General features: G+C 43.8%; 1 protein-coding gene across 4 annotated transcripts; it reads left to right on the top strand.

The window, feature by feature from the left end:
- Window positions 1-57,032: 57,032 nt before the first annotated feature.
- Window positions 57,033-112,787, top strand: ELOVL5 (ELOVL fatty acid elongase 5). Of its 4 annotated transcripts, none has more exons than XM_090033766.1 (8): window positions 57,033-57,271; window positions 88,198-88,263; window positions 91,265-91,452; window positions 104,927-105,004; window positions 105,736-105,907; window positions 107,414-107,538; window positions 109,811-109,945; window positions 110,885-112,787. In XM_090033766.1, exons 2-8 carry the CDS (start codon window positions 88,206-88,208, stop codon window positions 111,014-111,016), a joined length of 888 nt encoding a protein of 295 aa, XP_089889892.1. In that variant the 5' UTR covers window positions 57,033-57,271; window positions 88,198-88,205; the 3' UTR covers window positions 111,017-112,787. The 4 variants fall into 4 exon arrangements, with proteins under 4 accessions (XP_089889892.1, XP_089889920.1, XP_089889901.1 ...); XM_090033794.1 differs by having other exon boundaries at window positions 57,034-57,197; XM_090033775.1 differs by lacking the exon at window positions 57,033-57,271 and adding an exon at window positions 57,721-58,029.
- Window positions 112,788-115,052: the final 2,265 nt, after the last annotated feature.

Genomic DNA, 115,052 nt, shown 5'->3' with positions numbered 1-115,052 from the left:
CGGCCAAAAGCAACAGCCTGTTCAAAATTTATCTGAGAATGAGATCAGGGTTTTACTTTATCTCAAATACTCCCCACTAAATCCAGAAAATTAGGTGAGAACAGTTCAGTCTGTAATCTTTCTCTTCTCCTTATCATCACATCAGTGACAGTCTGAACATGCTTCCTTAATTAAGGTGTAACCACTGAGCTACAGTAATAGTCCCATTTCTGACACACAGAGAGGTATCAGCTAAAGAAAACAAAACAAAAAAACCAAGCCATTACATTAGTAAACACAGTCTGGTGAGGCCCTTCAAGCTACGGAATATGGTATATGGAATTTCAAGGTATACCTTATTTACTTGAAAATAAGACGACCCTTAATTTAAGATGCCCTCCCAATAATAGATTCTATACATGGAAAATTTCTAAAATGTTTATAATTTTCCATATATATAATCTAATTATTCATAGGTCGTCTTTAATTCAGAGGTGGGCAGGCAGTGCTGAGCAGGTGGTATGGGGAGGTCAAGCAGCTTGCCCCCTGCTTGCACCTATCCTCCTCTCACCTCTGCCCCCTGCCCCATTTCCTCCCTCTACCTCTGCATCCCCCTCAGTCCCTACTTCCCCCTCCTCCCTACCTCTTACCCTTGCCTTGTGTTGGCAGATTCTATCTCTATTATAGCCTGGGCCATGGAGCACAGAACATGGCCCCAACCTAGCCCCCATCAGCCCTGTGGCCTGTGCCCCACTGTCGCGGGACTGTGCTCTGTGATCCAGTCTGGAGCATGGATGGAGCATGTTGGCACAGAGCTAAAGTAAGGGGGGAGGAAAGTGGCAGATGGGGCAGCAGAGGCTGCATAGGGGGCTAGGGTCAGAGGGGAGAGCAACAAGGCTCATGGTGGGGGTCTACTATAGACCATTAGACCAGGAGGAAGTGGTGGATGTGGCTTTCTTCAAACTTCTAGCATAAGTTTCCTGATCATAGGCCCTGGTTCTCATGTGGGACTTCAATCACCCTAATATCTGCTGAGAGGGCAATACAGCAGTGCACAGGCAATCTAGAAAGTTTTTGGAGAGTATTGGAGACAATTTCCTGGTACAAGTGATGGAGCGGCCAACTAGGGGCCATGCTCTTCTTGACCTGCTGCTCGTAAAAAGGGAAGAATTGGCGGGGAATGTAGTAGTGGATGGCAACTTGGGAAGCAGTGACCATGAGATGACTGAGTTCAAGATCCTGAGGAAAGGAAGGATGGAGAGCAGCAGATTAAGGACCCTGGACTTCAGAGAAGCAAATTTTGACTTGCTCAGGAAACTTATGAGCAGGATCCCCTGGGAAGCCAGTCTGAGGGGGAGATGAGTCCAGGAGAACTGGCTGTAATTTAAAGAAGTCTTACTGAGGGTGCAGGAACAGACTGTCCCATTGCACAGGAACACTAACAAATATGGCAGAAGACCAGCTTAGCTAAGCAAGGAACTCTTCAGTAAACAATCACAAAAAGGAAGCTTATAAGAACTGGAAACTTGGACAAATAACTAGGGAAGAATATAAGAGCATTACTCAGGCATACAGGGATTAAGTCGGGAAGCCCAAAGCACAATTGGAGTTGCAGCTAGCAAGGGATATGAAGAGTAACAGGAAGGGTTTTTACAAGTATGTCAGTAGCAAGAGGAGGATCAGGGAAAGTGTGGGTCCCTTAATGAATGGGGGAGGTAACCTTGTGACAGAGGAAGCAGAAAAGACTGACGTGCTCAATGCCTTCTTTGCCGCGGTCTTCACAGGCAAGGTCAACTCCCAAACTACTGAACCTGGCAACACAGTGGGAAGAGGTGAGTAGCCCTCAGTGGTGAAAGAAGAGGTTGTGGTCTACTCAGAAAATCTGGACGTGTACAAGTCCATTGCCTGAATGGGATGCACCTGAGGGTGCTGAGGGAGTTGGCTGATGTGACTGCAGAGCCATTGGCCATCATCTTTGAAAACTCATGGTGATCAGGAGAGAATGACTGGAAAAGGGCAAACATAATGCCCATATTTAAGAAAGGGAAAAAGGAAGATCCAAGGAACTATAGACCAGTCAGCATCACCTCAGTCCCTGGAAAAATTATGACGTAGATCCTCAAGGGATTCATTTCTACGAGCTTAAAGGAGAAAAAGGTGATCAGGAACAGTAAGCATGGATTCACCAGGAGCAAGTCATGCCTGAACAACCTGATTGCCTTCTATGATGAGGTGATTGGCTTTGTGGGTGTGAGGAGACCAGTGGATGTGGTGTACCTTGATTTTAGCAAGACTTTTGATATGGTCTCCTACAACATTCTCGCAGGCAACCTAAGGAAGCATAGGCTGGACGAATGCACTGTAAAGTGGATAGAAAACTGGTGGGAGTATCAGGCTCAGAGAGTAGTAATCAATGGCTTGATGGCAGTCAGTATCAAGTGGAGCGCCCCAGGGGTTGGTCCTGGGGCTTGTTTTGTTCAATTTTTCACCAACAGCCTGGAAAATGGCATAGAGTGCACCCTCAGCAAGTTTGCAGATGACACCAAGTTGGGGAAGTAGTAGGGCTGGAGGGTAGGGCTAGGATTCAGAGCAGGGGTAGGCAAAATACATCCTGCAGGCTGGATCCAGCCCACAAGGCCATTCTATCTGGCCCGCTGGGCCCTAAAAAATTTAGAAAGTTAATATTTATCTGTCTTTGGTTCCTGTCAAAAATGACAGGAACCAACCAGGGGCAGTAGGACCCAGGGGAAGCCCAGCAGGCTCCTGCAATAGCAGGGCCTGCCTGGCCCCGCCCCCCCAACTGGAAGGTCCAGCTGGGGTTTCTGGCCTGGGACCATGCGACTGGCCCACACCGGAACCGCAGGTAAGGTTGGGTGGGGAAGGCCGGAAAGAAGCACGGGGAAAAACGGCCCCTCCCGCGCCCCATGGCTGGTGCCCCATGCTGCAGCCACTTGCAGTCCACGCAGGGCTATCAGGCATAGGCAACCCCACACAGGCTGCAAATGGCTACAGCGCTGGGTGCTGGGCATGGGGCAGGGGAGGGGCCGCTTTTCCCCGCACTCAGCACCAGCTCATTCCCTGCCTCGGAGCAGGGGGTTGGGGCTGTATGCTGTCCCCTGACTGTACTGAGGGGATGGGGGGGCACTGGTAGTGAGCGGATGCATGGAGCCCACACTGGTGTCCCAGCGCCAGTGCCAGCGCGGCCAAGAGCAGGGTGGCAGGAGTACAGGGGTCCCAGGTGACAGGGGCTCTATGGAGCCAGGCCAGCTCCTCCCCTCTCCCTGCTGGTGCAGCCAACCCAGCTCTACAGACCCCTGCCAGCCTGCGCCCCGCTCTGGGCCCCACTGGCGCTGGCCCTGAGACATTGATCCCAAGACATTGGGACATTGATCCCAAGAGGGTGACCAGGGAGCAAGACCCATGAGGCCCTCGGCAGCTTGCCAAAACTGGATAAACGGCCCTCCACCCGAAAGAATTGCCCGCCCCGATTCAGAATGATCTAAACAAACAGGGCCAAAAGAAATCTCATGTGGTTCAACAAGGACAAGTGCAAAGTCCTACATTTAGAACAGAACAATCCCATGCACCAGTACAGGCTGGGGGCTGACTGGCTGAGCAGCAGCTCTGCAGCAAAGGACCTGGAGGTTATAGTGGGCAATAGCCTGAATATGAGCTAGCAGTGTGCCCTTGTTGCTAAGAAGCCTAACAGCATACTGGGCTGCATTGGTAGGTGTGTTGCCAGTAGGTCAAGGAAAGTGATTATTCTCCTCTATTCCACACTAGTGAAACCACATCTATAGTACTGTATTCAGTTTTGGGCCACCACAGAAAGGATGGCAGTCTCACGGGGGGCAACAAAAATGGTGGGGAGGCTGAGGCACATGACTTACGAGGACAGGCTGAGGGAACTGGGCGTATCTTGTCTAGAGACAAGAAGACAGAGGCATGATTTAATAGCAGCCTTCAACTACCTGAAGGGGGGCTCAAAAGAGGATGGAGCCTGACTGTCCTCAGTGGTGGCAGTTGATAGAACAAGGAGCAACAGTCCAAGTTGCAGCACAGGAAGTTTAGGTTAGATATTCAGAAGAATTTTCTCACTAGGAGGATCGTAAAACGCTGGAACAGGTTACCCAGGGAGGTGGTGGAATCTCCATCCTTGGAGGTTTTCAAGACCTGGCTAGACAGAGCTTTGACTGGGATGATCTAGTTGGGGATGGTCCTGCTTTGAGCAGGGGGTTGGACTAGGTGACCTCCTGAGGTCCCTTCCAACCCTAATTTTCTATGATTTCTATGTGGGAAGGTGAAATGGCAGGGTGCAGAGGCATCAGGCAGGGTGGGGTGCAGGGAGGTGGTAGGAGCAGCTGTAGCTACAGCCCCAACCCCAGGTAGGGACTGGAGCAGGAGTGGGCAAAATGTGGCTCGGGGTCTGGATGCAGCCCGCCAGGCCATTCTGTCCGGCCCACAGAGTCCCTAAAAAATTTAGAAAATGAATATTTATCTGCCCTGGGGTCCCTCCCTGTCATTAGGCCTTCGATGGCTTGCCAAAACACAGTAAGCGGCCCACTGCCCAAAATAGCTGCCTGCCCCTGGGCTGAAACCTGAGCAGTAGCAGCCACCTGAGACTCCACCCCTGCCAACCTCCCTCATACACGATTCTAAGATGAAAGGCTCCCCCCACGTTAAATGTGGGGCTTGTCTTAGAATCAGGTAAATATGGTATATGTAATCCTAGAAAGTCAATGGAACTTGTGCTCCAACAGTGCTTTTAAAAAATCCCAGCCCTTCTCTATTTTCATTTTAGCTCAAAGATTTTCAAAGCCTGAAGAAGTTTAAGATGATTGAAAGAAGAGATATCTGTTTACAGTTGGCTGCAACTGTTTCTTCAATCCTCAAGGTTTTGACTGAAGCTCTCGACAATGTGTCCATTTGTCCTCATAGCCAATTGACATTTCCCAAATCTCCTGGATCCCAAACCAAATGCTAATGCAAAAGGTTATTTTTTATTCTATCTTCAAAAGATAAAAGACAGTAATTTCTTGTAACCAAATAGCTGAGCAAAGCTCCATGTTGTACACATGCATCTATACTGTTTCTATCTTGCTGCATTATTTGTATGTCTGCTTAGACTAACTTTTGTAGCAGTTTTAAATGGTAGATAAGGACAAACTGATCCAACCAGAGAAAGGAAAGAATTCCTCACCCAGGGCCACGCTACATTGCTGACAGTATGGTCTGTGAATCAGACAAAAACCAAGAGGAAATAAAGATTTACCTTTTGTCTTTAATTGCTCTGTGACCTTGAACAGGTTCTTCATTTTGTTTGTGCCTGATTCCCAGTGGTAAAAAGGAGATTGTGGTCTTTACTGTCAAAGTGTTTTGAGAACCTCAGACAAAAGTCACTTTATTGATGTGTAAAGTAATTTGATTTATCATATCAACAGCACAACAAATTACCACAGCACAACAAATACTTGCTGCTGCCAACAACAGAACACCAGAATAGGAGAATGTCACAATGGTTGGAATGGCAAATCTCACAATCTTAATCCTGCTAATTTATATGCTATTATGATTATAGTTTATATATATTCATTCTCATTTAATTATTTAGGATTATCTTCTGTGTAACTTTAACATAAAAATGCAGTCTCTGGTGTCCCAAAGCACAGTTTACAGCTGCCTGCTCTCTGTGACTTTGGGATAAGAATAAATCTGCTTGCTTACATTTATTGTTGGTGAACTCTACCAATATACAGTTCTTATTATTTAAAAGGAAGGTGCAAATTTACATTTCTGTAGATTCAATTTTCTACATAAAATATATGTATGTTTATATGTAAATAAAATATGTGTACATTAATGAAAATATTTGCAAACAAATATGCAAATGAGGCACCAGCCCCAGGAACTTGGATGTCACCAAATCATATCTCTTTGGGTGTCTCAGAGTTTGTATACTGCAAAACAGTTTGTCCTAACAGTTAAGAGAGCCATTCCAACAATCTCACATCAAGTCCAGCCACTTTGGCTTAAGCTGGGTGCCCACATTCTTTTCTTTCCCACAAGTCACTTCTCTCTTCTAAGACTACTTTTTCACTTCTTACAGGCTTTCATTAATTTCATCTCTCCACTGGCTGCCTCCTCCTGACCTAATTTTCCTTATAAGCCTACTGTTGCCTTCAAATTTTTCTTCCTGTGGGCTCTGGTATCCATTTCCTCATGTAGCCCATTTCCACTATACCAACTCCTAACCTGCTCTCTCCTGAAACACAACCCTGCAACAAGTCCCACCTGAAAGAGAACTTCAGCAAGAGCTGGGGGGGTGGGGTGGTTGTGGGTTTTTTTCCAGTTGCGTACCTCTGCCAAGCAAGCACAGAGGAAAATCAGGTAGTTGCTTTTTCTAGTCCTTTTTAGACTCACAGCATCACTCCACAACTTCCTGAACTGAACACCACCCCTTTGAAAAAGGAATTTTCTTATTACAGTGCTTATGTCCTTGAAGAGGGGCCAAAAAACAAGGTCCCATGCTTCACAGGTATAATTCAATCACAATTTCATGGAGTCTCCTGGCCCAGCCAGAAAACTTAGCCCCTCGCACCCTAATCTCTCGTCCAGGTTTCAGTCTCAACAGCCTTGACCCCTTTTTCTTTAGCTGAATCTTCCAGCCTTGGTCCATAGTCTCAGACCTCAGCTCCTCAGTCTCAGCACCCCATACACCCTTGCCTCTTGCAGGAATTCCAGTAGTTGAATGTCAAAGCATCTCACTACATGGACTCCAAACCGTGCCTATAGTCACTCACAAACCATCAGTAACGAACAGAAACACCAGAAAAATAATATCAATAAGTTGCTTAAACCCCCAGAAATTAGAAACCAAGTAGAGAAGTAGTGAGTCAGGAAAAGTAGAAGCCCAGGAAAATCACTTTTGCAGCAGTATTATGACACTCTGCATGGATATAGTCAAGCTTAATGAAGTACTAACTAAGAGTGCAGTAACTTGAATTAGTGTACAGTAGCGCCAGCGAACACCTTTTTAGTCATGCTACTGCACAGTAGCCTAATACTACTGCACAGTAGCATATTACCACTCTCTGTGCTGTAATACACTACTGTGCAGTGTTGTTAGGCACTACACATTAAGCATCTCATGTAGACGCGCCCACAGAGATGCAAGGTAACAAAAGTCTGGATGTGAGATCTAGCAAAGTGAATGGATAAATAAGCTGTCTTTTAGAGTTGCTATGTGGAAGGAATCTGCAAAATGTTGCAAGCTACAAACTATGAAACTATGAAAATCTCTGGGCTATGTAGGTAACATGGGTATATACTCCCCTTCTCCAACTGAAGGGAATTGTTAGCTGGCAGATGTGCCGTGGGGGAACTGCAGACCGCTTAGTTTCCTTCCGTCCCTAGAGAACTAGGCCAGGACAGTCAGGGGACTTAAGTTAATGTAAATAAATTTGTATATAGTTATTACAAGGAAAAGAGACATGGATATAAAGATATGTATAATATAGATATATGTATATAGGATAGCTAAACAAATAACATAAACAATACCCTCTGGGTAAATGCTATAAAACCTTACACCAGTGTTCCAGATATTGGTATGTATCTGATGTGAAACAGATAAACCCCAAAATAAACATAGATAGCCAACAGATAAACTATAGATAAGTATGGGTGAACAATAAATAAGCCACAAATAAGTACAAATAAACAACAGGTGAAATAATAGCAACAGGGGGTCGCAGCAGAGCCCTAGGACTCTACTCAACTTCTAATTTACAAACATGAGAGTTCACAAAATATAAAGCATGACATAACACTACTTACAGTGCAAGAACCCCAAAGAGAAACTTAATCCCAAGGGGAAACCCCAATGCCCTTGGGCTTTTCCCACGCCCTAGAAGGAAGCTGGTAACTTTAGGGGGGGCCTCCCAGTGGGACCTCCATTTTCAGGAGCTCTTAACTAACCGGTGGGGCTCTTCCTCTCCTGTGGGAATCCTCTTTTCCCTGCAACTCACAGCTCCCAGGCCTGGAGGGTGGCCCTCGTCCTCTGTGCCAAACTGCTTTCTCGCCTGCAGTGGGCTTCAGGGGGGTCGCTGTCCCCTGGAAACTGTCCTTTTATAGGGCTTCTCTATGCAGGTCTTCTGGGGCCTCTGGCTTGGCCCTGTCTGCTGGCTCAGTAGCCTGAGCACCTTCTGGCTCCCTGGACTCAACCTTTTGCTATGGGTCAGAGGCTTGGGCTGCCTCATCCAGCACCAGGCTCAGTCTGCTCCCAGACCCTCCGTGCAGCGCCTCCTGCACTGAGCTCCCAGCCTTGTTCTGGGGGTTGAAGACCTGAGCCGCCAAGCACTCCAATGGTCCTACTTCATGCACTGGCCTGTGCACCGTGTCTCTGATTACAGACCCAAGCCACCTCACACAGCTTCCAGGGTCTGGACGCCATGCACCATGCTGCAAACTGAAAGTTAGCTACTGAAGCTGTCTGCCATTTCCCACTGAGGGAAGTCTTTAGGGGCACTTCTGGAATACTGCTTTGCCATGCTGAGCATCTCTCCTCAGCTCTTCTAAGCCCCGCTCTTCTCTCTTCTCTGTCCCGGGAGTGTTCCCCTCACACTGGACACACAGCTCCTTTTATACACTCCAGGGCTCCGCCCCTGAAGTCTTCCGGACCTGAGTATTACAGTCCTCAATCAGGTGGGGGGGGGGAGGAGAGAGGGGGAGCTCCTCTCCCCTCCCCTCAGAAAAGGGGTGTGACTTAATTCCTTTTGCTGCCTCCTGATCGGTGGATGGGCTTCACCAATCAAAACAGCAAGATTTCAAGCCAGGTACTCAACCCAAGCTCCAAAAGGCAAGCCTGTTGCAGCTACATGATTCAAGCAATCCAGCTATGAGAAGGCCGGATCAGCACTGAGGGAAGGGAGAGAGATGAAGGCCTATGAAGCACGGTGGGTGGATTGGAACTTTTATGGGAGCCAGGGGTGGCAGGGACTGCAGGAAGTTTGGCAGGCAAAATGTGAGGCACTGCAATCACCTTTTGACTGGTGCTGTGAAGGACCCACAGGGATAAATATGGTGGAAGGGGAAGAGAGAGGGAGAGAGGAGGGGATTCAGCCCTGCCACATAGTGCCTTTGCAGCAGTGGGATGATTTGGGGGGTGTTGTGTCCACACAGAATAGGGGGTGGAGGACAGGTTACTGCATCCTGGGATACTGGAGGACTTTGGGCAACACATCTGTGGGGAGTAGTTACAAGTTATTGAAACAGGCCCTGAGTTGTGGGGATCAGAGATAATCCTGCCATGGGGTGGTGTAACTTTGAGCTGCATCATAGATGCATAAATACATAGATGTTAGGGTTTCATAGTTTCATAGTTTCTAGGGTCGGAAAGGACCTGAGCAGATCATCTAGTCTGACCCCCTGCCATGGCAGGAAAGAGTACTGGGGTCAAACGACCCCAGCAAGGTGTACATGTAACCTCCTCTTAAAAACCCCCAGGGTAGGAGCCTGTATCACCTTTCTTGGAAGTTGGTTCCAGACCCTAGCCACCCTGACCGTGAAGTAGCGCCTCCTGATGTCTAACCTAAACCTACCCTCTGCCAGCTTGTGACCGTTATTCCTGGTCACTCCTGGCGGTGCTCAGGGGAACCGTGACTCCCCCAATGCCTGCTGATCCCCCAGACTAGTTTATAACAGGCCACCTTCCTTTGGGCTTGGAGGATTGTCTCCTTAAGGAGTGACCACTCTCCTTGGACACCTGGCTCCCCTCCCCTCCAGGACCTCAGCACTTCTCCAACTATCCTCCTTAGCTTGTTGAAGTTTGCCCTCCTAAAATCTAGGGCTGCTGCCTCACTGCAGGCCTTTGCCACCTTGCGCTGGATGGTGAATTCCAGCAGGCGATGATCGCTGTCACCCAGGTGGTCGAGCACCCGCAGCCCCCTCACCAGGTCATCACCCATGGCCAGCACTAGGTCCAACAAGGTGTCTCCCCTGGTGGGTCTGTGAACCTCCTGGGTTAGATGGAGGTCCTGCACTCTGTCTAAGAACCTACGTGAGCGTTCAGACCTGGCTGACTGCTCTTCCCAGCAGATGTCCGGGAAGTTCAGGTCCCCCATGACTACCACATCCTTAGCCTTCACTACCTCTGTGAGCTGACCCAAGAATTCCTGGTCAAGCTCCTCTCCCTGATTGGGAGGTCTGTAGTAGACTCCCACCGTTAAGTCTCTTTCCCTTTGACTGCCTTGTACTCTAACGCAAAGTACTTCAGAGTTGGAAGGGACCTCAGTGGATCATCAAGTCCGACCCCCTGCCCAGGGCAGGAAAAAGTGCTATTATCATGTGACCCCAGCCAGGTGCTTGTCCAGTCTCTTCTTGAAGACCCTCAAGGTAGGGGAGAGCACCACCTCCCTTGGAAGCCCATTCCAGATTCATAGTTTATAGGGTCGGGAGGGACCTGAGCAGATCATTGACTCTGACCCCCTGCCATGGCAGGAAAGAGTACTGGGGTCAAACAACCCCAGCAAGGTGTACATCTAGCCTCCTCTTAAAGACCCCCAGGGTAGGAGCCAGGACCACCTCTCTTGGAACTTAGTTCCAGATCCTAGCCGCCCTGACCGTGAAGTAGTGCCTCCTGATATCTAACCTAAACCTACCCTCTGCCAGCTTGTGACCGTTATTCCCGGTCACTCGGTGGGAACAGGGACTTCCCCAGTGCCTGCTGGTCCCCTCTGACTAGTTTGTAACAGGCCACTAGATCCCCCCTCAACCTTCTCTTTTGGAGGCTGAACAGGTTCAGGTCCCGTAGCCTCTCCTCGTAGGGCCTGCCCTGCTGCTTCCTGATCATGCGAGTGGCCTTCCTCTGGACCCTCTCCATGTTGTCCACATCCCTCTTGAAGTGTGGCACCCAGAACTGGATGCAGTACTCCAGCTGCGGCCTGACCAGTGCCGCATAGAGGGGGAGGATCACCTCCTTGGACCTACTTGAGATGCATCTGTGGATGCATGACAAGGTGTGGTTGGCCTTCCTGACTGCATTCCCACACTGCCAATCCATGTTCATCTTGGAGTCAATGATGACTCCAAGATCCTTTTCTCCCTCTGTACTGACGAGAGGGGAGTTCCCCAACCTGTAAGTATGGTGCCGGTTGTTCCTCCCCAGGTGCATCACTTTGCACTTGTTGGTGTTGAATCCCATCCCATTCTCATCCGCCCACCCCTGTAACCTGTGTAGGTCCGATTGCAGCGTATTCCTCCCTTATAGCATGCCCACATCCCCCCACATCTTAGTGTCCACATTCTGGCAACCCTAACTGTGAAGAAGTTATTTCTGATGTCCAACCTAAATCTCCTCTCTATCAGCTTGTGGCCATTGTTCCTGATTATTCCCATAGGTGCCGTGGTAAACAGAGCATCTCCTATTCCCTGCTGTACCCCCCACCGCCCCGGTGAGTTTGTAGGAGGCCACAAGATGCCCCCTTAGCCTTCTCTTGTAGAGACTGAAAAGGGTGCAGGTCCCTCAGCCTTTCCTCATAGGGCTTTCCCTGCAGGCCTCTTACCATATGAGTGGCCTTCTTCGGGACCCTCTCAAGGTTGTCCAAATCCCTCTTACATTGAATCTCTCATCAGTATTTTAAGCCACTTACAGGTATTAATGTGCAGACAATCCAAGGGTTAAGAGCTCCAGGAGCTACCTAGAAGTATTGCCCTGTGGGGTCAGGCCAACTCTCAGGATCTCAATATTGTGCTGTTAGACAGGAGGGTGTGACACAATTGCATATATACAAACACACAAATCAATTAGGTGCATACACACACACACAGTCACAATGGCAGCAGGAGAAAGAGACTCAGTGGAAGGGTTGGAGTCCAGGTAGGGAAGTGAAGCAAAGTCCAAGTCCTTGGTTGAAGGGGTGGGGGGTGGTGATAGTTACCCATCCAGACTGGAAAGGGGTCCTTGTCCAGTAGGTGTTGTCCAGAGGGGGTCTCTGGCAGGGCCTCTGGGTGAATAGGTAGTGTGGTGTGGTGTGGCATGGTGCTGGTCCAGATGGAGAGGGCGTCCCACTGGGTCTGTCTTCACTGCCCCTTTTTATAGGGGCAGACCTTGTGTGACCCCAGTGACAGGAGGCATGCCCAGGCAAGGGTTAGCCCCTGGCGTACTGAGCATGTGTACTCCATGCAGGGATGTGCAGTTTTGGGTGTCTGTAATGGTGGGGTACAATGGTAGAGTTGCTGGTTCTGCAGGGTCTTTTGTCTTTCAAATGCTGGGTTCTTGTCTCTGTTCCTGGGTGAGGTCCATGGTTTCTGGATGAATCCATGCGAGGTGATGGCCCAGTCCTTACAGGCCATTCAGTAAAGGCCTGCTACCATTGTATTTCAGTCATTCCCCATCACTCTCATTCATCCAGAAACCAATTTACATGGGAGGGGTACGTGACTCATACAGTTGCAACACAAGGGATGCCTGGGCAGAGGACACAAGATGGAGACTTGACATTACTTTGGTTCACTTACAAACAGGCCTAAACCATACAATATCCATACAAAACAATAAAAATCAATACAAAAATGATAATAATACAATATATAACAGTAAGAATCAATACAAACTTAATAATAATACAATATAAAACAGTGGATATCCAAAACCAAAAACTTGCTACCAAAATAAAAATGTTAAAGCTTATCCTAAGTCTGATCTTGCTTATGCTTGTCTATAGGGAATAGAGAGGGAGAGAAGGAAAAGCCAGAAATAATTGGAGAAGGAAAGGGAATGCATATCTATTATATATATATATATGTATGAATGTATTAAAAAAAGAAAAAATGGGGGGTTTGCTACAGAAGTAATATGTAACAAGGCCCTAATTATTGTTTTAACTTAACTGAGCTTGTGCTGAAATCTGGATGGGCGGTCAGCCACAAGTGATCTCAGAGGAACAGATTGAGAATTTAGTTTGGACAGAAGACAGAAGTAGACAGGTAGATGTTTGACATGTTCACATAGAGATAGTAGTTGAATTTACATTTATGGATGAAATTATCCAGATATAAAGTACACCATACCTACAGGTTGGGGAACTCCCCTCTTGTCAGCATGGAGGTGGAAAAGGATCTTGGAGTCATAACTGACTCCAAGATGAACGTGGGCCGGCAGTGTGGGGAGGCAGTCAGGAAGGCCGACCATACCTTGTCATGCATCCACAGATGCATCTCGAGCAGGTCCAAAGAGGTGATCTTCCCCCTCTATGTGGCACTGGTCAGGCCGCAGCTGGAGTACTGCGTCCAGTTCTGGGTGCCACACTTCAAGAGGGATGTGGACAGCATGGAGAGGGTCCAGAGGAGGGCCACTCGCATGATCAGGGGACAGCAGGGCAGGCCCTATGAGGAGAGGCTACGGGACCTGAACCTGTTCAGCCTCCAAAAGAGAAGGTTGAGGGGGGATCTAGTGGCCTGTTATAAACTAGTCAGGGGGGATCAGCAGGCATTGGGGGAGTCCCTGTTCCCCTGTGCACTGCCAGGAGTGACCAGGAATAATGGTCACAAGCTGGCAGAGGGTAGGTTTAGGTTAGATATCAGGAGGCACTACTTCACGGTCAGGGCGGCTAGGATCTGGAACTAAGTTCCAAGAGAGGTGGTCCTGGCTCCTACCCTGGGGGTTTTTAAGAGAAGGTTGGATGAACATCTTGCTGGGGTTGTTTGACCCCACTATTGTTTCCTGCCATGGCGGGGGGTCAGACTAGATGATCTACTCAGGTCCCTTCTGACCCTAGAAACTATGAAACTATGAAACTACAGAGGAAGAAGAGAAGATGAGAAAAGAACCCTAGTGGTACCCTCACATAACACTGACAAGAGGAGGAGGGGGAGGATCTTCCAGGAGATATGCTGTAGATTAATTTAGTAAGCAATGAAGAAAACTAAGATACTTGAAAGCTAGGAGAAGATAAGGAAGCCAGAGGAATAAAAAGATTTCAAGAAAAACATGGAGAGTTGTGGTGCAACAAAATGATGTAGGTCTTCTTGAGGGGAAAGAATGAATAATGAAGAAAGCATCTAAAAAATTGCAAACTGCTGCAGACCTTCACTAGTTAGCTGACCACTGTGAAGCACTATTTCTGTCCAGGGTAAGGAGCACCAAGTGGTACGATTCCATTATGATGTAGGTTGAGGACAAGGAGGAAGGTCATTGAAAGAAGTAGTGCAAGTAACATGAAAAGTACATTCCTAAAACACATTATAAACGTTTAACTATTTTGACCCAGTGATAAACCATTTTTTCAAGTACTTTAAAAAAATGTTCTACCCATGGCAAGTGCAAAGTACCTATGATACTCAGAAGGTTCGTATCATAGATTCATGTATGTGTATCTACAGGTTTGCCTGCATTCTGTGAACATGATGTAGATGGAATAAGTTGGTGGAATTATTAGCATTTTGTAGAAGTCAATATGTTATATGACTCAAGCATGGAATTGAAAGAGAGTTGTGGAGGGGGTCTTTTGGCATTTTGCTCTATAATTTGGTCAATACTTAGCTTTTATATCTCTGTTGCATAGAAACTTTCTGAGATTGTTTGGCACCTGCTTATGCTCTTTCTTCTTTCTTCTGCTTCTCCTGTCAGCAAGCCATCCTTCTACTCTTGGTTTCTCCATACTGTCTTCAGTAATCTCCAACCTCTGTCCTATGTCCACGGCCTTGAGCAGTGGAGCTCAGAAAACATCTCTCTGAAGTGTGTTTTTTTTAAGAAAAACAAGCCAAAAAAACCCCCACTTTAATGAACCCAATATAAAGTAACAGATGCCATATTTAAAAACTCATCCAACCCCCACCCAAAATATACACAACAGATATGTCTCCCACTGACACTGCTACCACAACCCAAAACAATGTCCATACGGGTTCTGTGCTCTTTTCCCTTTACTTAGCTACATCAGTTTTTCAGCAGCTGCTGAGGCTGAACATCTCAGGAACACTGATAAAGCTGAGAACAGTGATAAAGGAAGCTAGAAACATTTAAGCTAGGAGCGCTCAACCTTTTGATGTGGTGAGACAGATGAGTGTGTCAGACACTGAAGTGCAGGTGGGCTGATTAGTGGGTAGCATGAGCTGATAGTCCAAGGGAAGCTCTAGGGGGTAACCACATTGAAGCCAGAGGATTAGAGTGAATCAAGGCCAAAATAATATGTAGAGCAAGGTCAGAGAGCAAGCCAGGTCAGGCACCTGGGAGAGCCAACTTCTAAACAATCTGAGACATGAGGCAGAGCCAGAGATCAAAGTCTGAGCAGGGTCAGCAACAGGTGATCAGCTCTAGAATCAGGATACAGGACCAGGGAGACAGTAGGAACCTCTGTGTTCAGCTGCCACAGAAAACAAGAAGCCTTATACAGCAGCTGAAAGCCTCAGGCCAATTGGGGGCCAGCAGTAAGAGACTTTTTCTCAGTGGGCACTTACCCTGCTGTTCCATCTTTATAGTCAGAGTGGTACAGCACCTGTCTGCATGCCAAATCAGACCCCACATCAGGATTGCGCTGAAACTGTCTCTGCTTGGCCCAAGGCCAGGTCAGGGCCCTGTACCACTTCCCTGGGAGCCCTGGGGGGTGCATGCTGCCTGCATCCCCTGGGGCTCCACCCTGTGCTGTCAGATCTGGGGCCTTTGCTGCAAGATTGGACACTGCACCACTTCCAGCTGGCCCCTGGGAGCCTGGATTAGCCTCAGGATACTATCCTGCTGATGGGGCTCCCCACCGGTCCAGAAAGTTGGCAGTATGGGAGCTGCAATTGCTGCCATAGCCCCCCTTCTGCCAAACTGGGGGACCCCTGTGGTTCAGATGGAATGGTTCTGCAGGCCAGGGGTTGAATACCCCTGATTTAAAACAATAATAGAAAGAGAAAAATTATGGGCAATGCCTCAATGTTTTGTTTCTTTTAAAGATATACGCAAAGAGTCCAACTCTTTCAGGGAAGCTTGTTTCAAGGCTGCTGTGCAGCTTCAGTCTTGGCTTGTTGCACAGGGTGACTAGAACTCTATGAGCATTTAGCAACAAGAGGGGGTGGAGGGTGTTCTGGATGATAAGTGAAGAAATGATTTATTCAGTGTTGATAAGCTTATTAAAAGTTGATTAAAACACTCAACTCAAGGCATACAATTTTGGCTCCCATCTGTGGGATCAACTCACATGGGAATGGACATGAAAGCACTGGACAGCCTATTCAGGTATAGCCCTATTTGAGGGCAGGTGTAGTACTAGTTACGTTGTTGAGCTAAAGCTCCAAAGGGAAAGCTTTGCTTGATGAATCCTATCTGATACTCTGACAGGCTGTCCTCTTTAATGTTGAAGTTTGGACAAAAAGAATATTACAGGTAGTGGAGGTTATACCTGATCTTATGGTCTCAACAGTGACAAAGACCTAGAGAAGGCAAGTACCACAGGGAGCAGGAGGTCAACCTAATCTGTTAGCTATCTAATTATTTACAGGGGTGGCACTAGTGGAACTCATTGCAGAGTCAGTGTTGCCAACTTTCATGGTTTTTGGCATCATTCTTAAAGTCTATGGTTCAGTAATGTGAAAAACTTAGCCCTTGCTTTTATATATACATGTAGGAATTTTTTTCACATTCCTGAAGCATAGACTTTAAGTACAATGCCAAAAATCATGAGGGTTGGAAACACTGCAGAGTGGAGCAGCAAGATCTCTAATTATGGTAAAAGAAACAAAGCTACCATGCGTAGAAATCTCAAGGAAAGAGCCAAAGAATCTCCAAAACACTGAGATGTTTTTAGAATTTGCTCTTCATGGTGAAAGGGACATCTCTGTGCCAGTGAACACGGTACTTCCCCAGGTGTTGAGGTCTTCTCATGCTGCTTAGCATTTTAACCAGAAGAACAGCACAAGGAGCACCACATCTACAACCCTCCTGTATTTCAACATGAAATAAATGATAGCCACTTGGAACACAGTTGCTTTTTGCTTACCTGGGTGCAAAATTTTGTCTTAAAAAGATAAAACACTGTTGAAAAACTCCAGCTAAGCAGACACTCAAAATCTTGCTAAGGGATGCTCTTTTAGGCTTCATCCAGACATTGCATTGAAAGGTTTGGTTAAAAATGGTCCCCGAGTCTAACTCAGTGACTAGATAGAAGGGGGAGGGGTGGGTGGGATTGGGAGGAATAGCAGGGTTCGCAGTAGGGTTGGAGGGATTGGAGGTCTAGTGGGGTCCATGGTGGGGGTTGAGAGATCGGGGATATAATGGAGTCTGCATAAAGGGGTTCATAGATTCATAGATGCTAGGGTCGGAAGGGACCTCAACAGATCATTGAGTCCAACCCCCTGCCTAGGCAGGAAAGAGTGCTGGGCCCAGATGACCCCAGCCAGATGTAAATCCAGCCTTCTCTTAATGTCCCCCAAGGTAGGGGAGAGCACCACCTCCCTTGGAAGCCCATTAAAAATTTTAGCCTCCCTTACTGTGAAGAAGTTTTTCCTGATATCTAACCTAAATCTGCTCTGTCAGTTTGTGACCATTGTTCCTTGTTACCCCAGGAGAAGCCCTGGTGAACAGAGCATCTCTGATCCCTTGTTGCATTCCCCTAATGAATTTGTAGGCAGCCACAAGATCACCTCTCAGCCTTTTCTTGTGGAGGCTGAAGAGGTCCAGGTCCCTCAGCCTCTCCTCATAGGGCTTGTCCAGTAAACCCTAACCATATGAGTGACCCTCCTCTGGACCCTCTTGAGTCTATCAACGTCCTTCTTGAAGTATAGTGCCCAAAACTGGATGCAGTACTCCCACTGTGGTCTGACCAATGCTGCATAGAGGGGAAGTATTGCCTCCTTGGATCTATTTGTCATGCATTGGCTGATGCATGCGGTTAGCTTTGCTGATGATTTCGTCACACTGATGACTCATGTTCATCTTGGAGTCCGCTATGACTCTGAGATCCCTTTCTGCTTCTGTGCTGCTGAGAGGGTCACTTCCCAGCCAGTAGGTATGCTGGATATTTTTGTGCCCTAGGTGCAGCACTCTGCACTAGTCCTTGTTGTACTGCATCCTATTGTGTACCTCCTGGTTTTCTAACCTGTCCAGGTCTGCCGGCAATCATTCCCTACCCTCCAGAGTGTGCACTTCACCCCACAATTTAGTATCTTCTGCAAACTTGGACAGAGTACACGTCACACCCACATCCAAGTCACTGATGACTGGGGTTGGGGGATCAGGGGGCTAGTGTAGTCTGTGGTAGGGGCTTGGAGGGATCCAGCAGCTAGCAGGATCTGTGAGGGAGGTTTGGAAAATCAGTGGGGCTAATGAGGTCTGCAGGGAGGGTGTGGGGGGATCAGAGGCTAGTGGGGTCCACAGGAGGCTTAAGGGGGTTGGCCAGATCAGGAAGCCTTCCCAGTCCTGCTAAACTCCCCAGACCCTCTCAACTTCCCCTCCTCTCGCAACCCATGAAGCTGCTAGCAGCTTCAAGGGGGGGAACTTAGTGGCTCTGTGGGGGAGTCTAGGGGGTCTGGGAGGGATTGGCAAGATGGGAGGGGCTCTCTCCCTCCCAACCAGGAACTATTTGTAGCCCCCTTGACCCCCCTCCTCCCCACTCCTAGACAAACAAAACCCTCTGGTTTAGCCAGGGAGCTAAAAATAGCCCAGTGGTGCAGTGAAAAATGCAGCCCTGGGCTGCATGTAGTTGCGTTTTCCTAACCTTAGGGCTGTACTCAGAATGTGTACAGAAATTCAGTTAGGTTGATCTAACTCTGTTTGATCTACCTTAACATACCTCCAAGGTACAATTAAATTTAATTGGGTCATCCATTTTTGACCAGTGTAATCTTCATGGAGCTTCTGTACAGTTTGCACTTAGATCCCTAGTTAGGTCAATCTAAGTGTAAGGACTGCACCTGGGAGAACCAAGTTAGATCGGGTGGCCATATTTAATGCAATCTAACCTCCCTTTAACCTCCCTGTCTGTACCCACCCTTAGTCTCATGTTGTTAACTTCTGTGTGCTGTGTACATCTTTTTTTCCCTGAAAATAGAATGGGTTTCTCATGTGTAATCATGAACTATATCAAAAGGCTCTAGTTTTATCCTTCTCTCTGACATGTAGATGTTAATTAACTACAGTCACACTTCTCTGGTTGCTTTTGATTACATTTACATTGATAATGGAAAGGAAATAGAAACTGAGAGGACTTCCTAAAATGTACTCCTTTTAAAGACTGTTTGGGTGATAGGATTTTGCCTAAAAGAAGTCAAACTTCTTTCTAGATGGCTTCTTTCATGACCTTCCTTTTTTCCTCAAGTCTTGGAAAAAATGTATGATTTTCAAATAAGGGGTGAAGAACTAATGTATGGCAAAGAAAAAACGGCATTCATTAAATAAATGTAGTACTGAATTCCTATAAGCTCCATTCCTGTCTCTCAGTGCACTCATCTTTACTTCTTCAGGTCTGCCTCTGCCATGTTTGGAAGAGCTGCCTGAACGGGAGGAGGAAAGAGGGGTGGAAATTCCTGATCAAGTTCAATGTCTCTCTTCTCTCACTGGACACTTCTGAGGTTGCATGCTCCAGTTCACACCGAATATTTAAAGACAGATACTGGTGCCAAATATGGTATAAAACTCCTTGCAAATATGGCGAGTTGCTGGACTGACTCCAGATGATTTTTCACTACACATTATGATAGGCCAATAGGAGTCCTCACCTTTGGTCAGCATAACTACTTGTATCTGTCTTTCCTTTTGGCTTACATCCACACTGCAATTTCCTCATAAATATCCCTGTTTCCATGATTGCCCACAAGCAAGCCTGCCCTATGCTTTCTTCTCAAAAGCCAAGGGAAGCTAGCACTCCTCTATTCCTACAAGTGGGGACTTCCATTTTGGGTGGTTGTTTCTATGGGATGTCATACATGTCTGCTTGCATATAGAGACATGATATAGAGGTGTTTCCTAAATGTATTTGCAATTTTAAATAGATGGCAGGCTTCCAGTCTCAGCCCTGTACCAGTAGAGTTGGAAACAATGATCAGTTCCACATCTCTTGTGGAACATGGGCATTTGTGGCATGGAGGCAGGGGTTGGTTGCTGGGGCTGACACAAGTTATGCAGCATTAACACCAACATTTTGTGTCTAAGGTTATGTTAAAAACTGAAAGCTTCTATCACTTAGGGCAGTGGAGTTACTCAGCTGACACAAAGTTTGGATTTTGCCAGTTTACATCAACTGTATGTGTTGGAACATTTAAACCTACAGTAACAAAAGTCAAATTACCTCAATGAAACTTTCAGATGCTGGCTGGGCCATAAGCAGAACTTAGGCACACAAGTCCACAATTGTGATATTGAAAAATAGTAATCAGTCAAATGCTTCCAGAGTTAAAACACATAGTTCCTTGATAGCTGACCTTACATTTCCTTAGGCTTCTATAGCTACACCTCTGTGCAAGTCAAATTGCCTCAGTTTTGACTGTCTTAAGCCAGGGGTCAACAATTTATGGCCTGGAAGCCCAGAGAGATTGGATCTGGTCTGCAATGGCCCGATTTGGCTGAGAGCAAAATGGGGGATCAACTGCAGGCAGCTGCATTGTGTTCCCGAGTCCCTCCATAGTGTCCCCTTTCACAGGCACCCCTGGTGATCACTTGCTTAAACTTGTCGCACATGGGATTAATCTTGTCACGTAATTTGTCCCTCCTCATTGCCACTGGAGATAGGGATTGGCAGTGAGGTCGTAGTTTGTGTGCACTGAGGATAGAAATGTGCAGCCCACAGCAGGGGGCAGGTGACAAGCGATGGCCTGTGGTGGTAAAAGGTGCCAACCCCTGTCTTAAGCACCTCAGTTTAGTTTTGCTTATGCTTAAGCCTAATAAAGATCCAAAAGTATGTGTCCTTCCACCTAAATTTCCTGAGGGGCTTGATTGGTAGATTTTCTCAGAGTATGCCTAATACATATCAATGGGATCAAATTCCTCATAAAATGCACTTGCAGGCACCACTTTTTTTTTAAAACACAGCCAGAAAAGAGGTGGAGTAGGGTGCTGACCAAGTATATAATAACTTGGTCATCTCCCTGGTGGTAGGAAACCTAGTTTCTAGTCTCTCTTCCAGCCTGAAGGAAAATCCCCCTCCAAACAGAAGTATTTTTTGTTGGCCGTGGTGACGGGCCAAGCCCTGAAGCTCCAGCCATCTCTGAATGACTAAGCCGGAGTATGTTTGGATTTGTACCTGTGGAAGGAGGACAGTATTTGACATTGATAATGTCCTCTGGCTTTGTATCTAACTTTCCATAAAATGTCTGAAAAGCTGTTCCCAGTCTTTCTGTCTGAAAAAAGCAAACAGAATTTCCCCTGCACCATTGCTGTCTGTCAGAGGGAGAAGGGGCAGCATCCCTAGAAATAAGCTGCATAGTGGAAATCCAAAGCCAACTTTCTGTTCTTCAACAAAGCTAGCATTCAGCCAGCTTGCCTGGGGTTTCCATCTCTGCCAAACAATCCACAGCACCTTCTATGGGGAACATATGCGCAACTGAAATCCTCCTCACACAAAAAAGTAGGGCAGATAGTGAGACTGAAGATACAAAGTTCAAACTACTGCCCTAGCTAACTAATGACTCATATTTTAAGTAAAATCACATTTTCACCTCTGTTATAAGAATTAATGTTTATGAAGTGCTTTGGAATCCATATACAAAGTTACTAATAAGTTTAAAGTAATACTGCTTGTACATAGATGCATGATATAGTGTATATAAAAGTATTAACAAAGACTCCTTGTTAATTCCTGGCTTTTCCTGCTTACCAACATGCAGATCTGGGATCTCCAAGGCACACCTCAGTAAGAGTCCCTCTTACACCTCAGTAAATGGGGAAAGCTGGGTCTTCCCTGCTTACTGAGACACATCTGTGGGATCTCCAGGGTGCACCTTGGAAAATGGGGAATCCATGATTTAGTCTATATTTAGTCCATGATTTTTTCATGGACTAAATATAAACATTGAATTTATGACACATTATAACTTGCCTAACAACTGACTCCCCAGGTACCTCTCTACTATTTACCAGTTACATTAATTCCTCTTCCCCCCCACCTGTCTCTTACCCACTGACTCCTAGGGCCGCGCAAAATTTTGCCGGACGTTTCATTCTGACACTGTTTCGACCAATTTTGAGGTTGAAACAGCAAAATCGGAATAAAACAAAGGCTATTGAAATAGCCTTGAAATATAATGAGGCTGGTCGAAACTTTCTGAAAGTTGAAATGTTTTGACCATAGCCTGCGGATGGGAAGTCAGTTCAGCTGCGCTGACTTCCCATCCCCCGTGCTGGATCATGCCAGGGGTGAAAGGCAGCACAGCTGGGCTGCTTCCTGCTTCCCCACACTAGATCGTGCTGGGAGAAGGAGGCAGCCCAGCTGGGCTGCTTCCTGGTGCCCTGTGCTAGATTGCCCCCAATGCAATCTAGTGTGGGGATTGGAGAAGCAGCCCAGCTGGGCTGCCTTCCGCCTTTGGCGCAATCTAGCACGGGGCACCGGAAAGCAGCCCAGTTGGGCTGCTTCTTGGCCCCAGTGCAATCTAGTGCTGGGTATGGGAAGTCAGCCCCCTACCCCCAGCAAAACTCAAAACAGTGTCAAAACAACTTTTCTGTTTTGATGGAATGGAACAGCTGTTTCGACTCAAAATGAAATTCGAGACAAAACACTGTTCCCTTGAACCATTGAAACACAAGGCAAAATGGAACAGTGCCATTTCTCACAGCCCTACTGACTCCTCAGTTTACATCTTCACTGACTGGCTTTCTTGCACGCATATCAGCCTCTGGCTTCTTTACTATTCATTCCATCCAGGAAGAGCACACACACCAACTGCAGATGCTTTCTCAGCCTGATGATAGGTATTTATACCCAAAAGCTTGCAAACAAGAATTTTTCCAACTATTTGAGCTGGCCTAATAAAAGATATCAGATTTACCCAAAGAACCTTGTCTGCCTAATTTTAGTCACAAGTATTCATTTGTTCATCCTGGATTTCATTTAAGTATTGAGAAAGCTGAGAGACTGTTTTTCATATGTACTGTACACAAAAGATACCAATGACAGTTATTTGCCACATACTACCGGCACTTCTGCCTGCACTGTTTCACTAGCTGAATAATATGGAGGCAGTTGTGGAATTACTTCAAGCACTAGATCAACCTTCATAGTAATGAGCCACCACTCCTCTCTGTAGGGGGAGAGGGAAGTGGCTGCCAGTGTCAGAGGGAAGGGAGAAACAGAGAAAGTTTGGTAATCAGTGCCTGCCTAGGGGAGGAAGGAAGGAGAGAGCTGAGGGTATTGGTGACTTATTGTCACTGATCCTCTGTGTTTGGGGCCAGTTCCAGTCACTTCAAGGGCTACAGGCTATAGGTTCAACACTACTATTTTAGAGGCACTGAAAGCCTCTGATGAAACTAGTTATGTTGTATAAGGCAAGGTAGGTCAGTTAAAACTCTGACACTAAACAAAACCAACCTCTGTCAGACTCCCTGGCTTTAAGCAACTGCTGTACAAAACATGGGACCAAGACTAAGCCTGGCGATACTCCACATGTGAATAACAGTGGTGGAAGAACCATTCCTCTGAAAGATCCTCCAGGCTTATTCTAAGATAACTCACCTGAGTCATTTTAACATGTATCTGTTTACACTTCCATGGAGGTAAAGGATAGGAGTATTTGGAAAAAACAGCATTAAGGGCTGAACTAGATGACCACATGCAGTCCCTTCCAGTTCCGCTTTCCCACTTTCCTATGTTATGTTGCAGAGATGTCCAGAAGTATGCACAAGGGTGTACTTTCCTGAGTATGGGAAAGAGGAGGTCACCCATCAAAGGAATAAGTGCTCTGTCTATGCCACATCATAACCAAAACCCTGACTGGGAATGATCAAGGTCATTAGCAGCATATAAGTGGCACTGGAAACTGTTTCCCCAGTTTTTTATTTACCTTTCTTTAAAGAGGATCAGATAAGAGAATGTTTCCAAGTAACGTGGATTAGAATTACTATAACTGTTTGAAAATGAAGCAGAGAATACTGATTTTATTAGCACAAAATGATAAAAATGTGTGTTTAGTGCAAGTGACTGAGTTTCTTGGAGTATTCCAATGGTTGTTAATCTGTTCAGACCGTCTTTCTCTTCCCTATGCTATTTTTTTCTTTTTATTTACCTGCTATAAATAATTTCTTAATATTGCATGGTTGCAAATGCATGCCTTCCCTTCTGTTGTCCTTTAGAAGCCTTAGCCTTGTTCTCTTTGTATCCTGTAGTTTTGCTTTTTTTTTCTTCCTCTCCTTTGCCTTTTGTGTGGTTTCCTATTTACTAGCTTTCACTAGCTAAGTGTGTGTGTGTGGGGGGGGTTCACTCTCTTCCTCATTTATTTTAAAGGTAACAGCAAATTGCATAAACATTCATGTTCTGTATTGTCCCTTTATAATATACAGAGACAGATTCAAGGTAGCTTTGTTTTGCTTTTTATTTTATTTTTAACCGTACATTAGAAATACAGTCATTGCTTCCATTTGTTTTTCTGAAAGCCTCTTATAAAAAGTAAAGAATGTGAGCATTATGTCAATATTAAAATATGTTAACAAACATCCAGCTGTATCTTACCTGATCCTTAGCTCAGCCAAACCTATACTATAACTTCTTTACTGAGTTTGTTAGCAGATTGTGCCTTCATAACCTCACTAAGCTATTAGTACTTGCACTAGTGAGATATCACTGAGAGATACAGTATTTCCTGCATATTGTGCCTATTCCACTATAGTCCAGTGTACCTGTTCCTACCGTTTCTGGCACAGAAACTTCTTAATGTCTTCTGAGACCTCCAAAAAATGTAGAAAAAGATATCAATCTCCCATCATTCTCTGGAGTCCTTTCCAAATCTTTTTTTCAAAACATGTTCTGGGATGAATGCTTAGCTCCTGCTTAGGTTCCTGATAGAGCATTAGAAAAGCAATTGTTAGATTACTGAGAGGGGGCTGGAGCACAGTTGATTCAGTGAGTGGAGAGAATAGAGTCAAAGAGTCTTAAGGCCTGCTTTGACCTTAGAGAGAGTCAGACTGCTAAACTATATTTCAGGGAAATGAAAAACTCTGAAGAGGCACAGGAAGGAAGTATATTTTTAGAGAGAACAAAAGACAGATGAAATAAGAGAAGCAAAATACCTAACAAACTTCAGTAAAAGAGAGTAGGGAACAGAGAGAAAGAGGCGTCTGATGAACACATGAGAGAATAACAGGCTGCTGACAGATGCTCATGGGATCCAATCCTAGCAATCATGCCTTCTGCCATGCCACATGTTCATGGCAGGGAACACATTTTTGGGATCAGGGATCAGATTCCAATCACAGCCAAAATCCTGGACTCTCGCTGCACTGGCATGTTGAAGGGCAGGGTATGTCCAACAATCAGCTGATCTTTTTCTCCTTCTCATGTTGCTATACCACATTTGACCATTTTGTTATGCATGCTTGTGCTCATTTATTGTACTTGGCAAGGTCTTTCATTGTGCATGTGCCTTCAAGAAGCAGGTATTGCAGCAGGTGTTGCATAGTCTCAGGCTCTGTGCTGCAGACACCTGTGGTTAAACCAATAGTATAGCCCCACTTCTTCATTAGCTCCTTGGAGCGTCCAACTCCGGTACGTAGTCAGTTGAAACATCACCACCATTGCCATGGTTCATCAGCTCCTGATGCTAAGAAATCATCCGATTGTCAGATAACCCCAGGACTGCCCCAGGGTTTGAACTGGCTTAAGCATCTTATTGACTTTGGGAGTAGGAACATGACGTATATACAGCAGACAGTGCAGCTTTCTTTGGATTATCCTTTTGTTGGAAGATTGATCAATGCTATGATTTTTACAACCATTAATGATAGTTTGCATAAAATAATGCAGTGTATCTTATCATTGCAGTACATTATGTATTGTATTAGTATTAGCAATAATATATTGCATTATATTTAATAACTGCTAAAGAAGCAGAGTAATTAATGATAGATGCTGACATATTAATCTTCTTAGGCCTAGACAGATCTTAAAGGGTTTGAAGCATCTCGTCCTTTAGGCTGGAGTAGATAAAGCCCTGGAAGGAAAGCATACAAATGAGGAAGCTTGGGACAAAAACTTAGTCTGAGGCTTTGGTACTATCATTTGAACAGTAGCATAACTAGGTGCTGACTTAGAGGGGGTAAAATATTGGCAGCAACTGCTGCCACCACTGCCCCAGGACTCTGCCTGAAGCCCTTCAGCACTGCTCTTATTTGGCTAAAATAACTGCTGCTGAATGACACAAGCTATTATCTTCTATCACAGAGATGGAAAATGCTGTCCACTGTGGGGTGTCGGGCTCAAAAATATAAGCTACTTTAAAAAAAATTCCTTAACCTTCACTTTAAGAACAGCTTCACTGCATTACCACAATCTGTCTCTCCTAAGAACCTGATATCAGTCAAGTTGGGTCTGAGGTAGAGGCCCTTTAAAAATGGTACAAAAGCTGGGAGGGGGTCAGATGTCTGTTGTAAACCTGCTTTTCCTAACAGAGAGGTTTTGATTGCATGTTATAAAATTGACTTTGATTAAATGCTATAAAACTGTTTCTTACATTAGGATCTATAAGTGAAGTGACACATTACACTTAGACTATACAAAAAGCATTTAAAACACAGCCTTTGGTACGTTAAATCTCATTAACTCATGCTAAGTGCCGTCTGAGTATCTCCAAGTTGCATGGGTTAACTTTGAGCTGTTCTGTCTAGCTTAAGTCTGTCTGCTCCATGGAGACAAAATGAGCCATTTGCAGTACATTCAAACTTTAATGCTGCTTAACATTTCAGATTTAACATGGTCTCAGTGTAACATGATGGCCCCTATTTTCAGGCAGGTAATTTATAAGAGGTCTCTTAAAGAACTGCCAGGAGTAGGGGTGTTCTGGCAAGGTAGCTCCTGAGTTACATTGGTAGATTTGAATTGAACTGTATTGTTTTGAAGTGTTAGAAATGGAGTATTGTTATAATATGGTTAGAAATGGAGTGTTGTTAGAAATGCACAGTTTGTATCTCGTACCTGATAAGAAAAAAACACTGCCAAGGACTTTTTTCCTTGGCCAGCCTTGCCACAGTTCTTCTTATACTAAATCACACACTCCCCCAGCCTCCCCCTAGCTTTTCTCATGCAGATTACAGAAGCTGGAATTCAACTGACTGTGTCCTTGAAAGGGGGTGGGATTTAAACTCTTGGTGACCTAAAGAACTTTCTGAGCATGCGCAATTAGCTGATGCATATTTACTTCTCCGCCCTGCATACTTAAGTAGTTAATTATAATGTACATGCGATGGATGAAGTGATGTAACCACACATATGTTTGTATGAAATGGAAATGAGCTGTAAGAGTTCCTGTTTCTGCACACGTGCCCAGGAGGGAAAGGATAAATACCGGCTGAAAAATTCCTCAGGGGTTCGGAGTAATCTGAGTCTTTGACTCTGCTCTGACCCTATTTGCAAATACACCTTTTGTGCTGCTAATAAGTGTGTGTCTGAGATTTCTTTGCGAGCCTCCAAAGAAATGAACCGCTTTTTGCATCAGAAGCTTGGCTGAAAGCTCATGGTGTACTCACTAGGGAAGGGGTCACACAACCTCTGGGTATAGGGGGATTAACACACGGGCCCAGGTCCAGGGGCCCCTGCCAATCAAGGGCCCCTGAATGCTTGGATTCTCTAGGGGAATGGCGGGTTTCCCCTTGCAGGTGGGCAGCATTCCAGGATGCAAGGGGTCCTGCTTGGGACTGCTGAGAACAGGATGCAGGAGGCATGCATGTGTCCAGCCAGGATTGCAGCCAGGCAGCGTAGAGAGCATCTCCCTGTAGGTAGAGCTATGTAGAGGAAGGGGCATGAGGGAGGGAAGAGGTGTGTGTGGGGGAGGGAGTTTGAGGCCCATAGGGCCCATGGTGAGGGAGGTAGTGGGGCAGGGGCAGGGTCTGGGGGTGCATAGGACCCAGGGCCAGAGCAGGGAGCAGGACAGTGCCACAGACAGCTCATCCAGGTGGTATGGAGTGTGTGGAGGGCAGCAGCTCCCTACCACTGTGTGCACCACTGGGGGGGGGAGGGCATAGAGGGCATATGCCCCCACCCAGATTTGTGCATGGGGTGGATGCAAGCTGCCCACTGTAGGCTCAGGGCTCTGCTGCCTTTGCCCCAGAGGCCTGCACCAACCATGTGCCCCCTGCCCACCCAGCAGCAGTGGGGGCAGCGAGTTGTGCCCTGCACTGGTGGGTGGGCAGGGGGCTTGTGGCCAGCATGGAGCCCACAGGAAAAAGGCAGCAGAGCAGAGAGCCCTGAGCCTGCAGTGGGCAGCCCGCATCCACCCCCTCTCTGCTCTGGCCATGGCAGCAGGAGGGAGAGCAGGGAGCAGTGAGGAGAGGTGGGACATGCCACCCCACCCTCAGTCTGGCCATGGGCACAAAGGCCCTTTCCACCCCGGCAGCAACATCATCAGGAAGGGAAGGGGCCCCTCCCCTGCTAGAGTCCCCACTGGGATGTTGGGGATCCTCCAATTTTCAGCTTGCCCAGAGCCCCAGTAAATCTTAATCCACCACTGCCTCTGGGGATTGTGCCTAATCCTTTCTGGACTGTGAAAGCAAGCCAGCAGTTTATGCTGACTAACAGCTTGGAAAACCAACAAACAAATGTATAAGTTTCCTGACTGACAGTTTGTTGATAGATTAATCTTTTTAGACCCAGCCAGATCTGAGATCTGTTAGGTCCTTCTGTGATGTGGCTGAAATAAGCATGTCAAAGCTATTCATTGGGTGCCTCTACATGAGAAACTATGTCACCGTGGTGATGAGCTATAGCAACATAGTGTTGGCAGGCACTAACCATGATGCCACCACTATGTTGCTGTAGCTCATCACTATGGCAACGTAGAGTTGGAAACGACCCATGCATCATTGGGACTGGTGGGTATGAACTGTGACACCACCACTATTGCACAGTAGCAACAAGCAATTGCATAGTAGCTTGTTGCTACTGTGCACTTGGGTTAGAAATGATCTGTACAGCATTGGGACTGCTAAAGCTAACCCAAAGCTAAAGCAGGTACTAAATGACTGCTCAGTAATTACTGTGCAGTCGGGCGCCCGTGTAGATGTGCCCAGTATGAATAAAGGCTACACTAAAGTTATATTCAGTGGGCACATCTACACATGCTCCTGACTGCGTAGTGGGTACTGTGCTGTCATTTAGTACTTCATAGATTTCATAGACATTAGGGCTGGAAGGGCCCTTGTAAAATCATTGGGTCCAGTCCCATGCCCAAGGGGCAACAAGTCAGCTAGGGTCAAAGGATCCCAGCAAGATAAGCATCCAAAATTTTCTTGAAAGTGTCCAGAGTAGGTGCTTGCACCACCTCTGGGGGGCGGTGAGGGGGGGGGAGAGTCTGTTCCAGGCCTTGGGGGATTCTTTTGAGATTGTAGTCATTTCTGTTTAGCAGAAGGACCAGCTTCTCCTGTTTATTCCCCAAACTCCTAGCATTAGTGTATAGACACATTAGTGTGCCGTTGGAGCCCTAGGCTTCCTCATACTTATGGAGAAGCTCTGTTCCTGGGCTGGGGTAGGAGTGGGTTCCCTTGAGCATCCTAACCTGCTGGTTTTGCAGTTGATGCTTGGCGAGCTTGCTCCAATGGTTGTTTGCCCATTCCCTGGCAAGCTTAGTTTAAAGCCTGGTCGACCAAATCAGCCATTCTAGCTGAGAAGAAATTCTTCCCCAGTGTGGTAAAGTGGAGGCCATCTCTTCCCAACAGACCACTGCCTTTCTTTCCAAAGACCGGGCTGTGCTGGTAGAAGCGAAAGCCTTGATGGTGAAATCAGTACTGCAGTCTTCTGTTTACTGCCCCGATTCATCTCTTCCTCCTCTGCCCATGTCCCATTACTGGAAGGATGGAGGAAAAAACCACCTGCATCCCCAACCTCCTGAGCCCCACTCTCAGATACCTGTAGCCACTCATAACCCAGCTGGGATTGCTCTGAGCCATGTCATTTGTGCCCACATGAATAAGGAACATAGGGTAGTGGTCAGAAGGCCAGATAAGTTTTGGGATCCTCTCAGCCACATCCCAGATATGGGCTCCTGGGAGGCAGCAGACCTCCCGGGTTAAGGGGTCGGAGCGACAGATTGCTCCCTCAGTCCCCCTCAAGAGGGAGTCACCCGCAATGACCACTCTGCGTTTTATCTTAGGGGTGATAGCTGATCATGTTTCCTGGTCACTTGCAGTAGCTGGCAGCTCTGCAAGCTCTACTGGTGCTGCAAGAGGTTCATACCTGTTGCAGAGATTCAGGGAGGTAGTGACCCTGGTACAATGAGTCTTGGGGCCAGAGACAACCTTTGTCCAGCCCCATGGCTAGACAGTATGGGAGTGCCTCTTGGCCCCTCTGGTCCTGGGAGGGGACTTAGGTCGCTCTTCTCTCCTGGGTGAAGGGCCTGACAGTAGGAGTCAATCTCCTATTCACCATCCCTGATGGCTCGCAGCTTCTGCACTGCGGTCTGGAGCTCCACTATCTGGGATACCAGAGACTCCAATATGAAGAAAACTTCACAAGGGGAGGTTGCAATGCTCCTGATCCCATATGCCTGGAGTTGTGCCAGGCAGCCCCCACAGCTGAGAGTCAGGGGCTCCGTCTGAATGGAGGCCGGAACCAGGGGATCCGTCTGGGTGGAGGCCTCGGAAGTACTAGAGGGGAGGGACCCAGCCTCACAGGGGAACCTCGGGTTGCGATGTGTCCCACCAACCATTGCATCGGTAGTAGTTGGGCTTCTACTGTGCCAACCACTCCCTTGAGGTTCTTTCCCTGGGGCTTGGGACCTTCCTGCACACCTGCCTGCACTAACTTGCACACCAGGCCTAGAAGCATGCCTGTTTGCGTGTCCTGTTCATGAGGCTCCAGTCGTGTGGCTCCCTGTGGGGCTGGGTGCAGTTGGAGCCAGGGAGGGCGTGACCCTTCTTGGCTCTTCTCAGCTGCCTCCCACATCTAGGCTACGTCCCTCCCACCATGGGCCCCTGCTTATGTCTGACTAGGCTGGGAGTTGTCAGGGGTTCTGGGCATCTTGGGGCTCAGGGGGGCATAACAGGCTTCTGCCTGTGCATCTCACTCTGGACCTGGGGGCCAAGTGTGGCTTCTGCTGTTGGTGGGCCCTTTTAAACTCTGTGCGTGCGCAGAAGGGCCCGCCAGCACTGAACCACTTTTGGGGGGCTGAGAGGGTCCCTCCCCCACCAAAGAAGAAGACAGATGAGTGCCTCTCCTTTCCCTGCCTTATGCACTGCACTGGTCATGTGGCTTCCTGGGGGGCTAGGCGAAGTAGGAGTTGGGAGGACATGACCCTCCTCAGCTCCTCTCAGCTGCCTCCCCGCAGCTGGGCTATGTCCCTCCCACCACAGGCCCCTGCTTAGCTCTGGCTAGGCTGGGGGTTATTGAGGGTCCTGAGGGTCCTTTTGGGGGGTCCTGGGGGGTCCCAGGGCTCATGGGGGTGCAACGGACTTCTGCCCATGCGTCTCACCCCAGAGCCAGGGGCCAAGTGCTTCAGAACTATTTGCTTTAGCTTTGGGTTAGATTTCGCTAAAAAGATTAATCTATTAACAAACTGTCAGTCAGGAAACTTATAAATTTGTTTGTCTGTTTTCCAAGTTGTTAGTCAGCATAAACTGCTGGCCTGCTTTCACAGTCCAGGAAGAATTACATATCACCCTCAGAGGGTGTGTGAGCCCTTTGCAAGCGAGTACCATGGGCTTTCATCTAAACTTGAATAATACAGTTCAATGTAAATCTATCAATGTAACTCAGGAGCTATGTTGCCAGAGCATCCCTACTCCTGACATTTCTTTAAAAGTCCTCTTATTACCTGCCTGGAAACAGGGGACATCATGTTAAACTGAGACCATACTAAATCTTTGGAATTTAGTTCTTTAGCAAGTACCAAATGACGGTGCAGTACCAGCTGTGCAGTCAGATGCAAGTGTAGATATGTCCACTGAGTATAAACTTAGTGTAGCCTTTATTCATACTGGGCATGTCTATATGTGTGCCTGACTGCACACTTGTTACAGCGCAGTCATTTAATATGTGCTAAAGCAAGTACTAAATGATGATGCATTAACCACTAGGGGTGTGTGAAGTGGGCCATATTTGATTTGGATTTGGATTCGACCCAAATCAGGGACAGTGATTTGATTTGTTGATTCAAATCACTGTCCCTGATTCAATTTGGCCGAATCCAAATCTGAAGATTTGATGCTGATCTGGAGAATCAGAGATTCGGACACAGACGCGGCTTTAACTGTTTTTTCTACATACCTCAAGGTACCAGGTGCGGCTCATGAATGCTGCAAAGCTGGGGTTCATGGAGCAGCTATATATAGATGGCTATACCATGTACAAGAGGAATCAAGTTGGCAAAGGGGCGGGGGCGTAGCTCTCTATGTCAAGGAAAGCTACACATCCCTCCAGGCTGACATTGGCACCCACAGTGGACGACATGAGACCCTCTGTGTTAAAATCCATGGGGAACACAGCACAGGGGATACTATGGTTGGTGTCTACTACAGACCCCCTACCCAGGTTCAAGACCTTGATCAGGAGCTCACCAGGGAATTGGCTGAGGCCACACACTCCCAGTGTATGGCTGTCATGGGAGATTTTAACTACCCAGACATCTTGTGGGAGAAGCGCTCAGCCAAATCCGAGCGGACGCAAAGCTTTCTCTCATGCGTGGGTGATCTCTATCTGCCACAGGAAGTTTATAGGCCAACAAGAGGTAAAGTGCAGATCAACCTCATACTGGCAACTGGGGATGACCTAATCAGTGACCTAACAATCAAAGGGAAGCTGGGTGACAGTGACCGTGAGCTGATCACCTTCACCATCTGCCATAAAGCTGGCAAGTCAGTAATGCAGAAGTCCTTGGCTTCAGGAAAGCTGACTTTGACAAGCTAAGGCTTGTCAGAGAGGCCCTAAAGGGCCACAACTCAAAGAAGAGGGGAGTTCAGGACAAGTGGTTTCTCCTCAAGGGAGCAATCCTGGATGCACGAGAAAAGTCCATCCTGTCTCGGAGGAAAGGCAGCAAAAGGGCGCAGCAGCCTCCTTGGCTCTCCAGGTAACTAGTGGACCTCCTGCGTCTTAAAAGGAAGACCTACAAAGGACAGAGGACTGAAACCACCACCAAGAAGGAATACTCTGCTCTGGTCTGGACCTGGAGAGAGCAAACCGGGAAAGCCAAGTCTGCGATGGAACTCCAGCTGCTACAAATACCAAGGAAAATAAAAAGTCCTTTTTTAGATACGTGGGGAGCTGGAGGAAAAGCAATCACAAATTGGACCCCTGCTAAACCAGATGGGGCAACTGACAACCAATGCCCAGGAAAAAGCGAACTTGCTAAATGGGTACTTGGCGTCAGTTTTTCACCAGTCCCATGGGATGCCCCTGCCCAATGTGGGTCAGGGAGGCCCGGGTGAGGGAGATTCCTTGCCCTCCATCGAAGCTGACCTCATGAAGGAACACCTTGACGGGCTGGATACCTTCAAGTGAGCTGGCCCTGTTACACCCAAGGGTACTCAAGGAGCTGGCAAGTATCATAACTCAGCCCCTGGCATGGATCTATGAGAGCTCTTGGTGCTCTGGTGAAGTGCCCGAACATTGGAAAAAGGCCAATGTGGTGCCTATCATCAAGAACGGGAGGAAAGTGATCCAGCAAACTACAGGCCCATCAGCCTGACCTCTATCCTGGGGAAGGTCTTGGAAAAGATTATCAAAGAGGCCATCCTTAACAGACTAACTGAAGGCAATAGCCTGAGGGATACCCAGAATGGGTTTGTTGCCGGTAGGTCTTGCTTGACCAATCTCATTTCCTTTTATGACCAGGTGACTTATCACCTGGACAAGGGGGACAAGATTAATGTTGTATATCTTGAGTTTAAAAAAGTCTTCGATCTGGTATCCCATGATCACCTCTTGACTAAACTGGCTAACTGCAGCCTCAACCTCACCACAATCCACTGGCTGGGGAATTGACTCCATGGTAGGACCCAGAAGGTGGTGGTTGATGGAAGCCAATTGTCTTAGTGCACGGTCACCAGTGGGGTCCCTCAAGGCTCTGTCCTATTTAACATCTTCATCAGTGATGTGGACATTGGTGTCAGAAGCAGACTTGCCAAGTTTGCCGATGACACTAAACTCTGGGTGTCGCCATGGACATAGTCTTTCTAGACTTTAAGAAGGTCTTTGACACTGTCTCTCACTCCATTCTCATCAATAAATTAGGTGACTGTGGCATTGATACCTACACAGTTGGATGGGTAAAAATTTGGCTGAGGGGGCACACCCAGACAGTAGTGGTGGACAGGTTGTACTCAACCTGGCGAGATGTGACTCGGTCCTCGGGCCTGCACTGTTTAACATCTTCATCAGCGATTTGGATGAGGGGGTTGAAAACACGTTGTCCAAGTTTGCTGATGACATTAAGATGTGGGGCGAGGTGGACACACTTGAAGGGAGAGAGAGGCTGCAGCTAGATATAGACAGACTACAAAAGTGGGCAGATGAGAATAGGATGTGGTTCAAAATAGATAAATGCAGGGTGCTGGTCCTTGGGAGAAGGAATCCACAGCATACATACAGGCTGAGGAGTTTCCCTCTTGAAAGCATAGAGGTGGAAAGGGATCTTGGAGTCATTGTTGACTCCAAGTTGAATATGAGCTGCCAATGCCAGACCACGGCCAGCAAAGCCATACCTTGTCATGCATCCGAAAGATGCATCTCAAGCCAGTCCAGAGAGGTGATACTCCCCCTCTGTGTGACATTGGTCAAGCCACAATTGGAGTACTGCGTCCATTACTGGGCACCACACTTTAAAAAGGATGTAGCCAGCCTGGAGAGGACGGCCACCCATTTGGTGAGAGGGCAGCAAGATAGGCCCTATGAGGAGAGACTGAGGGACCTGAACCTATTCAGCCTTGGCAAGAGGAGGCTGAGGGGGGCCTGGAGGCTGCCTACAAACTCATCAAGGGAGATCATCAGCAAATAGGAAGAGCCCTTTTCTCCCCAGCACCACCTGGAGTGATGAGGAACAATGGTTATAAGCTGATGGAGAATAGGTTTAGGTTAGAGATCAGGAGGCAATATTTTACAGTTAGGGTGGCCAGAATCTGGAACTAACTTCCGAAGGAAGTGGTTCTCGCTGCTACCTTGAGCAAATTGAAAAAGAAGTTAGATGAACATCTGTCTGGGGTCTTGTGAACCCAGCATTCATTCCTGCCTGTGGCAGGGGGTCAGGCTAGAAGATCTGTTCAGGGTCCTTTCTGACCCTAACTACTATAAAACGATTAAACTATGAAAGCATCCACACCTGAGGACAGGAGGGTGATCCAGGCAGATCTTGATAGGCTCATGAAATGGGAAGATAAGAACTTGATGGTGTTCAACACGGAAAAATGCAAGGTTCTCCACCTTGGGAGGAAAAACCTGCAGCATGCTTATAGGCTTGGCAGTGCTACGCTGGTTAGCACTACAGATGAAAGGGACTTGGGGGTCATGACTGACCACAAGATGAACATGAGTCTGCAATGCAATGCTGCCGCTAGTAAAGTAACCAAAACACTGGCTTGCATCCATAGATGCTTCTCAAGCAAATCCTGGGACGTTATTCTCTCATTGTACTCGGCCTTGGTGAGGCTGCAGTTGGAGTACTGCATCCAGTTTTGGGCTCCACAATTCAAAAAGGATGTGGAGAAGCTTGAGAGAGTCCAGAGGAGAGCCACACGCATGATCAGAGGTCAGGAAAAGAGACCTTATAATCAGAGGCTGAGAGCCATGGGACTCTTCAGTCTGGAAAAGCGCAGGCTCGGGGTGATCTGGTGGCCACGTCTAAGTTTATCGGGGTGCTCATCAGGATCTGGGGGAACGTCTGTTCACCAGAGCGCCCCAAGGGATGACAAGATTGAATGGTCACATATCATTCACAATTCACTGAATCGCGACCAATTCAGGCTGGACATAAGGAAGAACTTCTTTACTGTCCGAGCCCCCAAGGTTTGGAACAGACTGCCACCAGAGGCGGTTCAAGCACCCACTTTGAATGCCTTCAAGACACATTTGGGTGTTTATTTTGCTGGGATCCTTTGATTCCTGTTGACTTCCTGCCCCTGAGGCAGGAGGCTGGACTCGATGATCCTCTGCGGTCCCTTCTAGCCCAAATGTCTATGAAATCTATGAAATCTCACGGGGGGGTGGGCACATGCTCAGCAGTGAAGCCAGAAGTAGACTGGAAGTACTTCTTGGCTCAGTAATTGGCCACAGGGGGACCCCAGGTGCCCCTCCAGACCTAGGAGGCACCAGTCACTGAACTGGGGGGCTGTGGGGCACACTCCCCGGCAGATCTGAAAGTAGACCAGCGGTGCTCCTGGTCCACTTCCGGGTCTACTGCCGAGTGCACTGGGGAGCCCTCTGCGCTTCTGTTGGACTGACTCTCCATGCACCCCAGCATCACAGCTTTCATGAGCGGCCTGCTACCTAGAGGTATGTAGAAAAACATTTAAAGATGTGTCTATGTCTGAATCTTCAAATCTTTCCGAATCTCTCCAAATTGATTTGGAGGGTTCTGATTTGATTCTGAGAGATTAAAGGGTCCTCTGATTTGATTCGGATTCAGAGATTTGGCTGCCAAATTGGGCCAAATCTCCGCTGAATTGAATCAGGGACCAAAGCTCCGCACAGCCCTAGTAACCCCCAGCACTGCACAGTCCCAGCACTGCACAGTTAATTTCTGGCCCTAGTGCACAGTAGCAACAAGCTACTGTGCAGTGATTGCTACTGCGCAGTAACAGCAGCTTCACGATTCATGCCCACTGACGGTACATCATTGTAGGAATGAGCTACGTCACTGTAGCTCATTGCTACGGTGACATAGTGTCTTGTGTAGACACACCCATTATCAGCCTGGTTATCAGGCTGGCCAACAGTTGAGATAGTACCGGGTTAAATGCAAGCCCAAAGTGTATTTCTGTCCTACTCTTTTTGTATACACTGGAAGTGCTTACACCAAGCCTGCAACCTTGCCCAATGATCAACCACATGGAGTTTCATGCACCTTACTATTTGCTTGATTAATGAACTTATTTAATTACAACATTCTTACATATCTTCCCAGGTATGTACCAGGTTTCTGTTGTACTGTTCTACATATTTTTCTTATCTGGAGGTTATACTGATCCTTACTTTCCAGGGGTCTTGATGAGATTCCAAATGTTCTGATGTACTCTGGTGCTTTCCAGAGAACTTTAGACTGCAGATTTTAAACCTTACTACTCTTGGCCTGCCTTTTGCCTTTTGGCCTGCCTTTGGCCTACACAGCTTTGTCTAAAAAGTTTATATCTGAAGCACACAAATTCCCTTATAATGGGATTAATTTCAATCAGAGCACAGTACCATCACTGCTACAGTGTACTGTTCTTCTCTTCCTGTCAGGCTTTCACTTACTGTTTACTGGTCTCCAGCTTCAGTAACGCCTCCTATTTATGTGTTTAAAGATAAAATGCACTAACACATGCAAATGTTCTAGCTTCCAGATTTACAGGATCTATCATAGAATATTCACCAGAAACTGCTCCTAAAAACAAGTCTTTTGTTTCTGTTTGGGGGAATTTGGTGGCAGTTCACAACTAGATCAGGGGTGAGCATCAGGGGCTAGGTGAACAACTAGTCACCAAAGCTCCCCAGGGGAAACCCAGGAGCAATGGTCATAAACTCCTAGAAGAAGATTTCAGACTGGATATAAGGAAAAACTTCATAGTTCATGTGACCAGACTTTTGAATAGATTCCCAGTGGGGATGGTGCAGGCACCTACCCTGGAGATCTTCAAAAGGAAATTGGACACACACCTTGCTGGGGTTATTTGACTCCAGCGGTTTTTCCTGCCCAGAGCAGGGGGGCTGGACCCAATGATCCCATGAGGTCCCTTGCAGCCCTAAGCTTCTGTGAATCTGTGTTTGTCATATAAGGTCTGTCATAACAGTTGTTTAACATTATCATTCAGAGCCCTAGAAGCAGATTTCATGTCAAATCCTCTTGTGTGAAGCTTTGTATAAACAGTAAACACTGGAACTATAGGCAGATTTTGACTGAGTGAAGTCTGTACTTTCGTCTGGTTCTACAAGCTTTAAAAACAAATTAAAACATTGATTTATTGAGGCAGGGGGTGGAGCAATGTTGCAAGGAATAGTTTGGAGTGTATAGGATGGCCAAAGAGATTGATAGATTTCTATGCAGAATCCAGTCTACATTCACAATGACAGTAGGGGTATGTCTGTTTTCATAAAATGCAACACATATAGGTAGGGTGACCATATGTACTGGTTTAGCTGGGAGAGCCCCAGATTTCAAAGCCTGGTCATGGCCAGCTGTTGCAAACTATAATGGTCTCCCTGAAAATGCAAGGACATGAGGCACAGTCTGACCAGGAGTCGAAGCAGTGTGGAGCACCTTGCAGGTAGGCATCACTGCCTCCTAGGCACACAGCAGGTCCCACAGACCTGTGAGAGCATGGTGGGGGTGGAGGGTGGGAGGGAGCAATGTCCCAGATTTCCTGGATGATGTCTCAAATTTCTGGGATTTCCATATGGTCAGCCTACATATAGGTATACTCAGAATAGCCTTAATCAAGCTAACTAAGGTAGCAGTGGTAGCAGAGGGATGGAAGCATAGGCTTCAGCGTGGGCTACACAAGTCTGCTTAGGATTCTAAGTACTTGCTCGAACAACTAATCCATGCTGACTTTGTGCTGCTGCTTCACTGCTCCTGGCACTTGAGTAAACTAGATTAGATTGTGTGAAGGTGCTTATCCATTCTGTACTTGCAGTTCTGACTGGTGTAAGTAAGCCCTAACTGCCTACCATTTGATGGCCATTTAGTGAAGTGAATGAAGACTACAGTGGAATAATAGTCACAAAAGGTAGTATCAAAATTAGCAGCTCTTCTCAGTATTGGCTTCATCTTAGAGGTGGCCCCACCAGGTGACAGCTGAAACATATTGGCAAGGCAGTAAGAGAAAATAGATTCATAGATTCATAGATGTAGGGTTGGAAGGGACCTTGTAGATCTTTTAGTCCAAACCCCTGCCCTAGGCAGGAGAGAAAAATGGTCTCAAATGACCCCAGCCAGGTAAATGTCGAACCTCCTCTTAAAGACCCGCAGGGTAGGAGCCAACATCCCTTGGAAGTTGGTTCCAGATCCTAGCCACCGTAACTGTGAAGTAGTGCCTTCGGATGTCTAGTCTAAACCTACTCTGTAGCAACTTATGGCCATTATTCCTTGTTACTCCGGGAGGCACTCAGGGAAACAAGGTCTCTCCCGAACCCCACTGGTCCCCCCGTAGTAAGTTTATAGACAGCCACCAGGTCCCCCCTCAGTCTTCTCTTGTGGAGGCTAAACAGGTTCAGGTCCCGTAGCCTCTCCTCATAGGGACTGCCCTGCTGTCCCCGGATCATGCAAGTGGCCCTCCTTTGGACCCACATCCCTCCTGAAGTGCAGCACCCAGAACTGGATGCAGTACTCCAGCTGCAGCCTGACCAGTGTCGCATAGAGGAGGAGGATCACCTCCTTGGCCCTGCTTGTGATGCATCTGTGGATGCAAGACAAGGTACGGTTACCCCTACTGACCGTGACCTCACATTGTTGGCCCGTGTTCATCTTGGAGTCAATAATGACTCCAAGATCTCTTTCTGCCACCGTGCTCCCAAGAAGGGAGTTCACCAGCCCATAGGTATGCTGCTGGTTTCTACTGCCCAAGTGCAGCACCCTGAACTTGTCAGTATTGAACACCATCCTATTTTCATTTGCTCACCCCTGCAACTTGTCCAGGTCCTGCTGTAATCTGTCCTTCCCTTCTAGTGTGCCCACCTCACCCCAAATCTTGGTGTCGTCTGCGAATGTAAACAGGCTGCTCTTTACCCCATCATCCAAGTCAGTAATAAATTGAACAGTGCGGGCCCAAGGACTGAGCCCTGGGGGACCCCACTGCCCTCTTCCCTCCAGGTTGAAAATGACCCGTTCACCACCACTCTCTGAGTACGACCCCTCAGCCAGTTTGCAATCCATCTGACTGTGTAGGCATCAATGCTACAGTCACCTAGTTTTTAATGAAAATGGGGTGGGAGACAGTGTCAAAGGCCTTCCTGAAGTCCAAAAAGACTATATCCACCGCGACACCTGCATCCAATGATTTTGTGACTTGATCGTAGAAGGCAATCAGGTTGGTCTGACAGGACCTGCCCCTAATGAAACCATGCTGGTTGCCCTTGAGCATCATCCCTGTTGCTGGCTCATCACAGATGTGCTCCTTGATAATCTTCTCAAAGAGCTTCCCCAGGACTGAAGTAAGACTAACGGGTCTATAGTTGCCCAGGTCCTCCCTCTTCCCTTTTTTGGCCCTCTTCCAGTCATCCGGCACCTGGCCAGAGCACCACAAGTGCTCGTAAATTCATGCCAGGGGCCCCGCGATAACCCCTGCCAATTCCCTCAACACCCTGGGGTGGAGAGCATCTGGACCTGCTGTTCTGAACACGTCTAGCCCCTCCAGAAGTTCTCTAACCCGGTCCTCCCTGATCCTAGGCTTGGCGGAGTTTCTCCTGAGTTCATCCTGAATCTCAGTAGGGGAGTTCCAGTCCCTGCACAAGAAAATAGAGGCAAAGAAATTGTTAAAGAGGTCTGCTTTCTCTTCTGGTGCCACCATCAGATTGCCAAGCATATCCCGCAGGGGCCCCACATTACCCGGGGCCTTCTTCATTCTCCCTATGTATTTAAAAAAGGACTTTTTGTTATCCTTGATCCTTGATGCTAGCCCTAGTTCCTTATCTGTCTTAGCTTTCCTAACAGCCCCCCTACAGACCTGAGCGGTGGAAGTATACTCCTTTTTGATGATAGCCCCTCCCTTCCACTGGGTGTACACCTCCTTTTTGGCAATCAGGCATTCACAAATGCCCTTGGTGAGCCAGGGGGGCTTTTGGGCAAGGCTACCATCTTGGGTGTACTTGTTCAACAGATTCATGCAGGCCTTCCTTTCTTTTGTCCAAAGCCACACATACAAAATATCATTTAGTTTTAATAAAGGAAGATCATATAAATTTACCTTTCTTAGGGCAAGAAGTTTTATATCTAATTTTGGGTGCATTTAAACGATCGATTTAGTAACACAACATTTAAGAAATTAAAACACAAATAAATAAGACTTCCTAGTCATTGCATTTATATTTGAATTTCAATCAGCATTAAAATAAAAAGTCATTGAATCATCCTTATGAGTGTGATAATAGCTATTTAACTTGTCTTGAAGATTTTATCCTGTTAAGAATTTTACCCATTGACTTTCTGCTTTCAGAGTTGAAGAACATCCAAACAAAGAGCTTAATCTTAAACTCCTGGGTGTGTTTCTGTTGACTTCAACAGGTTCTGCATGGTGCCCACAAATAGTATAGAAGCAATGAAAGATAAAGCAAAGAAATACTTAGGTGCATCCACAGCCTAATAGTGAATTTACTTGGGTTTTTTTAAATACTGAGATAAGTTTTATAAAGTTCTACTGACGTACATGGAACCACTCCCTTTCTACAGCTGTGTTAGTGAAATCAAAATCTGGGGTGAAGGTAGCATTCAGTTTTGTCTCCATACAATTCTAAATTAAAATTTCAGAGTGTCTTCTATGGAATGCAGAGTTCTTGCTCAATATTTATGCTTCTTCACAAATTATTTTTCTGAATAAAACAATCTCTAAATGAGTGAATGTGCTAAATATCAAGTCTAGTGATTTCAATAGATTTTCACATAATTAATGCAATTAGGAGTCATCCAAAAGTGCTAAAAGTTTATATGAGTAGCTTCAGCTGAGTGAAATCTGCACTTTGTAGTCCTCTAGATCAAATCTGGGGCTTTATTTTGCTGCCCTTGAAGTGATTGGCGGTGTAAGCAGAACTAAGCTGGTTTTTTTGAAAAATGTAGCATTAAGGAAAATCATGTTGTGCCTATTTTTGCTTAAAGCAGACAGAAGGAAACCAAACAGCACAGTGTTAAGCGTTTAACATCTGCATTTTGAAAGATCATCTGAAAGAGATGTCAGTGGTCTAGTTACAGATTATCTGCATTGCCAGATTTATGATGTTTCTGCAAATTCCCTGTCTTTCCAAAGTAAGTGGAAGTGATTAGTTTTAATATAAATTGGTTTGGGAGCTGTAGCTCAACAAACTTTACAACATTCCAGAGATTTTGAGGAGTGAAAACATAGCTCCTGTAGCCAATTTATGTGTCAAGGACAGGTTCAGAGTTGCAGAAGCCAGCTGGCTTTTGATACAAGGCTTCATTAGTAATTAGAATAAATCAGTGTTTTTCAGCCTTTGGTCTGCAGACCCCTGAAGATGCACAGACTATATCTAAACAGTCTGCAAAAGATGACTATGATCTATCAAAAGTATGTGCATACCCACACTTGTAATCAGAAAGGGTGTGCAGTTCCATTCAAAATTTTTTAGGGCTCAACAAATGAAAAAAGGTTGAAAACCACCAGAATAAATGATTGAACAGATAGTCAGTGCCTGCTATTGTAAAGCTGTTTTATCAGCATTAGTTGAACAGGATCTGGCAGGATAGTTTTCTATTGCTTTCAAATTCATCCAAAGCAATAGGAGCTAATGTAGGTATGGCCAGTGCCTGCTAATGTTGGATGCCTGCCACTTTAAGGATGGGAGTCAGGCAGCTGGCAGGTGCTTGATTAGGGCAGCTGTTTCAGTACCCTGCTCAGCTAGGCTGGGGCACCAGTTTGCTGCCAGCTGCCAAGGCAGTCACATCAGCTGGCTGAACTACTGCTCCTGGAACAACGTGGAAGTAAGGGCAGGAGCTATGGGTATGGTTTGGAAGCTCCTGGTCCTGGGCATGACCTGAAACTGCCACCTGCTGGGGAAGGGTGGCCTGATGGGACTCCAAGGAGTCCCCAAGGAATGCCAAGCCACTTAATTCCCCAGTGAAAGGAGGATAGGGGTGCCTTAACCCCAGGCACCACCATCTGGCATCCGAGCCCAGCAGGATCCCGGAGACCACAGAGCAGGGTAGTGGTGTTATGAAGAGCGATTGTGTCTGGGACCACATACAGTAGGGTGCAGCAGGGTGCCTGAAGGACTGTGCAATTTAGGATTCAGGGTAGGTTTGCAGAGAGTGGCTGGAGGGGCTTGCACCAGGTGCGTACTGAGTAGGGCTGTAACAGCAGCCCCAAGGGTGGTATATTGAGCCACCCTAAGTGTAGAAGCTAGTTGCCTGGTGAGGGGTTAGAGGCCAAAAGCAGCCCAGCGTAGGCACAAGGTTACGACCACAGTAGAGTAGGTGAACTTGCGGGATCTGAAAGTTGCTGCATGGTAACATGCCAGTGAGAGAGTAGTGAAGCCTGAAGGCCCTAAGGGGTCACTCAAGGGGAGCAAGAGTGCAGTGGAGAGTGGCCTAGTGATAAGCAGTATGTCAGAGGCCCCTGTGAGAGGTGGAGGAGTACAAGTGGCCTTTGTGAGAGGGGAGCAGCATGAGTGAGTGTGTGGAGAAAGAAGCCAACAATGGATTGGATTTATTCCAGCCTCAGACTGGGGACCAAATATAAACAGGATGCCATCTGCGAGGCATGGACCATGGTGTAGGGAAGGTTCCTAGCAGTGAATAGTGCCCCTGGCATCAGGGCGGGGCATGGACAGCCTCCCGCTCATTTTAAAACATTCAAGTTGTGGCAGAGAAAGTTAGGGTAGACAGCCCTAGGCAGGTGAGCAGGCCAAGTTGAGATCCAACCCCAGGAATGCCCCCTGTCACAGTGGGCTATTAACACTTTGAAAAACAACCCCTATAAACTTTAAATACCCATCCTGAGAGACTAGTGTAAAACCAGTATGAACAAATGATTTGCTTGAAATAAGAAGTAAAGAAGGTCTGCTTGTGCCCACAGTAGACCCTTTTGCATCCTATTTCAAACAAACTGAAGTCCATGGGCGCTTGTACATGTGACAGGGGTTTACTTCCCTGAAATTGAAAATGATGGGTTTTGAATTGGGGGGGGGGGGGGGGGGGGGTTTGAATAGTGATGATTAAAAACTCCGTTTCAATTCAGGGGCTTCCATCACTATTATGGAACAGTGATGACCCACTGGCAGCTCAGCGCCCCTGGCCACAGACAGGCTCTGCCAGAAAAAAATAATGTGGTAAGGGGCCTGATCCCCTCTTTTTCCTCATGGGCCCTGCCTGCTTCACCAACAGCCAGGAGGTACACAACAGCTGGAAGGCACTGAGCTGCAGTAGGCCCTGGACTTTCCCTCTGTAGTGGTGGCATTCCCCAGGGCCACCCAGATGGGCTGCTACTGGGTGGGTGCCGGCTGGGGGAGTGTTGCCAATGCAGAGGGAAGGTTTGGGCCCCTCCACAGCTCAGGGGCCACCAGCAGTTCACCCTGCAGCTGCAGGAGAAGTGGGCAGGCTTTGTGGGGAGGGGGGAGGTCAGGCTCCTCATTGCGGTTTTTTTTTTTTTTTTTTTTTTCTCTTTTCTCTGCAGAGCCTGCCTGCATGAGCTGCTGCTAGGTTGCACAGTCCCTGAGCTGCAGAGGGGGCCCGGTCCTTCCCTCTGTGATGGCAGTGCCCCCTGGGGCCACCCAGGCAGGTTGCGAGCTATGCAGGTGCTGCCCCAGCTCACAGGCAGCACCGGGTCTGATCCAACAGTGCATTGGCAGGCTTCCAGAACTCCATATACTGTCCCTGCCGCCTTCCTGCCTTGTGGTCCTGCCCAGGAATGGGCTGGCTTGCCCCTGGGGCAGTGCAGAAAGGTGGCAGGAGGACAGCTTAGTGTGCTGGCAGCTGAACAAAGCAGTGGGGATGGTGCAAAGGATGCTGGAAGCCCACCAAACCCAAGCTTCCCCGAGCACACCTGGGCTTCCAGCACCCCATTCCTGACTTCCAATGCCAAGCCATTCCTAGGGCATCACGGGGAGGTGGTAGGAGGTGTCCTATGGGACATGTACATGTGACAGATTTTTTTTGCCCACAATGGGACAATTTGCTATGATCAAACGAAAATACATCAGAGGCAGTCTCAGTTCATTCTCAAAGAAATTTTGACATAGAAAAACATTGTGCACATATACATGGTGATGCCATTATGCCAGACAAATGGCGATTTTTTTTTTTTTTTTTTTTTTTTTTTCATCCCATGTGCAAGCGCCCCATTACTCCCAGAGGAGGCCAGCAGAAGCAGCATGAGGCAGGGATGGTAGGCTGTTTGCTGGAGACTGAAAAGAGATGCTCCAGACACTGGAACTCCACTGCTGATAGAGGAGTATGATGTTCAGCCAACTCACAGGTGGGCCTAGCAGTGAAGAAAAATAAGAAGTAAGGAGAGAGTAGATTGGCTAAATAGTCTTCTGCTCATACTTTTCAGAAAGTAACTTCTTTACTGTAAAGCTTGGAACCATGTGATGTATTCTTTTCACAACCTTCAGACCCTGTGGTGTCTATTTAGATTGGAGGCTTTTGTGGAAATGGAGCTATCTTTGTGTATGTCAAGAGTGCTTAATGTACAATGGGGCACTGTAGAAAGTACAAACAAACAGGTAAATGAAGGTCAGTGAGTGGAAATTGATTTTTATATTCCAAAAATCTTTCTCTACCAATACTTTAATTTTACAACTTTCAAATTTGAATAACAGATGAGATAACTAGTTCTAATTTACAATAGCACCTTTCCTGACTGCTGGCTGGCTGCATGTTGGTACAAACAACAACAAAATTAAGTTGAAATATCCTATAAAACAAAAACTCCCTAAAGGATATTTTAATTTTTCTCCCTGCTTTTTTCTTATACTAGTTACTGTATTTTGTCTCACTGTAAACCACACTGAAGGCACCTGGGATGGGACGGGAAGCATATAAATCAAATGAACAAATATTATGTGATATTTAATGAGAGAGAGGTATTTTGTGAAGCAAGAGGGAAGTAACTATTTCGCTCTATTTGGCACTGGTAAGGCCACATCTGAAGTACTGCGTCTAGTTTTGGGCCCCCCACTATAGAAAGGATTTAAACAAGTTGGAGAGAGTCCAACAGAGAGCAGCGAAAATGGTGAGGAGGCTTGGGCACATGACTTATGAGGAGAGGCTGAGGAAACTGGGATAATTTAGTCTGCAGAAGAGAAGACGGGGGGTGGATTTGACAGTAGCTTTCAACTACCTGAAGAGTGGTTCCAAAGAGGTCTGTTCTCAGTCGTGGTAGATGACAGAACAAGGAGCAATGGTCTTTAGTTGCAGCAAGGTAGGTTTAAGTTGGATATTTTTGAAAAAACTCTCTCACTGGGAGAGTGGTGAAACACTGGAACAGGTTATTTGGAGAGGTGGTGGAAAATCCATCCCTAGACATTTTTATGACCTGGCTTGACAAAGCCCTGGCTAGAATGATCTAGTTGGGGCTGGTCCTGCTTTGAGCAGGGGGTTGGATTAAATGACCTCCTGAGGTCCCTTCCAATCCTGTTTTCTATGATTCTATGAAATGATCAATTACATAACCAGGGGGTGAGTGGGTACCAGCCCCAGGGAAAGCTGCAGCCACAGTGCTCCTACAACTTGGAGCCTGGCCGAGAGCATGGATCCAGCAGACCAGACTCCAGTTTTGGGCGTGTGCGCTGCAGCCATGTGTGCCATCCCACCTTTTTCCGCACGTTTTTTTTTTTTTTTTTTTTTTGACCCCAGGATCTCCTGAGGTCAACCCCTCCCCCTAGCACTCCAAGGTAGCACAGAAAATGCCTGAATGTGTGGTGTGTGGCACCACAGACAGGTCTGCAGCACCACATACTGCACAGCTGCACTTGCCTTGGACATGGCCTATTGGGCTACTGAGATAAGAGATGTGGAGGAACCCCCTCCCCAGTCTGCCCTACTGCTGTAAGCAGGTAGCTCCCCCCATCTGTTTCATTTACCACTGAGCTGTGACCTGGGCTGGAGACATTCCTGAGGGTGGGGGAGCTCACTCTCCCCTATGTCCTGTATAACCCTAAACCCTCACCTGAGGTTGGTGACATGTTTCAAACTGACCAACTGGCATCAACCATGGTCTGAGGATACTGGTTTTGTAGTGGGAACTTAGTGATGAGGTCACGATGGGGATATATGAGGTCCCTTCTTCCTGGAAGGAGGGGAAGCCATTTTTGGGGACACAGCCAGCAAGCCATGCTACCTCTAGAGCAGGCTCATGAAATGTATCTTACATTAAATGTAGCAGGGAATTTAGAATCTAGTGTTTTAGTATTTAGTGTTTTAGTCGCTTGTCAGAAGGCTATCAAGCCATTCTGTTTGCTCTGGGATTTTCTTCTGAGACTTCTCTGACTTGTACCCCTCCCTCACCAAGCCTACCCTCTATACCCAATAAAGCTATCTGTTATACCAGATACATGCTTGAGAGGGACTGGGCATACCTTTATTCCCGTGGCTCAGCTGACTAAGGGAGGCAACTGTCTGTGCTTCAAGTCAAAGGGAAGCACCCCAAGATCTTGTAGTTGGTCAAGTGCCCTCATGACCTCCAAGGCCTGTGCATGCTAGGGGGCACAGGGTCCAAGCAACGAACAAACTCCGGGTGGTGGTGGCGGTTACCCCAGGCTTGCAGGTATGCTCCAGGAAGAGGGGTTGGTCAGAAGTTGGCACTCCTGAGGAGTGGTTTTTGATTGGGTGCAGTGAGGCAGGTGTCTCAGCGCAGGAGCACCCCCTACTGGCCCTCCACACAGACACTTACTGCTTTTAAAATCTCAGTGATTTTAATCTGACAGTCGAGTTAAAATCTGCTTAACTGAAGATTCAAAACTTGCATCCTGCTCCATATGTTGGGCTCCTTATTTATTTTGGGCACTAGAGATGACCCTAGCAGGGTGCAGGGCCCAGAGCAAATCAGCCTGTGTGGGGCCCAGATGTGAAGAAGCTGGCAGCAGTTGGGAGGGGCAGGGGGTGGCAAGCAGCCAGACGCAAAGCCGGTGGGGTTGCAGAGGGGCGAGCAGTGTAGAGTCACCAGCATTAAATGGGCCCTGCAGGACAGGCTGTGGCTGCTCTGCCCAGCTCCACGGGGCACCCCAAAGAGCAGGGCCCGGGGCAGTCGCCAGGATTTGTTCTCCTCCTAGGGATGGCCCTGCTGGGCACTATACAAACATAACTGAGACATAGCTCTGTAATATCAACCTAGGACATTCTTGGTGGCAGCATGCTAAATCAGTGGTTCTCAAATGATAGAATTCAGGAGGCAAGGATTTCTTATGGTGATATCTTTTATTGGGCCAATTGCATAACTGGGATAAAGGTAGCAGACACGTTTTCGCATCCAGAACATTCTTCATCAGGTCTCAGCCTTCATTATAAACAGTCATTCTAATTTATGCTTGAAAAAATGTTACTCTAATTCAGCAAGGAGTAAGTAATCTCAAAAACAAAACAGTCTGTTCTGTTTATTCTGACAACTCATCATGCTGTTCTTGCTGACCACCTTAATGCCATTACTATCATTACAGGAGGGTTTTCTTAAACAGCCAAAGATCAAGGACTGTTTTGTATAATCTGATATTCTCTGATCAACTCACTCATGCAAATGGTCCTATTGACTTGTCACCAATGAGAGAACAAGAATAAACCTTGCGATAGTGTCATGACCAATTTAAAGTGTTGTACTTTGGATGGAATAGTCAGTGTTGCAATAATCTATTTACCAGTTAAATATAGAAGTTATGTTTGAAAAGAAATGGGGTGTGCATAGATGTCCACATCCTAAAACCACTTATTTGCATCCTTCATATTAAGTAGAATAAATCTATTTGCACACTTGCAAACTTAATATATTGTTTAAATATTGCCCGGGTTAGACCCCAAGACTACAATGGCCTACATGTCCTACGTGACGGTAAAACCAGTCTTTCTCCCATGCTAAATGAAAGATTAAATGAAGACATGAACCACAGGATTATGCCCTGAAGATCAAAATAAATCAAAATTAGTTAAATAGCAAGTAAGAGTCAAAAGTTACAGCTCAAATTCTATACCAGAGGAACTAAGTAAGTATGAGGTACATTTACCTCAAAACAAGAAGATTTAAACTGGAAAGGTGAGCAAAAGAGTTGAAAGATTAGATGCATCTTTAATGTTCTTATACATTAGAAATAACAGATTAGGGTGTCTCCAATTAAATACCTCTGGGACAATAAGAAACAACAATAGGCAAAAGTGTATATTAATATACAGCCTGCATATAGAAGGTAGCAGCGGCGACGCGTAGGGGGTGCATGGAGGTGTACCCCCTGACAGCTGGTTACATGACAGGCAGAGGGGGCAGGTGGGAGCGCCAGTGCCCCTTCTGTGAGTGCCAGCTGGGGAGTGGGGGTGCCAGAATAAGTGCTACTGGCACTTCTGGGAGAGCCACTTGAGCTTCCAAGTTGTTGCAATCGGCCATGGGTGTCCCCAGTTGGCGAGATTAGCTGCAGGGAGACCCCCCTCCCCCCGGACACTCTGGGGGCATGTGCCTCCCCTGACCCAGGAGGCACCAGTCACCCATGGAAGGTAGTTAAACTACAGAAGTATTAAGTGAATAAATAATGTGTTGATTACTTTAATTACTGTTGGCACTTTTACCAAACAGTAGCCAATATTTGCGACCCTGCAGGATGCATAAGAAATGACTGACACAAAATCAGGTTGTTTTCTCCCTCTTACATTACCTGCTGAAAAAGGGGAAGCAGGATCTGGAGGACAGGTTGTGCCTTCCAATATGGAAAGTGAAAAAGGTACTTAGAGGTTTCCCTGTCTTAGAAAAAGACTCACAGAGGTAATGACTGTCTGGAATCCTTGTATCTTAGGGGAAGAATGTCTGAATCCCTACTACAAACTGAAAAAATTTACTTTAGCCATTGTAAGAGGACTGGGGATAAGAGGACTGAACAGGTGCATTCAATCCTGAGAAGGAGGGACTCCTGTATGAGTCCTGGTCTAAATTTTATGGGATAATTGGACTTAATTACACAACCCCCTTATATAATGACTTCTGGCTACAGTAAGCAGAGAACCGAACTTGCTAAAATCAAAAAGCCCAGTTTCTGAGGATATACATGTTTGCATTATAAACTTAACCTTATGCTTATTAGGACCAGTGACAAAGCTCCCAATGCTTTCAATATTCCTCATTCTATTTAATCGTTGATTTCCATTCCTTTTTTTTTTTTTTTTTGGTACTTTCTTGCTAACTGAATTGCATTTCTTAGAATTAGACTACCCAGGGCAAGGATCTTGCTTTCATGTCTACCTGCAAAATGCTGTATATATCTGTGATATTCTATAGACATGAATAATAATGGAAAATATATGGTTTCAGTATGATGTTAAAAATGAAACCTGTCTCCAGAGATGTAACTGGATATTTTTGCACTCTACATGGTGGTAGTACATGGGACAGTGGCAGCAGCTGCTACATTTTTGTTGTGTTGTTTATAAGTGTCCACCAGGGAAAAAAGAAGGCATAAATGGAGGCTTGGGTCAGCAGTTGTTGATGTTGATCACAGCGCAGGGTCCCAGGGATGGGGGCTCTACGATCACTGCACCAAGAAGGAAGAAAAGTGGTAGTAGTTTGTGACTCACTTCTGTGAGGGACAGAGGCATTGATTTATTATCTGGGTTTGGGGACCCTGGATGTGTTTGTTGTCTACCTGGAGCCTGAATTCTGGATGTCACAAAAAGACAAAAAGCTATGCATCCCTCAAGCCACTACCATTCCTGACTGTTGTTCTGTGGACCACCAATACTGCCAAGAATGACATGGAACAGATCACAGGCATGTATGAGGCTCTTGGCTGAGGGATTCATAGATTCATAGACATTAGGGCTGGATGGGACCTTGGAAGATCGAGTCCATGACAGTCAGCAGGGCTTATAGGATCCCAGCAAAATAGACATCCAAATGTCTCTTGATTAAGGAACTTGGAGCACAAGGGTTGTTCTCATCAATTTCCCCCCACCATGGAAGGCAAGGAGGGGCCCAGGCAGGGATCATCGTGTTACAGAAATAAACTTGTGGCAGGACAAATGGTGTTGACATGAATGCAGTTTGGCACCCAAGAAGGGTGACTTGATCCCCTCTGTGATTACAGGGGGAACATGGTGAAGGGGATGTATTGGTAGGAGTCTACTACAGACTTCCTAACCGAGAGGAAGATCTTGATGACACATTTGCTAGGGAACTGGCAGAGGCTCTCAGTGCATGGTTGTCATGGGGTGACTTCATCTACCCTGACATCTCATGGGAGGAGCGCTCTTTCAAATCTTATTGGTCACATAGCTTTCTCACCTGCATTGATCAACTCTACTTGTCTCAAGAAGTCTGTGGGCCAACAAAAAGTAAGGTGCAGCTGGACTTGGTAATGGCCAAAGTGGATGATCTAGTGAGTAACCTGAGAATCGAAGGGAAGCTGGAGACAGTGATCGTGAGTTGATCACTTTCTCTATCCATTGCAAAGCTGGCAAATCAGTCAGCAATGCAGAAATTCTTGATCTTAGGAAAGCCAGCTTTCATTAGCTCAGGAGACTAGTTGCTGAGGTCCTGAGAAACCAGAATCTAACAGAGAGGGGAGTCCGTGATGAGTGGTTACTCCTTAAGGTCGTGATCCTTGAAGCACAAAGGAAGTCCATCCCAGCCTGCAGGAATGGTAGCAAAAGGGCTGGGCGACCCCATGGCTAATCAGGGACTTATGGACCTCCTGTATCTGAAAAGAGAAGCCTATAATGGTTGGAAATCAGGTAACATCACCAAAGAGGATTATTTGGCACTGGTCTGCAACTGTAGGGAGCAAACCAGGAAAGCCAAGGCCGAAATTAAACTCAAATTGGCTACTGGAATCAAGGACAACAAAGTCCTTCTTCAGGTACATGGGTAATTGAAAGAAAAATGAGGGCAACAGTGGACACTTGCTAAACCAAAAGGGGCAGCTGACAACCAACACTTAAGAGAAAGCTAATCTCCTTAATAATTTATTTTCATCAATTTTCCACCAGCCCAAGGAGATCTCCCTGCCTATCAAGATGCAGGATTGCCAGGGCATGGACAAATACATACCCACCATTGGTGAAGATCTTGTGAGGGGACACATTGAGAGGCTGGACACCAAATCAGCTGGCCCGGATGGAATGCACCCAAGAGTGCTAAAAGAGCTTGCAGACATAGCGTAGCCATTGGCAAGGATATTTGAGAACTCATGGCACTTGGGTAAGGTTCCTGAGGATTGGCAGAGGGTCAGCGTGGTGCCCATCTTCAAGAAAGTGAGGAAGGAAGATCCAGGGAACTACAGGCCAATCAGTTTGACCTCAATCCCTGGGAAGATATTGGAAAAAATCACCAAAGAAACCATTACCAACAGCCTTATGGAATGCAACATTCTGAACGATATCCAACATGGCTTGGTTACAGGGAGGCCTTGCTTGACCAACCTCATTTCCTTCTAGGACCAGGTGACGCATCACCTGGACAAAAGAGTAGAGGTTGATATCATCTACTTGGACTTCAAAAAAGCCTTTAACTTGGTCTCCCATGAAGTCTGCATGGTTAAACTGGGGGACTGTGGCCTTGACTACCTCATGGTCTGATAGGTTGGGAACTGGCTCCGTGGTTGGACCCAGAAAGTGATAGTCAATGGAACCATGTCAACATGGCGCATGGTGACCAGTAGCATCCCCCAGGGCTCCATACTTGGACCAGTACTTTTAAACATATTTATAAACAATCTGGATTCAGGTATCAGAAGTGAACTGGCTAAAGTCACTGATGACACCAAACTATGAGAGAGAGTGTGTTCCTGCTTGAGGACAGGCCAGCGATTTTAAGCTGACCGGGATAGGCTTGCAAGGTGAGCAGATCAAAACCTGATGGCATTCAACACTGAGAAATGCAAGGTGTTTATGAGTTAGTGGTTTTTTACGATTTCCAAGAGTATTTTTTTCCTTTATCTTAATGCCTGTTCTATCTCAACTACTCTTTTTCTCTCTTCCTTGTCAAAGATATTTTTAATTGTCCTTCTGTATTTTTATGAAGAGTGCCACTGACTACTAAAAGTACTACTGAGTAGTGCCAATAAATGTGGAGAGGATGTTCTCTGATCCATAGATGTTATTGTTTTATCATATCAAGGCAATCAAGAGGTGCTGTCTTAATATCTTTTTATTTGGTTTTCTTGTTTAGGCTGAGTGAGTTAGAAAAGCAATTAACACTTGTTTTTAATTGTATGTTCCCTCTGAAATGACAAAGCAATTTTAATGTGGAATTAAAATGTATTTATTGATATGGTCAAGAAGATTTTCTAATTAATAAATCTGGATTCCAGCTGACAAGAAATCAAATATTTTAGTGTTGCAGGACACAGATATGTTCTCTTTGAGGTAGAATTAGCTTTGAGAATCCTTAGTAATTTTGATATTTTAGTGCAATTCTCAGTCTTGAAAGGTAATCATTCACTTACAGCATGGAGTGTTTCAGGGAGATGTAAAAGAATGATGGTGTCCATTGCTAGTTTTTCTTGAGGAGCAGCTTCTGCGTTAATGTGAACAACAGGAATGTTCACAGAGGGGAAAGTCCTGCCTTCATTATAGCTGATGGGAATTTTGCCATGGCCTTGCCATGGCAAAATTCCCATGGCCTTCAACAGGAGCAGCAGCGAACTTAAAATGAATGACATTCCAATGATACGAGTGTTCTTGCTCTGAAAGGATTAAAATAAAAGCCAAAGTTTTTTAGCTAGTGATGTAACGAGATCATCCATAGGAATGGATAGTTCATTTGCTCACAACTAGTCTTGTGCTGTGTCCTTATAATAGTCAGAACAACATTTTAAACAGTCATCTGTTTATAATGACTGCCAACCAAGAAATACTGAATCAAGAAGAAACTTGGTCCTAAGCCTTTTCCACAAGGATCAAGTAATTGGCACAATTGCATCCAACTGTGTAATAGCATGAAGAGAAGTGTTTGTGGCTGGTACAGAAAGGAGTAGGGGGGAATCAAAGGCAGCAAATACAGAAATGTAAGCCTTAGACTTTTAGTCCAATATTTGATTTAAAGGGAACTGTAATCACATCCCCTCATCTCACTGATAAAGAATGTGAATCTGCTACAGTGAGCCTGGACAGAAGCCAGTGAAATACAAGACTGCATATTTTGCACTAATAAGCCAGAGTGGCACATGAAGAATGGTGATTTTATATGACCTTTTAATCAAGTAAGAATATTATTATTTTAGAACATATCCATAGTATTGAATATGTTCCACTGCTATCCATCCATGTTTGAGACTGAACTGAGCTAAAATAATAGAAATGATAAAAGATCTATACATTCATCTATGTACCCAGTAGGACTGTTTCCTTGCAGAAAGTCATTCAGTGTTTTGTTGAGCCTTGTTGAAAATCTTGTATCAAATCCTCTCTACCATCCCTGTTTCTTTAGACAGTTTTAGATTTCAGATTTAAGCCTCATAGGGATTTTTCCCTTGACATTGATATTGTATAATTCCTCCTTCCCAGGGCATTTGTACACTTCAGTATTTTCACCTAGCCAAGCTTTCCAGTATACATTTAAGGAGAGTGTCTAATAAATCCACCAGTGAATGGGGATTAATAACTTCTGTTTTCATCTCTGCCACTGACATACTGTGACCTTGGACAAGTCATTTGTGGCCTGATTTCAGTAAGTGCTCAGCACTTCTGAAATCACCAATGTGTCTCTTTTTTGTAAAAGAAGGTTAAGCTATCTGTCACATGTGTTGCAAGAATTAATGTTCATAAAGGACTTGGAGAATGTTGGAGGAAAAATGTTCTATAAATTCAAATGATAATTAGTTTAAACTTTCATATCTGCCTGTCCATTCCCTGGTCATTTTTATTGCCCTTCTCTGAACTACTTCATTAAAACCTTTTGGAAAATGAGGTCCTAGATGCTTATCATATGCCAATTACAGTCACTAGACTCCTCAGAGTAGAATCGTTATTATTAAGACTGGTATGGTCTCTCATGAAGCTGTTATTATTTGAAACCTTTGAGCTATGATGTCATGCTTCAGTACATCCAGCCCCAACTTGCACTGACCTCTGTCTGTCCCTTCATTAAAGGCTTCCTTTTAAAACCAAAGCTACTTTCCAAAACTTAAAGCCCTTATGCGATTAAACTACGATTTATCTGTTTGCCTAATTCTTATTACCTGGGAATTCTGAGACTGGGTTTCAGATACTGTACAATGCCTTTGTCCCACTTTCCTCACTGACAGAGTTGGTCTGCTTGAGCACCCTTTAGAGATGTCTCAGTGAGGAATGAAATGGCTGCAGACAGGTGACTTTCACTGTCATACTAACAACCTGCTAGCACAACTGAGACTCCCTGCTCCATCTCCTGTCTTTTCTCCCTTAGTAACAAGGTTTCTCTCGCACCCCCTCCAATTCCAGAAATGCCAGTGAAACAAAAAGAGCAGTTTGCATGCACTTGGGCCTAAAGTCTGCTGAAGACTATGGACAGACTACAATGGGTTTGAGTCAGTCCAAGAGCAAGATGAATCTACATATTCAGTCTCCTTGAAAATCAGGGCCACTGTCTCAAGTCCAATACCCCAAGTCACTGGATGCTTTTGTAAATATAGGCCTTGGTCTTCCAAAGGGTTTCAATCCAAATTCCTTAATTTTGTCAGCTATATAGCGTTCTGTTGTTTTGTTATGGCAAAATTGCCAATGAGAAGTAGAGAAAGTGTGTGTGTGCGTGTGAGATCTTCAAAAAGGAAAAATGCCATCCACTATTCTTGTCTCTTCTATGCTTTTCAAATCTACAATTATCCATCACAGTGATATGCCAACTAAATTTGAAATCCTTATTATTCCTGACAGGTTATTTAATGGAGGGATCTATAGTGATATTCCATTCCACTCCAAAATCATAACTGTCAGATAAAACTTGGAATCTTCCCAATGTGCAAATTACATCATGAATCTTAGAGGCATGATTGTCTTGCATTTTATGATCACTGAACTAAAAGAGATGCTCCTTATTTAACACAAGTAAAATTATTCCAATAGAACTTTTGAATGAGAACTTCCTAGATCTTCAGTGCTGGAGCATGCAAGGGGGAGGGGAACAGTGGGGGGAAAAAAACCCTGGTCATACCCTGTTACCTCTCCCTTTCAGCATCTACTCTCTGTTCCTATAGTCTGACCTAGTAAATGGCAACTCATGTTCTTAGGTATCCAGGCTGTAGCTGTATTGCTCTAGACCGGGATGGTCAGCTGGGAGTACATGTACCCGAGGGTACTTGAGAAGGCCCGAGGGGGTGCGTGCAGGTGCGTGGGAACAGAGCGTCGCCATGCACCAACTTGGGCTTCCAGGCAGGTAGCACCCGCCTGGCTGGATACAGGGGGGCAGGGGAAGCTTGGACACAGCGCCTGCCGCCATTACAGGTTCAGCCGTGTGCCTACCTCCCCCTCTGCATCCAGCTGCGTGCCACCCCTCGCCCCCAGCTCCTCATCCAGCTGGGTGGCAGTGGTCTCATTTGGGCCTGTACAGCATCCTGCCACCAGAGGTACACTGCTCTGTGTCTGGCCACTGGGGTACACTGATCCAAAAAGGTTGAAAACCTCTGATCTAGACGGCAAGAGGAATCAGAACGTGTGGTAGAGGTGATCTTTACTAAATGGAATATATTTTTGCAAAAACATTCTCTTGAACTCATGTTCAGAAGAACTGTCTCCGTCCTGTTTGCTGAGCTCTCCCAAGGAATCAGTTGCTCTGCATTCAGTCCCCTTTCTAATGGAGCGGCTCTTATCTTGGTGGGCTTAGAAAGTTCCGCCGTCCCCGGATTGGCCCCGAGCATCGTGACGTCATAGAGCCCCCCCTGTATCCCAGCCCGCTTCTCATTTGTCCCGCCTCCATACCATTGTGTCGTCACAGTCAGCCCACGATCTAGTGCTTGCATAACAACCAGGCCCGAATGAGACGAGGGCCGGGCACCGCGGGGCCGCACGGGGAAGCCAGGCAAATCCTTCCCCTTCTGGGGCAGTCCCCGGCTCTGCTCCAGCCGGGCGTGTGCACAGCGGGCGGAGGCACTCCGCTAGCTCCAGTGCGTGTGTGCGGGAACCAGGGAGCGGATCGCGCTGGTGGGGGCAGAAGCAGGCGCGGCCCGGGCGAGACTGGGTAGGAGCCCCCTCCGCGGGCAGTCACGGGCCGATGCCAGCCCCGCGCGGGTGCAAGGGGCGGCCCGGGGAAGCGCGACTGTCCGCCCCGGACTTCGCCCCCGCGCGAGCCCGGGAACCATCACCCTACACTGCCCTGGGCGCGGCCGGTCAATGGCCTGCAGTGGCACGGGGCGCCGCCCTCCGCCGCCCTGATTGGTCGCTGCGGCCGCGGCCGGATGGATGGGGTGACCTGGGGCTTCCAGCGGGAGGGAGCGGCCGGCCCCGCCCGGCTCGGCTCAGCATCCCTCCGCCTCTGGCTCCCTCCCGGCAGATAACGGTCCCGGGCCGGAGCCCCCCCCGCCGCCGGCCCCGCCTGCCCGCGCCCCCTTCCCAAGCCTGCCCCGCCCCCCGCCGCTGGCCCGGGGTCCCTCCCGCAGCGCCCTGAGCCCGGGCTCCCGAAGGTTCCATCGCGCCGGATTGGCCCTGGCCCTTGTGACGTCATAGCGCCCCCCCTTTTCCAGCCCGTTGGTCATTTGTGCCCAGCACCATTGTGACGTCACAGTCAGCTCACGATCTGCTCCAGGGACCGCGCTCTGCTCCCGCGCCAGTGGCTGGTGCTGCTGCTGGCTGGGCCGGGAGCCGGCTCCTCCCTCCCTCTCTCCCCCCTCTGCGGCGTGACAGAGCCGGCCGGCTGCCGCTGCAGCCGCCTTCTCCCGCATCCCTCCTCCAGCCCCGGCTGCCGCCGCCGCCCCAAGCTGCCCGCAGGGCGCGGAGAAGGTAGGGCTGCAGCCGGGTCTGCGATCGGGGGCTCCGGGCCGCGCATCCAGCTGCCCCGCACCAGCCCGCCGCCAGCTGACGGAGAGGGGGAGGGGGAGGGGGAGGGGGAGGGGGAGGGGGCCCCAGGCTGTTTCTGGGCAGCGTTCATGCCAGTGCGCGTGTGCCCGCGGGCCGGGCCTGGCCGGGCGCTGCAGCTGGCGGGAAGCCTCCCGCCCCGGGCAGCTGCAACAAGTGCTGCCTGCGGGCGCCTGCGGCCCCGCCCCGCCGCGCCGCGTTCCCCGCGATCGGGAGCGGCGCCCGCCCGCGGTCCGAGCGCGCCGGGGCCCCCGCTGGGCCGGGCCGGCCGGATCCGCACCTCGCCCCCGCCCCGCTGGGACCCCGCCTGCTCCTGGCGCCTTGAGATGGGGCGGGGGCCTGGCTTCGGGGTGGCACGCGCCAGACGGCCGGCGGGCCTGGGAGTTGAAGTGGAAGAGAAGGGAAAGGGAGCCAGTACGGACAACGTGAGCAACTGAGTGTGTGTGACTGATAGTGTGCGAGTGACTAGTGGGGGACAGAGTGTGAGTGCGAGTGACTGTGTGACTGACTGACTGAAAGTGTGCCAGCAACTAAGTGCATGAGTGACTGAGCATGCAAACAACTAGTGTGCAAGTGACTAGTGAGGGACACTGTGAGTGTAAGTAAGTGAGGGACTGAGTGCGTGCAAGTGACGGTGTGGCTGACAGTTGGCAAGCAGCTGAGTGTGCAAGCAACAGTGCAAGAAGCTGAGCGTGCAAGAGACCGCATGCAAGCAACTGTGTGAGCAGCTGAGTGTATGCAAGCGATGTGTGCAAGGGAGAATGTGTGTGTGTGTGGGGGTGCACACTTTCATGCCCAAGACTGCTTTGATTACAGCCGTGGGGCACCGTGATGCAAATTTCTCATTACCATGGCTACAGCATCCTATAACTCACCAGCAGCCAATCTCCTAGCATTGGTTTGGCACGAGATCAGGAAGGATACATCTAATGGGAAGCCAGATTTTGTTTCCCCTAAGGGAACTGGGCAGACTCCAGGCCAGGGTGGCACCTTAAAGGCCCTGCCTTCCACCCGCCAGAGAGGTGCTGGCTGGGCCCCACCCCCCCCTTCTGTGCAGAGCGCAGCTCTGGCCTGTCCCAGCTCCAGACATGCAGCTAACTCTGTACTTGTCAGGGAATGGTGATCTTTTGCACGGTATTCCCAAAGGCACTCCTGAAGAAGGTTGATGAACTGCTCCTGGGGGAGGATTAAATCATATGAAGATTCAAGAAGGTTTTGCTCAGTTTTGCTCTCGTGCTAATCCATGATCCGTTCAGATAGAAACAGATTGCAGATGGGACATGGAGTAAGCATGAAAATCCAGGTTATGCTCATCTTCTTTGGAGGGGGAGCATAGTGCTCTTTTGTGAAATAAACTAGGATTCCAGTTAAAAGGTAGAAGCAATGTTGTGATGATGGCTTGTAGAGGTTTGTGGGAACTTTTTCTCTAGTGTCTTTGTTGCTGTTAGAAATACTATTACATTAGCTATCTCTAGTTGAGTGAGACCCTTAAATAACACGGTGTTTAAGGCAGTCACCTTGGATGTAAGAGACCTAGGTTCAGGTCCTGCTTTATCTGTGGATGACCAGCATTTTATTTAATATCAAATTGAGATAGAGAAAGATTTGAGTAGAACAGGAATTGAACTTGAGTCTCTTACATGCTTGAGAAGTGATTAAATTGCCAGGCTGTTGACTGGTTTAGTTAATTTTCTCTTCTCTTCCCACCCATTTTCTTGGGCGGAGGGGAGGGAATGGGGACAAATCTAAAGGCCTTGGGGTTTTTTCCCATATCAGAACTTGTTGGAGGAGAGGGAAGAGGGGGTGTCAGGAGGAGGAGTTGGGGTTTTGTTTTGTTTTTTAATGAAGCAGAAATGGTTGTTTTCTATCCATCACCAATCCAGATTCCATTAAAATATCAATGGATAGTCCTTTTCTATTAGGTCAGAGGTTTTAGACTTAAGGCTCCCTTCAGAAAGTGCCAGCTCTTAAGTTTTTACTCTTTAATTTTATTCAGAAAAATAACAGCACCTAATATCATTCCATGTCACCCTTGAAAGGATCTCAAGGTGCCTGAGGGTATAGCAGCGCCATGGCTGAGAATTACTGTGTTAGATTCTTAGATGAGTGTGCAGGACAAACCATTATTATATTTAGTTTATAAAGAGCCAAAGAGATATGCAGTGGTTTTAAAAACTTAAGATGATCAGATACCTGTCCTGAAACATCTGACATCTGGTGCAAGTGCTGGAGCAGTTAGGATGGAATGTAAAACCCAGGGGTGTTATAGGGCATGGAAGCCATGAGGACACTTAAGAAGGTAAACAAAATTGCTTTGCTATTGCACAAAGTATTTCAGTGGAAGGAAAGAATGTGATTCAGGTTTCACATTAGTGCTTCATGGAAACTCATACCATATCGTCATTTATATTCTACTTTTCTACTTTTCTGTCCCTCCACCTATCTTCCCTAGATACACCAGTCTTTAAAGCCCCTGATACAGTTAGTTGTATTCAGATTTTGGAGGCAAAACGTCCTATGTTTCAGCTACGAGCCTTTTCAGTTGAAGAGGAAAAGTCATACCTATTCTTAATCAGTAAGAGAAGTCACTGTCAAAATACACAAGGCATTGGATGCCTGGCACAGCATTAATGAATGGTGGTAAAAGCACAAGGCAAGAGGTTCAACATAGGGTATTGCTGATTAAGTGAGGGGGGGAAAACCCCCCTGAGCCTCTTGCCTACAATGTACTGATTTGCAGGTTAGGAAGCCACTAAGAATGAGTCTGCTACTACACCTGTGCTGCTGGACCTAAGACAGGGCAGCCACATCTGTGTGAGGAAGCATCCTTTGTTACAGCATTGCATAAGGGTTTTTTTTGTCTACAGTAACATTTTCCATGAATGTTCACACCATTACATTATTCCCAGTGATAGCAGCTGTCAGAACAGTGGTGTAGTGAGGCCAGTGGCAGCTGCTAATACTTTATTCACTGTTGCCTACACCAGCTTTAAGAAGTCAGTTTATGCTAGCTGGGTTTTTGCCTGTGAAATTTTATTCTGAGTGCAGACAATGCCTGTACTATAATAGTGTTTAAACAGGAACCTGTGGTGTTAATTTTGGGTCACTAACACTTCTTAAAATCTTTACAGGGAACTTACCTATACTAGCACTTACATTATTGTGTCTATTGATGCAACTGCTTCGTTAGGTCTTGCGTACATGACATTTACTTTTATAGACTACAGGCATATCTCGGAGATATTGCGGGTTCGGTTCCAGACCACCGCAATAAAGCGAATATCGCAATAAAGCGAATCACACGAATTTTTTGGTTTCCCAGTGCATATAAAAGTTATGTTTACACTATACTGTAGTCTATTAAGTGTGCAATAGCATTATGTCTAAAAAAAAATGTACATACCTTAATTAAAAAATACTTTATTGCTAAAAAATGCTAACCATCATCTGAGCCTTCAGCGAGTCGTAATCTTTTTGCTGGTGGAGGGTCTTGCCTCGATGTTGATGGCTGCTGACTGATCAGGGTGGTGGTTGCTGAAGGCTGGGGTGGCTGTGGCAATTTTTTAAAATAAGACAACAATGAAGTTTGCCACATCGATTGACTCTTCCTTTCACGAAAGATTTCTCTGTAGCATACGATGCTGTTTGATAGCATTTTACCCACAGTAGAACTTCTTTCAAAATTGGAGTCAATCCTCTCAAAGATCACAGATCACCATAACAAATATAATAATAATGAAAAAGTTTGAAATATTGCGAGAATTACCAAAATGTGACACAGAGACATGAAGTGAGCAAATGCTGTTGGAAAAATGGTGCCGATAGACTTGCTCGACGCAGGGTTGCCACAAACCTTCAATTTGTAAAAAAACGCAATATCTCCGAAGCGCAATAAAACGAGGTATGCTTGTAGTTAATTCCCATGAAGAGTCAGCATTAGTAGCAATGGTGGAAAGTGTAATAAAGACAGAAATCAACTGTAGTAAACGTCAGTATCGCACCAAATAAACATCGTGGTTATCTAGCCCTATGCAGCCATTCCTGGGTCTTTTTATATGTGAAGTATTTTCTCTATACAAGGTTGGAATTCATATAGAAGGGAAACTGAGCCTTCTGAAAGGGGAAAAGGGACATCAGGCAAATGGGGATTGTGACATGTACCTGTCTGGGGATGGCACCTATATGAAGGTAGCCTGGAACAACTGAAGGTGTTTCTCTGAGAACCAATATTCTCCTGAAGGATTTTGATGCCACTGGTTTAATGCCTGTATTGGTTTAGTGACCTTGCAATGCCAGAGAAGCTGATAAAAGGATTTTTTTCCACTCTTGTATTTAAGAACATTTTTGTATGCAACGATTTACATATGTGTAGGACTCAGAGGTCAAGTAAATCAAAGGCAAGATCTGTGTATTTAACTAAATTGCATGGAAGGTACTTATCACCTAACTAAAAACACTAAAAACTCCCACGTTTTATTAAGTGCTATTCTGCTGAGCATATTCATAAATGCAGACCTCCTGCATTGTAGCCTACAACTGCAACTGCAAGAAGGAGGCGCTATCAAACATAATTGATGAAACTTCTGCCATGGTCTCTTAGGAAAAGTGACAAATAGACCTTTTGTGCTACTTATGCTGTATTACACTGTTTTAAAATAATTATACTTTATATGATGTATTCTGTTTTTCCATGTGATAGATAAATCAGATACCTTTGACTGCAGCAATTACCTGTAGAACATAAAAGATCCTTAAAATTATTGCTTGTATTGTCTTTTCAAATGTCAGACATACTTATTGCATTGTCTTACTGTTTGTAAATAGCTGTAGAGAAGCATAAATAAGGTAGCAGGAATTTGTATACTGCGTTCCTGGTTTCTGTGGTCACAGGGTTTAGAATCAGACACAAGTAGAAATTTCCCCTTGCCAGTTATCTTTTTTCCTTTTAGGACTTTCACTTACGTAAGCTAGAGGAGTTAAATAGAGATGAAGTTACTTAATAGAACTGAAACATGTAATAGAACATATTTAATTTGATAATAACTCCACATGTTGTGGGCCCAGTTCATTACACTTTGATTTGGGTAATTTTATGCATCATATTATATTCAGGTATATGGAAGTGGGCTTGAATGCGCTTAATTTTTTTTTTTTTTTTAATTCAAATTGTTTTTTGTAAGGTTCCAAATGTATTCCATGTGCCTGCTAAGGCTCCAAGTATCTCTGTGTTAAAAAATGGGAATTATAATATCTAGGTCAGGGAAGCTTCAACTAGCTGATCTTTATTCAAACCTGCCTGTCAGGGAATATTCAGTTGTAAATGACATTCAGGCGGTGATCCCTTGTACCTCCAAATGTCGAATACATTTCTTCTCATGCCCTTTTCACTTTATCTCAACATTTACAGCTCATATATATCTCACTTTAGTTTCAGCAGGAATTGAAGCAGAGAAAAATACTCAACTCCTGTGGCCAAATGCCTGTTTCAGGGGCGGGCATTTATTTCAGGCAGAGGGCCACTTACTGAGTTTTGGCAAGCCATCGAGGGCCGCATGACAGGCAGCCAGGGGCAGATAAATAGTTTTAGAAGGCTGTTTTTTTCCTAGGGAAGGTGCATAAGTATGCTTATGAAAAAAGACAAACATACCACATATGTATGCATGATGGTGCGTGAAGTTTGTGTTATGCTGGATTATTCCAACCCATCCAAGAACATGGTGTGATAATTGATAACAGGAGTATTGGCACATTAGCTAATAGAGGATGTTTGTGCAGTGGTGTCGTGCTATACTAAACAGAATGCTCTTTGCCTGTGAGATCATTCCTGTTACTGTCACATAAGCAGATAATCCTCTACTTGTTTGGTGAAATTCATACCTTTAGCCCTTTTGAGGTAGTTGGACCCCAGTTTCTGCTTGTTTCTATGTGGTCATAGCTTGTCTTTCAACTACCTTAGTAAGTGGCAGTCCTGGAACTGTCTCTTTGCAGATGTAGAGACACTGTGGTCTTGAGTGATAAAACACTCTTCACAAACCAGCTATGGCACCTACAATAAATAAAGGCATCTATTTATTTTTTATTAGTGCTTTTCATCCTAAGACTTCAAGACAAAGGTGATGATAAGTATAGTATAATTGTAAAATATAACAGTATATATGATACATTCCTTAGTTTGCCGTGGGAGTTCTCAAATGATCTGCCACCCCAAATTGACAAAATATTTTACTAGTCTTTTCAACTTTAATATGTAAAATCTAGCACTCTATCCCTGAAAACAGTATTCTTAATAAAATAACATAAATGTACGATTCAGAAGGATTTGCATATTCAAAACTAATGTCTGAGAAAAGCTTGCTTTATGTTCAGAGTGGCTTGATAGGAGATCTTTAACATAAAATAATAAAAAACCAAAAGGGCTGGGCCACTGTAAAATAATAATAAAAAAACAAAAGTACTGGGCTACTGCAGATATACAATTGAATAGAGAGAAGAAGATGGATAAGCTGTCTTTTTGGGCTTCGTAATTATAGGTCAACATAAATTTCATAGACATTAGGGCTGGAAGGGACCTTGCAGATCATCATGGTCCAGCCCTGTGCCCAAGGGGCAGGAAGTCAGGTGGGGTCAGATGACCCCAGCAAGATAAACATCCAGGGATTTCTTGAAGGTATCTGAAGTAGGTGCTTGCAGTACTTCTGGGGGAGTCTATTCCAGACTCTGGAGACTTGGACGGTAAAGAAGTTTTTCCCTATATCCAGTCCAAAGTGGTCTTCCAGCAGTTTGTGACCATTAGACCTTGTCTTCCTTGGGGTGCCCTGGTAAACAGACATTCTCTCAGTTCTTGATGCATGCCCCAATTAGATAACTGTAACATTTTTAATGCATCTTAAATTTTGTAGTGTTTCCACATATTTATGCTAAGTTAAATTTACAGGTGTGGAAACAGTGCAGACAGCATATGAATTGCCTTTTGACTCCCACAATAAAAAAACATACTGGCTTGAATCTTACTTTATAGAGAAACGGAATAGTTGCTGTGACCTATATACTTAATGCAATGAGAATATCTATATTTATTTACTGAGATTAATTCTCTTCAGGTGTATTGTCTTGTGTTGGCATTTAAGATACAATACCTTTTGAGTCGAATGGAAGCACGAGAACAGACTTGTTTAAATTAAGTTAGATGGAAATACACATCAAAGTAAACTGAATAAAGTACTTTTTTAAAATACAGAGTTTGAAGGTATCTAGTGATCGCTTGTTCTAAACCCAATACGCTCCCTTACTAGCCTTAAACACTTACATTCTTAAACAGAATTTTAATTGCAATTAAAAGTGAATCAGATGACTTGCTGAGCTCAGAACTGCAAGTTAAACTAATCATTACAAGCACTTCACTGCACCTCCCTTGCACTGTATCCTCAGTGCAAGGTGCTCAGTAACTATGTTTCATTGATGGTAGCCTCATTAAAGACTCAAGATGCATCCTGTATTCTTTATTGATAGGAATACGGAAATAACCCATGGACTTCTGTTTAGAACCTACACTGTGCATCTGTGGAATTAATTACCCATTGGTTTAAAGTAGTACACTATAAACAGCTCAACAAATGGAATATTTTTATGAGTTGTTTGTTGGATTATTTTATACATCAAATAAAACTGGCTTTTAATAATAAAAACTCTACCTGTTTGATGGAATGTCAAATTGTAAACTTTGCCTCCCTGTGATTTTTGTTTGTTTAATTCCTCTGCACTGATCCCACATCCCATTCTTTGTGCCACATCTGCAGTGATTTAAGCAAGATACTGACTTCATTGTTGTCTCAAAGGATTTCCATGTATTTCCCTTCCACTCTCCCATTTCTACAGTGAGAGCAGCCCTCTTCTTCTTGCCAGTTTTCTGTGATTGGGAGAGCAATTCCTCTTGCCTTTCTATCCACAGGCTAAATTTCACTGTTGTAAAATATAAACTAAGGACTTCAGTCCAAAGGAAGATCTGGCTCGTAACGGAAATGTGGCATGAGGGATGTTCTGTTTGTACCATAGTTTCTGTGGGTATTGCTGCTGCTTTAGAGAGTACAAGGAAAACTATGAAGATGCAGAAATAAATATTTGACTTGTTAAATCACATGTTGCTTTAAGAGTAACCTTTGGATTTATGACATTTTTCTTAATAATAACTGATGAATTTCTGTCCTTTAAAAGTTATAAGAGTATGAAATATATTTAGAAGCATGTGCTTTCAATGAAAAACTAATTTATTTTATTTTTATTTTTACACACCATGTAGCATTCATTCTTGAATGTCTGTTGGTACCAGCTCTCAGTTTTTTCTCTAATTAGGTGACAGGTCTGCCTATCAATCCATCCTGGCTTTTTTAGTTTCTGTTAAACTTTACATTACTTGTGTAATGACCGCAACTTAATACGTCAGTGAAGCCCTGCTTGTGGAGAACGTGATTCTGCTTGTAACAGCGATCATTTTCCTGTTCACATTATAAATAGATATTTATTTTCTGTACAAGAATCTGACACTTACTCCAACAAGGGTAGCTACCACAGGTTTATCTCTTTCACTTTCTTTGTCATTTTGATCCCCTCTGTCTATAAAAATGTCTGGCCATAAACACACGTATGCAACTTGTTCAGAAGGCTTTGGCAGTTTCTTTTGATGTTTGTTACTTAATTTTGACTTTCATATTTCCTGACACTTTTAGATGGCCACACTGCCTCTATAACTGAATTTCATAATTCATTTATGACATCCTGGTTTGAGGCAGTTAAAAAAAACAGGGCTAAACAGTGCCCATACAGCTGATCTTTTCACAAGGCAGTCATGTTTTTGCTACCATGTCTCCCAGAGTGTCTAACATAGTTTCAGTGCATTTGCAGGTAATATGGGCAGCTGCGCCATGATTCTTAATTGTGGGGGGAAGCTTGGGGGCAGGCTGACCCTTTGCTCAAAGGGTCAGGGAATATAATACCACACTGAGCTTTGCGGAAGGCCCACTAACCAAGCTGATAATATGTAATAGGAAATCCATCTTTTCCATTAAAGAAAAAAAAAAAAGCTGCTGAGCAGGTTATATAAGATGATGACCACATTTCAGCCTATCCCTATGGCAAGGGTAAAGTTACTTTTTACCGGATATAGACTTTAAGCTCTACTGAAAAGCCCTAGCACTGTTTTTTCAGTTTCTTTGTTTTAATCCTGCCAGTAGCAAGTCATACGTACTTCTGAAATCTATATAGTTTTCTCTCATACTCAATTTTTCTCATTCTTGTGAAAAATTCCTGAAATTTCTACCTTTGCTCTTTCAAGGACAAAAATACCGTTCTTTGAAACAGAAAACCAAACCAAGAATGCATGCGTGTGTGCGCGCGGACACACGCGCACACACACACAGTCCTTGGACTTGGTTCCCTTAGGAAACAATGTTATAAATGGGGGGTTGGTTCTTGAACCAAGGCCCAATACCCTATTTTCACCAAAAATAACCCCGAATTTTGTACTCAATCAATTATAGATGTGTAATATAGCTACATTAATGTATTTATATTGTAAATAGCAATCATTGATTTGGAAGGACTTCTCTGAGGTGACTTTGGACTTTTTGAAGGGTTCTTGGCTGCAGTCTTCTCAGGAGTCTTGGCTGCAGGTTTTTCTAAGAGAAAAAGAAAGTGTCCAAGGAAGTTTGGACAGATGTTCTCCAGGGAGATGGGTGACATAGTGAACTAGTTCGCTGGCATGATGTCTCATTGGATCAAGTGTTATAAAGTCGGAACTGAGGTCAGAAAGTTGAAACGGTGTCAATTTATAAGTGTTGTAAGTGCGAAACATTGTAACTCGAAAAGCAAGTCAAGGACTGTGTGTGTGTGTGTGTGTGTGTGTGTGTGTGTGTGTGTGCGCACGCACGCATAAATAGATATCTTTATTTCTTTTTATTGATTTTTTTTTTTTTTTCCTTCAGTTTCCTGTTACTATGCGGTTACAGTTGGAGAGCAGAAGAGGGGCCATTAATGTTATTGTCAAGGATTTTCCTGCTTAGGAATATCTTGTACATTCAGTACAGATATCTATTATGGTGGAGTGGGTGTGAGAACTTAGGTCAGGTTGTGTCAGGGTTTTCAATTGCATGAGATAATAACTTGTTCTCAAGAGATTTAGAACATTAAGGACTGAAATTATAAAGACTATAGAACTGAAGATGGTCTAATTTTCTGTGCGTGTGTTTAAATACAGAATATACTTTAATTTTGTGAGATTTTTTTAGAAAAACAAAGCCAGTCAGAACATAATTTGTGTCTTTAGAGCCCTACGTTTTCTTGGACTCCTTGTTTATAAACATCCCACAGGGAACCTGAACCACATTTCATCTTCTAATTAGTATGGCTGTTCTACAGTATACATGTTAAATTGATTTTACTTCATGTGGAGAAGGAATGGAAGAGAACCTTATTCAGGGAACTGAGGAAGAATGTAAGACCACTTCCTCTTATTTTCACCTTTATACAATATGCCAATGACTGATTTCAGAGTGATAATTGAATTATCAGCCATGTGAGAAGAGGTATAGACCAAGCCATTCCTTTCATATTTTTGTCTCTTCCTTTTCTATTATATAGTCCCATTAAAAAAACAAACAAAACTCCAAACCGCAACAAAACAGTTAGCAGAAACTTTGGGAGTTGCAAATGCAATCTGGCAAAAGCAGACAAGCCACAGTTGACTTGAATGCTGAACTGCAGTAGGGGCCTCATCTGTAATCAAGGGGCAAGGGAAGAGACTGGGTTTAATCTTTCTTAAGGCAGCAGCACGTTTTAGCAAGGAGCCTCAGCACAGTCCAACACAGTCATTGGGGTGTAACTTCGATTCTTTTCTCAAAGCAATAAACCTTGGCTTTTCTTCGCATTTTGCTCTCAAATGATCAGTACTTGTGGGTTATTTTGTGAACTTCAGAAAGCTGGTTAGTCCTAAATTGTGTAGAATAACGACTATTTAAATGGCTAGTTCTTTTCTGATGTTTTATAGATGACATCTGTGTGTAGATCTTAGCAACCACAGTGAGGGGCATGTTAGAAAAATCTTTGACCTCAGGAGTGGATTTTCTAATTTTATTATGAGAGGTAGCTTGGATCAAAATATATATTTTAGCTTTTGAAAAAATTGTTAAATTGTAGAATGGAGTGAAGGAAGAAATTAAATAGGAAATATCTATGTCATTGAAAACTTTAAGCAAAGTTAAATTGTCTGAAATAAGGCTGAAATTTGAGGCTTTGACCAGGCTACAAAATAGGCAGATGAAAATTTACAGGTTGTATTTTAGCTATGGGGGAAGTATATTTTATTTCACTTAATATAACAGAAGTGAGTAAAAGATGAATGTGTAGCTGTGGAGCCAATTTTTTTTTTTTAAATGGATGCATGCTTTTATGAATCTGGCCAGTGAACTTCAGTTCCCTCACTCTTCTCACTCTATGCCAAAATACCCACAGGTTTAATGTGAACCAGATATAATCTTTGTTACTGCAATATGCAGAGTAGACCATATGAAAACACATCCATAAATAGGAAAGATGTCAAAATTATTTTTGTATATAAAATTAATAAACAGTGAGTTACAGTACTTGCTATTATCATGACAACACCTTTATATTAAATTTGATCTTATGAAGACTGCTACTGTTGGCACAGATTGCTGTTGTGGATATTTATTTTCATTTTCATTTTACTAAGGGATATGTAGTGCTGGGCATAGAGCTAAGCCTGTAAATATTATACCAATATCTGCTTAGCCTGAGTGAGGCAAGAAACTATTTGTCATATTTGGCGGTCGCCCTATATTTAGCTTTCTATTTTTGTTTTTTCTCAGTGTGTTTTGTTTTCATTCACTTGGTTTTCCATGGAACATTGCACATTGAGTTGCACTAATACATTTGAAGCTGGCTTATTTTGGGAAGTTTCAGAAATATATTTGATGCCTTTTCACAGTTTATTTCCTTCTCATGGTTACTGAGTTGGGCCCACTGTTTAGTTGTTATCCTGTAAGACAGGGGTCAGAGGCCTATGGCTTGCAGGCTGGATCCAGCCCACAAAGAGTCCACATCTGGCCTGCAAAAAAGGTTTAATCTAGCACAGGAAATCAGTGGCACAGATACTGTTCCTCCTTTTGTACCACTTCCTTCTGTTGCAGGGCCTTGTTACCTTGCTGCGTCTGTGCTTGCTTTGCTGTAGAGGCTTGAGACTGCAAACTTCAGCCTGTGCCACCAAAAGGCCACTGACCCATTCTCCAAGAAAAGCACTTTAACAAATCACATTTTGTAATCTTTGCTCTTTTCCCCATAGTGTATCAGAGTTTTACTACTATTCTCTTTTTTTCAGTTCTGTCAATACAGAGAAACCAGGCTAAAATGGAATCAAGTAGGACCAAGAAAAGGTTCTGACTTAAATAATTTTCCTTTTTATAGGGGGAGTAACCCATCCCTTTTACTCTGCTTGGTGCTTATGCCCCCCAGGCCTTTTCTCTACTTGCTTTTCACACCCGGCATGTATACGTGCACAAAAATAAGCAATTACTTCTTGTGATATATACTGTCCTTTCATGGCATTGGATTAAGTGAGCAAGGCTCACAAAGTCTTAATACTGGATTTAGTGGATTTAGTTGGTCTACAAGGTGGAAATCTTTTACAGTTTCCATCTTAAATAGGTTTCACTGTATAGGACTGTATTTAAGAACTCTTTAAAAACTACTTGACATGATGAAGAATGTCTTGCTTTAAAAATCTTGTCTAACGTGATCCCAACTACCTAGTTAGTCTCTCTTGCATTTGAAATCTTGTCTAACTTTATCCCAAATACATAGTTGGTCCAGTAAAAGATGCCACCCTTAGAAATGCTTGCCTCTTACATAAACTTCACTTGACATTTCACATTTCTTTTTGCACTCTTTGTTACATTTATATTCTTACCTTTTAAATTTTTCACAGTCTCCACTAGATCATCCATCTCACCAAAGCTGTGTGTGTAGATCATCTGTTATGCTGGCTTTCCTTCATAGCATGTACATTCTCCTTTCTGATTATACAGGCATCTCACTAGCCTCTGTCTAGACTAGGTAGGGTTGGGGCACATGACAGACAGCCCTCTCAGCCAATGAGCAGCAAGGCATAGGGCCATATGACAAATAGCTTTTTCAACCAATCAGCAGTGAGGGGGAGAGCGGACAGGCCCCCTTAGCCAATCAGAGGCATGAGGGGCTGCTGTGATAAACCCACAAAAATGGTGCTTCTGCAATCAGCCTCCTGACTCGATTTGAATTGGTCCCTAGATATAAGTGACCTTTCCCAGTAACCCACTTACTTTAGCCAGTTTGACAGTGGTGAAGGGGGAGGACATCTGAAAGACTCCCTGATCCTCACAATTGACTGTCTTTTCCTTTGAAGTACAAGGTAATTATCTTGTATCACAAAAAAATCATGATAACTTTTCAGTCTTCCTTAAAAAATTACCTGTGTGATTTGACTTTGAGCTTTCATGGCAGTATATTTCACAAATTAACTTCATGCTGTTTTAAGTAGTATTTCTCTCTCTTGGTTCCAAAGTTCACTAATGTTGTCATAGTCAGATTTTACAAAGGGATTAAAAGGACATTCAAAAGTCTGGGCATTGCAACTCTGAATACCTCAGTCAAATCTCTACTATATTTATTATTTTTTGAGTTATTGCCATTTTTTTTGTAAGATGAGCTTTAGAACTGGATGCAGCCCTAGAGTTTTATGCAAGTCATCATTATAAATGGCAGGTCCTTTATGTCCTTTAAGGGCATGTCCAAACAAGCGTGGTTGTTCAATATGTGGTGCTACAAACATGTTTGCAGAGCTGCATACCACATCGTCCAGAGTTCTCCACGCTGCCCGAGTATGGGCCGCTCCATTTTTTTTGTTTCTGCAGGTTTTCTGACCCCTGGATATCCAGGAGTCAAAAAAAAAAATGTGGGAAAAAACCCTGAAGTAGCACACACTCGGGCAGCACATGCTACTAAAGCAAAGTGGACCACTTGAAGCTGTGCTGCGGCTGCCAGCCAGGTTTCACCCAGCAGGATCGCTGCGGCTGCAGCTTCAGGGGGACCCCAGGTAAGGCTGCTGGGGCCAGCACAGTGCTGGCCCCAGGCTCCCCTACCACCACCCAGGGCAACCTTGTCACACACCAAAGCTCACATAGCACAGCTGTTCCCCAGGGACAAGAAGTGGTGGTGCAAGGTACACAACCACTACTTGTCCCCAGGGAACCAGATGTCCACGGACTTCTGGATGCGCCCTAAGAGTGCTGTTTTTAATGAGACTTCTGTCAATAGGGGTACATTTTGAGTGACATAATACCATAAAGACTGTTAAACTCTTCCCCCCCCCCCCCCCCCAGCTTGTCATCTTTCCTTTCCTTAAATTGCCAGTCTTTCTTACAGGTTAGTTGGCGGGTGGGGGGGCATTAATGTTCTGTTTTGGGAGTTTTTTTGTTGTTGGGGGGTTTTTTGCCTGGAACTGACTGAAGCATTAAAAGGTTGAATTTTTTTTCTTATTATTAATTTTAACCATACAAGAAAGAGAATGTTTTTCTCCATTGTTCAGCTGTATATCACAAACTTGGCAAACAGTAGTGCATCACTAATAATGGCTGCTTGCAGACGTTAACCCCCCCTCCCCCCAGCGCTTTAAACTCTGTACACTTCTTCACTGAGCTCAGCACATGCCCAGAAGAAGCAATGCTTTAGCTGGACCTGGCTTGCCTAATGTCATAGTTTCATACTAGTCAGGGGTCAGAAGGGACCTGAATAGATCATCTAGTCTAACCTCCCGGCACTGGTTGGAGCACACGCTGGGGAACACCCAGACAGGTGTTCATCTAACCTCTTTTTCAAATTTACCCAAGGTAGGAGCGAGGACCACTTCCCTAGGAAGGTGGTTCCAGATCCTAGCCACCCTAACAGTGAAATAGTGCCTCCTAATCTCTAACCTGAACCTATTCTTCAGCAGCTTCTGGCCATTGTTCCTCGTCACCCCAGGTGCTGCTGAGGGGAATAGGACCCTTCCTATTTGCTGCTGATCTCCCCTAATGAGTTTGTAGGCAGCCACCAAATGCCCCCTCAGCCTCTGTTTGCTGAGGCTGAACAGGTTCAGGTCCCACAGCCTCTCCTCATAGGGTCTGCCCTGTTGCTCTCTCACCAAGCGGGTGGCCCTCCTCTGAACCCTCTCAAGGCAGGCCACATCCTTTTTAAAGTGTGGTGCCTAGAACTGGATGCAGTACTCCAGTTGAGGCCGGACCAATGTCGCATAGAGGGGGAGTATCACCTCTCTAGACTGGCTTGAGATGTCTCTTTGGATGCATGACAAGGTGCGGTTGGCTTTGCTGGCTGTGGTCTGGCATTGGCGGCTCATGTTCATCTTGGAGTCATTAATGACTCCAAGATCCTTTTCCGCCTCTGTGCTCTCAAGGGGGAGCTCCCCAGCCTGTATGTATGCCATGGATTCCTTCTCCTCAGGTGCAGCACCCTGCATTTATCTACATTGAAGCCCATCCTATTACCATCCGCCCACTTCTGTAGTCTGTCTAAGTCTAATTGCAGCCTCTCTCTCCCTTCGAGCATGCCTACTTCTCCCCACATCTTGGTGTCATCGGCAAACTTAGACAACATTTTTTTCTACTCTCTCGTCCAAGTCGCTGATGAAGATTTTGAACAGTGTAGGCCCTAGGACTGAGCCCTGGGGGACCCCACTGTTCGCATCCTGCCAGGTCGAGTATGACCTGTTCACCACCACTCTCTGGGTGTGCCCCATCAGCCAATTTTTGACCCATCCAACTGTGTAGGCATCAGTGCCACAGTCGCTCAATTTATAAATGAGAATGGGGTGAGAGACAGTGTCAAAGGCCTTCTTAAAGTCCAGAAAGACTACGTCCACGGCGACACCATCCAGGGATTTAGTTACCTGGTTATAAAAGGCCATCAGGTTGGTCAGGCAGGACCTGCCTTTGATGAACCCATGTTGATTTCTGATGGGCATGATCTCCCCTGCTGGCCCCCCACAGATGTGATCCTTGATAATTTTTTCAAGGATTTTTCTCAAGACCGATGTGAGGCTTATGGGCCTATAGTTACCTGGGTCCTCCGTTCTCCCTTTCTTATAGATGGGGACCACATTAGCTAGTTTCCAATCTCCAGACACCTGTCCCGTGGACCACGATTGCTTGTACAGCCAGGCCAAGGGCACAGCGGTGAACCCCGTCAGCCAATGTCTATATAGATCAGGTGCTTTAGTGGGGTTTTTCTGGCACTTATATCTAATAGTTGATTGAATCAGCTTTAGCTAAAAGTGCCAAAAAGCTCTGCAGAAGTATCCGATCTATACAGATGCTGCGAAGCTGGGTCAAACTTGCACGCTGATTCTTAAGGTAAAGCAGTTTGGGGGGTAGGGGGGGTTTAACATCTGCAAGCAGCCATAGTGTTCAGTAACTCAGTTACCCAAGAACACAGAACTGTTACATAGATGTTACAAGAAATCTGTGTCCCTGCATGTACAAGTGATTCCATGAGACTGCAACTGCAGTTACAGTATTACATAAGTTTAATGAAAGATGCAACTATCCTGTATGCTTGAACGTCACCTGCTAAGATAGATCTCTCAAATTTCTTGGCTTCAGATTTTGGCAAGAAGCCATTTACGCAGTAAGGGTATTTTTACAGAAATAAAACTATCACCATGCTATTAGGAACCCTTTGCATCACCTAAAAACACTGTCCTGCTTTACGTTAGTAACCTTGGATCAGGTTTTGTGAACCTTTTTCTCTGCTTCTCTCCAGTGTTTCTTAATTTTTTATAGCTGATATCTACTGGTGTATTAAAAGATTACAATTGAAGATTTCCTCAGGAGAAAAAAAATATATTTATTTATTGATTTGCATAGCTGGATGCTGTTGGGTAAGACAGAAAAACTAGGGAATGGGTTTATTTTTATGAATGTTCCTCCAATAGGCAGGTCTCCAGCCTATAGAGGTGTGGATTAGAGATGGTTGGTCAGGCTGGCTTCTCAAACCTGTTCATTCTTGTCCATTTTTTTGTTTGTTAGTTTAATATGATGTATTAATGCATCCAGTTTAAATAACAAATTTATCATTTGAAGATGCATCCAATTCCTTAAAAAAATGGGTATTCATCTCTTATCAGTAGTGCTCCTTCAGCCCAAGTTAGCATCCACAGAAGTCTTGTGTTCTTCTCTTCATTTCAGTCTCTGACAGTTCCTTTATGTTTCAGTTGATGTTAAACTTTTGTCCATCTTCATCTCTATGTAACATGCCTAATAATTCAGCCCTTCTTTTTTGTCAGAACTCTGCATAATACAAAGCTCACTATTTTATACTCCTCTCTATTTTTACATTTTGAATTCATTCCAAATTTGTTCTTAACTCTTAGGCGTGTCCATTCTTTGGAGGCAGTACTTGTGGAAGGTGACCAACATCGTAATGTTTAACTAAAGCTGATGGAAGGCAGTATCTTGAACAATCAGCACATTGTCTGCTTTGTCTGAATTCAAAAGGGCAAGGCCTGTAAATCAGAATGTATTCCTTAACTGTAATTTACTATATGTCAAATATGCATTAAGTAAGTTTATATTAAGTACAGTATTATGTAAAGCTATAGTACCTTTCTCTAGATCTAAAAGATATTTAGATATTTAACTGGATTCTTGGGTAATGATTCAATAGGCCATTTGTACCTACTCCATGCATGACAAATGTTTTGATAATAGAAGCTTTGTGGCTGTTAACCATACAAAATGCTTTCATGATAATAATATAAGCTCCAAGACCAGTTCTGTTTTGATAATATTGACCCATTTTGCTAGACACATACTATTAGGGTATAGCTTCTGTTGTGCTAGGGTTGTACAATGATGAACAAAAAGTTTTATAATCCAAGACAACAAGCAGATTTCCTAATTTCTTGACAAGAGAAGTGAGATTGCTAGTACTCTAGTGATGCCTGCTTGCCCAGTATCCCAAGGCTGTGTTCCCATGGTTTAAAAGAATAAACTGCTTTTTGCTGTCCATTCTGTACTGTATTTAGTTGTAATACGTGTTCAGATTTCTATTATAATTATAAATAACTTACTAAAACTTTTGTTCTTGTTTAATTTTTTTCTTCCCACCTCCCCTCTTGCTTTCTGTAATACATTATGGTATAACTCATTATTTCTAGGACCTGTGGTACTTCTCTCCCCTCCATTTTTCCCCTCTTCTTTTTCTTTATCCTATTTTATCCCCAAATCCTACTTTATGAACTGTTTTGCCACCCCTCCCTGTCCATCAGCACCATCTTCATTGCCTTATCTACAGGACTTCGAAAGCCTAATTGTTACCCAACAGTAATTTTGGAGAGCCAAGCGAAGGTGAGAGGCCCAGCTGTTCAGAGACATGGTGCTGCCAAGAAGTCAAAACCCATGTATTTTGAGAGTACTTTTACTTTTGACAGGCTGCTATCTTTCCTCAGCAGCTCCACCAGTTGTAGCTAGTGCCCAATAAATTAATGAAGGTGAAAGGCTATTCTTGAACACAGAAATTGAACTTCAGGAGTTTCTGAACTTTCACCTTTTTACCTTTTCTACCTGTTCATTTTTTTAATACACTCATATTCTTTTGATTGACCTTCTCTTTCCCTTAATGCAAGTGAAAGAGGACTTTTCTTTTTTGTTTGTTTTTTTAGACTAGATACATCTTTCTAGAAAAATAAGCATATTATTCTACTCTTCCACCTTATCCTAGTGTTCCCATTTATTTCTGTTATTGTTAGTACTAGGTGTTCTTTGTACTTGGCTGTCATCCTGAGTTTCCTCCTCAGATTAAAGATACCAGACTACAGAGAGAAACTCCATAGTGAGATACCAAAATGGAACATAGGAACAGTTTATTTCTACCAGTGGAAATTTGTGAGAATTTCTGAAAAATTTTCTCTTGTAGAAATCTTTCCAGGCAAGGGGGCAAATAGGTGTTCGGCCTGCAGGCAACCCCTTCTCCTCTGCTTTCCTCACCTTCACAAGACTGGGACCCAGTTGGGAGAGTGGGTTAAGGGGACAAGGAGCGGCTGCTCCTCTCCCTGGTGCCCAGAAGCCAAATGGACATAGAAGCTTGGCAACTTCATGCCCTTTATTTCCTGGACCGAGGACCATTGTTGAGGGAGAAGGGCTTTTGCACTGCTGCTCCAGTCCAGTGTTCCCAATCTGTTCTCCCAGTCATGTAGTCCCCAATCTGGAGCATTTCTGTGTTGCTTTGCTTCTCTCCTGGATCAGACTAGGAGAGGAACAGACAAGCATTCACTCTTGTGAGAGAGTTTCTTGCAAGGAAGATCTCCCAGCTAGACATCTGAAAGATCTTTCTCTTGGAAGGAGGAGAGCCTATTGAGTTCTGGCTTAGCCCCTACCAGGCTTCAGGCTCCTGGCCTTCTCCGCTCTTCCCCAGGCACTGAGGCCTCTGATGCCAGGATCTGTCCTTCCCCAAGTGCTGGGGCCAACACACTGGCTGGCTATAACTTAGTCCTCTAAGCCTTTGTAGTTTGTAGATGGGGATAAGTAGGGACAAATGAGATTCTGAATCTACATGCACTGGGGGAAATGGAGTTACACTTTGAATTTCTTCAGAAGGGTAGTTTGGTTGTAATCCCTGGTGACTGAAGTATTTAATAATGTGTATGTATATAAACCAAGGTACAACAGCAGCTGGTAATCATTCTACAACACTTAACCTGGATTTTCAGCTAGAATGTGCAAGTGGAGAGTTAGTGGTCCCATGAATTAAATTGCAAAGTAGCATTAGCTTTAGATTCCCAGCACAAGTGTGTTTGCAGGGACATGGGTTGGCATTTTATTCAGATTTACTGTGGTATAAGGCAGTAGATTGATAGAATATGGTACAAGATGCTTCATGGGCCTTTTTTTTTTTTTTTTTTTTTTTAAAGTGATTGAGTCTGAATGGATGGAAGAAATTGTTCAACTTCTGTCTAGGAGCTAAAGATTTTTAGATAGTTGTCTTCTTGAACAAAGAATTTAACAGGGCACCTTCCAAAGGTTTGACCTGATTCACCTAGAGAATTTGGGATAAAATGTTGACCTGTTAACCTTTTAATTTTTTACTTTTAATTCTGATACAAGCACAATATGAGCATAGGACTGGAAGGGATCTGCCATGCCGCTGGGTATTTATACATGTGCTCTGTGAGGTGGGGGGAGGAAGGGGCTTTAATTAGACAGGCTCTAAGAGCCACTCTAATTCAAGGACCCGGAGTGTCACATGTATCAGCGTCCCTGTGCTGCAAAACGGCAGGAGTGTTTTAATTAAAACTCATTCAAGCTTCAGTTAAAGCGTCCCCACCACCACTTTTCAGCATGGGGATGCTGATACACGGGATATTGGAATCTTATGGAGCACAGTGGTGGTTGCTACACTCAAGCTAACTTGATTAATTGAGTCTGCTCCTATGCGCTATAATTACAGCATGTCAGAACAGCCTTGATGCCCATGTATAGGTACCCATTACTGAGTCTAGTCCCTCTGCATTCACAGGCAGCTGTTTGCCCTGAAGTGTTCACAAGACTGTCTACTCTAACCCTCTGACACTGAAGTCACAAAGGGCCCTATTAAAAATCTCTATTTCATGCCAGAGGGGAGAAAAAGAAATGTGGGAAGACAAGGGCACTCCCAACGTGTGACCACTGCAGTGGCAGGAAATGTAGTAGGTTAAAGTATGTGCAGGTGATCTTAGGAAGACAGTTAACTGCACTGCAGAGAAAGGCAAAAAACTCTAAAGTCCTTGCCAATTTGACCTCAAGAGAAATTTCTTCTTGATCCCTGGAGTCTGGCAGTCGGATCACTCCTGAGTGCCTGAGCAAGACCTATTCTCCAGGCACTTTTAAGAGGTTTCTAAATACCAGTAAGAGTACCAGTGCATGCCAGCCAAATGTTTAGCTTTGTCCAATGTCCAGTGCTTCACGGGAAGGCAGAGGGAAAAGAAAGTTCCTCTTAAGCCATGGAATGCAGTGCTCTGTAAAGCTCACTTTGGGTACTAGAAATACTATAGCTGCCTTGGCATAGCATTCCACCTGGCCTTACTGACTGTGTTTCTCAATTTAAGGGATCTCTGCATTGTGCTGTGTAAACATCCCTTAATAGTTGTAAAAATACAAACAGCAGAAGGCTAATGAGAGAAATGGAATACTTAGGAATGATTCTTACATTTTTGGAATAAGGTTATATTAAGAAGCTTAGATATAAGATCAATAATATGACACACACATTTACTATTAGTGCTGGTTCTATAGGAACTTCTTATGATGAGGCATGCTTTTTCCTGTAAGACCAGCTTGCATGATGGCATGTGTAAATCAGAGTAGAGGGGGCTATGTTGCCAGAGGAATCAGATCAGCTTGTGCTGGGCTTCCTGTGCTCTTGCTCCATAAAGTAAACAGAAGTTCACCACTACATAGCAGCACAGATTGCTACCACCTTCCCTGTGGCCACTATTTGTGGCACAACTGGGGATATGATGCATGATCTTTGTGCTGCCATAAAAAAATTTATAGGGGCACAAAGGCAATGAAAAGCAACATGTTTCCACCCTCTGTCAAGATTATTATTTAAGCAATTTAATGGTTAACTTGCATTTAATCACTGTCTTACTTTTTTACATTGATGTTAGAAAAATGTGAATGAAATGTTTTTATTAAGTGATTTACTTTTTTGTAAGCTGTATTTGCGTAGAAATTGGAATTCATTAAATTGCTCAAATAACAATTTAAAATGTGTGTTTGTTAGTTAAATAATTCTATCACAGAAATGCTGGATATACAGCATATGAAAGAAAAGTGAGCTTATCAAGCATGATCTGTATTTTAAAACTGACTTATTAAACACAGTAAATCTTATCTGCAATTAATAAATTAACCTGAATAGAGCTTTTCAAGATTTTAAAACTAGCAGATCTCATCCTTCCACCCTGTTTTTATTCATAATTTGGAAGAAGATAACAGCATTTCCTGTTCTTTCAACTCCTAATTAACTTCTTGATCATCAAATAGTAGGGTTGGAAGGAACTCTGAAGGTCACCTAGTTTAACCCTCCTCTTCAAGGCAGGATTGTCCCTAACTAAATCAAGTGTCTGTCCAACCTACTTTTGAAAACTTCTAGAAATGGAGATTCTACAACCTGTATGGGCAGCCTGTTCCAATGCTTAACTGTCCCTGTAGCTAAAAAAAATTCTAATATCCAAGCACAAGAAATGTAGGTTGAAATTTTAGATCATTGTTCCTTATCCTGTCCCACATGGCCACAAAGGACAGTCCAGCTGCTTTACAACTGCCCTTCAGTTATTTGAAACGCATCCTATCCTGGGTCTTCTCTTCTCCAGACTAAACTATTCTAGTTCTTTCAGACTTTCCTTATAAGTCATGCTTTGCAGGCTGCTAATCATTTTTGTCACTCTCTGCTGGACTCCCACCTCTTTCTTGAAGTTAGGGGCCCAGAACCGGAAGCAATACTCCAGGTGGGGCCTCACCAATGTCAAACAGAGGAACAAAATCACTTTCTTGGAAGTGATGCTCCTATTAATACAGCCTGGTCTACTATTGGCCTTTTTTGTAACAAGTATTTAATGTTGGCTCATACTCAGTTTATCGTCCACTGTAAGCTCTCTGGTCCTTTTCTGTAGTATGGAGGCCTAGCCTGTCATTCCCCAGTCTGTATTTGTGAATGCAGTTACTTTCTCAAGTGCAGGATTTTACTCTTGTCATTACCGAATTGCATTTGATTGATTTCAGACCATAATGACCTGGATAAACTAGAGAAATGGATCCTAGCCCTATTCTCCAGAGTTTCTACACCTCCACCCAACTTGAATCATCTGAAAATCTGCTAAGTGTATATTTAGTCCCATCCTCCAAATTCTTGGCATGTACTTCAATATATTAAATAATACCGGACTCAGGACAGATCCCCTAGGAGACCTCACTCAATACCTCGTTGCAACTAGAAACTGCGCCAGATTTTGCCTGTCCCTGGTCTATCCTGTTCTTCCACTAGTCTAGGCTGTTTTTCTTACCCTTATTTACCAGGGTAAAGGACTTACTTGAGAAGTGACAAAGTAGAAATGAAACACTGAAAATGTTACCACTCTTGAGTCTTATGTAAATCTTCCATATCTGTGGGACATAAAATGCCAGAGGAAGCATTTTGGATATGGAATAGAATTTTAGAAGATAGTATGACCCAAGTATTTCTTGGCAGATATTCATTAGCAATTTGTAACACACTTAACATTTCTACTACCCTTGACTCCTCTTTTTTGGAAACATGCTAGACTTGACAAAAATGTGAAAGGAAGAGTATAAGTATATTATCCATCATTGTGCACCCTTTCTTTTTGTATTTTCAAATATGTTATACACTGATGCATCTGTTTTGACTAAAGTAAATCATATACTTTATAGATGTCATATTTAATGTGTCTGATTATTTGTGAAAACTTTTATAACAATTCAAATTACTGATATCTTCAACCAATATTACCACTCTCCAGGCTAAATGTAAGAACAGAATTAGCAGAGCTATCTAAATGAAAGTGAAGTAGTTGAGAAGCACTGTAACTACTTGGGCCCTGAGCCTCATAGGGCTTTAGGCAATAAACTCCTATCAAATCCATTGATTTAGATATACTGTAAAATGCTGTTAGTAGTCTTACTGATAATAGCATGAACATAGATTTTGCTTTAATAGGCCTAATTTTTTAAAAGTATTTTAATATAACTTTTCTGGAAATGTTGCAGTCCATTTCACCACTATTTTCTTTTTCTTAGACTTTCAAATTCCTCCTGCCCCTTGCCTTTTTCTGTAAAAGATTGGAGAAAGCTTTTTCCAGCCTACAACCTAATAGGTTATGTTTAAAGCAGATCCCTGAAAATCTCAATTGGGATGTAACTAATTTTGTAGCTTAATGATTTATTTGGACTCTTAACTATAGTTTTGTGAGGACAGTGGGAATAGTTATTTGTATTTCTTCTCTGTGTGTACAGAGTTTTATTGGGACCCATTCTGTTCCCATGGGGAGTTGGAAACTTTGTGGAGATTTCTTACATGTGCATACTAAGGAATTTCTAGTTTTTATTGAAGAAAATTCATTTAATTCTTAAAGAAAATCTTAATGGTGTTTCTTAACTCCTTTTTCCAACGATGTGAAGTTTCAAGTGGTAGACCTAGAGACTTGAAGACCTTTCTGGCTTTTAATCCAAACATGCTTTGTGTTTTTGTGCTTCTTCCCATCTATTTACTTAATCTTACTGAGGATAGTGAAGGATAGTTACTGGATGTGAATTACTATAGAAATGTTTTAAATAATTTTCTATCTCCAGAGAATTTCAGCATAATGCTCTTTTCATATGGTCTTGCCTTTCCTGGACATTAATAATATGTATATAGTGTTTGTATTTGACAGGTATACATGGTTGCTCAAATTTAATTAATTTCCAATACTAGGAAACAATGCCTGTTATAAAATCTTTAATATCAGATAGATATGTAACTTGTTTCATTTCTCTGAAGAGTCCAGTTCCTCTGAGTTGGTGGCAAACTTGCTCCTCTCTTTTTCCAATTAAAAGAACTCGTCGTAAATGCAGCAGTTGAAGCAGCATTTAATTTTATAGTTTATTGGCAGAAAACTTGATGTAGTTTCCCATGACCCTCTGAAACAAAAGCTGACTGTTTCAAAAGGAATTCATTTGTATACTAAAAATACAGAGTGAAACAATTTCTTTTTTTTGCAGATTCTGCAAATTGACACCAGAGCTAGTTCTTTCTTTTTGTGCCCTTTAAATTCTACTACATGATAATACAGCAACAAAAAGTTACATTAGAGAAGCTGATGTGTTAAGTGAGGCTTCTGTAGAAAGCCTTTGTTTCCCCCTACCCATATGAAATGAATGTGAATGGGATGTAAAAGTTTCACTATAGATTCATATGGTGCCACATTTAATGTTACTTGTCTCATAGCTGTTTCTTTTTAAAAAACTGACATAAGCCATATGACAAGCCAGTTCTGTGTATGAATTCAGTTTATGTAACTGATTGCTATTTTGAAATATACCTCTTTTCTTCATCATGTTAATAAAAAAAGAAATCACTGTACAAAGTACACTGAGATTTATCAGGTTTTTCACATTAAATAACCAAATCAATTGTTGTTCCATCAAAGTAACACCTTTGGATGTGCAAATGCAGATTTCTGACATAAATTGGAAGACTGAGAAAGGAATATTGTTCTTAAAAGAGTTCAAGTAATGGATACATGTCACCTAATTTTCTCTTGGGAAATTGGGTTCTTGACCTTCCGTTAGATAGTCTTAGATAGTGGTACTTAAGCATGTTATGTTCTTCTGATACCTTCTTCCACCTATTCTTCAGTTGAAGCGTTGTAGACCCATGGCTAGGGCCTGGGAAGGCTTATTATAGTGGCTACCTGTACTCACCATGTCACAGCACCATCAAAGGATATATGTGGCTTTTCAGGAGGAAACGCATTGCCATCTGCCGTCTTTACCACATCCTGGTGGTGCTGCCACTACTTGGTCTGCAGCTGCTTATTCGTCAGAGTTACCCCTGCTAATTTCACAGGTAACCTTCCCTGAAGGTCATTCCACTATCTGCCACCTGTGGACATGGTGGGTAGCAGTATAGTTCTGCCCCACAGAGGCTGCAGTGAGGCATGATCCCCAGTTGTCTTGGTCTCTTTGCCATTGGATCAAGAACCCATTCTGTCAGTCATGTAGAAACTGATGTGCAGCAGCTTCTCCATGGTAAAAGAAGTTGCACATGGGTGTCTTCCATAAAAACAACTTTTCCTGCACATTCCTCAAGCCTTTTGGTGACCAGCTGTTGGCAATGGGAGCAGGATTGTGAAGTCTGGAAACTCCTAGTCATCAACTGGCATGAAAGCAGCAGTTACAAGAAGGTCATCTAGCACTAAGATGAGACAGGAGTGTGATTCAGCAGCTATAACTAACTGAGCAGCCTTCTTCAGGATCCTCTCTGCTCACCCCACATAGGGATCCTTTTCTAACCCCCTCCCTAAATATAGCCTGCCTAATACAGTATTCTGTATTTCCTTCTGACTGCATAACCATGTCCTGTGGGATCACTTTTACTACAATCAAAAATACCAGCAAAGGTGCACCATAGTTTTTGGGATTTGGAACATCAAGATCCTCATGGACAGCCATAATAATGAACTTCCAAGGCACCACACTGGAATTGTGGCCTGAAAACTTAGGCAACACACCATCAATGAGTGAGGCCTGGCAAGTGGGAGGTGGGCAGCTCAAAGAACACGGAGGCAGCTATACCTTCTTCTGGAAAAGTAAGCAGGAAGGAGAATGCTGACTTTGTGGAGTTGGTTTTGCCATTAAGAATGAACTCATAAACCAATTCAGTGAGTTCCCTATCAGAATGCATGAGTGCCTTATGAGTCTCCATCTTAAACTGGAGGGGAGCCAACTCCAATGGCATCCTCCTCTTGACCAAATGTGCGGAACAAGGACTCAACGTCACCAACACACCTGTGTGCCATGCTGCTAATTTGCAGTGTGGTGGGTTTTATAGAAACCAGAAGATACTGGTGTAAAAAAAACCTGCTAAAAAAAGTGGCACAGTGTTCGTGGCAGCAGTGTGGACCACCAGAAACTGGTGCCTGGCTAGCCAGAGCCACATTTTGGCTGCTGGCTAGGCTCTGAGCAGCTGCTTTGGCACTGATGCTGCTGCCCCAGGAGGCCTGTGCTGGGGTTGATGTGTGGTTTGCAGTGCCTTAATTAGCTTTACAATGCCACAAACCACGTGTGCACACTCGTGGGGATGTGCCCCTAAAGCAGGGGCAGGCAGTTATTTTGGCGGGAGAGCCCCTTTCTGAGTGTTGGCAATCTGGAGGTCCTCGTGGGTAGCTCCATCAACAGGTGCCCTGCCCCCTGGTTGCTATCTTTGACCTGGAAGTCCCGCCCCCTAACCTCTGTGCATTGCCACCAGAAGTCCCTCCCCTTGCCTCCAGAAATACCCCTTTCAGCAAGGGGTTTTGCCATCTTGGAACCAGAAAAATACCAAATTATATTCTAAAAAAGAAACATCTAAAACATACATTGATTTGATTTCAAAAAATATTTTTGTCTTGGTTTACATGTGTTTCTGTAGTGTACACAGAGGAGATTGTATATAATAGCTTAAAATGAAGTCTTACTTTTCTATATTATGGGGGTGGTGGGTATAGGTTTGTCAGGGTCTGTGGCTGTGTGGATATGTTGGGTGGGTGTGTCTGTGGAGGTGGATATGTGTGGGGGTGTGAGTGTGGTGTGAGGGAGCATGTGGGGGGGTGGATATGTGGGGTGTGGGTGGGTATGGGGCTTGTGGGGAGTGTGAGGGTGGCTGGGATGTGTGAGGGGGTATGGGTACGGGGTCTGTATGTATGGCAGAGAGTCCCTCCCTAGCGGTGCAGCCCCTTGCTCCCAGGTCCAGTGATGCAGCTGGAAGCCACATGGTCCTGGAGTAGTGCAAGGGCAGAAAGACAGGGAAATGGCTGGGAGTGGGGCAGGGCTGGACTCCTGCCACCGGCTCCTCCTGGGTCCTACTGCCCCTGGTTCCTGTCACCTTTGAAAAATATTTTCTAAATATTTTAGGGCTCCTGTGGGCTGGATAGAACGGTCTGGCAGGCCATATTCGGCCTGCCCACCCCTGCCCTAAAGGTTGCTGGAAATGCTAGCTGCTAGAACTGGTGGATTTGGATCATTTTGTATAATGTGGGTGCCTGAATTCTACCCAAGATATATTTAGGTCTGTAGCTTACTGATTCGACTCTAAATGCCAAAAGTAAAATCATCAGCCACTGAATTCCCCAGTGGCTGTATTCCAACCCAGCTTCTGCAACTGCACATGGTTGAGATGCAGTGAAAATACTGTCTGTGCTACACTGGAGAGGCTATTGAAAGGGCTTTTATAGTAGGTCTCTTCAAAACAGTGGGTGGCAAAGATTGATAGAGTTGAGTATATGGCCAGTATATCTGCTCTCTCAGTTTCTGTATTAGAGAATCTACCTCTGCCCACGTCTCCTCCATAGAGCAAGTAAGTTCTATTCCGGAAAACCAAAATAGCCACTCAAAGTAACAAGCCTTTTTTTATCTCTCTTTTTTTTAACTCAGGGGAAATAGAGATTGGTTTACATAAATGAAATTCCAACTTCTCCAACTTCTCTAGGCAACTATTATAATTTTGAAATATTTGGCAGTCCAGTGCCCTAGACTGAGTATAGGGAGAGAATATATATTAAAACCATTAACAGGTTTCTTATTATCTGCCTCTTTTTTTTTTTTTCCTTTGGTCAACAAACAGGCTTCAGTTCCTTTCTTTCTTTCTTTTTTTTTTAATATTGCTAAAAGTAGCAGGCGGCTGCCAGCCAGTGTATTTAATATTTAAAATACAGCTTACCCAGAACTGTAAATTTAAAAAAATCCAAGAACAATGACACTTCCAATCTAAGCTAACATAGTGTCTTTTGCCATGACAGTTTTTGTTTTTGGGCTGTGTAGTTTCACATTTTCTGTGTAGTGTTCACCTATACCAGGTCTCAGACATTAAACTACACAAGTAATCCATTTGTGGTAAAACACTCAATATTTTGTTAGCAACTAATTTACATAGTTTCTTTATGCAGCCCTTTTAACAGTCACTGGGATTATGATATTTGAATAAAAGCTAAGCATTGTATCCAGAATATGAAGATTAGCATTAACATGGAAATTTAAAAATAATATTAAACACTTAAATTATTTTTACAAGCAGTGAAACAGTGACTTTAAGGTTATATGACCCAGAAAGACTGTAGGTAAATAAGCTGAAACAGTCATTTTTCTTTTTTTTATTTAACGAATGGGAAAATTACATTCTTTTTAATTAAACAGGTTTACATGGATGATAATACAATGGATTATTTCTTTCACATTTTAGACTTTGTCCAGTAACTTCTGAAGTGTCACATAATTAAAAACAAATTACTGTTAACAAATATTGTCTCCCTGTCTAAAAGTTTGCTTGCATTTGAACTGTTTTCCTATTCGGTACTGTACTTGTATCTTTTGGTTGTATTTCCCACTGAAGAAGTTTTCGAATTGGAGGTGTCCTTTTTCTCATTGAATTCCATCTTCCCTCCCATTCTGTTATTGTACCTCTATTCTGTTAGTGACTGAGAGGTTGATAAATCTAGTATATCACAACCTGCAATATATAATGAATGTTCATAGTTTTCTTCCTTTGCTTTTCCAAATCAAATGTAGCACTTACAGCTTGTCACTTTTTTGTGGGTTGTAAGGTATTTGGTATGTCATATTAAGCCTTAGCTTCTCAAGAATAGGTATTTTTACGAAGTTTGAATTAAAATACTTCAGAAGTCTCCTCATTTTTATGACTAGAGAGAGCTGGAAAAAAGTAATACAAGGATACCCTAAACATCAAAATGCCAGATAACAGGGATGAAAAAATAAAAATATCTTTCTATTGTATGACTTAAGCCAGTCATGTCTTTTGGGGGGTTCAGTTCATGACAGTTGTGTTTGGCAAAACTGTACTCAGCTACTACTTTTGCATGAAGTTCTTGTTAGGAAAATTTTGTGTGTGAGCATGTGAAAATGTCACTGATAAACAGGTGAGGCGTTTTGAACCTATATAAGGCTGCTCCATACTAACTTCTTATCCCACAGCAAGCACAAAAAGATACTGTACTTTGAAATAGTTATTTGCTGTCTCTTTTTGTGCTTGTTCCCACCTTGTGCTTATTGTAGGATACTAAGCAGTGAGTATGGAAAAGCAAAACACCTCATCTTCCAGTAACACGTTCATGTGTCTGTATCTGGTATTATAGCAAATGTATTTGCCTTGTAAGATTGAGTGATGCTGGATGGGCTTTTTATAGGTTGAGAAAATAGGTTGAGAAAGTAACATGTTTTTCCTTCCTCCTTGACTTTAAAGGTCTTAAAATGGAATCCCTGGATAAAACAATCAATAGTTATCTGAATATTTGGCTTGGACCAAGAGGTAAGAAGTTCATCCTTTTAAATTACATGCATTGTGTACATATTGGAGCACAGGGAAGGAAGGCCAGTTCCTAAACACCAGTTTGAGCAAAATTGTGTTGTACCAACCAAGGTGTTCTTGACTCCACTGTGCTTTGGCTTATGGCTGAAGAGTGAGGAAGAAATACCCTTGGTACTTTATTTGAGCTAATAAAAAGATGCTATTTTTATAAGCAAGTATGCATCTGTTTATCAGTCTTAGGTAAAGGTTTTATTTAAAAAAATCTGTTCTTAAAATTTGCATTTTGAACTTCAATAATTGTTGTCTTATATATGTATAATTAGCTTGTTAAGTGTCTTCATTTTGGGAGTGTCTAGCTTTTGATAATATGTCATTTTTTTTGTCAGCTTGTCCAAATTACATTTGGCCTCATATTCTTCTTTTGTGTAAACCATTTTGCACCTGTAATACATTTGTTGAATTTTTTTATTATTTTCTGTTTGAACGGCAGTGACAAGAGGGACAGTAGTATTCCAGCTGACGAAACATTGTTTGATTACTAACATTTGAACATGTTAGTTTTGAAGAAGCTGATATTAACCTAATTTTTTTTCTCTAAACCAGAGGTTCCCAAATTTGTGTACCCCCTTCCAGATTTACCAGCTGTCCCATACTCCCAACCAGCTTACAGTTTATATTTTAACTCCTTAAATGCCAATTAGTATTATAATGAAAATTAAATTTGCCGTTATACAATTTCTCCTGTGTACCCCCCAGAGATGTCTTGCATACTGGGGTGTGCATGCCACAGTCTGGGAACCTTTGCGGCAGCAATGGGGGGGAGCAGGGTTGGGACGCCACAGCGGGGGGGCCACAACATGGCAGGGGGGAGGAACGGGCCCAATATGGGTTGGGGAAATAGCGGGTGCACTACGGCAGTGGGGGGAGGGGAAAAATGGGTCTGGGCCCCACACAGGGTGGGGGAAGGAGGACTGAGCCGGAGCCAGGGGAGAAGCCAGCCCACCACGGCAGGGGGAGTACTGGTCCTGGGCTGACCCAGTGACAGTGGGGGAACGGGAGGAGTGAGCTCAGACCTGATGGGTGGGGGTGGGGGTGGGGGAGGAGTGGGCCCGAGCCTGAGGGGAGGAAGAAGCTTGCTCCTCCCCTCCTCCAGGCCTGCTGCGCCACATCACCACTGCAGAGGGTTGGCATCTGCCCCAGCTGGGGTTCGGGCTTCCTGCCCCCCTCAGGCCTGGGCCCATCCTCCCCCACACCTCCTTTCCCCTCCGTCATCTCCAAGCCCACTCCTCCCATTCCCCCACCACCGCAGGGGTCATCCCTCCCTTTGCTGCGGTAGGCTGGCTTCTCCCTACCCTCAGACCCTGTCATTCCCTGCATCGGGCCTGGGCCCAGTCTTCCCCTCCCCCTGCCTCTGCAGCGGGGAGGCGGGGCATGCACCCGCACCCCAAGCAGCAGGAGGTAATGGGGGGGGCATGGGGCTCCATCCCCACAAACTCCACCCCCACCATTCCTGACGGGCGATTAGCTAATGTTTCTGTAAGTGCCTTCCTAGTCCAGTAAGTAACTTTTTTTATAGTTTCATAGTTTCTAGGGTCGAAAGGGACCTGAGCAGATCATCAAGTCCGACCCCCTGCCATGGCAGGAAAGAGTACTGGGGTCAAATGACCCCAGCAAGGTGTTCATCCAACCTCCTCTTAAAGACCCCCAGGGTAGGAGCCTGCACCACTTCGCTTGGAAGTTGGTTCCAGATTCTAGCCACCCTGACAGTGAAGTAGCACCTCCTGATGACTAATCTGAATTTACCCTCTGCCAGCTTGTGACTGCTATTCCTGGTCACTCCTGGCGGTGCTCGGGGGGAACAGGGACTCCCCCAGTGTGTGCTGGTCCCCTCTGACTAGTTTGTAACAGACCACTAGATCCCCCCTCCGCCTTCTCTTGTGGAGGCTGAACAGGTTCAGGTCCCTGAGCCTCTCCTCATAGGGCCTGCCCTGCTGCCCCCTGATCATGCGGGTGGCCTTCCTCTGGACCCTCTCCATACTTTCCACATCCCTCTTGAAGTGCGGCGCCCACAACTGGATGCAGTACTCCAACTGCGGCCTGACCAGTGCCACCTAGAGGGGGAGGATCACCTCCTTGGACCTGCTTGAGATGCATCTGTGGATGCATGACAAGATGCGGTTGACTTTCCTGACTGCACCCCCACACTGCCAGCCCATGTTCATTTATAAAAGGTCATTTGTTCTCTGGTATTTCCACACCAAATTTTTTCAGTTTTAATTTGTTAAAAATAGGTATTGTTTGCCAACCTTGTAACTCCTTGTGAATTGGCTAGTCACACTGAGCGATTACATTGTTGTGATTTATTGCTGATTTTTAAAAAGGTTCAAAGACAAAATTAGGAACATTTGTACAGACCCTGTGCCTCAAGATTAGTATTGGTGCTAATGTTACTGGAATATATGAAGCAATTCACTGCCCTTCATGTGCAAAAAGGAATCCAACTCACTCATTTTCTCTGACTGTTCAGAACAAGCATGGATTAAACAAGTACCAACATAATATGCCTATTACAATGAGGAGATACATTTTGAAAAGAGGTTTGCACTGATATTACAGTGGCTTTCAGGAAGACGATAACAAGTTTGGGAAACGACATGTTTTTACTCAGAATCTTCTTTCACTGTACATGCCAAAGATTATTAATTTTGATAGTATTACTTTATTCTGCAATAGATGGCTTAAAAAAGGAATATTTGCACTGCTAAAAAGGTTATGTGTACTTTGCTTAGGGATAGTATGCCTTGCCTTGCTGCACATATGTTTCATAATGAAACAAGTTTGCATGTGTAAAGCTTGTTCACCCTTATTACCTCAATATGTTCCAATCACATTGATTCATATTAGGCTATCATTTTACTAGATATTTATCAGGAAAATGTTTTTTCTGTTTGAAATATTTCCACTAAATCCTAATTTTTTGTGTTTTTTCATTCTGTTTCAGATCCTAGAGTCAAAGGGTGGTTTCTTCTGGATAACTATGCACCTACTTTTATCTTCTCTGTCTTGTACTTGGTAATTGTGTGGCTGGGACCAAAGTACATGCAGAATAAACAGCCATTCTCATGCAGGGGCATTCTAGTGGTCTATAACCTTGGACTTACGCTGCTGTCTCTTTATATGTTTTATGAGGTAGGCAAGAAGATTTTTTTTTCACTTTTGCAGTAGTCTGGTTAATTTCTGCTTAGGACACAAACCTGTCCGTTATGCATATTGTTTTCTTAGGCCTGGTAAAATTAACCGCAGAAATGTTAGGTACCATGCAAAATAGTAACTTAGAGACCAACTTATTCAAAAATGCATCAGCTTTAGTAGGCAACAGGTGCTATTCATCTGACAAATTAGGATGTTGCTAGCAAAAACTGATGTATTTCTAAGTGAGTTTATTTAAGGTGCCACCCTGCCCTGCCTTCTGCAGAAATGTTGCAACAGTTCTTCAGTGTCAGTTATCCAAAGAAAATAACCATTATTATTACAGTCCATGTTAGTACTTTCATTGCATTCATTGTATTAACCTCTACATGTGCAATAGCAAAATATGTTTGGAATTTGTATCTCTCCCTCAACACAGAATGAAAAAGGGAAAGCCGATTAACAGATCAAGAAATTCAAGCTAGGTAAACCTCTTCAGTAGTTCCTGCTTATTTATCCTAAAGAGACCCCTTATTAAACTGTTGTTGCTGATTTGCTCTGAGAACACAGCAACAAAACCAAATCTCAGGCAAGTTTGAAAATCAGTATTTTTGCATCTAGCATTTAGCCGTGCCTTAAACAAACATGTCACCAGAAACCAAAACATTTCATATTTAAAATAGAAAAGAAATGCCAGAAAAATCCTTCAAAGGTTATATTTAACAAAGTTAAGATTTCAAGTCCCACAATGCAATGTTGCTGTCTCTTAAATTGGAATTATATTTTTCAGATTAAAGTGTAAACACAAAGCTCTGTGGTAAGGTAAATCAGGATTTAGTCAGAAACTGAAACACGTAGATTTAATGTACAGTGTAATAAATTTTGCTTTTGTTGTAAAGATAAGTAATTTACTATGTTATACCCTAAACCCACCTCACCCCAATTAAAGTCAAAACTATTATTTTATTTTGACATTTGCTTCATAAATAGTATGGAGGCTTTTTCTTAACACCCTTACCTTTAGGGCCCCTTTTTCTTAATGCCCTTTTCTAAGCTTTCATGTTAGTTGAATATTCTAAATGTGTAAATATGACGCAGTTCCATTACTATGTATTGGCTGGTACTGGTTAGTTTAAATAGTCACTAACCATACTTGCAGTATCAACACAGAAGTCATGACAAACAGCTGCACAAGGGTAGATTTTTTTTCTGTCATTATACCAAGCATAGATAAAATCCTCTCTTGTAGTTTATCTTTTTCCATTCTGTTTTGTAACATGGTAAGCATATGGCTTCTTAACCTATTAACAAGTCTGCTTTTCTGTCTCTAATGTCACATTCCACAAATTTACAAAGAAAATTTCTCTTTAAAAACTTGTAAGAGTTTCTTCTCTTAAAATACATTCCTTTCATAGGAAACCATTCCGTATACTACAGTATATATATTATGCATTTTAAAAGTGGTAAAAGCCTTTGAACTTAATCAAGGCAGTCCAGCTGCTAACAAATTGTACAACCTTCTCCCCATTTATGTTCTGCTTGTCCCATTACCACTGCTAAATATATGCTTATATTTTTAAGATTTGCTTAGATTCCTTCTTGTGACTTGGGAAACAACCTTAAATTTACATAGTAAATGTGAGTTCTTTGTCTTGGTGGGAAATTTCATGTGTAGGCTAAATGATAGTGAAAAGTTCAGATATCGGTAAACTCTTATCTTGACTACTGTCTATACAATGCAAGTTACTTTTCAATGTTAATGTTACACCTAAATTATTTTATTTTTTGTGAAAATTCCCATTAGTAATTAGTAGAGTTCATTTAAATAAATCCACTGGAGAAGTTCTTAAATCCAGTTCTTAATTCCACTGGAAAAAATGCACATGTATACTCATATAACACTTAGTGTCCATGTTTATATTGTACCAAACTGCCAAATTTTAGGTAAATCAGTAAGATTCTGCCAACAAAATTCTGATCTCATAAGAACTTTCATTTGTAAGAACTGTTACTGACCCCATTTAGACTAGTTACATCATGTGCATGTTCACAGTTTGCTACAAGCTACTGCCATCTTAGAAAAGTTTAGGTAGTATGGATGAGCATTCAAAAATATTGTAAAGGATTCTTTAACACTAGAAATAACTGGTTGTTCCCTTGCTTCTAAAATACCATTTTCCAGTTGAATTCAACTTCTTAACTGTTGGGAAGAATTAAAGTTGGTACACTAGGTCCTTAGTCCACATAAGAATGAAAGTCATCTTTTAATAATTGTTGACTATTCCTTTATCTTGCTTTGCATTGGTGTGCAACTCCTCTTGACTGCTGTATAGTGTGAATTGTAGCTGTTGAATAGATTTATTTGCAGATGTTCAGTTATTGGGCTGATCCTGCTCCCTTTATTTCAGACCACTTTTGTAAGACATTAATGGGAGCAGAAACTATTCTTAGATGAAAAGAGCATCATTCTGGCTTTGAAATTTTAAGTGTGGATGCCAGGTGCCTTCAATTGAAACACTGTTGGGTCATTTTAAAAAGGATGTGACCATTGGATGTGGCCATTAGGGCTGTGCGAAGCTTCTGTCCCTGATTCAATTCGGTGGAGATTTGGCCCGATTCGGTGGCCAAATCTGACTCAAATCAGAGGACCCTTTAATCTCTCTGAATTGAATCAGAACCCTCCGAATCAATTTGGAAAGATACAATGACTTGGAGATAGACACAGACACAGTTTTAAATGTTTTTTCTACATATCTCAAGCTACCCTGCCCTGCCCCTGGGGCAAGGGGCTGGACTCGATGATCCTCTGAGATCCCTTCTAGCCCTAATGTCTATGAAATACCAGGTGGCTTGTGAATGCTGTGATGGTGGGGCGGATAAAACGTCCTACAAGAGTACGGAGGGGGTGGGGTCCACAGCATGCTTGGCAGCAGACCCAGAAGTGAACCAGAAGCAGTTCTGGTCCACTTCTGGGTCCGCCAGGGAGCACGCAGGGCACTCCCCACCCTGGCTCGATGACTGGTGCCTTCTGGGTCTGGGGGGCACCTGGGGTCCCCCTGCGGCTGATTAACGAGCTGGGGGGGCATGGGGGACCCTCCCTGTGTGCTTGGCGGCAGACCTGGAAGTGGACTTAGAGTACTTCTAGTCCACATCCAGGTTTGCTGCCAAGCACACAGGGGGGGCCCCCCCACACTTCTGTAGGACGCTCCATTCACACCAGTATCACATTGTTCATGAGACATGCCTGGTACCTTGAGGTACGTAGAAGACATTTAAAGCTGTGTCTATGGCTGAATTGCTAATTCTCTCAAGCAGCTTCAAATCTTCGGATTCGGACAAATTGAATCAGGAACAGTGATCCAAATCTAATACAACCCATTTTACACACCCATAGTAGCCATGTCATGACTTTGTCCGAGTCTAGCCTCTTTAAGACAGGGATTGGGCCTGAAAAAAGCAAGGAACACCATGAAGAGTTGCATTGTAAGAGTGCAAAAGACTGATAAGGATAGTAGCAGAGTTCCAGACCAGAGGTCTAATTCAGAAAAGGGGCTGATGAGCATTACTAGAGAAAGTAAGAAAGGGGAAGCTCTTTGAGAAAATTATCCAGGAGCACATCTGTGAGGGACCAGCAGGGGAGATTATGCTTAGGGGCAACCAACATGGGTTCATAGAGGCAGGTCCTATCAGACCAACCTGGTGGCCTTCTACGACCAGGTCACAAAATCCTTGGACGCAGGTGTCATGGTGGACACAGTCTTTCTGGACTTTAGGAAGGCCTTTGACACCGTCTCTCAGCCCATTGTCATCAGAAAATTAGGCGACTATGGCATTGATGCCTACACAGTCAGATAGGTTGCAAATTGACTGGAAGGCCGCACCCAGAGATTGGTGGTGGATGGGTCGTTTTTGACCTGGAGGGATGTGGGCAGTGGAGTTCCGCAGGGCTCGGTCCTCGGGCCTGTACTGTTCAACATCTTTATCAGTGACTTGGAGACGAAAAGCACCTTGTTCAAATTCGCGGATGACACTAAGATGTGGGGAGAAGTGGGCATGCTAGAGGAGAGGGAGAAGGTACAACTAGATCTGGACAGGTTACGGGGTGGGCAGATGAGAACAAGGATGGGTTTCAACAGTGACAAGTGCAGGGTACTGCACCTGGGGAGAAAGAACCAGCAGCATCCCTACAGGCTGAGGAACTCCCTTCTTGTCAGGGCAGAGGCAGAAAAAGATCTTGGTGTCATTATTGATTCCAAGATGAACATGGGCCGCCAATGTGAGGACGCAGTCAGTAAGGCTAACTGCAGCTTGTCGTGCATCTAACAGAAGCATCACAAGCAGGTCCAAGGAGGTGGTCCTCCCCCTCTATGCGGCACTGATCAGGCTGCAGTTGGAGTACTGCATCCAGTCCTGGGCACTGCGCTTCAGGAGGGATGTGGCCAGCATCAAGAGGGTCCAGAGGAAGACCACCCACATAATCAGGGGGAAGCAGGGCAGGCCTTTGAGAGGCTACGGGACCTGAACCTGTTCAGCCTCCACAAGGGAAGGCTGAGGGGGGATCTGGTGGCCATCTGTAAACTTACCAAGGGGGACCAGCAGGCAATGGGGGAGTCCCTGTTCCTCTGAGAACTACCAGAAGTAACAAGCAATAGCAGCCATAAGTTGACTGAGAGTAGTTTCAGGCTGGACATCAGAAAGCACTACTTCATAGTTAGGGTGGCTAGGATCTGGAACCAACTTCCAAGGGAAGTGGTGCTTGCTTCTACCCTGGGGGTGTTCAGAAGGAGGCTAGATAATCACCTAACCCGGGTCATTTGACTCCAGTACTCTATCCTGCCCATGGCAGGAGGTCAGACTTGATAATCTGCTCAGGTCCCTTCCAACTCCACCAGCTATGAAACTGTGAAAGTTGGAGGAGCTGCAGAGCTGTTATAAGTGGAGGCCTGCAGTGTAAAACAGCAGCACTGTCCTGGCAGGCTGAACTCAAAGGTAGAAGGATGATCCTGTGAGGTTGCTATGAGAAGCAGTTCTGCAATAGTAGGGCTTGTAGCTACGAAAGCAGTGGGGGCAGACGGAGGGACGAAGACCAGTGGGGCTTTTCAGACCTTCCCATAATGGGAGAAGGGGTAGAAAGAAGCATGGAGGATTTCATAGATTTCATAGACGTCAGGGCTGGACGGGACCTCGGGAGATCGAGTCCAGCCCCCTGCCCAAAGGGCAGGAAGTCAGCTGGGGTCATAGGATCCCAGCAAGATAAGCATCCAATTTACTCTTGAAGGTGTTCAATGTAGGTGCTTGAACCACCTCCGCTGGCAGACTGTTCCAGACCTTGGGGGCTCGGACAGTAAAGAAATTCTTCCTTATGTCCAGCCTGAAACGGTCTTGCAGGAGTTTATGACTGTTCGACCTAGTCATCTCTTGGAGCGCTCTGGTGAACAAACGTTCCCCCAGATCCTGGTGGTCACCCCTGATAAACTTATAGGTGGCCATCAGATCACCCCTGAGCCTACGCTTTTCCAGGCTAAAGAGTCCCATGTCTCTCAGCCTATCATCGTAAGATCTGTTTTCCTGACCTCTGATCATGCGTGTGGCTCTCCTCTGGACTCTCTCAAGCTTCTCCACATCCTTTTTGAATTGTGGAGCCCAGAACTGGACGCAGTACTCCAGCTGCGGCCTCACCAAGGCCGAGTACAAGGGGAGAATGACGTCCCGGGATTTGCTCGAAAAGCATCTATGGATGCAAGCCAGCGTTTTGGTCGCTTTACTAGCCGCAGCATCGCATTGCAGGCTCATATTCATCTTGTGGTCAGTGATGACCCCCAAGTCTCTTTCTTTTGTAGTGCTATCCAACGTAGCACTGCCGAGCCTATAAGGATGCTGCAGGTTTTTCCTCCCAAGGTGGAGAACCTTGCATTTTTTGGTGTTAAACACCATCAAGTTCTCGTCCGCCCATTTGCTGAGCTTGTCCAGGTCAGCCTGGATCACCCGCCTATCTTCTGGCATGGATGCTTTGCCCCAAAGTTTGGTGTCATCGGCGAACTTGGCCAGTCCACTCCTGACTACAGTGTCCACATCATTAATGAAGATGTTGAACAATATGGGTCCAAGGACAGAGCCTTGAGGGACCCCACTGGTCACAGGGCACCACGATGAGTGACTGCCATCAATTACAACCCTCTGGGTCTGACTACGGAGCCAATTTCCCAGCCAGCGGATCGTGGTGGAGCCAAGGCCACAAGTGGCCAGTTTGGCCAAGAGGTGATCATGGGATACCAGATCAAAGGCTTTTTTGAAGTCAAGATATATGACATCAATCTCCCTTTGGGCAAGGGGCTAGACTCGATCTCCCGAGGTCCCTTCCAGCCCTAATGTCTATGAAATCTATGAAATCTTTTCCCTCGTCCAGGTGATAGGTCACCTGGTCATAGAAGGAAATGAGATTGGTCAAACAAGACCTACCCACAACAAACCCGTGCTGGCTATCCCTTAGGATGTTAGCCTGGGCCAGTCCATCAAGGATGGCCTCCTTAATAAACTTTTCTAAGATCTTCCCCAGGATAGAAGTCAGGCTAATGGGCCTGTAGTTAGCCGGATCCACTCTCCTCCCTTTCTTGAAGATCGGCACCACATTGGCCGTCTTCCAGTCTTCAGGCACTACACCAGAGCGCCAGGAGTTTTCAAAGACCCGTGCCAGGGGCTGGGCTATGACGCTCACCAGCTCCTTGAGTACCCTGGGGTGCAGATTGTCAGGGCCGGCTGACTCGAAGGTATCCAGCTTCTCAATGTGTTCCTTCACGAAGTCAGCATTTATGGAGGGTAGGGGATCCCCAGCACCCGGATCTCCCTGTCCCATAGCAGGCATGGGCGTCCCATGGGACTGATGAAAGACTGACGCAAAGTACCTATTTAATAGGTTGGCTTTTTCCTGGGCATCAGTTGCCCCATCTGGTTTAGCAGGGGTCCAACGTTGTCCTTGCTTTTCCTCCAGCTCCCCACGTATCTGAAAAAGGACTTTTTGTTGTCCTTGATGCTTGAAGCTTGTTGGAGTTCAGTTGCAGCCTTGGCTTTCCTGGTTTGCTTCCCTGCAGGACCAGACCAGTGCGGAATAATCCTCCTTGGAGGTGAATCCCGTTCTCCATCCTTTTAGGCTTTCCTTTTTAGCTGTAGGAGGTCCGCTTGGTCCCTGGAGAGCCAGGAGGGCTTGCTGTGCCTTCTTGCTGCCTTTCCTCCGTGTTGGAATAGATTAAGCTTGTGCATTGATTTAGGACAGGACGCTCAATAGTGTGGGCACAGGAATAGAAAGGAGATTAACTCTCAGGTGAATGACCTGGAGGGTAGGGAGGGCATCAAACCTAGAGAAATGGCCTGCCTTCTTACCTCGTACTATGAGTGTGCTTGAATGGCTTTCCTGAGCAACCTGCTGATGGTAGCACATGTACCAGTAAATGATGCCTGAAAGCAAGACTTGAATTGGACTCAGAGGGAATAACATTCCTTTCCCACAGCACTTTTTAAAAGATCAGTAAAAGTTACAAAATTTAAAATGAAAGCTGCTAGGGAAGAACGTAAGAGATCATTTTCAGGGAACATGAATAACTTTATAGTTACAAAGATCTTAATAAGAAACCTGCTCTAGCTTCTCAAAACCAAGTGACCTTATTACTGAGTAACACTTTTGAGTTCCATTATAAACAATCTTTCTGTCATTTAAAAATCACATGCGCTATAGAAAATGCTTACTTCTACAACACTCAGCATTTCTAGACAGCTGAATCTCAGAAGAAAGGACATGCTTATGATTGTGCATTGTCAGTGTTATTAGGCAGCATAGCTAAACTCAACCTGGTTTCCTGCCATGATAACCTGGCCTTGAAGGTCTTTTCTAGTTACAGCCAAAAAAAGGACAGGACATTCATTTTTAAATGTCAGGGAGGACCACCATGACTCTAGATGTTAAAATAAGTGTTTTTTGCTGCAGAGCAAGTTAATAACAGCTATTGGAAAACCTGGCCTCCTAAAAACAGACTGAGATTAAAAGCCGTTGTCCACTGCACTGAACTCAGAAATACACATCCTGTGTAGAAGGTAACATAACTATAAATAGCTATGTGCTGCTGTACAAATAGTTCTAAATAATCAATTTGAGAACAATTTCTGGTCCAATACCCATTACTATAAAGCAGAGGTCAGCAAGCTTTTTGGAGCAGTGGACCAAAGTGGCACAACTTGATGCAAAGGCAGGCTGCTGCTTGCAACATGTTCACTGGTTTCCTACTGCTGAATTCCCTGTTTTCCTGTGATGCTGAATTTCCACTCATAGCCTACATTGCAAACCAGATATGATCCATGGATCATAAGATGCAGACCCCTGCTCTAAGGAATTTGATTTTCTGTGGTCTTTTTTTAAAAAACGTTTAGCATTTTGGTATGTGCTGAGTCATGTTGACCTAATTTCAGGATGGCATGTATCAGAAAGAGAACAAAGTAATTTAGAAAAGTAAGTAACAAAGAATAGTTTTTCATTAGAAAATGTTTAGCATATTGTGAAGAGTCCTAGAAGCAACTTACTTGTTAGTTTAATTGACAGGGTCTCAAATTATTAGACTTACTGATGTCTTTCCTTTTAAAAGGAAGGACATGCATCAGAACACATTTTGCTTGCTTAATTTGTTAACTACAGATTGTTTCTTACCAGGTCTAATTACAAGTGAACATCTGTTTGTCTCTAATACATCAATGGACTTCAGAAAAGTGGACTTTGACAGACTCCAAGATCTAGCAGGCAGAATCCCACTGGACGCAAGTTTAAGGAAAAATAACAGTCCAGGAGAGTCAGTTGTTCTTAAAGAGACTATATTGAGGACAAGAAGAGGCTATTTCAGTATGACGTAAGGCGAGGAAACAATCTGATTAGTTAAACTGTGAGCTCTTAAATTAGCTGAAACTTTAAAATTAATCTTACAGAGGAAACTTCTACTATTGAGTATAAAAGAATAGTAAGAACAAGGATGGACAAAAGTAGAAAGGCATTTTGAGATCCAGATGGTAAGGTAAGAGGTAGCAAAAAATCTATAAATACATTCAAATAAGAGGAGGCTCAAAGAAAGTGTATATCTTTTGCTGAATGGGGAGGGAAAGTTAATGGATAATCCAGAGAAGGCTAAGACTTGTTTTACGTCAGTTTTCAGAAAAAAAATCCTGTCAGATGACTAGCACAGTTAGTATCAGTTATCAAGAAAAGAGCTGGGGAAAAAACAAGTTACAGATTACTTTGTTGCCTTCAGATCACCAGAGACTGATGAGATTCATCCTCAAGTTCTTAAGGAACTGAATGTAATAATTACAGAGCCATTAACTGTAGTCATTTAAGAACTCATGAAAGTTAGGTGTGGCCCCAAAAGACTAGAAAAGGGCAATTATAGGACCTGTCTTTAAAAGGGGCACAAGGAGAACCCAGGGAATTGTAGACTAGTCAGTTTAACTTTGATAACCATATCACTGAACAGTCTGTATGTAAGAATTGTCCCTACTCTAAATCAAGATCCCATGGAACAGAATCACCTGGAATGTGGGGAACCCTATAGATCTAGAAATTTGGCAGCATGGCTAGCGGTGACAAGACAGAAGACTGGAGCTGTGACAATTAAAGGTTCTGCCTATTGTCTTACCACCAGATTTACAGACCTTTGATATACCTCAACTGTAGTAGGGCTTTGATGCTTTTACACAGTCTCATAAATAATCTCAGGAAATATGATCTAGTTTAATCTTACTAAGGTGGGTGCAAAATTTAGGATTATTAAGGTGGGTGTATAATTCATTGGATAATCATGTTTAAAGAATAGCCTTCAACATTTCAATGTTAAATGGGAAGGAGGCATTACATGAAGCTTGCAAGAGTCTGTCCCCAAGGGTAGTGTTCCATATCTTCTTAAATGATGAAATTTTGCAGCACTGCAACACAGCCAGTCATTTCCTATATTGCTTGTGGGCATTCAGTTGTTTTATTCCTAAATACAGCACTCTGTAGTGTCCCTAATGCATTTCAGACCTTTTCTCCACTTTGTCAAAACCATGTTTCACCCTAATGCTATCTTGTGGAGTATCTACTACGCCACCCCTATGTTGGTGTCATCTCTGACTTTATTAGGTGTACCCAGAAGTTTTAGTAGACCACAAGGCTAAATGAGTCAGCGATATAATAGTAGGAAATTAAGATGGTCACATACTGGGATGTATTAACTACAGTGGAGTACATAGATCCATAATTCTTGCCTTATGGTTAGCACTGGTGGGATATCACCTGGACTACCATGTCCAGTTTTGGGCACTGCAGATCAAGAAAGATGTGGACAACTTGAAGAGTGTTCAAAGGACAGCAGTAAGAATGATCAGAGGTCCAGAAAACATGACATACAAAGAAGGGTAGGAAGCACTGTTCACTTCTTTGAATAAGCAGTGTAAACAAAGTAGTTATTTTCTAATTTTTACATCTTTACTTGAACTATGAACATTGTGTAAAAATTCTTGGAAGCTTTTTCCAAATATGCTGAAGCAAGGTGGTTTTCTATGATTAATATGAGGGCACTGAAGATGTGCAACCTGTTGAACGTTTCATTTTCTGGAGGCTACTTTCACAGAGTTCTAATGATATTATAGTCTAATGCAGAGTTGCTGTTGAGAAATATAGTTGGTATTTCAGCATGTTATGGTGTTTGGAGTTGCACAGCCCTCTTCAGTGGGCAGCATGAAGACAGAGGTTTATGGAATTTAATTAAGGGTGCGTCTAGTTGATTACTGTAATTTTTTTTAAATGTTATTTTAATTTACGTTTAGATGCAAGGCTGAAGCGTCCTCTTGTGATATGTTTCTCCTTTGTGTTATGGCAATATTGAGTGTTTTCCATCAATATTCCACATTATAGGGAATTCCCAGTCTGTGTACTTACTTTTAAATGTTTGCTTTAAGTGGCGGTGGTGTTTCAGTCTCAAAAGGTCAAAAATGGTGATTCAAACTGATATTTGGATTTTTTTTTAAGAAGAACCAATTTAAGCCAAACTATCTAAGCTGTGGAAGAAATTATGTTAGAAAGGGTGCAATAATTTTAAAATATATTAAGAAATAATTTACTGCTGCTTTCCTAATTCTGCAGTAAATCTGAGTAAAATAACACCAGTTATCCCAGTCTTTAACTAGATTGTTTTAAACAGCTACATAAAATTCTGTAACAATCAGCTGTATTTACATTGGCCAGGAAAAAAAACAGAGCTTTTACTTAATCATACTAACACTGCTGGCATGTTCTTCGATTAAAAGCTTTTGCTGACTCAGTTTGAATTTGGACATGAAAAGTGAGCAGGTCTGTTGTGCTGGATATTCAGTTTTTAAACTGCTTTATCCTGAATAGGTCAGAACTACTTTCCACACTAAGAAATAATCTAAAGACATGCCAAAAAGAACCTTCCCCCCAATTTCTAATGACATTAACTTATCAGTAACACAAATGGGGGACTGCTTAGGAACTTGGAAAGCTAAAAGCAGCCAAATAGTGTCTCATTTGATTTGATAAATATATCAGAAACTCTGCCTAAACTGATAGTTAAGGGTAGCCTTTCCTGTCAGCCTAAAGGGTGTATTTAGCAAAGGATCTAGAATGCGAACCCTTATAACTGGGACCCAGCAGAAGCACAGTCCAATTGTGGAAGCTCTTCTGAACCTCTGTATGAAGATGACCCCAATCTCCCTTGTTTCTTGGTCAGCTTTGGTCTGCATTGGATTTGGCCACTTTCCCATGCACTGCAGGCATTGAGCACCCCCTTGAATTCCTTTCCCAAAGTTCTGGTTCTTCTGCACTCTGCCTCCTCTCTCTCTAGCATGTATAAACACAGTTCACAGACTGATTTATGTAGGATAGTATTACTCTACCAGCTAGAGCCATGGACACAGCTTTGGCAGATTATGCAAGTTAAAACAGTAGTGGGGAAGGGTGGCTCATAGTTTGGCTTGGTTGAGTGCAACTTAAAGGCCAATAGTGTACACATGCAAAAAGAGAAGAAAAGCAGAAGTGAAAACCTGATCCAAAGAACCTGTTAATAAATTGGGTTGTAGTGGTTCCAGATCCCCCTGTGACTAAACTGTTAGGCACAAATTACTCTGGCACAGAATGCTGTTTGCCTATGTAGTCCATAGATAAACTTGAAATCTTCAAAACTTGATGAAGAAAAAAATCTTTACTGTGTTTATTTAAACTTTTCATTTGGCCAATTTAAAAATGCCATCAATTTTAAGATTTAATACCTAAAGTAATACTGAAGAATCAAAATGTAATAATTCATGTCAAGTTGCTCAAATTTTCAACATGGATAAGAGAAAAACTGAACTATTTCTAAAGAAATAATGTAACTTAAACAGTCATCTCCAACTTGATTTGAATGCAGTGCTTAGAAATGTAAGGCTCTGGCCAGTTTTTGGTTAGTACCCTGAAAAATTCCAGATATATTTTTGCCAGTTTAAGCAATCTATAACATTACAAGAATGTAGTGTAAGAGCTATAGTATGCTAAGCAAGGTTCCTTTCCAAGTCACACTCAGACCTACAAACTTCCCTTTAACTAAACAACTTTTCTGCTTCAAATGGGAGGAATTCAAGCCTCTAGAAGCAAGGCAATTCATTATTTACAAAACGTAGGGTTTTCGTTTTTGTTATCTTTCTACTATAGGTCCATATATAAACTTGAAATCTTAAAACTTGATGCAGGGAAGACCTGTCTTTGTGTTTATTTAAGCACCTAATTATTGGGGGAAAGGTGTGGGGTAGTGTTAACTTGGACTTCAGTCACTACCATGATTGAGTTGCAACTTGGAGCTTAAATTTAGGCATAGAGGGCGTATCTAGTGGTACGCTTTACTGCTGAGTTGACTAATTAGCCCCACAGTGAAGTGTTACCATCTACACATGCATCCGTATCAGGGCACAGTAAATTAATTAACTCCTCTGTAGGATAGTACTGTCCAGGACAAGTACTGTCTTACAGTAGAGTGATTTATGGTGCTGTAACACTCATATGTAGATGGTGACCAGGGCTAGCTGGGGCAGGGAGGGTACTACAGCGAGGGGGCTGCCTGCCAGCTAGCCTCACATTGTAGTGTCCTTGTGTCCCAGCCACCCCCTCCTCCACCCACTGTCACCACCTGGAGCCCAGGGCTGATCCCCTGCCAGACCAGGGATACTCTGCTGTGGCTCAATGTGCTACAGTCCCAAGCACATGTAAATGCTGCACCTGGGAGAAATAAACTCTGGCACTCATATTATGCCAGAGTTTATTTCTTCATCCTAATTGCATATGTAGATGCACTCAGTGTCTCATTCAGAAGTTCCTAAATAAGTCATTACCAAAAGTTTCCAGCCATACTTTACATGTACTGCGAAGGGCAACACGTTCATCAAGTGATACCTTATTTTTTCATCTTATCAGCTGGTGACTGGAGTATGGGAAGGAGGATACAATTTCTTCTGTCAGGATACACACAGCGGAGGTGAAGCTGACATGAAGGTACATTCACTTCAGACCCTCAATTTTTTTTAAAAATTGATTGCTGTTGATGAGTGAGGAGCAGAGCAGTATTGATCGTTGTTCATGTTCCGATTAAACAAGCCTTCCCCCTCCCCCTTCCTTTCTCAGTGTAAAGGAAATCCAGTATAAAGGTAAGTCCATAATATGATCTAAGCATGTTTGGTATTTGGAATAAAACACTTTGAACCTGGGCATGTGTTTAATCGATACTTAATGCACATGGCATCTGGGCATATATTTAGAATATCGGTTTGTAACTGTCCATATTTAGCCATAGCTCCCTTTCTTCCCACTTTCCAACATGAATGCTGTCTATCAAACTGCTTTTCCCTACCTTCAGAAAAAGTCTTATGTTATGATTCTCTGTTGAGGAGTCTCACTTCTGAATACCATTCAGACCTGCTTTTTACTGAGAGCACAGCAGTAACATGTTGCCTGTTTTGTCTTACTGTGCTCCCTAGGTGCATTGCTATAGCTTCATAAGACATTCTCTGTCATCCTTCTGTTGTATTCATAGTTACAACTTCATATTTGATTTAGAAAGACTAAGTCAAGGAATGGGCTGAAGCTTTACAGACATCACAATAAAAGGCTGTGGTTTGAGATGTTTTGTTGAGTTTAATCCCTTGCAGAGTGAGAAAGTAAAACAAACCCAAACTCTGGAGAATAATATTGCTAAAGGGTGTTTTTCCTCCTCCTCTCCCTTTTAGATCATACGTGTCCTCTGGTGGTACTATTTCTCCAAACTCATCGAATTCATGGATACCTTCTTTTTCATTTTGCGAAAAAATAATCATCAGATCACTTTTCTTCATGTCTATCACCATGCAACAATGCTGAACATTTGGTGGTTTGTTATGAACTGGGTGCCTTGTGGTCACTGTAAGTACTTTGTGAGGAGAAAAACCTTGTAGGCTTCCATTACACTTTTATGTCCCAAGACTGTTACAAATTGCTCCCAAGCAACACTCATTGACTTCAGTCTTTGGCCTGTCCTTTTTAGAGGTGGGTGAAATGTTAAGATGTTGTGTGAAATTGCAGTGGCTGGTGCTGCTCGTAGGCATTAAGCTGTCTGCAGACCTTAACAGTAGAGATTTATTGGACAGGGGTGACATGAAAGTGAAGAGAGAGTAGTTTTTCTGAGTTGCAATATGATGTTTACCATATGCTATATATTGACTCTTATACCTGTCATTTTTTGCCCACTTTGTTTGATGTGCCATGCAAACCCTCAAATAAAGCAGCATCCATCATTTAAAATAGGCTCAAAAGCCATGTATGAAGGTGACTAAACAATTAGACTCAAGAACAGTGATTTGATTTCTATCAAGCTTTGCCACTCCAAGATGTCCTTTCCTTTAACGTATTTTATTACACAGATGTCTGTAACAAATTATTTCAGTTAGTCTTTGTCCCCTGAGAACTAATGAATTTGACTAAATGCCTCTTTATCTGTTCCTGTCCCCTTGTTTAAACCTTGCTAAATACCACTGTCTGCTGGCAGCCTAACTGTTCTTTAATTCTTTAATCTCAGTTGCTGATAGTTGACGCTTAGTTTCCCAAATGCATTAGCATAGGCTACTTGTGAGTCAGCTGCACTAAAAAGATATTGGCTTTTGCTTCTTAGGAAAAACTTGTTTAGGAAGAGCTTCTATCTGATGTTGTAAGCGTAGGAAATAAGTGATGTGGATTCCTAAACCCTCCTTATTACTAAGCAGAACAGTATAAAAACTGTGTACAATTTTTTGTTACTATAAAACCATACTTTTTAACTTTGAAAAAAGTGCATCTGTAACAACATTATTTTGTGGAAAAGTCAACTACCTGTTTGTACAGGCTTTAGTGTACAAACACACTTATTCCATGTTCTTTTTTTCTTTTCTTTTTTTTCCCAATCTAGCTGTTCTGTTTGGACTTTAATAACACTATGCAATTTTGTGATGGGCAAGTAAATGTATCTTTAATAGCAGAGAAAGTAAGTAACTGCTGTAAACAAAGGCAATAAAACTGATAAACTGAGCATCCAAAAATCCCTATCCCTGTGTGTCTTGTAACAGGGGACAGGCCTAAAATTAGACCTATGAAGTTTTTGATTTATGGACGTGTTCTTGTACCTCTATTCTACCTGTTTACTCAGTTCTTCTGAGCAGAGCGTCTTGTAAAGATAAACAGTGCAGAAGCAGAAGGATGACACAAAATGTACTGATCATATGTGCCTCAGCCTCCTTTGCTTGTTGGCCTTTTGCTCACCTCAGCCTTTGTTTCAGGAAAAATGGTCATCAAAGCATTTTAAGTAGTCACCTTTTGAGGCCATCACTTCAGCTTGCATTCCATACAGCAACATGTGATATAATAAAATGCTCTTTCTTTTTCCCCACTGCATTTTAGCATACTTTGGTGCCACTCTAAACAGCTTTATTCATGTTCTCATGTACTCCTACTATGGACTGTCTACTATTCCAGCTATGCGTCCATATCTGTGGTGGAAGAAATACATCACTCAGGGGCAGCTGGTGAGTTACTTATTCTTCAGTCCCTTGAATAAGCTATTATTCTTCAGTCCCTTGCATAAGCTATAATAGGAGGATGGGACTTTAACTTTTTGACTGAAACTTGTAAACTTTTCAGGGGAGGGACAGTGGGCTAGTCTCCTGGAGGTGTTTGGGTACCAAAGGAGGCAGTTGGGGCTTATACATCTATTTTTCTCTTGAGTGCCTAGAAAAATGGTGTCTTATGTACCCTACTAATTACAGTAAGGGCTTCTGAATACAAATCATATAATATTAGTTAACACAAAGGAATTGTGATGTTTCTTTCTTAAGCTTTTGTGATTTGAAGCTTAATTTATTCCTGTGACCTAGCAGTGGATGTTCAGGGATTCCCTGTATTCTGGCTATAGAAAAGCAAGTTCTCTCCCAGCCATTTGTAACCAGTGCATTCTTTTTAAGCATTTTTTTCAGTCATAGGCTGATGCTGTGATAACAGAGCAGAAGCTGAATATGACTTAAAGTCCACAGTTAACAAGGCCCTTTTCTTCTAGGACTGCAAAACAATTGTCTTTCTGTCTAGTTTCTTGTGTAGCTGGTTATAAATGGCTCTTTAAAAACTGTTCAGTATTTCTTTTCTCCATCTGTACATTAAATAGGTGGATTTTTTCACTTACATTTGACATGGACTCCTTATATCTATTCATATTACTTTTTTTACTCAGCCATGGGTCCTAAATAAGCTGTGTTGAGCAGGCAATAAAAATGAATGTATTGGGGAATATGTATAAAGACCAATATGTGTGTGTTCGGGGAATACAAGGGTTGTTTGTTTTGCTGCTACCTCTAATTCATAGATTTCAAAACTGTGCCTGAAGGAGAGAACATATTGTATTGTCACCTTGACAGATCAGGGAATTTAGGCATAGAGAAGTAATCTGCCCAAGCAGGTCAGTGACAGCAGTGAGTAGATTCAATTTAATGAGATGCTAATTATATGAGCACTGAACAAATGTTGTAGGTGGGTATGAAAAGTTCAAGACCAAGCTAAAGAGTGGTGAGAACATTGGGAGATTTGATTCTTTGTATCTGTGAGCATCTTTCCTCCCAATACAGTGCAACTTCGTCTGTTCCATCTCTTTTGTCCCAGCGTTAGACACTACTTTCTTTCTTTCTAGTTGATTGGTTCCATTGTAAAACTTCCAGATACCTAAAACAATTCCCTGTCAACCAGATCATACCACCTAATGGTATCTATGAAGATTGTCCCACCTCCCCAACCCAGGTTACAGGATGCAGTGTTTGTTTCCCTACAAGATGGATTAAACTGTTTTTTCTGGTTCTCAATAATTTTCCTTAATTCATCAGTCACCATATAAGAATGAAATTTGACCAAGGTCCTTTGCAACACTTAGGTTGTGAATAGTGACAGTGCTGGATGGGGACTACTGACACAACAGCCAGAGGTCCCTGAGTACACCACACCACATGCTGCAGAAAGGTTTCCAGGGTGACCTCATGTAGTTCAGCTGGTCACTCATGGGGAAGGACTTAGAGCAGTGTGTTGCCCACAGAAATTTTTCAGCCCAAAAAGTTCTAAAGCAGTCCCTCCTCTTCCTCACCTGACACACATGTCTTGACATTAGGATCAGGGGTCATTTAATTATGTTTCTGTATTTTAAGAAATAGGTAAAACATCCCTATGATAGTTTTTATATAACAAGTTTATGTAACCAAACTCACCCATGCAAATATTGGCCAGTTTAATCACAGAACAAAATTCCTAGTCATTTGGTTTCCTCACCCCTTTAGACCAGCACCCTCAATCCTTTCTTTCCCCAACCACAGGATTACGCTTAAATAGATCGCATGATTTCTATAGATCCAGTGAGGTCTACCTGTGCAAAGGGCAGGAAGTACATGATTAGCTTTTAGGCTGGTATGGTGAAGGAATCCAGAGCTGCACAGTTACATTGTACTTTGGTCCCAGGTAAAGTGGCAATAGATTTTAACTTCGTAATGGTTTTGCATCATAATGAAATACTTATTTTTTGTAAAGGCTGAAAGTGGATTTTATACCTCAGTGCATTTTAACAGTTTTTATTAAATAAAACTCATTTAAAGAAATGGTCTGTCAAGCAGTGTTTGTTTAAAAAAAATCTGATTCATACCAGGAAGGCAAACTATTTTCAACATATTTTAGTGATTATTTTAACTTGCTTGAAAATGTATTTCACTGGTATTTGTTTTCCTCCTTGTTGCATCACACTCTTTTTTTCTCTCTCTTTCTCTCTTTCAGACTCAGTTTGTCCTGACAATCTTCCAGACCAGCTGTGGTGTTGTTTGGCCATGTCCATTCCCTCTGGGGTGGCTGTATTTCCAAATTTCCTATATGATTTCTTTGATTATCCTCTTCACAAATTTCTACATTCAGGTAAAAGTAATATCCATTCATTCTTTGTACCCTTCTGGTAATTATCTATGTTTTAAAAGTGTTGTGCAGTAACATATTTCTTTGAGCCTTGAATTGTATTTAGGTGCTTTTTCCCCCTCTTACGTGAACTTTTTTTTTTTGTTTTATTGCTTAACTCCCACCTCCCTTCAACCCGTCTTCATCAAATGCTTTTAGTGCACTGTATATGCAATCAAGGAAGATTAGGAAATTGAATAACAAGCAGAAGCTGAATGTTACCAAATGCTTTTAGCATTTGGTAAATAAAAGAGTGTGCAAGAGAGAAGCAGTGACCTATGAAGCTGATACACGTTTTATTCACATAACATTATCATTGCTGCAAAAATAGAGCCTAACTGTCAGAAATGATAGCATCTTTCAAACATTTTCTCAATATCTTACATCTAAACCATTGCCAAAAATCTTTTTTTTTTTGATCCACTTGCATTGAGATTTGCTGTATATCCAGTACAGCAAAACTAGTGGATTAGTGTTCACTCCTCTGGCTCTAAAACGTATACATAACAACTCATGAAAATTGTATATGATCTCTGAATATGTCCAGAACTTAACGTATATTTCATTGAAAAAGGCAGGAATCAGGCTTTTGTGCTAGGATGTACAAGGCATTGCATTTTTTTTTTTCAATTGCCATCCAAACCAATTAGTTTTGATGGTTTCCTTTAGCATAATTTAGCCTTGCCATGTGTTTACAAAATTTCTTAACTCTTCCTAACAACATCTTTGTACTGTTTGTTTTCTTGCTCTTTCTTCTTTAGCAGGATATAATCCCTCCACACATGGAAAAATATTTCACTTTTAAAATTGTGTATTCCAAGTGAATGTAAGTTAATTTTAACGTTTATTTAACTTCTTTAAGGAAACATGTCATTTATATCTTTGTACTTCTGTGTGTTTTAGACATACAACAAGAAAGCATCCTCTAGGAGGAAAGAGTATCAGAATGGCTCTACAGCCACGGTGAACGGGTATACAAACAGCTTTTCTTCCCTCGAGAACAATGTGAAACAAAGAAAACAAAGGAAGGATTGAAGACCAAACTGAGAAACCATTTTGATATGCCCGACAACAAAATCATCTGATTGTAAGCACAATAAGAGTTGTGCACTGATACTCTAACAGCTACTGTAACTATTCCTGCCTAGAATAGTGTGATTTATGTAGGACTTAACCAGTGCAAACACCCTAGAAACTGTATACAGAATATAAAAGTAGGTTAAAGTTAACAATAATTCTGGGCTGTCACTGACCCCGCTATAGACTGTGGAAGAGAGTATTATTGTAGTATATGACACTGCTGTTGCCTTACTAGTCAATAAGATAGGTGCTGAATTATTGATTCACAATTTCAAAACACTGTAATCCAAACTCATTTTTTACTGTAGATTATGCATGTGATTGCAAAAGTAATTTGTATGATGTTGTTTTCAGTAGATAAACACACATGCCTTAAAAAATTAAAAAGCAGGGCCCAAAGCATATTACTGGTTTGAAAATTAGGCTGTGCTTCAAATTCTGAGTTGATTGACTTTTAAATAAAAGTCAGTTAGAGAAATCCATTGATTGTTTTACTGTCCTGTGTGTGGTACTTAACATTATGTATCTCCGCATGATACAGTGAAATTAGAAATGGCACATCTAGTTTTGTATATTTGGCTTTAACTGACTAAACAGTCACAATCCAGATGGACCAGTTATTTTACCTTTTTAATAGATCTTATTTTTTTATTTTACATGTCACTAATGTAAAATTTAATTGGCACTTTCCTGGTCCAGTAAGACTTAGATATTAATTGTCTCTAATGGCTAAAAATATACAGGGTAGACGCATCTTGTTTTCTATTTCTGTGTATTTCTAAATTGCGTAGCAGTTTTTAATACTAGAAGCTGTGCCAGTTTCAAATATTGTGTTACCATAGCCATATCTGTGTTTTAAAAGTGACTGGATAGTCTGTGACCTACCTTTTGAAAGTTCATTTAAAAATGAAGACAAAAGATGCTTTTCAGATATACTTGTTCATAATTTAAGTTGGCATTTATATTGCTATGTGTGTAGAATACATTGAGCTGTTAATGTGCCTCGCTCGTGAAAACAGGTTTGTTTGTTTGCTTTTAAAAAAAGCAAAATCAGAAGAGACTAAATCATACATAATATTTAAAACAAAACCCTTGAAATGAGCTGGAGATGAGTGTTTGTTTTGTTAATGTAAGTTGTGTGTATCACCTGTAACTTTTTGGCTTGTTGTCTACAGATTTGTTTTGAAATACTTGTTAAAATTACTATTCACTGTAAAATCTTGCCTTGCACACATGAGGAGTCAAAGCAGACATCTCTAGCTGGAATGTCATTGCTCTGGTGGGGTTTAGCTTATGAAGACTTTATTGATTTTACTCTAAGAACATTTAGTTAAATGTGCGAGGGATCTTATTGACCATTTGCTAAAGTATAATGGTTTTGCTTTGATATTTATATAAATATCAGTTTACCATGTTTAATTTTTTAAATACATTTGCACATCCATTAGGGAATAATGAGTTCTTCTCTTCAGCCTTGTGGCTTTTCTTTATTTGTTTTGAGGGAGACACAGTGTCTGTTTACATTTACATTATCAAAGCTTATGTATGTGTGTCTTCATTTCTAGGTACTGGTTTGCAAAGTCTTTACATATTTCAGTACAGCAGCTGTAACATTCAAAATATGCTGTCTAAATGTGCTATAAATAAACCCTTGGCTCATCTGAATATACCTACATTGTTAATGTTTGACATTTGTTTAATCATTAAAACACTTTTGATTTATCTATGCCTGAATTCCATAGTGCATTTTTATGGATTTGATACAATACCCTATTTTATATAAAGCCAAATTGGAGGTGATGGAGGGCGGAATTTTAAAGGACAACTGCTAACATTTGCATAAATTTGAAATGTAGTACATTTGCCAAAGTCCAGACATAAAGCATCAGCAAGTGCCAAATGCTTTAGAAGTTCTTGGCTTCACATTTAAAAATGTTGAATCTATCAAGGGGATAATTCTCTCAGTGGAATTACTGACTTCTTTATAGTACAGGTACAAGATTAAGAGGCAAGAACAGCATAGCACTTAGGCATATTGTCTATAAAATGGGAATAATCAAGTTTCAAAACCACTGAGTTCCTGCTTTTATGTTCATCTCAGTGCCCTACCTGTTTCAAAAACATTTAACCAATATGGGCACTCTGATTTTAACAGGTGCTAAGATACCATGGTGATAGGCCAAGAAGTAGGACAACTATTTACCTTGCTCTTTTCCTTCTAGTCTGCAGGCTGTTATCAGAAGAAGACCAAATCAAGGAAGCAGGTTCTGAATTTTGCACTGAAGGGAAGGCCTGGAGGTTCAAGATTATTCTGTTCTCTTCTGGGAGTGAGTTCAAATTCATGGGCCAGTTGCTAAAATAGCTTGGTTTCTTGTACAACATGAATTGAACTTTGAGATTGACAATGTCATTGAGTGTATAGCTGTTCTATGAAGTTTGTAATTACATGGGGTGGTAGAGTGCTGCAGATAACAGGTCGATTCCACAGAGAGCTTTCAAGGCAGAAGCTGAAACCTTAAACTGAAGCTGGTATTTCTAGCTCTTTTCTATAAGGGAAGAGCTCTTGTAGAACTCTTTTCTACAAGAAAACCTGCATAGATTTCTCTAGCCTCATCCCTGTCCCCTCCTGTTAGATTTGGATATTATGTCTGGCTGTAGCTGGAAGACTGGGTGAAACATTCCCACAAGTATCTTACATTGATCTACACCAGCAAAACCAGCACAACGTCTACAGGGGACAGACAGATGTGGTTTAGTTGGTCTTCAGCTTTTACATCCTGTATCTATGCTATGATCCAACAGCAAACAAAAGATTGACGAGATGCACAGAGTGGATCAGATGTCAACGTACCATGTTAGTCAATGTGCAGACTAGAAATTCTGTGGGCACAGTCTGGAAATTGGGTATGTTCCATGTGTGCCACCAAATTGCTATATGATCTTGGACAAGTCATGTCATCTGCCCACCTCCATCTCCTCACTGGGGTAAGACAATACTATTTGTTTTGTAAAGGTTACATGACAAGTACTCTAAGACTGCTGACACATTATTTTTGTAGTGTTACAACACACACACAGCCTCCCTGTTGAGAGCACCATAAAGTTGTTATAAAAGTATACTAACCAGCCATGGGATGGTAGGGGGCTGTTCCATAGCTCTCCCTGCCCCCTAGGAAGCCTGTCAGTGAGCAGAATACCTAATCAAACTGCTGGCAGGGGCAAGGGCTGATGAGGTGGTTTCTGGTCTGGGACTGCCTTCAAGTAGGGAACTTTAAATGGTTGTTGATATTTCAGGGGGTTGCAGCTGCCTGATCAGCCCCTACTGCTTCTGCAGCAGCTGCAAGCCAGGTCCCTAGCAGGCTCAATGACTGCTCCCTGCTAGGCAGGCTATCACAGAACCAGCCAGCTGCTCTCCCCTCCCCCTTGGAGGTGGGAGAGGGAAAGCTAAGGGATCTCCTAAATAGTAATGATCAGGAGATGGACCACTCTAGATATACCCTGTTCACATTCCCCTGCTAAAGCATCCATTCCAAAATATGTAGAACCTTGCACTTCTGATATTGCAGAATTTCAGGGGGGAATGGTTTTTGCAAATACTGTAGGCCCAAGAGCAGCTCTGGCTTCTCTTCCTTTAGGTAATCCCAGTATGGAACTGTGGATATATAAGTCATGAGTCATTAGTGAGCCTGAAGCCTGGGGGAATATGTTGCTGTTCACTTATGCTAGGACCCAGCAGTGTAACTAAAAGAGGTGGGCAGCAGCAGCTTTGGGTACTGACTTGAAAGGAGTAGGAAGAGGACAAAACAAAAATAACAGCTGCCACCGCCAGCCAGCTGCTCCCCTCTTCTACCTCTGCTAGAAACAGGAATTCATGTGGGAGAAACTGGAACAGGGGAAAGAGTTCTGAAAGTGAAATAAAGGAGAAATTGAATACATCCATATTTATTTTAATGTTTATCTTTATCACCAGACATTGAAGAAACAAAGAATA

The sequence above is a fragment of the Crocodylus siamensis genome, chromosome 1 (genome assembly GCF_052110815.1).
Source record: "Crocodylus siamensis isolate JL-2025a chromosome 1, ASM5211081v1, whole genome shotgun sequence".
NCBI classification, from domain to species: domain Eukaryota; kingdom Metazoa; phylum Chordata; order Crocodylia; family Crocodylidae; genus Crocodylus; species Crocodylus siamensis.
Note: the sequence above shows the minus strand (reverse complement) of the source record. Positions and strands in the feature narration are given on the sequence as shown.

Bases quoted from the DNA above. Each gene is read 5' to 3' on its own strand.
- ELOVL5 (XM_090033766.1), top strand. From the start codon at position 88,206: ATGGAATCCCTGGATAAAACAATCAATAGTTATCTGAATATTTGGCTT. The intron at 91,453-104,926 runs GTAGGCAAGAAG...TCATCTTATCAG, and splicing joins CTCTTTATATGTTTTATGAG to CTGGTGACTGGAGTATGGGA. The intron at 109,946-110,884 runs GTAAAAGTAATA...TGTGTGTTTTAG, and splicing joins TCACAAATTTCTACATTCAG to ACATACAACAAGAAAGCATC.